This window comes from Carassius auratus, chromosome 1 (genome assembly GCF_003368295.1).
Source record: "Carassius auratus strain Wakin chromosome 1, ASM336829v1, whole genome shotgun sequence".
NCBI classification, from domain to species: Eukaryota; Metazoa; Chordata; class Actinopteri; order Cypriniformes; family Cyprinidae; genus Carassius; species Carassius auratus.
In genome coordinates, this window is record NC_039243.1 from 26,479,658 (window position 1) to 26,623,836 (window position 144,179).

The 144,179-nt window shown below is 37.6% G+C and overlaps 6 protein-coding genes across 32 annotated transcripts in view; 4 read left to right on the plus strand and 2 right to left on the minus strand.

Annotated features, from left to right (window-relative positions):
* Nucleotides 1-376: 376 nt before the first annotated feature.
* Nucleotides 377-55,246, plus strand: LOC113105852 (ankyrin-3-like). Of its 17 annotated transcripts, none has more exons than XM_026267204.1 (53): nucleotides 377-905; nucleotides 18,655-18,756; nucleotides 21,161-21,259; nucleotides 21,855-21,953; nucleotides 22,185-22,283; nucleotides 22,629-22,814; nucleotides 23,375-23,398; nucleotides 24,140-24,148; nucleotides 24,639-24,737; nucleotides 25,418-25,516; nucleotides 26,182-26,280; nucleotides 26,482-26,679; nucleotides 26,756-26,854; nucleotides 27,490-27,588; nucleotides 28,789-28,887; nucleotides 29,006-29,203; nucleotides 29,624-29,722; nucleotides 29,895-29,993; nucleotides 30,087-30,284; nucleotides 30,744-30,842; nucleotides 30,959-31,057; nucleotides 31,414-31,512; nucleotides 31,591-31,689; nucleotides 31,788-31,860; nucleotides 31,946-31,999; nucleotides 32,826-32,949; nucleotides 33,051-33,135; nucleotides 33,286-33,389; nucleotides 33,685-33,720; nucleotides 34,881-35,105; nucleotides 35,722-35,820; nucleotides 36,240-36,394; nucleotides 36,469-36,680; nucleotides 37,157-37,349; nucleotides 37,443-37,539; nucleotides 37,619-37,847; nucleotides 37,925-38,050; nucleotides 38,251-38,373; nucleotides 38,535-38,567; nucleotides 38,679-38,700; nucleotides 40,008-44,993; nucleotides 45,697-45,774; nucleotides 45,983-46,114; nucleotides 46,235-46,375; nucleotides 47,588-47,789; nucleotides 47,923-47,995; nucleotides 48,191-50,368; nucleotides 51,023-51,112; nucleotides 51,600-51,683; nucleotides 51,960-52,124; nucleotides 52,257-52,430; nucleotides 53,103-53,194; nucleotides 53,837-55,246. In XM_026267204.1, exons 1-53 carry the CDS (start codon nucleotides 783-785, stop codon nucleotides 54,000-54,002), a joined length of 13,074 nt encoding a protein of 4,357 aa, XP_026122989.1. In that variant the 5' UTR covers nucleotides 377-782; the 3' UTR covers nucleotides 54,003-55,246. The 17 variants fall into 17 exon arrangements, with proteins under 17 accessions (XP_026122989.1, XP_026123040.1, XP_026123046.1 ...); XM_026267221.1 differs by lacking the exon at nucleotides 377-905 and adding an exon at nucleotides 16,920-17,458; XM_026267281.1 differs by lacking the exon at nucleotides 377-905 and adding an exon at nucleotides 16,920-17,193.
* A 1,595-nt stretch (nucleotides 55,247-56,841) lies between these two features.
* Nucleotides 56,842-85,440, minus strand: LOC113105940 (calcium/calmodulin-dependent protein kinase type II delta 2 chain). 8 transcript variants are annotated; one of them, XM_026267359.1, is made up of 22 exons: nucleotides 85,025-85,440; nucleotides 82,855-82,949; nucleotides 72,580-72,639; nucleotides 72,427-72,481; nucleotides 70,453-70,518; nucleotides 69,934-70,006; nucleotides 69,436-69,538; nucleotides 68,821-68,904; nucleotides 68,140-68,234; nucleotides 67,821-67,943; nucleotides 67,627-67,710; nucleotides 67,020-67,062; nucleotides 65,242-65,279; nucleotides 64,463-64,522; nucleotides 62,550-62,594; nucleotides 62,381-62,429; nucleotides 61,982-62,080; nucleotides 60,166-60,186; nucleotides 58,718-58,793; nucleotides 58,381-58,475; nucleotides 58,068-58,296; nucleotides 56,842-57,302 (listed from the first exon to the last, which is right to left on the minus strand). In XM_026267359.1, the coding sequence occupies exons 1-22, from the start codon at nucleotides 85,084-85,086 to the stop codon at nucleotides 57,299-57,301; spliced, it is 1,659 nt and encodes a 552-aa protein (XP_026123144.1). In that variant the 5' UTR covers nucleotides 85,087-85,440; the 3' UTR covers nucleotides 56,842-57,298. The 8 variants fall into 8 exon arrangements, with proteins under 8 accessions (XP_026123144.1, XP_026123126.1, XP_026123154.1 ...); XM_026267341.1 differs by having other exon boundaries at nucleotides 65,242-65,282; XM_026267369.1 differs by lacking the exon at nucleotides 61,982-62,080 and having other exon boundaries at nucleotides 65,242-65,282.
* A 15,091-nt stretch (nucleotides 85,441-100,531) lies between these two features.
* Nucleotides 100,532-101,508, plus strand: LOC113105970 (interleukin-8). Its single transcript, XM_026267415.1, has 4 exons — nucleotides 100,532-100,702; nucleotides 100,816-100,948; nucleotides 101,079-101,165; nucleotides 101,312-101,508. Exons 1-4 carry the CDS (start codon nucleotides 100,639-100,641, stop codon nucleotides 101,322-101,324), a joined length of 297 nt encoding a protein of 98 aa, XP_026123200.1. The 5' UTR covers nucleotides 100,532-100,638; the 3' UTR covers nucleotides 101,325-101,508.
* Nucleotides 101,509-103,733: 2,225 nt separating this feature from the next.
* Nucleotides 103,734-111,888, minus strand: LOC113105986 (cGMP-specific 3',5'-cyclic phosphodiesterase). 2 transcript variants are annotated; one of them, XR_003292426.1, is made up of 8 exons: nucleotides 109,422-111,888; nucleotides 109,141-109,191; nucleotides 108,497-108,877; nucleotides 104,956-105,033; nucleotides 104,526-104,630; nucleotides 104,352-104,426; nucleotides 104,079-104,167; nucleotides 103,734-103,933 (listed from the first exon to the last, which is right to left on the minus strand). XR_003292426.1 is itself a non-coding variant. In XM_026267439.1 (5 exons), exons 2-5 carry the CDS (start codon nucleotides 104,616-104,618, stop codon nucleotides 103,897-103,899), a joined length of 294 nt encoding a protein of 97 aa, XP_026123224.1. In that variant the 5' UTR covers nucleotides 104,619-104,630; nucleotides 104,956-105,285; the 3' UTR covers nucleotides 103,734-103,896. The 2 variants fall into 2 exon arrangements, 1 of the variants encoding a protein (XP_026123224.1); XM_026267439.1 differs by lacking the exons at nucleotides 108,497-108,877; nucleotides 109,141-109,191; nucleotides 109,422-111,888 and having other exon boundaries at nucleotides 104,956-105,285.
* Nucleotides 111,889-117,951: 6,063 nt separating this feature from the next.
* On the plus strand, nucleotides 117,952-134,402 carry LOC113105979 (serine/threonine-protein phosphatase 2A 55 kDa regulatory subunit B gamma isoform-like). Its single transcript, XM_026267428.1, has 9 exons — nucleotides 117,952-118,045; nucleotides 119,049-119,146; nucleotides 119,827-120,001; nucleotides 120,352-120,464; nucleotides 128,599-128,776; nucleotides 129,547-129,711; nucleotides 130,559-130,728; nucleotides 131,334-131,425; nucleotides 131,649-134,402. The coding sequence occupies exons 1-9, from the start codon at nucleotides 117,982-117,984 to the stop codon at nucleotides 131,938-131,940; spliced, it is 1,347 nt and encodes a 448-aa protein (XP_026123213.1). The 5' UTR covers nucleotides 117,952-117,981; the 3' UTR covers nucleotides 131,941-134,402.
* A 4,185-nt stretch (nucleotides 134,403-138,587) lies between these two features.
* Nucleotides 138,588-144,179, plus strand: part of LOC113105998 (dihydropyrimidinase-related protein 1-like) — a 10,817-nt gene continuing 5,225 nt past the window's right edge. The window contains exons 1-7 of one of the 3 annotated variants that reach the window (XM_026267456.1): nucleotides 138,588-139,206; nucleotides 141,262-141,350; nucleotides 142,197-142,381; nucleotides 142,977-143,141; nucleotides 143,791-143,852; nucleotides 143,948-144,028; nucleotides 144,117-144,179. The exon at nucleotides 144,117-144,179 is cut by the window's right edge and continues 6 nt beyond it. In XM_026267456.1, coding sequence (XP_026123241.1) covers nucleotides 138,886-139,206; nucleotides 141,262-141,350; nucleotides 142,197-142,381; nucleotides 142,977-143,141; nucleotides 143,791-143,852; nucleotides 143,948-144,028; nucleotides 144,117-144,179 — 966 coding nt within the window. In that variant the 5' untranslated portion in view covers nucleotides 138,588-138,885. Of the gene's footprint in view, nucleotides 139,207-140,043; nucleotides 140,402-141,261; nucleotides 141,351-142,196; nucleotides 142,382-142,976; nucleotides 143,142-143,790; nucleotides 143,853-143,947; nucleotides 144,029-144,116 lie in introns of those variants that run through there. The other 2 variants (XM_026267466.1, XM_026267477.1) reach the window with 2 other exon arrangements.

Sequence of the window (144,179 nt, forward strand, 5' to 3'; positions counted from 1 at the left end):
AGGCTATAATTGTTCATTTATTCCGGTCAAAATTTCTATTGTAAATCAATGTTTAGTCTATTTGGCTGGAAAGCTCTTTCAGGGATAGTTTATATGTTTATGATTAATTTAACAATGTTTTATGGCAACTTGCTATTTGGGGTAAGTTGTCACAATGAAAACCTGCTATTAAATAGGAATAAAGGAGCTGTTAACGCTCAGATAAAATCTAGCAAAAAAAAAAAAACATAACTTGATAATTTCCTACCAAATGCAGTCATAAAAAACATCATTTTAGTTGTGATTTAACTTTGGGTTTACTATATATTCAAAAATCCAAGCTATTTAATCGATTTTGATTTTGCCTCGTCATGTGTGCCTCTAAGTGGAGGTTTGGCTTATGGAGGAGGGGAGAGAGAGAGAGAGAGAGAGAGAGAGAGAGCACAGGAGGCGGCTACTAAACACAGCGATGAGAACACAGCGCGTATTGCGACTTTCTTACACCATCCTATATTTATCTCTGACTTATCGTTAGTAAGCCTCATTCATTCTCCATCTCGGTCAGTGTTTCAGCACCGCACATCGGATCCTGTGCATGTGAGCAGCAGCAGTGCCGCAGGACACCGGGCGTGAGACCCGCACCGCACCGTCACGCCACAGGACGTGCGTCTGTCTCCCACTCCCGAATACAACCACAACATATGTCAGAGCTTCAGTCTTGTCATCTGAGGCCGGGTCTCGACAACAGCAGTATCGGGACTGCCAGATTCCGTGTCGTGGACATCATCACGCGCTGAGCATCAATGTCGAAAAGCTCGGCAGAAAGTCAGAGCAGGGGCGGCTCCGTCCGAGACGTGAGGATGGCCTCATCCAACAATACCTCGCCCGATGGAAGCTCTCCACCACACCAGAACCGCATCCGCCAGGTCAGTGTGTGAGTGTGCAAACTGAACGAAGCATTCCGCTTTCTGATGTTCAGTGTGTGTGGGCGAGCGTGACACCCGTGTTTCGCGGTGTTGTGGTCCATGATGCGGAGGATGAGGCGTTGTCCTGGTTACCGAATCTGTCCAAGCCATCAGTATCGCGATGTAGCCTGTTTCATTTAATCTTAGCAGCGTTGTTTCTGTAAACACATGAACACGCTGAGGCAGATCTATCTATCTATCTATCTATCTATCTATCTATCTATCTATCTATCTATCTATCTATCTATCTATCTATCTATCTATCTCTGAGAATTCTGATAGATTTACGGAAATGTTATTTTAGTTGTAGTTGTAAAAACTGAATTGCTGTAAAAAAATTTTTACTAACAACCAAAGTTTATCATAACAAGCCTATCCATAAACTATAGCCAGTATTCATATTTATTATATTATACAATAACTTTTTGTTTCACTGTAATGTAGTTAATAAGATGATTTATATATATATATATATATATATATATATATTATTTTACTTGCAAAATGTTTTATTTTAATTATAATGTTAATTTTAACCATACATTTAAAATTCATACTTCTCAAACTTCCGCTAACTATGTATTTGGTTTATGGTGGGCTGAAAGGATTTAGCAGTTTTTACATAGTTTTCCCATATATATACTGCAGTCTCTTTTCGTCTTGGTCCAGCCTCTACGTGATGCTGTAGTGACCGTGCGTGTTGACTGCAAGTGAGGTTTTTACACCTGACAAACTGCACAGTTAAAGCTGAACTGTTTTGATCCTTAGGTGCCATTCTGAAATGTTTTCCAAGTATCACGCATGAGATTCAGTTTATCAACTGTGATGTTTTATGCATGAAATCACAGCTGATGACCCTGCAGAGCTTGTTAAATAAATACAAAAAAAAATAATAATAATAATTCTATCACACCCTCTTAAGAGCCCTACAATAACAAGCTTAGCCTCACTCACCCTGCCCGTCTGCTTATTTACAATCTCATAAGCCAGTTCATCAATAAAAACCAGCCATAAATAAGTGATGGACTGGCTGAGTCATGTAGGGCATTAGCTTGTCTGCATGGATGCATAGATGCCCTTCTGTGTCATTCAAAGCTGTAGCCTGTGTGATTTGTTGCTCTGAGCTTTCCAAAAGATATTTTCCACCCTATTTTCTTTATTATTTAACTTTTAGAGCTGTCAAGGCTTAGTGCCTCTTGGGTTTTTCTTCATGGTCTGTTGAACTACTCTAGGTCTAAATTCGCCTTTCATATCTCCAGTCTGATGTATCCTAAATCAGTCTTCTCACTGCATCATGACTGCACTCTGTGCCAAGTGCTCTTGTCAGGTTTAGCTGGTATGAATTAAAATGTTCAGCCCTGATAATGCTTTGCATAGCTCTTGTATCAATTCTGAGATTATATCCTACAATTCAGACTTTTTTCTCTGAAATAAACTCAGAATTGTTGGATACCTTTTTTTTATTCCTTGGGAATGAGCCTCCATATTACACAGATCTTCATCTTAAGAAAAAAAAAATGCTTAATTGCAAAAAAGGCCTAATATTAAATTTTTTTCCACAAAATAAGAATGAATTTTCAAATAATGTATGCATCAACTATAATGCACTTATCAAAATAAAAGCAGTCAAATGTAAAGTGTTAATGACAATAATTATTAAAAATATATAATTTAACTAGAATCGGCAAAGGACAGGAAAAACACGTTATAGATTAAACTGTATATGAGCAGCTTAAATAAAAAAATATCACGTTACCTCATATGCTGAAAGACTGGGCAGAACTCTTTTCTAAAGCTATTTCCTGTCAAAATACACTAATGCAGTTTCCTATTGGGTCCTGAGTTATCGTATGAGAGAGTGCTGTCTTGGTTTCTCTGGGAAATTAGATTCCAGTAATGGACCAAGCACTGCAGGCGTATAAACAGGCGTCATTTTATTGCATGAACACCATATACTGGCACTCCTAAAATCTTTGTTCACTGACTAAAACAACACTCGTTGTTGTTTCAAGTCTAACAACTGAGCCAATTCATATTATAAATGCAGTGCAATTTTTGTTTGGATGTAATTACAGCAGTCAATTTAGGAAGTAATATTGCATAGTCTAATTCAATTAAACTACAAATTCTGTGCACTAACTTCTTGAGAGGGATGAATGGAGGTATAGAGAGGAAAGGTTTGCTGTTTCATGGGAGTAGGCAGGTGCTAGAAAGTTCCTTTGATTCTTTGATTGGTGGAGATTTTTAGCATTATTGTCAATGTATTTTTTTCAATAGTAATTCTACTGTTTATGCAGGCTATGGGTTCAACAATGAATCATCAATTAACAACCTTACAGGTCTGTCTTTGAAGGTTTAAAATCAATTTAAATGTTTAAATCAATTATTCAAAATCAATTACTTTAAGAATTCCCTGATAGGCTTTTTGAAATGTTAAGGGACTGGCCACAGTTCAGTTGTTTTGCTGTGCTGTTCAGGGGCAAGTTTATCCGAAATGGTTGATACCAATTATATAGAAAATATATATTAAAGTAATTGCAATGCAATGTCAATTTTCAAATGGCTTTTCAGAAAAAAAGAGTGAAGGCTGTGGAGACTTTGTAAACAGAATGTTCGCTCAAAAAATAAGTTTACATGGCACTGTGTAATCAAATTTGGAGAAATTCCTCAAAAGTGTTCCTGTTGCAGGGTTGTAGTTAACTAAATATAGGCAAGATTTCTCGTTTTCTTTTAGTTTATGTTGATATATATATAAAAAAAAAAAATTACAATTAAAATGAAACCAGCAAAGAATGGTGTTTTTGTTTCTGTGTGTAATATGCATCAGGTGGTCACTGACCATTCTGTGGGTGGTCTAATAACATGAAATATTAGCAGTATGTATTATTGTAAAATTTATTTGAAAACTGTTTAAAGATTCGATCCAAGAGGAATTAGAATTTCTTGTATTAACTGAAGAATATTAATGCGTGTCTGGTGTTGAAAGGACTCCACCCTTTTCAATCACTCATACTGCATTAGCTTGAGGCTAATAGATGCTCTATGACTCTGCAGCCCCTTCAATTTCTCATCCAAAGTAACTAATAGTCTTTTTTTACAGAGTATAATTATCAGTTTGGCTTAATATTTTTGAAGTTTTCTCATTAATATATCACCAAGTTGCCAACATTCTGCTGTTTCCTGTGTGAATACATGTATTATACTTAATAATTATGATTCCTTTTATAACCAAAGCTATCTGGACAGGTGCTATGCAATGTTACAATGGCCTGCCATTTCAGGTCATCATTTCTTTCTTGTCATCTATTTGTCCACAATTCACTCACTCAGTCTTTCTTTCTCTTCTCCTTGTGTGGGAAGTATGATGATGTACAGGAAGGAGACTGTAATGGAGCAGAAGGTTTTTATTGCATTACAAATCTGCATGCTGTTGCATTGTGGGTAGTGGGTGCCATGCCTGGCTTGCCCTCTGAGGACTGTTTCTATAGCAACCTCCCTGTCCAGCACTGTCTTCACAAAACTTAAATCTGTGAACATCCATTATCATCATTGCCCACATTATGATTTCATTTCATTTATGATTTAAGTCCTTTAAGGCGCACCGAGCCATTTCTGAGAAACTGCTGATATTTGAATTCACCAAAATAAACACCCCCCTACCCAAAAGTGTTTTTATAATAATTTTATTTATTTCCTTATAAATAATATATAGGATATGTGCACAGGGTTTGACCCCTGCCTGTTATGACCATGTCTCTGTCCAATAAAAGCTTGCATATGGATCCGCACGTCTCACCCCTCATCAGCTCCCATGTTACAGTAATGCTAAAAATGTCAAAACATGAGCTGGTATTTTTATTATAAAAAATGTAACTAATAGATATCACCACACTTACCCAGCTGCTTAACCAAATTTCATTAAGTATTTCTGTTGTATTACAGGTTTATTGATATGCTATTTTAAATATGCAAGGGAGACATATCCACTAATTTCAACGCATTTCCAGAAAATAAATGTTTTTCATTTTGTTGGCATATTAGAATTAAAGGTTTTTATTGTGGGGATTTTGGGAATGTATTTTTATTACTCCATAAATCAGAAAAAACTGTCAAAAAGTAACATAAATCAAATGAATTATATATGGTGCATGAATGTGGAGATTCATGTCTCAGTGCATAATAAAAAAAAAACCTAATTAGAAAAAAAGAGCAAAATAGATCAAAGTTAACTAGTGCTGAAAAAAAATAGCTTTGCCTGTAGTGCCTTGTCTTTATCCACATGATTTTTTTTTTTAAGGGTGAGGGGTAAGAGTTACATGGAAATGCATCTCATGCTTTAAAATATTTATGAAACCCCAATCAGGACTTCCCGCAAGAATTGAGAATGGATCGATGACGGCTTGAGGACGAGTGAAAAACAGATGGGTGGATGGATTAGGAACAATTTGAAAGATGTGGTGGATGCATTAAGGCACTGGTCCTTGAGAAGTAATGGTTGTCTCTTAGTAGAAATTCCAAATGGTTTCTAAATCCTTGGCCGGATGGATGAACCAACAGACATGATGCTTTAGTCTTAAGGTCAGTTTGTGTGTAAAAGTGATGGAAATACACTGTGCACATATAAAGCCAAATATGGTTCAGCTCACCTCACACACCCTAACAGATGGAAAGCGTCCCAAGAATTATGTGTCTGCCAAAGTAATGTCCTGTGCTGTGTGCTACTTGAAAGCATCTGTAAGGAGAGGGCAGACAGAATGGCTCATCACACAATAGCCTGCCCTTCCCAGAGAGCTAATTGAGTAGAGTGTGTTTACGGAGGCTTCCTGATGCTCTGATGTGATTGCTGTCCCGTCTGCTGTCTGCATACTTTTATTGATCCATCCTTCTCTCTTTCTCTTTCCTTCTCAGTCTCTTTTTCTCAGTCCTTCAGTACTCACCTTCACTTTTCATTTTACCTCTCAGGTACATCTTTCAGTGATGCTGAATTATTATTTTCTCATTATCAGGCAGAATTAAGTTGGTAAAGCATGTCACATGGTGTTGAAGTCACATGATTAATTATTGATCAGTTGTTTTAGGGAGTGGCTCTTTCCACTACACAATAGATCTGATGCTTTAGCAGAACATTTCCTCTGCATCCAAATCACATTATAACAGCTCGATACATCTTGAAAATTCAGTCATTTCAAATCTTAATGATGTATAGAAAATTGAGATTTGTTTCCTTACATCTTTAAAATGGCATATACAAATGCTGTAATTAAAATCAAATGTAATTAAAATCTCTTTCAAAAACATTAAATAAATCTTACAGACCCCAAACATTTGAAAAGAAAGTGAAAGTGACGTGGCATTCAGCCAAGTATTGTGACCCATACTCAGAATTCGTGCTCTGCATTTAACCCATCCAAAGTGCACACGCACAGAGCAGCGAACACACACCCGGAGCAGTGGGCAGCCATTTATGCTGCAGCGCCCGGGGAGCAGTTGGGGATTCGATGCCTTGCTCAAGAGCACCTAAGTCGTGGTATTGCCGACCCGAGATTCGAACCCACAACCCTAGGGTTAGGAGTCAAACTCTCTAACCACTAGGCCACAACTTCCCCAAAATCTGAATGTCCTTAATGAATGTCCTTTATGCATCACTGGAATGTAAAAAAAAAAAAAAAATGTGGTGCTGCTGTAAGAAACAGGCATGCAAGTCAAGTCCACTTTGCCCAAGAAACACCTGATTCGAAAGAAATAGCCTAAACTAAATCTGGACCAGCAAAGCGAATGAGACAGAGCCCCTAACTGGGAACTAGTAACTTCAAATCGAATTAAAAGTGCATTCAGATATCTTCTAGTTGCATTCATTTTCATTGCATGTGTCCTTCCTTTTCTCCAGAGTACATGCAGAATCAAATGAGCTGGGCTAAGAATAAGATGCTTCTGGATTCAGAGTCACCAGGCTTACTTTAAATTAGATTTCTTTAAATGTGTTTTCTTTTCTTGCAGGCACTCTGAGATCATTTAAGATGATTCAGACTCTAAAGCAGTGAGTGAATGGATTCATCATCATGTTCTGTGTGCTGTTGGTGTAGATATCAAAGTCATATCATACAGCAGGATGAGAAGATGCAGGAGAATGTAGTTCCTTTATTTTGGTATGTAGGTGCAAGCATCAAAATGGCCTATATTAATAAGAAAACTGATTAAAATAATGATACATATTTATCTATATAATATAATTATTTTAACATTTTTACACATGCACACATATGAACCAAATATTTAACTATTATTATTTTGAATTAAATTATATTTATTTTTTTAATGTCACTGTTCCTGCTTGCTCAAAAAGTGTGGTAATGCCAAAAAAGACAACAAATATGTCAGTGATAGGACAGATATTGTATGTTCAAATTACATGTACTTGAAGAGCATAGTGTTGTTTTGAGCAAAGTGAATTTTGCAAGGGTGTTGTCTGGAGTGCATCTTCATTTGTCTTTCTCACTCTCTTGTTTCTGTGATGACACTCCTTCCTTCATCTCTCGCCGTTTATGCAACTTTCTCTCGATCTTTCTCAGCGACTGTCCTCTTTCTTTCTCCGCACATTTGTCAGTGTGTGTTTGGGTGTGGTCTCTACTGATCTGGATGAAGTCTGTGATAACTGATATATGTATTTCTACAGTGACATTAAAAAGCTAGCGAGAGGTTTCAGCCCATGTCTTGATCATGTAATGATGAAATGAAGCAAATTATCTAGAAGTAGGAATTTATAGGCCTGTGTATGTGCATATGGAAGACATGGGAGTGATTCACTGTCAGCTTCAAGACTTTTAAACTTGTGAGCGAGAGAAGGGAAGAAAGCAGGCTTGCTGTCTTGTCTATGAGGCTGTAGTTAATATGGTGAAAAGTGGGAGCTATTCCAAGGTCGTGCAAATGCAGAGGGGATTCACAATAAATCTTGTAGAGAATTACCAACTAAATGAAAAAGATACACTCTTAGATTTTTTTTTGCAAAAATTGTACTTTTAAGGGTACAACAGAATGTCACTGGGACGGTACCCTCGAAAGACATGACTAGGGAAAAGAGAACTGCTGAGAAATATTTAGTACATCTTATTGTGGTAATATTAGTAGAAAATAATTTCCTGTCAACTTTTAGGCTGCTAAAAGGACTCTACTGAATTACATTGAGAGGCTGAGCTTGTTATAAAGCATTGTGGGATTGCATCATGCACAAAGGTTATTTGTGTAAGAGTTGCTGTCTCTGCTTTTTTACCAAAATAGATGTTTTTGGAGGCAACATCATTTGTTGGCTACAGTGTCAGACATTGGGATTGAGGCTAAATGATGCCAAAAATGCTGGCAGGTAGCTCACTAAGGTTTGACACTGTGCCAGTTGTTTGTAAACAGCTGTGTGTGTGTGTGTGTGTGTGTGTGTGTGTGTGTGTGTGTGTGTGTGTGTGTGTCAGTCTTTACTGAGTATTTAAAATTTTTATTTGTTTACACCATGCTTTTAAATTGGGGTGTAAGGCCTATTTGTGACCATATTTGCATTAGCCAGTATAAATGGTTTTGTTAAACTTTTATTCGTTTTGTTGAAAGCAGATAATATAAAAGTATTAAATATAATATATGATCATATAAATACTGTAGTATAATGTTTATTTTTGCAGATTTTCAGAGTAATGTACTAAACAGCCTACTGTTTATTGGTCTACTACACACTACAGTTCAAAAGTTTTGGTCTGTGAGATTTTTATTTATTTATGTTTTTAAAAGAAGTCTCTATGCTTCACCGCTTATTTAATAAAAATACAGTACAAATAGTAATATTGTGGAATATTATTACAATTTAAATAATATTTAAATTTTAAATTTTATCATATTTTAAAATGTGAATTTTAAAAAGCTGAGTTTTCAGCATCACAACTGCATTCTTATAAACTGATTTCTCAACACACATTTATTATTATCATCACAGTTGAAAAAATGAAAAGCATAGTTGAAATCATTTATTTGAAATAGTAATCTTTTCAAATTAACAATTAAATGAACAGCTAATGTTTTGATTTAATCTGCACCATGTATATTAGAATTTTAGTGTAAATAGTTTTTTTTTTTCTTCTTTAAAATAGCAGACATTAGATTGTTATCGGCCATACCTTAATAACTAATGTCTATTGCATCAGCCAAATATTTAAATATTGCTGCATTCCTGCTTCTACATCTAGTGCATTAGAGTCATGGATTTGTGCAGAGAAACAGGATTGAGTGTTGACCGTGAGTGATTTTTTATGAAAGATCGATGTGTTGACTAATGCCTTAATAACAAACACTGTAAGAGCTTCAAGACTGAATAGCTTTTAGATGATGTGAGTGGAAAAGTGCAGACTCAGCTATGACTGTATACTGTACATCTACACACAATATACACCCGGAAACTTCTCTTATATTTGAGATTTGAATCGTCATCAAAGATATGTTTTCTACAAAGTTACATCCAGTGTGGTCCAGTCAAAAAGATGGACATGAAGATGAACATTCATGGAAGCTTTCCATTGCAAGTTATTTTCACTGAAGGGTTAATTTGGGAAAACAAAAAAAGGTTCTTCTATGAAATTTTATTTTTCATTCACTTTGGATGAAAATCATCTGTGAAATTGCTACTTAGTACTTACTTACAAATATTAAAAGATCTTATTGTTTTTAGCACAAGCCCCTGACGCAGCACAATTTGCCAGCCTTAGCAGCTGTGATGGGTGAAACATAAGCATCCTGAATAATGATGTTCAGTAAGTGTAGAGACGATGATAACTTGTATTCCCCTGCGAGCATTGCTCTCTCCACGCAGACATTTGAGACCTGGCGCCTCTACATCTGCTCATGTTTACCACTGTATTGATCCTGTCCTCTGCTTGTCCATTTATCAGAATGACAAGACCTTTTTGAGCTCGAATGAACCATATCTCAAACATCTCTCTTGCGGTGTGGTGTTTTTAACATATTTACAGCAGGCTTACAGCATGATCTTTTATCTGCTACATCATGAGGTCATACTTAGGGAGTCACAAATACAACTGCATAGCGACCAATCACAATCCCTAGCATTGTGGGAAAAATGTTTGATTTAGATTCAGTAGGGTGTGCGTTTAACACTGAAATTGTGATCTGATGACTGTATAACCTCCAATAAGCCAGTTGAAGGAACTTGATTGATGGTCCATCTTTGCTGTGATTTTTACAGTATGAATCTGTATCTTGGTTTTGGTTACAGAGCTCTTGCTCTACTCTGGAGACTATCAGTTGTTATAAAGGATCAATGTTTTATAGATTCTTTTTCTGCATCTGAACAGGTTGTTTAGTTAGTTGCTTTTACATGTGAACAAATAACATTAGATGCAGCGCTTGTTAAAGATGAGATTACCTTAATGTAATGTAGCACCATCTGTAGTAAAAAAGTTTTGATTCATATTATATATATATATATATATAAGCATGATGGCATGGCACTTACCATGAACAAAGTTGCAAACAGGTCTTGCATTACAGAATTTTAATTTAGGCAGTCTCGTTACCACAATTTAGGACATGTTTAATACCTAAAATCAGGGTTTATTGCAATTTGTAATTCAATTATGGGTGGATTAATATATATTAATGCTAAATGTGTATATATATATATATATATATATATATATATATATATATATATATATATATATATATATATGCTTTACATATCCTATATATATATACATGTGTTTTACAGTGCATGATTTGTGTGAGATAATGTTCATTATACAGATTATATCTAAATTATTATGTTCTATTATTTTAATTGTTGGATATACAATTGAAGATCTTCCATTCAGTGCTTGTCTTGTATGTCTTACTCTTGCTTCAAGGACTCACACAGAGGAAGATGTTTGGAGCTCTTCTAGTGTGCAGTTTAACCACCAGGTGTCAGTGTGCTGATATCTAATTTGCTGAGGTGTAGTTATTTTTGTAGGCCAAAAGGTGGTGTAGAAGTATCTTGACAGAGACAAAAGGGATGTATCTTTGGCAGTTTAGGGTAGCGTTTAGTCTGTACAAATGTCCACACAAGAATAGTGAGAGATACCAGTAAATTATGACCTTGTGAGGATATTTTTTTTTTTGGTCCCCATGAGGAAAACAGCTTATAAATCATAAAAAAAAAAAAAAAAAAAAAAAAAAATGCAGAAGATTTTGTGGGAAGGGTAAATGTAGGAGTATGGTTATGTGGGTAATACAGTGACATTTGTGAGTGTTTTTTTGTAAGTAATTTGTAAGTGAGAAAAGTAAGACTGAAAGTCAAACCTAGCCACATCAAATTGAAAATACCTCACCTGACTAAAGAAGACATGATTTCAAAAATGTATTTGTGAACCTGTCAGATCTCATAATATTTGCAAATATATTTACAAAATTGCACATGCAAATTCAACAATAAACAAACAAATTCATGAACTTTAAATTTATGAAATCTAAAAAGATTAATACCATATTTCACTATTTAATAATACTGTATTATATATAACATTTGTAAATATATTAACAATGTATATTTAGGTCGTATTTTGAATTTGAATATTTTAAATAGGTTATGTATTTGTGAATTGGATTTTGTGTGCATATTTACAACTGTTAAAAAAAATGGTGTCTGTAAGATTTTTTTTATGTTTTTGAAAGAACTCTCTAATGCTTTCCAAGGCTGCATTTATTTGATCAAAAATAAGTTAAAACAGTAATATTGTTAAATATTATTATAATATAAATGCACTTTATTGTTGTTATCAATGCTGAAAACAATTGTGCTAATTGTGTTACTTAGCTTTCAGGTTTCTTCGATAGAGAGAACAGCATTTATTTGAAATAGAACACTTTTGTAATCTCTACTGTCACTTTTGAGCAATTGAATGCATCCTTGCTGAATAAAAGTAAATAAAAAAGCCCTAAACTTAAAACAGACACATCGTTATTTTCAGACTGCGCTGACTCTTTGCGACTCAGAGACAGCTTAAGTGTGATCCCTACTAAGAAATAGTTATAGACTCCTTACTCTATAGCATTTGCAGTAGTCATTTACCAGACACCTTTAACCCAAGAGGATTTATAGTAAATTCCCACTGGAGCATCCTGCAGGTTTAAGTGCCTTTTTGAACCAGCATTGACCCAGCAACTCTCTTATTATCAGCCATGGGCATTTCCCACAGTACACCACCCCACAAGGTCAGGTCTATGACTGCAGCAGCTGTGTGTTAGAGCATATCATTCTCCTCCTGGTGGATTTGTATATGTGGCTTACCATTGCCCCAGTGGATTTATTCCCAGTGTTCCTGACGGCCTCCACTGTGGTCTTCCCTAAACTCCTCCCCAGCTCCAGTTTGCACGCAATGTGCCACAGGTGTACTTGGTGTTTGCCACAAAGTATTAACAGTTTCATGTTTTTCTCTGAAACTATCACTTCGTTTTATTCTGTCTTTTCTCTTATACACTCACATTTTTGAAGTACACACATACATACATTCAATCCTGCAGCTGGAATATAAGCTGGATGCCTCCACATGTGGACAGGCAGGTTGGCCCTCTTCCTCTCTCTCTTCCTCTCTGTCTCTCCCTCTCTCTCTGGTCCCCAGTTCACACATGGCAATATAAATTCAGATTCAGTGAGGGAGGCTTTTGTCTCTTCAGCCAACCAATGGACGGACAGGAGTCACACTCGATGGGGGTAAAAAAGACACAAACTGTTTACACTGAGGAGGGAGTTATTGAGAGTGAATTGTGGGAGGACTTTACATTAATATGAAAAACCTTATGGGACTATTCCATATCTGAAGCGATAGAGAGGTATCTGTGTGTGATTTTCTGTGGTTTGGCATCATGGCACACGCAGCAGCACATCTTAAAAAGGCACGGGAACTGGAACAACCTCCAGAGATAAAGGCTCTCGCCAAAGCAAGAGAGAGACGCAAGAGACACAGAGAGAGAGCAGAGCGCAAACGCAAGGTACCATTAACAACAGCACTTTTACCTCAAATTCATCCATGCCAGCTCAGAAACAGCTGACCTACTGACTTATTGGGTGACATGTGTCTGTTTAAAGAATTCTGCAACCATTTAATGCCAAAATCTTCAGACAGCCCTTATTCTAGTTAAAATAGTCAGTTTCTTTCGTTATGTGGAAATGTAGCCTCTAGTAATCCAGTTGTTGTTCTACATATTTTATCTGAATTAATTCATTTTTGTGCTTTCAATGTTAGACTAGCACATGTAAAGTAACTTTGATGAGAGTTTATCTCAGTCGCATTCACATGCACACAGGGTTCATTGAGGTCGGAGGATATGATGATGTCACAAATTACAGCAATATCAGTCAAATTATGGGTGATTTGTAAAACATTGTCCTGCTCTGCTGCAGTTAATTTAACCTATGATTTCTTTCTAATGCGTACAAATATTAGAATTCAACACCCTAGTAAGACAACATAACCATTACTTTTTTTTTTAATCTAAGGAGAACCCACGGGGTCAAATTTGGCCGCTGTTAATTGCTGCCACCCAAAATGAACCAACAAAAAAAAAAAATTCAAATTTAGCTTCGAAAGCCCAGAGTGCCACTTCTGACCCCTGCATAGAGACACCTAGTGGATCAATATTGAACTCACAAGTGCCAGAGAGTGGTAGTAACAAGATGGCTTACCACATGCTGTTTTGTTGAGCTGGAAACCTACCAAAACAAAATCGTCTTCTCAGCAAACCAGCGGTTGGTAAAATTGTGTATTTTTTGTTAATCTATTTAGTATTAGCTTGCAGAATGCCTAGAAGTAAGTTTTATATTGTTTTTGGTGAAATGAGTGACTCTGAGCTAGTTCAAAAAACAATGAGTCAAAAATGACCCTCTGGGTGTATGTGTTAAAAAAATGTCGGGTCAAAAATGACCCTTTGGTTCTTTGAGTGACTTTGATGGAGAATGGTGACAGTCCTGTATTTGGCTAATGCCTTGAAATAATTTCATTTGTATAATATATTTTAATAAGTAACCTTAGTAGTACAGGGCCACAGACTAATAAAGTCGATGTGCTGTGTGCAAGGACCTCAAAACTGAAATGCACTGTGAAAAATGCAAAAATGCTCTCTGCATCAACAACAAAAAAAAGTTGTTTCAAAGACTACCACAATATCTAGTGTTCCTTTCTCTAGCAGAACACATTTTTGGATAGGCAAAGACCCATGTTGTTAGTTTTTTTCAGTCGTGATTTTGGCCCTGTGTTCTTGTTTCCATTGGACAAAGTGTTTGTACATTTGAAATCCAGTTCTAACATGCAACAAATATAGCAAAAAAAACAAAAACAAACAAAAAACATTGTTAAATGTAGCTGTGTGGTTGACCGATTATTTTCCTAAATTTAAAATAGTTTGCATTGACCGTGTTTGTTTTTGTGATTCTTTGAAATGAAAGCCCAATGGGTCAAATTTGGCCCTAATCCTAAATTAGGGAATAAAGGGTTAAAATTGAAAAAGTGGATATTTTGGTGTTCAGTGAACTTGTAGCAGTAATTTAATGCATAGTTCATAATTTTCCAAAGAAGAAAAAGGTTCTTGGGTTCTCCAGGGCTAATTATAAAAAGAAAAAAAAATAACTATTTTATTTTATTATTGTATTATTTTATATAATGTATTTTTGTATTTATTTATTTATTTATTTATTTATTTATTTATTATTATTATATATATATATATATATATATATATATATATATATATATATATATATATATATATATATATATATATATATTTTTTTTTTTTTTTTTTTTTTTTTTGCAGTTTTGTAATGGCTGCATTTTAGTATTTCTGTGCTGGAGATGAGCTCCACGGATAAATGATTAACTGTAATCAGCTGTTCTGCACCTGTTTCAAGAGCACAGATACTGGAAGAGGATTAGGAAATAGGATCATCCTGTATGCAGATTTGTCTCTAGAGTGCAAAATCTCATTGGTTACATATGTGATGACATAACCTTTTGATATAACTCATGTGCTTCAGTTTTGTTCTGGCAATCTGTAAATGCAAGTTTTGAAAATGTTGTACAGTATTAAAGATTTTTTTCTTTTACATCAAATTAATGGTTCTCTGCCAGGCATTGAATTATTTTTAATTTAAAATACAAGTCTTCCTGAGGAAACATAATAAAGAAGTAGTGATGGGGAGATCAGATCGTTTTATTGACTGTTGGTATAAATGTTATTGGAGTCATGTCATTCATTTGTATGGGGTTAAAATATTGTATTTTCTGTAGCCAAATTCCCCTTGCATGATAACTCCCTTTGATCATATTTAAATGCAGCCAAAAGTAAACTCAAATAATTAGAGTTATAAGTAATCTATAAATAATTAGAATAAACATCACCTTCACCTAATGTGTTAAACTGTGTGACCTTGGATGACCTGCTGCCATGGGCAGATTAACCATGTGGGCAATTGGGCAATTCCCATGCAGGGCACCACATCCAAATACATTTTATCAGGTAAGAGAAGTGTTACATTCTCAAACATCTATATCCCATGGCCTATACAGTATATAACCTTTCATCTGAATTGACCAAGTTCCCTGAATGTTTGGTTGAAAGTTTGGCCTTGATAACAGCTTGCATTCTTGCTGGCATTGTTTGTATGCACTTTTACACAGTCTCTGTTGTTATTTACATCCAAATAGTTGCTTTTGATTAAACTTTTGTGCTATCTGTCTTTGGTGGGGGGTGGAGCAGGGTCATGGGGCAATCTAGGTGTCATTGATTAATCAGTTACTACCTGCTGCATCCTATAACAACTTGACAGGCAGTGTCTAACTAACAGTCTTATAAGCAGGTTATTATAACTGAGATACACAAGGAGCTGAGAATGTTAATATAGAATAACAATTTGCATTTGTCAAATTTTCATGTATAATGTAATTTACATGTAAATGGTAATAATTGGATATTAATATAAAAAAATTGAGAAATTTCTGCTGCATCAGTTAACTTACATTTTAATAGTATTTTATATATGTAATACTATATACTGTTTTAGTGGGTTTTTTTTATTAAATCGTTTTGTTTGAATTTTTTTTACATCTTTCCAGCCCAAAATTTAGAATTATTATTATTATTATTATTATTATTATTATTTTGCAGTATTTATTTGAAATAAAATAATTGGATCTTGACTGAATCAAGTTAAAATTCTTCAAAAAGTCAGCTGTACATGCACATTAATGGAGTTCACTGTTTAGTTTTAAAGCATTATTACGATTTGTTATTTTCTGTTTAAACTCACTTGTCATTATTGCCCCATTAACTGTAAAACCCAGATTATTTTGGTTAATAGGGGGCATGGCATTGATCAGGGCAGTCAATGGCAGTTCAATATGTCTGTAGTGGAAGTCAGCTTAATGCTGAATCATAGTGTGGTCAATGCGGACTGCCTCGGGACCAGAGATGACCCACAGACACTGATGCCATTCTGTCTAATTCACTGTAAGCATTGCTATAGCTTTTAAAACGCGGATATATTCCTCATGGATGATGAATTGGATTCATGTGGTGTTTTGCAAGAGCTTTTATTGAATTCAATAGCTATTTTATATGATCTTCCACTATTTTCATACTTCTGCAAATGTACTGCATTCTGAGGACAATAATTTATGGTATGACAACCAAGGGTTTTTGTAAATAACACCCTCTTCCTCCAGTCAAGACTTTTTGACTTCAGTTGTCCCATTGGATGCACATTCCTAGACCTCAGGAGGAAAAAGACAGCTTCCCCAGCTGGCTCTTCCCCATTAGGATTGCCCCTTGTTGGGCATTGTTCTGTCACATAGCTGCCTGTGCCTGGAGGGGTTAAAAATAACCCAGCCCGTGATGGGTTATTCGGACTGATATAGCAATGGGAGACACATTTGTGGCCGCAGTTGTCAGTCACGAAGCCAGGCGGGAAGAGAGACAAGACCGCAAAAGTGTAGGAGTTAAGAGCCAAGGGGTCTATGCCAATACGGGACGCAGATTCTCACAGAAGATGTGGGGCAGGGATCAGAGAGAGCACATAAGAGACAATGTTCGCGACCTGAGGAGAAAGACATGAAAGTTTGGGGGATTTCACATTAGCTGGATAGATGCTCTGAAGCTGATAACTGAATAGGCTCCTGGGTACTACCTGAAGACCGAGGATAATGCAAACCCATAAAGCTAAGTGCATGTGAGTGAGTTGGAATCAATCTTCCGAGGAGCGTTTTGATGTTCAGTGGTTGGTTATCACTGGAAAAGGCCGAGCAAGGGCGGAAACTAACAAACGATCGAGACATTGATGTAAAGTGTAGCACCATTTTTTGCAAAGGTTTGGGTCACTCTTTATAATGGGGAATGCGGCAATGTGTAAGGCATGTGGTTCAGATAAAGGCCTGCGGACCGTTGGAAGTGATCCATATCTGGACCGTTCCTACAGTTCTGTGGCACATACCATGGTAAGACAATTTTAATAATATCTAGGTTCAGTAGAGGGTTGTTGAGGTCATTTACCTGCTGAAAAGACCAGCATATGATGTGTTTGGAAAGCTGGGATCATAATGCAGAACAATTTTCTGTTATTCTTTTTGTAATCCATTTTTAACTGACCAGAAAGAGCGTGTTAACTGACTAGCTTCACTAACTAAAGCCAACAACCTGGCTGTGTACTGGATTTCTTTTGTAAAGTAATTATTTCAAGACTTTGGTGTTTGATTTATTTTTAGACCATATTTTTTGTTTACTTCTTACCATTCTATTTAGATGGAAGCAAATGTTTTGAACCAGATCTGAACTTTGTTGCCCACATGAGCTGAAGGCAACTTCAGCAGCAAATATATAGAGTGTGTTTCTATTGGTCAGGCCTTCTTCAGATCCCACTTGTGTTAAGATGTGACCTCTCAACCTGAGAAGGTTGCTGAGGTCAAGTCTTAAACATTTTGGTCAAATCTGTAATGACCTGACACATAAATGCTTCATGCTCCACATGACCTGAGAGGTACTGATCTGTTCATTAGCATCTTTAATCCCAGAGCTTTGCATCTATGTGCTTGCCAATTCTAATATATCTGTGTTTTTAAATACATTTTGTGCAACTGTTGAAAGGTAACCAAAAAGTGTTGTCCTCCTTCTCTGTACTTGTACTGTCTTCCTGCTCTGTAGTGTTCATTATTCCGTACATTGAGGATTTTTGCATTGGTATTGCACATGCAGGTTATTGTCACCATTGTGACTCTTATTCCAAGGGCTTTAAAATGAATTACTCTGTAATATTTCAAATCAACACGTGTTCACTGATTGATGCCAAATCTGAAATTTGATCTTAGCATTCATTTTCTTCTTAACTTGGCAAGATAACCCATGCACACATGCGGATCTCTGTGTGTATGTGTTTGATGACATGGGTATTACAACATAAACATTTTTATGAGGACACTTCCTGTGTCCTTGTAAAACAGTAAATTCCTGGAGGGCTTTGCAGTGTTTAGCTCCAACCAACTCACACCTGCTAGGAAGTTTCTAGTAATCCTGCATTTGTTCTTCTTTAAGTTTGTTTACTTGGAAATTCATTGTAATAAAAAAAATAAAAAATAAAATCTTTACTAGAGCTGGCCTGAAGTGTCCTAATGTTTTTCCTGTTCTCTTGTTTCTACAGTCGGACAGTAATACTAGCTTCCTAAGGGCGGCCAGGGCAGGTAATATTGAAAAGGTTCTGGATTTCCTCAAGAGCGGACAGGACATTGCCACATGCAATCAGGTAACTTTTACATAAAACACTATGGATGCAATGAAATGAATGCAATGTCGTCTCATTTATTTCTCTCAACTTTAATTTACTATTTCATACTTTTATTGCAGTATAATTCAAAGGAATTCAACAGTTAGAAGTTTTGCACATACATCTAAAGCAGTTTAGATTATGTGTGTAAATGCTTTTAATCTAATCTGTTAAGAGAAAATCTGTTGAGTAATACTGAATTTAAGTTTTTTCCAGGAAGCAGGTTCTTTCCATGTTCTGTCAACTCTGTGTTAGCGCCTCTTTTTAGAAAGTCCTAGTAGATTGTGTTTTATGAGTGAAGGATAATCCTGATTATTAGAAATGTGTATGGTCTTTTAGTTTGCTTTTCTCATTTTTTTGACCAGCTTGGCCACAAATTGCATTGTGATGATGTTATAGGGAGCCATAGTAATTCCTGACAGAAGCTGCATTGCCAGCATCATCAGTTCTCTGCCAGGCAGTTCTTTCTCGTACATCAGAGCCGTTTTACTCATGCGTGTCTCTGGCAGCTGTTCACACTCCCGACCTTCTGTAACTAAACCCTCCCACTGTCACAGTACTGCTGTGTTCAACCATTCCTTACAAATTATCCCTGGCATAACAATGCACTGAAATCACCAAATATATTAATGGTAACTGATCTTTAATCTTAAAAATGTGTGAAGTCAATATTAAACTGGTCTTGTTTGAAATCAAATAGTAGTGAAATGCACGCATGCATGTAAATAAGAAATACAATATTTCCTTATCTAGTCAGATACTGTATACACTATCAGAAACATGGTACAAAACTGTCAGTGGTGGGGGGTACTAATATCTACACTTTATGTACTGATATATAATTTTAAAATACTAATATGTACCTTTAAAGTATTAATGTGTAGCATGTAGGGGTAAATAAGGAATAACAATGTACCTTTTAGCTTTTGTAGCTTGGGGTGTTCCCAAAATGACAGCTTTGTACTTTTTTTTTTTTTCTGAGAATGTCTGATTCAATTGTCCTTTTATAGGAGATACCACATGCAAAAGGCATTCTGTAAGGTTTGGCACAGGCACGAACTGCAAGATCTGCATAAATCTTTAAAGTACTGGTTTCAGCAAGGTGTGCCATATAAATATTATGTAAATGTAAATGTGGAACCATGACCAACATGGGAGGGGAAAAAATAGAAAGACAGTGTTTAAGTGCCTTTAAGTTACATTAGACATTGTATTTAATACTGTATAACGCATGTTTCATATTTTCACATCTTTGTGAAATATTTCTTTTAAAAGGGTGATTTAGCTATGTATGTATTTATTTATTTACTTATTTTACATTAAATTACATTAAACTGGGTGTGAAAGCTAGGTTGCTATGACCCCTTTATTATGTAATGTGCTGAATTTGCCTCTTCTCTGACCATGACATTATTCATGATGATGTCATCTTGAGTCTGAATAATTCTGAGTCTGTCATTATAACAATGGACAGGCATTGGATGCTGTTTTCTCTAAAATCCATCATTCTAATCCTCACTCAGTGATATTGCAATATAATCTGCCCATGTTTTATCAGTTTTTTTTTCTTTCCACTCTTTCACCGGAATCCCTCACTCCTTCAGCTTTCATTATCCAAATAAATTAGATTAGAGTCTCGTTAATTCTCTCTGCTCTTACTGACGAATCTGAATGTTGGCCATAATACGTTACACAAGAGCTGTCATGATTTCGCCGTCGTGTTAAGACAGGAGGTGATGTTTGAATAAAGGGAATGCTTATTTACAGCTCTTGAAAAAAAAAAAAGATTAAATACTGAAATTCCGTGTTTAAACATGTAAGCCTGATTTGATTAAATAAAAATGAAATAAGTGACTTTTTGCATGGTGTAATGAAAATTAATTATTTCATAATGGCTAAAAACCTTTTCTTCTGATCATTGTGCTAAAATAGAAAAAAAAAAAACTAATTTCGCCATAGTAAAATCTGTCATAATTATTCTTTACATAAGGAATTTTCAAACTTGGGTCTGAAGGAAAAGTAATAATAAAATAAAATAAAAAATAAACAATTAAAAAAATAAAATTACATTTGTTTACTATATTAATTAGGTTTTAATACATTTAACATGAACTTTCCATAATCTTGTAATCTTTCATTTTTCTAATTAATCTCTTTCAGTGTTTTTTCTAGAGTCGTACATAACAAATCTCCATATTTAGTAAAAACAGAATGCTCGAGAGTTCTACCCCAGTCAAATTATTCTGCCAAAGTCTGTTTTTATGCAGCTTATATGCTATTATTTATCATGAGCAAAAAGATGTTGTCTTGTTCTTTATTGTAGATTAATATTAAAATCTGCACTGATAGAAAGTGTATTGATCATGTCTCCCTCTGTGTGTAGAACGGACTAAATGCACTTCATCTAGCAGCCAAAGAGGGTCACGTGGAGATGGTGGAGGAACTCTTGGAGAGGGGTTCAACCGTGGACTCTTCAACTAAGGTTAATCACACATAAACACTTACAAGGGGTATGTGATTCCCAAATGGCAAGAGAGACAGAGTAAATATGACAGAATGCCAGTCATCCAGCACTATGGTATGCTGAGTACAGCTGGACTCTTATGATTCCTGTCATCTGACAAGCAGGGCCAAACAGACCACACACAAGCCAGGAACTATAACACACAAGCAATCACTGACAGCAGAGGAAAAGCTTTGGAGACTTTGTGTCGAGCAGAAATGTGAAAAGTGTACTAGAAGTCTATTTTGACTGATAGGATTTCTAAAAATTAGGACAAATGTCTCATACAGTCCCCAAGTATTTGAAAAAAGCTTTTCTTATGATATGCATACACTCTAAAAAATGTATAAAATACTTTTGCTGTAAGAAACACATACTCTCAATGATATTTAGATATTTTGTTATAGATACATTAATTATTTTAGAATTTGTTATTAAACTAGTTTAATTAAATTCTGTTCCGTCCTTTTGTGCTTTTAATGATTTACACAAGGACCATCATATTTATACACAAACAAGTGCACAATTACATTAGATAAGTAGTAAATATGTATCAACCTTTCTTCCTCTTCAGAAAGGAAACACAGCATTGCACATTGCTTGTCTGGCTGGGCAGAAAGAAGTTGCGAAGTTATTGGTGAAAAGAGGAGCAGATTTAAATTCGCAGTCCCAGGTGAGGAGAGCCTGTAATATTCCAATAATAATAATAATAATGATTATATATATATATATATATATATATATATATATATATATATATATGTATATATATATATATATATATATATATATATATATATATATATATATATATATATATAATTTAATTGAATATGATTAAAATAGTATTTCATAAATTGTTATAATACTAATTTAGCTTTACGTTACCGGTATGTTACTACAGAATGGCTTCACTCCACTTTATATGGCTGCTCAAGAGAATCACCTGGATGTTGTGCGATATCTTCTGGAGAATGGTGGAAACCAGAGCATTGCCACAGAGGTTTGTGATTGCCAGAGTTGTGTGTGTGACTTTCAAGTACCTGCTTCTAAAAAGAAGGAGTGTTTCCATAGACTGTGGTTTTTATGACTTACTTCTGAAGTGAATTCTCAAATCAATGAATCCAAGTGTGTCCAATAAGTATATCCAGTAATCAAAAGCATCAGATGGGTGAAGGTTTTACATGATTTCTAGCTGGTCCAGGCTGGTCTAGATGGTTGATCAGCTGGACTTCCAACCCCTGGACCGAGTTTTGATCTGCATTTTGGTCAACTTGTTAATGGCCTTTGTATCGGAACAAAGACATGGTTCTGTTTGATTATCTCTGCCTATTGCTTGTGTTTGTAGGATGGTTTTACTCCTTTGGCCATTGCTCTGCAGCAGGGTCATAATCAGGTGGTCTCTCTGCTCCTGGAACATGACACAAAAGGTAAAGTCCGCCTGCCTGCCCTCCACATCGCTGCCCGCAAGGATGACACCAAATCAGCTGCCTTGCTGCTCCAGAACGACCATAATGCTGATGTCCAGTCCAAGGTGAGGGAATGGGATTTTTTTAATGCTTTTTCAAAAATGGAACTATAGTTATACTATGGTTAATTATTTATTTTTATTATATAGGTAATACCATGGTTTTCAGGATGTTTGCAATGATAATATTTTTTTTTATACATTGAAAATTCTCTCATCCAAGATGTTAATGAGTTCGCTTCTTTATTTGGAGAAATTTAGCATTACTTGCTCACCAATGGATCCTCTTTAGTGAATGGGTACCGTTAGAATTACAATTTTCAAACTGCTGATAAAAGCATCATAATGACCCTTTAACAATCCACACGACTCTTAAGATTATTCTAACTTCCTCTAATCAAAATGTTTTTGTTTTTTTTCTTCAGGAAAAAGTCATTTATTTATTATTATTATATTATAATATTATATAGATAGATAGATAGATAGATAGATAGATAAACTTTTAAATGTATCAACTTTTAAATGTATCAATTAAATGAATTATATGTGTGCCTTTGAAATTCGTCATTTTAAGACAAAAAATATTAATGAAAATACCATATTTTCTTCCTCATGTGCAACTCCAGATGATGGTCAACAGGACTACAGAGGTATTAAGATTCTCAGCAGAATCCTGTATTGGTCTCAGCTCTTGTAAAGCCTAATGTTCTACAGTACTTAACACTGAATCTTTCTTTGACAGTGCATGGGAAGAGTACAGTCTTGTTCATAGTGCATGACACATTGTTGTTTTTATTTTAGTAGCGGCACCCTGTTTCCTCCAAAGGTTTTTGGGTAACACTTTAGAATAAGGTTCCATTAGTTAATGTTTAGTTAATGTATTAATTAACATGAACGAACAATGAATAATACATTTATTACTGTATTTATTAATCTTCGTTAATGTTAGTTAATGAAAATACAGTTATTCATTGTTAGTTCATGGTAATTCACAGTGCATTAACTAATGTTAACAAGCACAACTTTTGATTTAAATAATGCATTAGTAAATGTTGAAATTAACATGAACTAAGACTTATAAATGCTGTCGAAGGATTGTTCTTGCTTAGATCATGTTAACGAAAGTAGTTAACTAACATTAACTAATGGAACCTTATTCTAAAGTGTTACCGGTTTTGGGGTCTTTAATGAACATTTTGAGCAGGAATAGAGTTCATTATATTGTTTAAACACCACTTTTGATTTCACAAACAAGCTAAACAGACGTTTAACTCTTAATTGTGCATGCGGACTCATACTGTCGCTCTCACTATCTGTGTAGAAGTCTCTCGGTCACATTTTGTTGCACCTTTTTGTTAATTCTGTTTTTTAAATTGCACCATGTCTGTCAGAATGGAAAGGTAAGAAAAAAAATGGCTCCATCAAACGAACGAGTAAGACAGATAATGCTAATTTCCCATCTATTCTTTCATCTTTAGCAGTACGTAGTGAGTAGTTGCTGAACAACATTTGTTTCTTCAGATATTTTGTTCATCATCTTTTTTTCCCCTTTCATTGTCACTGAGAAACTTCTCATCTCTCTCATGAGAACTCACCGTTTCTTATTTCACCCAACTTTAGTTTCTTTTCCTTCACTCCAGCGCATGGTATGGTTGCATCCAATGGTAGCAGATGAATCCAGGCATTTTGTTTACTTTTCCATTTTTTCTTTCTTTTAAGGTTTTGCACAAATGTGATGATTCATGGGAATGCTGCATGATAGATCATGAATGATGGATGTTTTAAATCAGTTAGAAGACCAGTACAGACATTTATCTTCATTCTGTTGTCCTCTTTCCTCTTCTTTGTTCTATCCCTTCTTTATCCCAATACTGTTCCATCCTCTAACAGAGTGGCTTCACTCCTCTGCATATTGCTGCTCACTACGGTAATGTTAATGTGGCCACGCTGCTGCTCAACAGAGGGGCTGCTGTAGACTTCACAGCCAGGGTATGATCATATACTGCTAAAACTTTTAAAAAGCACCAACTTCAATTGACAAAAATAGCATAGCTTTATTTTAAATGGTTGGACATACTTGGACATACATAAGTGTTTGGAAGTGAGTCATCTAAATCAGTGGTTCTCAACCTTTTGATTTGAGGTCCTCCCTTGTCCAACACAATAATGAAAGACTTCCCACAGACAGTATACAGTAGGCTTTCTGCTGTAATTATGAACTGCTTGTCCTTTGGAAGTTGGCTGAGGCCCCCTAGTGGGCGAGAACCACTGCTCTAAATCACTGCTTTCTGTTAAGAACAAACTGACATTTAAGTAATTATTCCCTGAAATGATACAATTATCATTTTGGGGTAAACTATCTTTCTCATGGGAATAATTTTGAGGTGGATGCTTTCTTTCCTTTAATTTCTCCACATTTAAAACACTGTTGCAGTTATTCTCTATTGTTTATTATAATGTATGAATTTAAAATACTGTACTATCAGATTTTATATATATGTATATATATATATATATATATATATATATATATATATATATATATATATCAAATCTGATCAAATACTTGCAGTTCATCTTTTACATTCTCATGATTTTTGCAGATAATGTCTCTAGATTTTCAAATATGAATGTAGAATCTTCACTAAAGTATGCATTGTTTTGTTTAGAATGGTATTACCCCTCTTCATGTGGCTTCCAAACGTGGAAACACAAACATGATTGCTTTGCTGCTAGATAGGGGATCTCAGATTGATGCCAAGACCAGGGTGAGTATTGATTATAATAATAATAATAATAAAATAATAATAAGCTTTATTTATATGGGACCTTTCAGACATAAAATGCAGTTCAGCTTGCTTTACATAATCAAAAATTGCTTCAACAAATATCATATTCGACATTACATCTAATAAAATGCATCAAATAACAATTACATCAAATCTAAAAGATAAAAGGAATCAAATAGAACACATCTCATAGAATAAAATACTAAAACACAATAGAACAATCATTTATTATAGACAGTTCCTAGCACATGGCAAAATAAAAAGATATAAAAATACTTCCCTGATATTTGAGCCGCATTTCCGATTTTCTTTTGTCTACTGCTGAGATTGCAGTAATCAAGACAAAAGTATGAATTAGTGTCTCTGCATCTTTCAGATTTGAAAAAAGTTCAAATATTTGTATTCTTTTAATATGTGATTTAAAACTAAAATCAAAAATCAAATAGTACCAGCATCAAAATGCAGTAAAAAAAACTGTTAACAGCAGTTCATAGAAAAATGTATTCTACTGTTTAGACAGTTTAAGGTGTCTTATTTAGAAAAATTTTGCCTGAATAGTTTTCATAATGCATTATATATGTACATTTATAAACGTGTCTTCATATATAATGTTTGTTTTTATTTATCTCCTGTCTGTTGAACAGGATGGGCTGACACCGCTGCACTGTGCAGCCAGAAGTGGACATGACACTGCAGTGGAACTACTGCTTGAAAGAGGAGCTCCCATACTGGCACGGACCAAGGTCTAAGTGCTTCCTATTAATTACTCTCCTATACTCACAAAGGCTGCATTTATATGATTTTTTTTTTTTAATATATATTATTAATAAATATTGTTACAGTTATTATTACATTGTTATATTAATTTTCTATCTAAAGCTGAACTGTACTTTTTCCTTTCTCTTTCTCTGTATTTCAACATACACACACACACACACACACAGAATGGCCTGTCCCCTCTGCACATGTCTGCTCAGGGTGATCACGTCGAGTGTGTGAAACACCTGCTGCAACACAAGGCACCGGTTGATGATGTCACACTGGACTACCTGACAGCCCTTCATGTTGCCGCCCACTGTGGTCACTACAGAGTCACAAAATTACTGCTGGATAAAAAAGCCAATCCTAATGCCAGGGCTCTGGTAATTCTTTGACAAAAGTCAAATGAATGTGTACCAATGTTAATGAGCATTACTAATATATTTATTGTGTCTTCAGAATGGCTTCACTCCTCTGCATATTGCCTGTAAGAAGAACAGAGTAAAAGTCATGGAACTGCTGGTTAAATACGGAGCCTCAATTCAAGCCATCACTGAAGTGAGAGTCCTAGAACTCTGTGTCTGATACTTATTGAAATATTGTATACTATTTAGGATAATAATATTTGATTAAGCATGTGCAGCTCAAACAGTAGAGCATGGCAATAGCAATGACAGTGGGTTTGATTCTGAAGGAATGCATACTGATAAAATGTCTACACTGAATGCAGTTTTAGCCGCTTTGGGTAAAAGAATCTACCAGATGTCTAAATGTAATGTGAATGAAAGAGGCTTCTCTTGTTGACTGCTGACTCAAATGCTACTTGCTCATTTAGTTAGTATTTTAGCTATTATTAAAATAACTACATTTACATGTTCCCAAATAATCTGACTGAGCTTGATAGGAAGGAAATTTGGAAAGGGGTGGTGCAGATCTAAAATAATAATAAAATTAAGATGGAAAACAATTAAACATGAAAATGCTTGAATCTGACTAATTTAAGTATTAGATTGAATAATTAAGACAGGACTGAATAATTACTAAATATTTAAATGTATTTGCTAAAACTGTATTTTTAGATATGCGTATGCTGATATGTTATGTAATAGAATATGTGAATTGGACTGCAACGTTTAGGTTTTGCATAATGAGTGCAAGTAAGAATTACTACTCTCTATTTTCTTTCTCTCTAGTCCGGCCTGACCCCAGTCCATGTTGCAGCATTTATGGGACACCTGAATATCGTTCTCCTACTGCTACAGAATGGAGCCTCACCTGATGTCTGTAATATTGTGAGTAAATGATCATCATGATGGACATGATTTGTATCTCATTTAAATACATTTCTTATGAAATCTAGTAGGAGTGTGTGATATTGACAAAAAATGAATCCCGAAACTTGCAATATTCTTTACGTTCTGTACATTGGTTATTTCACAGCAGTGACACAAATTAACTTTTCATATAAGGGGTGTTGTTTGACCACCTAAATTGATTTGCAGGAGCATTTTTATCTTTTTTTTGTCTAACCTTTATTAAATGAGGTCACCTTTTATGTCACATTCTTATTTATTTAGTCAATAAATTCTCACCAAAAATACCCCAGTCAATTCTGGGCCTGAGTCTGAATGAAGCCCATGTCTTTTTTATTCACTTTCTCTCTTCGTCATTACACAACTGCTGTTGCAGCCATTAAAATAGTTCATTTATTTTTTATGTCAAAGTGGTTCTTTTTGTTTCTTTAATTATTTTAGAAAAATATGTTTGTAACTTTATGTTTGTTAAGTTCACATTTTGGTTTTTTAAATTGATGACCAAGTGGCTAACCACGTTTAATCAATTTACCCTTCCAAATCAACACAATTTGCCTTAAATAATATCTATAGATAAAACACTTAAAGCACATCACAATGTTAGTTTAAACGTTTAACCTAGATAAATGTGCACTGTTAGACACATATCTAAGTGTTTGTGTGACGAGTGGAAACTAAAGCGCACTTTGTAGGACATGGAGGAGCCGGTGTGATCACTTGCATTGTTTTTTTTTTAATAACAGTGGAAACATCAGAAAATACGCCATCTTTGCTCATACAGATAAGAGTAATAAATCATTGGGAAATGAAAAGGGTCTACATTTATTTGTGTGCACTACCAATATCAACAAAATGTTGTGCTTTTGTAAAGTAAAGAAAACAAACAGGATGTGTTTTCTGCCGTCTCAGTCTCCTTGAACAGGAGCGCTTTGCAAAAAAGCAACTGAAACTCATTGAATACTCACAGACACAATATAACTATAGAAAACTTTGAAGTGACTAAATAATTAATATATGTATCTCACATCCCTACATGCACAGCCGTGGCTTGCAGAGCCTGCTTATGCTGTGCAGTTTTTGATATAATTTCCTATCCTTTCTACTCAATCCTAAAAAAAAATGTCTAAAACGCCTACATAGCAGTGCATTTCATGTGTTACTAATTGTGTTTGTTTTCAGCGTGGTGAGACAGCATTGCACATGGCTGCAAGGGCAGGACAGATGGAGGTGGTGCGATGTTTGCTAAGGAACGGCGCTCTAGTGGATGCCATGGCCAGAGTCAGTCAATAAAAGCACTTCTTGAATAAAGCGAAAATACAGATATCAATGCCTACAAGTAGAGCTTTAAATAAACTATATTTGCATTACTCTCCTTCTTTCTCTCTCTTGCCTCCAGGAGGACCAGACACCCCTTCACATTGCGTCTCGTCTGGGTCAGACAGAGATTGTGCAGTTGTTACTGCAGCACATGGCTCACCCTGACGCTTCCACCACTAATGGATACACACCTCTGCACATCTCCGCTCGTGAAGGTCAGGTGGAGACGGCTACAGTGCTTCTGGAGGCCGGAGCATCTCACTCACTCGCCACTAAGGTGGGACTGCAGAAGAGAGATTAAATATATTATAACCCTATTGCTTTATGCTGAGCCCCTCACATGAAATGAAGACAAAACTATATATATTTATAATAGAAAATATATATATAAAAAGGTTAACTTTATGAAATATTATTACAATTTAAAATATCTAATTTCTATTTTAAATTTAATTTTAAATTAAATTGTAATTTTAAAATGTAATTTATCCATGTGATGGCAAAGCTATATTTAGCAGCCATGATTCCAGTCTTCACTGTTTCATGATTCTTCAGAAATCATTATATTTATTTAAAATAGCAATTTTTTGATCTGTTTGTGTCCTTGCTGAATAAAAGTATTTACTTACTGACTACAAATTTGCTGTGTATGTGTTTGTCTATTTTAAACTAACCCTAACTATCCTTCACTTAATAGAAAGGCTTCACTCCCCTACATGTTGCTGCTAAGTATGGAAGCCTGGATGTGGCAAAACTCCTCCTACAGCGGAGAGCACTTCTTGATGACACTGGAAAGGTGTGTCATCAAGGCTTTAATCTCCTACTCGTTTACTTATTTTTATTTGTATTTTATATATATATATATATATGTATATGTATGTGTGTGTGTGTGTGTGTGTGTGTGTGTGTGTGTGTGTGTGTGTGTTCACTATTGTCATGTTATTTCTCTCTTTGGCTTTCTGAACCAGTACGGTCTCACACCTCTGCATGTAGCTGCTCACTATGATAACCAGCAGGTGGCGATGATGCTCTTGGATAAAGGGGCTTCACCTCACGCTACTGCTAAGGTGCACATCTTAAACTGATTGCAAGAAGTCTCTGCATCCAATAAAACAACAAAAATATATAACTTGAGGTTTTGTGTCTATATTCCTGTGCAGAACGGCTATACGCCCCTCCACATTGCGGCAAAGAAGAACCAGACTCAGATTGCCTCTGCGCTGCTTCAGTATGGAGCAGAGACCAATGCACTGACCAAACAGGGAGTGAGTCCTTTACACCTGGCATCTCAGGAGGGGCACACAGAGATGGCCTCCCTTCTGCTGGAGAAGGGTGCACACGTCAATGCTGCCACTAAGGTAAGATCTAGAGCGGGAAGCCTACAGTATTTATCCTCAGTGTCAGACAGATTTTTAACATATTTTTGTAATCCAAACTGACTTTTACAAATGTCAGCCGAACCCCTTGGATGCAAAATATTTCCTTGAAGTACCTAAGAATTTAAGTTCATATTTTAATAATTTAATGACACTCTCATGTCAGTTAATGAAACGTAAATAGATGAAATATTGAATCTTTGTAAATTACAATTGTACTGTAAAATAAAAACAAATATTTGATGATAATTAATCATTTTTACACTACGAGTTTCAATATGAATATTTATGTCTTAAATTCTTCACTTTCAAACAAATCAAATCCTCCAGCTTTTATTTTGGCAGAATACTGCTGAAAGTCTATAAACTTGCATCTGCAAAAATGCTACTGAAATTAACATAAACCTGCAACAGATGAATGGTGTTTTTTTTTTTTTTCAGAGTGGCCTCACATCTCTTCATCTCAGTGCTCAGGAGGACAGAGTGCAAGTGGCTGAAATACTGGTCAAGCATGATGCAATCATAGACCAGCAGACCAAAGTAAGCTTGAACCATAGTTTTTACCATGGCTATTTTGCTGTGTTATTATTAATAATTTTTGTACCATTTCAGTATGTTAATCCTCAGCCAATGTGAAATTTGGTTGTTTCTTGTAGTTGGGCTACACTCCTCTTATTGTTGCCTGCCACTATGGAAATGTCAAAATGGTGAATTTCCTTTTGCAAAATGGCGCTAATGTCAATGCAAAAACTAAGGTAAGAGTTTTAATATATTTAATAATATATATTCTTATATGACTTGGTAACTCAACTAATAACTACTCAATAAACTATTATTTAATCATTTTGTGATTATGAGCTCTGTGGCCATGTATTTTGAGTTTGTGATTGAGAAATATTACTGATATCTATTTCTGACTGTAAAGCTGTGCTATTATTTTAATGTATCAATTAATTATTTTATATACAAGCAATTCATTCTGTTTAATTTTAATGGCAGAATTACATGCTTTTAAACTTATGACATGATTAGCATTCTGATTATTTATATGATTATTTATATGTACTGATATATATACATATATATGTATTTTTATTTTTTATTTTTTCAGAACGGTTACATGCCACTTCACCAAGCTGCTCAGCAGGGAAATACACACATTATCAATGTCCTGCTGCAACATGGAGCCAAGCCTAACGCCATCACCATGGTGCGAGACACACTCATACTCACATAAATAATAATAATTCTGTCTTACTCGTCTAACCTCACACTCTTTCTCCCCCAGAATGGAAACACAGCACTCTCTATTGCTAAGCGACTAGGGTACATCTCAGTGGTGGACACTCTGAAAGTTGTTACCGAGGAAACAATCACAACAACAACTGTACGAATCCATGCCTTTTTGCATATTAAGAACTTTTGATGTATTCAGATTCTGTACAGAATGTATGTTGAATGCATTGTTAATTTCATCTTTTGTAGACGGTGACAGAGAAACACAAGCTGAACGTTCCAGAGACAATGACAGAAGTTCTGGATGTGTCGGATGAGGAGGGTAAGATACTGTGTTTTATTACCAACTTGTAATATGCATAATCAGGATTTCATATATCTTTGTAAAAGCTGCTGTGCCTCTGTAGCCCAACATCAGATGGAGGAGGAGCTTTTTACTGAAGTCTCTATGGAGATTGAAGGTATACAGGGTATAGATACAGTATAGAATATAGAATGAACTGACCCTTTACTAACGTTACATTTGCCAAAAAATCTTTCAGTTCATTTTATATCTATTCAAACGTGTGGTTTGCAGTTCGTGTGCTAACTGTGACGGGCATGTTATTGTGTGTAGAAAACTAAACTGTGGAAAACTAACTCTGTTCTTTTTTATTTGTGCTAATCTGGGGATGTTTTTAAAGTAATAAAATTTTTGCTTTTTTTTTCATAACACCTACATAATGGGTTAGTGGTGTTTGATATGGCTTAATGTATAATTGCAGTGCTATTGTTATGGTTAATGTAATTAGTTTGATTAATTTTAGTTTTTATGCATTAATCTTAAAATCTGTCTAAAACCTGAAAGTTTACATTTCCAAAACTACCAAGAGCGGTGCAAATTTGAAAAGTGTCGAAAACAAGCATAACCTGTGATAATCAGGTGCAGGGAATCTACTAACAACACAGGTGCAAAATGGGAAAAGACTTGCTAATTCCGCAAATACCAGTACATTAACTACCGCAAACCTTAGTAAATCACCTCACATGACTCATTTAAATACTCTTCTCCCATTAATTTTGCATCTAAAAGGGAAATTCCTACAGATGCATAATGCAATAAGGTCAGCTGCAAAAATAACTGCATCCATGCATTTTTTGGTAACCTTTTAAAGTAAATCATAACAGTAGTTTTTAATTGCCAAAAGAGGGTTTGCACTGGTGCAAGCTGTTAGTAGATCTGGCCATTTGATGAACCAGTCCCCAGTTCACTAGTGTCAATCAATCAATCAATGTGTGCATGAACAGGTGAGGACACAATGACAGGTGATGGAGGAGAGTACCTGAGAGCAGAGGACCTGAGAGAGCTTGGTGATGACTCTTTACCTGGACACTACCTGGATGGCATGAGCTACATCCACAACCTTGACCGGTAAAAAAAATCAAAAATCTAAATCTAAAGGCTCTTGCAAGTATAACAAGTACACACAAGTAATGCTGTCTTATTCATCTGTTTGCACCATTCTACTTCAGTTCCCATGAGCCCCCCAGTCATCTTGCTTACAGGAGCGAAGGAATGTTGATTGAGGATATGATCACCAGCCACCAGATTAATAAGGTGAACTGTGAACTGTCACACTTCATATGTATATCTAACATTTGGCTCAGTGTTGTTATCTGTGGTTTACAGTGAATTTTCAGATCTTGATGGGTTAAACATGGGTTTTTATCTCATGATTTATTGTAGTCTGATTATGTTGTTTGTTAGGTGTCTGCATTCTCTCGAGAGCACGAGAAAGACTCATTTCGACTGAGCTGGGGTGCTGAACATCTGGATAATGTGGTGCTAACTAGCACTCTCCTGCAGTCAGGGTTAGAGGGTTTCACAAACACACACACACACACACACACACACACACACACACACACACACACACACTCAAACAGAAGTGAACACACACATGCCTCCCCAAATCATACATGCTATTACATATTAAGGTGTTTATGCTTTGTCAAAACTGGCATTGCATCAAATGCCTCTATTGTTAAACATGAATGATAGCAGCTCAGTTTCTTTCTTTCTTTCTTTCTTACACTCACGTCATCTCCCATCTCACTCGGCCTCTCTCTCTGCTGTTCGTGATTGTGTTTTTTGTTCTGCTTTTAGCCGATCTACCCCATGCCTTGACAATGACAACAGCAGGTGATCCTCCACTTCTCTTCCTTCTGCCCTTTTAATTCCTCTCTTCATCTACATTTATTATAATAATGCATGTATTTATAACATCTGACTGCTTTGAGCTTTTCAAATGAGACTTTTTGTGCCTACTAAAATTTTAATAAGCATGTTTTGATGAACACAATGAGTCATGTCTCAGTATTCATAAAGAACCCCATGAATAATATTTAGTATTATTCAGCATCTCTCTCATGGGTGGTATGAAACTGGACACATTGTGTTTCTCAACTCCTACAGTATTTATTTAATTTATCTCATAAGCATGTTCAACAGTTATCATTCTTCATCATCTAATTTCTCCAGAGATTATCTGGAGACTTTCTCCAAGAACTTCACAAACATTACAAGACATAAAGCAACACTTAAAATGACATTATTGTACACTATTCAAAAGTTTGGAGTCAGTAATTATTATTATTATTATTTTTTATTTATATATATTTTTTTTTTATTCAGCAAAAATGCATGAAACTGATCAGACACAATTTATAATGTAACAACAAATTAAAATTAAATTAATCCTTTAAATCAATGTTTCATGGTTTCCACAGAAATATTGAGCAGAACAGTTATTTTCAACATTGATAATAATAGTAAATCAGCAGCAGAGGTTTATTCAAATAGAAAAGTTATTTTATATTGTAAAAATATTTCACAATATTACTGTCTTATTGTATTTGTTAAATATTTGTAAAAAATCGTACTGACCACAAACTTTGGATTGATGGTGTGTGTCAGTGAGTCTGAAATAGTACAACACACATAGGTGACACAATCAGATAAAAAAAAATAAAGGTTCAGGTTTTAACAGCGATTAATGCTTCGATTACAGAAGAAAACTACTGGAACCTGGAATATTCCGGGTGAGGTGTGTAATTTCAAATGGCACCAAGGAGAATTATTAATTGTTTACAAACAGAGCCTATGAAATAATCTCAGGAAAAGAGATGGCAAATTAATATTGTTTGGCCGAGGTGGCTTCTCTAAGTTTAGAAACAAGAATTAATGCTCTTTATGTATTTATTACAGTATTTAATTTCAGTGTTTTTTTTTTTTTTTTTTTTAAATTAAGCTTTTAAGCATTGTGTTGTGTGTTTCACTGCCACTTGGTTTTCTTTTAACAGCTTCCTGGTCAGTTTCATGGTAGATGCCCGTGGCGGTGCCATGCGTGGCTGCCGTCACAATGGACTACGCATTATTGTGCCACCTAGAAAGTGCTCAGCACCTACACGGGTCACATGTCGTCTGGTGAAGAGGCACAGACTTGCCTCTATGCCCCCTATGGTGGAGGGAGAAGGGCTCGCAGGCAAGCTCATTGAAATTGGACCCACCGGAGCCCAGTTTCTCGGGTAAGGGGGGTTTAAAATAGAAAAATGATAATGTATCACCATAAACATTTTTGTTTACCTTTGTGTATGGTTCAGTTATATGTTCTCTATTTTGTCTCGTCTTGACTGACAAAGCAGCGCAGTATGTCAACCTGTTTGATGTGTCCTAACCAGGAGCGATGTTACAAGCTTCCAGCGACAATCCATTTGTTTGTCTATGATGAAACAACTATCCATTTAATCTCATGTAATGTAGTCTCAGCCAATAAAATGATGTTTGATGTTTAATTTGTGAATTTTGGACCAATGAGATTCAGTGGATAGATTTTAATTTAAGTTTTAATAATTTTCCTATGTGCTTTTTACATGTAAAAATAAAAATTAAGAGCCATAACAACGCTGCTGGGCATGACGCTTCAAAAAACAAACCACCAATCAACCAAATTTCGCAACTGGTTAGGACAAAAAATTGTGGAAGAGCTTTTAGTGTTTGTTTCACCTGGTTAGGACACTCGTCATCTCAAGCTTTTAGGAATGGCAACAATATTCCTCTCTCACTAAATCTGAGTTCAGTAAATCAGGTTCACAGTGTGCCTTGTTTTTACATCTTTTTTTTTAATGGCTGCGATCGGAACAGTAAACTCCACCTCCCAACAGCCCCTCCACCTCTTAATGAGGGTGAAAGTCTTGTCAGCAGAATTCTGCAGCTGGGTCCACCCGGCACCAAATTCCTCGGGTAGGAGAGATCCTAATGCCAAATATCCACTGGATACCGGTCACATGTCCCCCTAATTCTTTTTTAAATAGACCTCCATCTGTGTTATATCAGTAAGATATCATATCCTTTTTACTTTGTCCTTTTTTATAATTTATTGATTTATTGAGGTGTTCCATAAATTTACCTTTTCCTCCCTTGTTGACTTTTGGATAGCGTTTGATTTTAAATTGGTCACTTTCTTTTGTACTGGTTGTGTGCTCTGTGTATGCTGTGTTTTGCATTATCCGTAGTTTAGTTTTCTCTCTTTTTCTACCTTGCTGCATGCTACATTTATCTATTTTTATGTCACCCACAGATGCAATATCCGTTTCCAAACAACCCTTACTTTGACAAATCTAAAGTGGTGCATATAGCTGAAATAACATGCCTTTTTTCAGGTCTGTGATAGTGGAGATCCCTCACTTTGCTGCATTGCGTGGGACAGAGAGAGAGTTAGTGATTCTGCGCAGTGAGACAGGAGAGAGCTGGAGAGAACATCACTGTGAGCACACAGAAGAGGAGCTGAATCAGATACTCAATGGCATGGATGAGGGTGAGTGTGTCCCAAATACACAAAGAGGCACGTGTGCGTTAACCACATTGAATTTGCTGTTATTTTCACACCAGAACTGGACTCTCCTGAGGAGCTGGAGAAAAAACGAATCTGCCGCATCATCACACGGGATTTCCCACAATACTTTGCAGTGGTGTCTCGCATTAAGCAGAACAGTCACCTGATCGGTCCAGAGGGCGGGGTGTTAAGCAGCTCACTTGTTCCACAGGTCCAGGCTGTGTTCCCAGAGGGAGCATTGACTAAACGGATACGCGTTGGGCTACAGGTAACCAACTAAGCCATTCAAGCTTGATCATTGACCTTATAATGTATAAGGAAGCGGTTTCTTATTTTGTTTTTGACTTGTTCTAGACAATTTCCACACTGGACAATTATTATTTATTAATCTAGATCAATAGTACAAACAACTTTTAGCATCTGCTTTGTGTCATTAAAGCTCATTTGATTGACCTATACCCTATATGAATGCCGCAGTAATTTTCTTTATGTAAATACAACAAATGTATTATACAAATGCATTGTTATTTTAAAGTGTCATGGTTCCCATACATATTGAAAATAGCAAGAAATGCTAAAAGTGTGATTTAAGGGAAAAAGTTCATAAAACATTTCTAGTTATGCTCTTCACTAAAATATTGAAATAGCAATATATTACTCTTAAATTGGTTAGGGGAAATGAAGCTGAAAAGGAAAATGAGATGTCCATTCTGCCACTTACATCTCAATCTCATCCTTTATTAGGCACAGCCCATCAGTGAGGATCTGGTGAGGAAGATCCTTTGGAATAAGGCTACATTCAGCCCAATTGTTACTTTGGAGCCTAGAAGACGCAAGTTTCACAAGCCCATTACCATGACTATTCCTGTCCCTAAAAGCCCAACCAGTGACGGGACCACCAGTACACCCACTCTACGATTGCTGTGTAGTATTACTGGTATACGAAAATAAAGAGTAAAAAAAAAAATCCTGTTTAAGTAAGTGCCTTTATAAGAAGGTGTAAATTGTTCTAATAATTTTCTTTTTCTAGGTGGGACGACCCCAGCACAGTGGGAGGACATAACTGGATCCACACCACTAACATTCATCAACCAGTGTGTTTCATTTACCACTAATGTCTCAGCAAGGTGAGTTCAGCTGCAGTGACGAATGTGTGTTGACTGCTTTCTCTTGACGAATCATTAAATAAATGTTTTTTCCTCCCAGGTTCTGGCTTATAGATTGCCGTCAGATCCAGGAGTCTGTGAACTTCTCCAGTCAGCTGTATCGTGAGATCATCTGTGTTCCCTATATGGCCAAGTTTGTCATCTTTGCCAAGACGTTGGACCCTATTGAAGCACGACTGCGCTGCTTCTGTATGACGGATGATAAGATGGACAAAACTCTGGAGCAGCAGGAGAACTTCACTGAGGTGGCACGAAGTCGAGACGTTGAGGTAAGTGTGGTTTAGCTACTGTTGCTAATGCAATTGAGAAGAACCTTTTCTACATGGTGGTACGTTTATCTCTATAGGTACTAGAGGGAAAACCAATCTTTGCTGACTGCTTTGGAAATTTGGTCCCACTGACCAAAAGTGGACAGCACCATGTGTTCAGTTTCTACGCCTTTAAGGAAAATCGTCTTTCTCTCTTCATCAAAGTAAGTTATTATCTGTTACTTTTTAGCTATTATATCAAAGTTTGAGGCATGTAGCACAAAAAGGCACTGAGTTATAGAAATGTTAACAAATCTGTGACAGACCTCCACAATGTTCCCTTCTAGTTTACCGTGATTATTGTGATGCCACAGTATTGTGCAAGTCTCACTTAGACTTAGTAACACACTGGTTGTTTCAACAGATTCGTGACAGCACTCAAGAACCATGTGGCAGGTTGTCTTTCACAAAAGAGCCAAAAACATATCGCAGTCTAAACCAAAGTGCAATATGCAGTCTGAACATCTGCCTACCTGTCTACTCAAAGGTAAGTGAAACACTATATTGCCTTACAAACACATAATGTATTCATACATAGACAAAACAAAAAGCCAGTACCTTTTATTAGAAATATATTTCGTTTAGGAAAATTCAATCTGGCAGTTGATTATTATTATTTATTTTTATACTCTTCTTTTACTTTTTAAGGAATCTGATTCTGATCAAGATGCAGATGAGGAGGTAAATATTTTTTTATATGTTTTTTTTTTAATTAAATTTTTTTTGCAAAAAATATATTTTTGTAATTTCCGTTGTATTAATTTTCTCTGTTTCAATCTATTTTCTTCATAGAGTGAGAAGACGCATGGGAAATGTAAGGAATTTAATTAAACTGATTACAAATAAATATATGTACTGCTTTATCTCACATTCTTTTTAACCTTGAAACTCTAGGTTAGTAATGTATTAGTATATTGTTTTTGAATAAGTATATTGAAGAGTATTATAAAAAAAAAACATATTTATAAGTGACTTGAACAGAAATCGTATATGTGGATCCCTGATTGCTGTGCTATGGCCGATAAACATACCTTCTTTTTTTTTTTTTTTTTTTTTATGGTCTGCTCTTCTCATAAAACATTACATTCATTACTATTATCCACAATGGTATCTTGTTTCTGGCATGATGGTTTCTAAAATGTTTAATAAGTTTACAAAAAAAAAAAGAAAAAAAAGAAATGCTACAGCACATGCCAGAAGAGATACTGGAAAGCAAACCATTCTTCCTAAAAACAAAATCATACTGACCACATTATATTCGGACTGTATTGAAACCACTAAATTTGTTTGCCACAAGTGTCACCTTTGCATGGATCATTTCCTTTGCATGGAAATAACTTGACTTACACATATTATATTATATTATCGTATATGTATGTTTGAGAGTGTCTGCTTGAATGCGAGGATATCTTTTTTGAAAATAAGCATAATTTTTTGTGACACTTTTATCCCTATCACTCACAATCTATTTCTTCTTTTTCTTAAGTTTACTTATCATTTACCCCAGTCTTATAACAATTTTCCATATGTTAAACAACTCCATGATTGACTTAAAGTTGCGCATAACTAAAAAAGCCATAGCATTTAATGATTTTGAAAGTGTTTTATGGGAAAAGCCTCTGATTGTGTTTCAGTACTGTTTTAAGGCACATTGTTTTAAAATGCTGTCTGTGTTTGTGTTGACATAAGCTCTTCATGTCGAGAACAATCTTGAGATGCCTCATTGGTACAGCTCCACTCTGTGTTATGATTACGTTCCTCATTTGTCCTTTGTGTACAGGTTTCTGTATTACTTATTCTTATCCTTTGTTTTTTCTTTATACTTTCCCTCTTGTGTAAGTGTATGAATGGATACTTGAATCAGTATAACATGTTTAAGCAAGTTATTTCCTGCCCTCACTATGTAATTGCTTTGCTTAACTGCTCCCATGCCTTCCCAAATCCTTCGGATCCAAATCTAGATAAATCTAGTAATGTTCTTCATTCTGTCAAGTAGTTTCATCATCTTCTGAAATGAAGACAGTTTTTATTGCTCCTGCCCTGACTAGCTCTCCAATGTCTTTTGTCCTCTTCATTTTCCCCTTTGTTCTTTATAAACTCTTTGTGCTGTTAAAATGGAAGATTATGATGGATCTGAGTCAACAGAGCTTTCCACGCTGCAAATCATACATGATCCTGCCACACTTGCAAGTCCAGATCTGCTTTCAGAGGTGTCTGATATGAAGCAAGACCTGATTAAGGTGTCGGTCCTTCTGGCCTCTGAAAAATCTGACAAATCCTGCTCCTTGGATGTCAGAGAGGGATCTGACAAGGCTGCAGATGAGGAAGTGGATGAGCCATTTGAAATCGTTGAAAAAGTGAAAGAGGACTTAGAGAAGATGGAAGAGATCCTCCGTGATGATACAAAGGATTATACAAAGAGGGAAGGTGCTGTTGGGAGATCTGTAACCATTGATGATGAGGATTGGGTACTTCTCAGTGAGACAGATGTTGAGGAAACCCAAAGCAAAAATATCACTGAGGTCCAAGAAGCAGGTATTCAGGAAGTTCGAATCCTACGAGACACTATATCCAGTTCTTCACCTAAGAGGGATATTTCAGGTATGATTTCGTACCTCAGCAGTGACTTAGAACAGTGTCTGCAGGAAACACCTGTACCATTTAGTGAATCACAAGACATGTATAGTGTTCAAGAAAGATTTAAAGAGGTTGTTGTGACACGTGGTAAGCCCCGTCCAACAGAAATTAAAAAGCCAGCAAGGAAAAAGCGTAAAGAGGGGGAGTTTGCAAGTGGCAGTTCAGAAGATGACTTGGAAAGGATGAGTAGGAGTCAGTCTGAGGAGTCTCTTGATGAAGATGCAGTTATCGGTGGATCTGAACCTGTCTTTGGATCTATTCCTGCATCTCCTAGAATTGTAGAAACTCCGATTGGATCCATTAAGGACAAGGTTAAGGCACTGCAGAAGAAGGTTGAAGAAGAGAATGAGGTGGACAGTCAAAAGTGGAAATCCCAAAAAGCGAGAACTTCCCATAGTAAGTCATATGTCACAGAGACAGACAAATCACCCAAGCTTCCTCCAAAATCCCCCAGATCCCCAAAGTCGCAGACGGAAAGGATAGAGGAAACTATGTCTGTAAGAGAGTTGATGAAGGCATTTCAGACTGGCCAGGATCCATCGAAAAGCAAGTCTGGACTTTTTGAACATAAAGCAATTACGCCTGTTGTGTTACAGGTTCCCCAAGTATATGATAACCAAATGACAGAAACAACTGAAATGCCAAGTCCTAATGTGATGCAGATTCCCCAAACATATGATAGTCAAATGACAGGATCATCCCAACATTTACAACAAAGAGCAGTTACAACTGTAACCTCTGAAGCATCAAGTTCTGATGTGATGCAGATTCCTCCAACATACAATAACCAAAATGCAGAATCAACCCTACGTTTACAAGAAAAAATAATAGTAGAAAACAAGATCCTTCAAGAATCATCATGTATTGACCTAAACACAATTCAGCATAAACCAATGATTGATGATGGTGAAACACTACATGAAAAACCACTGACGACCATTCAAAATGAAGGTGATCAAGCTGTAACTTCCAACATTATATTTAACTTTGAAGAGGAAAGCTCTCCAGAAAACCTGTTCTCTAAACAAACAGCAAATGACCAAAATGGAAAACCATCTCAGGAACCAGGACAATTTGAAACTCAGGAACAAGATCCTGGAACTCAGATTGATTCTGAACTGTTAGTTAATGAAGACCTGGAGTTGATGCCTGAGAGAAGGCATAATGAATATAACATCCGTCAGAACAGGAGATTGTCTGTGGAGCCTCAGATAAGCCCAGACAGGAAAATATCAGAGGACTTCAGTGCAGATATTAAGGCAGAACTTGAGGACAATCCTAAATATCTGATCTTTAGGCAAACTTCAGGTGAAGCAAGTAAACATTCTTTAATGTGTAGTGATGGCGTTTCTTTAGAAGATGAGGAGCAGATACACCAGGCAGCTGTGGATCCAAGTAAATCTAAAATAATCACCACATTTGCTACTGCAATGGAGCAAGGTGAGCCCTTATGTCAAAGTGAAATGCGTGATAGAGCATTGGAAGCATTGGAAGAAAGTCCTGATAGTGACAAATATGAGGCCTTGGCATACTCTCCTGGCAATAGTATAAGGACAAGGACTCCTCACTCTAGCACAGGTGATGGTGAGAGAGTTGAAGGACTTGCTGAAACCCCTCAAAATAGTCCTGAAATCCTTGTTTTATCTTTCAGTTCAACTAGTAAAGAAACAGAAGACAGATATCCAGGGGATAAGGAGACAACTCACCAGTCAAGTTTGGTGAAACCACATGAAAGAGCAGAGAGTGGATCATGTTTAGTAACCTCGATAAAAAGGAAGACTGAATCAACTTATGATACTATGATTGAATCACCTTCCCTATTCACCAAGATTGAGTCACCATCCAATGATGATTCTAAGATGGATACACCTTCTCCATCCACCAAAACTGAGTCACCATCCTCTGCTTTTTCAAAGACAATAATTCAGGATCAAGTTTTAAAATGGGAGAGTGAAACATCAGCAAATTTTATGATTGGAAGTGATTTAAGCTGTAAAGATAGTATACAGTCAAAAGAATCAGATGTAATTACTGAGTCTGAGAAAATACCACAACATAGTCATCACATTCAAGATGCACTAGAGAGACCTTTTAGCTTAGATTCTCTGCAGCTTGCAACCATAAATGACTCTAAAACTGTTTGTAGAACAGACTCGCTTGAGACTACTCCCATCAGAGAAGATGGATCATCCCAAAAAACCCCAGATTCTATTGAGCCAAGCCCAACCAAGGACTCCCCATGTCAAGACTCTTTAGAGGGAAGTCCCACTGGGCAAGAATCTGGTCAACTGAGTTATACTGAAAGGGTCTTCTCAACAAGTCAGACTTTCATTTCTGACTCCAGGGAAAATGTAGAAAAAGAAATTGTTTCTAAACAAAATTTAGAAAGTGAGTCATCCCAAGGTTTACACGAGAATTCAGATATGCAGTGCCTTTCCATGACCCTCGAGCAAAAAGAAAAGGTGCTTGAGAGTGACTATCTTCATGACTTTGACACTTTACAAAAGCAATTCACTCCAGAAGAAGAGATGTTTAAGATGGCTGCAAAGATCAAAACATTTGATGAAATGGAAAAGGATGCAAAGGTTAAAAAGGTCAAATTTGATTTTGATTGTGGTTATAACCAACCAAAAGATGAAGAAGTGCTGTCACCACATAAAAGTCCACTAGACTTTAACACAATGTTAACCAAAGAATCAGAAGAGCAGTACTTGGAGAACCTTACTGAACCTGGCCCAATATTACCGTTACATTCTTCATTGTCAGAAGATGATTATGACAGCCCTGAGTTGGATGAATCAACTCACAAACTCTCAGGAGAAACCACTGAGGATTTAGAGTCAATGGACAAAGGTGCGGAGGAACATTCCTATTTAAAGATAGATGATTTACAGACATGCATAGACATACCATCTATGCAAACACATCAAGAGGACGAGGAAGACAAGTTACCTTCGGAGTACCATGGTATAGTGATTGGTGAGACTACAGCTGAGGAGGATCTCATTATAACAACAGCAAAGAGCAAAATGGGCACTGAGATGGCTGGTGATGTTGATTCAAAGTCTAATGGTGAGAGCGCAACTTCTGAAAAAGTACTTGAACCAGTTTCTCCCATTGATAACGTAGGTGCAACTGCTGCTACAAAGCAAGTGCAGGATGAATCCCAGCCAGATTCATGTATTCATGAAGAGGACAATGAAGAGAAGGCTGAAGAAATCCCAGTATCTATTCCAAGAGACCTGGTTCCCTGGAGTGCTGAAGTGGAAGATGATGAGGCATTCGATGCAAAAATTGAAGCTGAGGAACAGAAAATACTTGCTTTGTGTATAGACAGACATTCCCATGGAACCACACCGGACACAACTCCAGGACGCACCCCTACTGAAGAGGGGACACCAAATCCTTTCCTCTTCCAAGAGGGAAAATTATTTGAGATGACCAGAGGTGGCGCTATTGACATGACCAAAAGGAGCATAGAGGAGGAAGAAGAAAGGTTAGTCTTTTTTCCAATAAATGAAGATCCAAGTGAAGAATTTGAACAGGTCAATTTCAGTGCTGGTGAGTTTGTTGCAATAGCTTCATCTGGGTTGCCTGCAGATGGTTTAGTGCATCAAGACAGAATTACTGAGGAACCTGATGCAAAGTTTGATGACTTTAGTATAACTGGAACTAAAAGTGTTCAACCAGAACATCCAGAATGGTATGATTATCATATCCTAAGTGAACCAAAGAGCCACACAGAGGATAATGGTATCCATGAAGACACACTGATATCAAATGTGGACACTGCCACTTATACAGTAACACGAACAGTTTATTCTGAGCAAGACCCAGAATCCTCTGACTCTTCAGTGGAAGATGAACAGCATTCTGTTGTTGAAATGCCCATATCCACCCATGTATCTACAATTTACCCTAGTGCATCAATCTGTACTACATCACCTTCAGTGTACACTCCATCCAAGGACATTGTTGCTGAAGTAGAAGGAACAACATATAAACCAAAAATAGCTGTGAAAGCAGCCAGTTTTGACCAAATTTTAGGAAAAGGGGACTCCATTGAGCAGAATCAAAGACCTAAATCTGAAGCAGATACTGGTGTTTCAGAATGCTCCATGTCCGTTGTGGAAGGTCTCACTAATATAAACAGCAGCTACACCAAACCGAAGACTTCATCCTCCCAGAAGACTGTTTTGCCCACACAGTCTCCTAAACAGGATGCTGTTTCCAGTCAACCTGAACTTCTTGCCAAATTCTCTCAGGATTTGGACCCTTCAGGGAGCATAGTGTGTGATGAAACCAAAGGAGAGAAAACTTCTATTGAGTTAGGAAGAGAAAGTAGTTTGAAATCAATTCGACCACCGTCCATTGGCGATGATGTCTTTGAGTCAAGGCCCAACTGGGAAGATTGTGTGGAGACACAGATGCAGAGAATCTCAGACAGCACTACCCCAGACCAAAGTAAAGGTACCTCTACTTGGCACTTGCCCCCCGTATTACTTACTCCAAAATTTGATCCATGTCTCTTTGCTTTTTTTTTTTCTGTGTTGTCTGGTGTTTTGTGCTGTAATTTGTCTCATCTCAGTGTTTTCTTGTGTGTATTTATGTGTGTTTATGTGTCATGTTTGGTGTCTTTTTATATCATGTTTTATTCATTTGCATATCAGTGTATACACAAACTGAAATCTCAAGATTGATTACATTTATTTGCCAATAATAAATTTTCCTGTGCAATGCATGACCATAACTGCATGTTTTGAAAATTAGAAATAATAAAACAACCATGACAACTGTTATTTTTGTGTAAAAAGTTTTACACAAGGCATATATTATTTTAACAGATCGTCAGTCACTGTGTAGTCCATACATTCATTCTATTATTCTTTTCTATGTAAAACTACAACAACCTAGCTTCAGTTAGCATTTTTGTTGCCACCTTTAGAAGTTTAAATGAATTTTTAAGCGATTTACAAGAGATAAAGACTTAAACTCCACTCACATATTTGCATAATATCTCAAATGTCTTTAGTTCACATCCCATAATACAGAGTCAGAAATAGTTCAATAATCCAAGTAGGTTATATAGCAGATAATTTTTTTTTTTTTGGTGTGTGTTTTTGAATGCATTTAATTAAGTATTAATGACAAATACTTTGACTGATGTTTACAGTGGATTGGCATGATGATGCAGATAGGAAAGAAGAGACTTTGGCCATCATTGCTGACCTTCTAGGTTTTAGCTGGGCAGGTGAGTATAAAAAAAGGGTTTGAGGTGGTTAATACCCTAGGAACCCCTCAGAGCATCCTAGTAACCTCATAACAGCATACTAAAAGCCACCCAGAATACCATAGCAACACTGTAGCAACAGATCAGGCAACTCTAGCATCCTTGTGGATAAATGCAAGTCTATATGTATCTTTTTTTACAACATACTATATATACTAATCTATTTTAGAGCTGGCCAAAGAGTTGGAGTTTAATGAAGATGAGATTCAGCGAGTGCGCACTGAAAAACCGAATTCACTACAAGAGCAGAGTCATGCTCTTTTACAGCTCTGGATAGAGAGAGAAGGAAAGCATGCAACTGGTAAGTCCTGTTCTCATTTACTTCTATTACAGTCCAGTTGAAATATTAGAATGTGTAAAAGAATTCAAATGAGAAGTACATTTTAAATAATAGATTCTGATTATGTTTTACATTCCACAGAAGATACGTTGATTAAAAGACTCACTAAAATAAATCGCATGGACATTGTCCATCTTATCGAGATTCAAATGCACAGGTCAATCCACGAGCAAACCTCAAGAACATATGCAGAGATTGAAAGGACCCTGGACCACAGTGAAGGTAGGGCAATGAATTAAAGGGGGGGGGGGGGGGGGGGGTGAAATGCTATTTCATGCATACTGAGTTTTTTACACTGTTAAAGAGTTGGATTCCCAAGCTAAACATGGACAAAGTTTCAAAAATTAAGTTGTACGTTTGAAGGAGTATTTTTGTTCCCAAAATACTCCTTCCGGTTTGTCACAAGTTTCTGAAAGTTTTTTTCGAGTATGGCTCTGTGTGACGTTAGATGGAGCGGAATTTCCTTATATGGGTCCTAAGGCACTTCTGCCGGAAGAGCGCGCGCTCCCATACAGCGAGGCTGAGCACAGACATTTCACTGATCAGAGCGATTCACTGATCAGAGCGAGAGCGTCGCGAAAAGTCACAAAAGAAGTGTGTTTTTGGTTGCCAGGGCAAGACAACCCTGCACAGATCACCAAAAAAAAAAACAGCATTAAGGGACCAGTGGATGGAGTTTATTTTTACAGAGCATCAACGGAGTTGTGCAAGTGTTTTTGTTTGTTCCCTGCATTTCGAAGATGCTTGTTTTACAAACAAGGCCCAGTTTGACGACAGATTTGCATATCGTTTATTTCTTAAAAATGATGCAATCCCAACAAAAAAAGAGTCACGATGTGTGTTGGAACCGCAGGCGGTGAGTAAAACTGCTTCAAATATCTCTGCCTCCTTGTTAGTGCATCCCCTCCCATGCCGGAGACCCGGGTTCGAGCCCTGCTCGGAGCAAGTCGTTGCTGCTGCTGCTTTCGTTCAGTTTCAGCCTGATCTGATTCTGGATCATAAATAAACGGCTGAATCTGACTGTATGCCATGGTTTGTTTTGGATGTTAGTTTTTCCCTCACGGTAATGTCACAACTTCCAAACGCTCTCAACGCAAAAGCCTACTGGCGCTCGTGATTCTTTAGCTCCGCCCACACGTCACGCCTCCAGCCGCTCGTGTTTTTCCGGGAAAAATCGGTACAGACTATCTTTCTCTTATGAATATAATAAAACTAAAGACTTTTTGGAGTTATGAAGGATGCAGTACTACTCTATAGGTACTCAAGATTAACAGGATATTGAGTGAAAACGAGCATTTCACCCCCCCCCCCCCCCCCCCTTTAAGCACGTTCTTGTTTGGCATATAGATCTAAAACACAAGATATAAATCCTAAAAACAAGCCATGGGGTCAAAGTCTTTACACCATCAGAGTGAATGTTTTTGTCTTTTGCAGCTCTCTCCTCAGTCCAAGAGGATGGTGACAGTGTTCGTGTGGTGCAGAGAATGGAGACTTCACACAGGTATCCTCCAGCTGTGTCAGAAGAAGACTTATCTGTGGCCTCTCTCCTTGACATTCCCTCATGGGCTGAAACAATGGGACACGTCCATTCAGAGAGCATTCATGGGGATATGATTGAAGAATTGGAGATCAATCAGTGAGTGATACATAGATTGACATACTTGGAATGACATTTAAAGTAACGTTTACATAATCAGAAGCATTCAGTTAATCAGTCTTCTGGTAGTACACAACCTGGCAATTCACTTTCCACTCTCAATGTCTCCTAGGGACAGCTTCACCAATCCATGGCTGCTTCAAGAGGTCAAAAAAGAATCCACAAAGGAAGCCGCAGATGAAGAAGTAAGTTCATAGCATTGTGCATTTAAAACTTAATCAGAGGGTCATGTCCCAAATGTCTCAAGCCCAGTTAAGACTGTACCCATGATCATCGCATGTGCTCTTTGGGGTTGTCTCTCACTGGTTGTAAGTATCCCTTGAATATCATCTCTTTGCCCTTGTCACACTTTTCCATACCTCATATAATTTATCCCATAGGTTTCTGCAGAATCTGAGGAGGATAATCAAGTTCAGTGTGACGTTTCAGACAATGAAAATGTTTGTCTCTCTTCATCACCAATCAGTGTGAAGACTCAGTCAGAATTCCACCAACAATCAACAAAGGCATCTCAGAATATCTTTGATTTCGGTCAGGTGTCTATTGCGAGATCTTCTTCAGGTGAAAATTCAGTTGTTTTGTCAACAGTTGAACCTGAACACAAAGTACCTGACCTACTTCAAAACGCTTCACCAGTGAGTCAAGAAGAAACTCAACTCCAAGAAGAAAAGTATCAAGATGAAAGTTCTGTGTGTCTTGATCAAGTCTCACCTGTATACGAAAAAAGTGATTTAGAAAGCAATGAAAAATCATTAGAGGCACATCTCGTTGAATCTGATGAAACTTCAGACACTATGAAGTCGTCTCCATGTCATGAAAGCATAGTTGATATATTAGTTCCTCTGAGCGATCAAATAATCGGACAAAATATTAGTCCTTCATTTTCCCCTGATTCTCTTGTAAGGGAGGCTGATGAAGCCGACTCACACAGTGTTGAGGTGAATCCAGGTGTTTCAAGAGTGACTCCAGACCTCATTAAGGGCTCTCCGGAATCAGATCAGGTCTTTCTTATCCCAGAAATGCTTGATGATTTGGATCAAGTGCCATCATTGCAAAGCATTGAATCCTCTCCTACAATTGACTCTGCCTCACTGCAATCATCTACCCATCATGAGATTACAGTTTTAAACCAAGAACAATGTAATAACAAAACCACCCCACAGCAACCTTCAGAGCCTGAAGTTGATCATAGGATAGACCAACAAATTGATTCCCATGAACATGAACCACATCCGCAACTATTAGAGTCTCCAGAGCAAAAGCCAGAAACATTAGAGGTCTATTGTGAAGATGAGGAAGATGAATATTGTCCTGAGAAGGGAAAAGTATGCACACAATTGAATTTAACCACTGAACATCTCATAGATTACAGTCATGGCTTTAAGAAAGAACTGTTCTCCCAATCTGAGACTGACCCAAATATGTGGATTCAAAGCGAAACTGAACAGCTGAGTGAATATTCACCTTTCTGTAACTCTGACCTTAGTCCACAAACACCAGAAACAGTTATAACTTCTCAGTATTTTGACTTCAGGGAGAAGTCTTCTGAACTTGGGTCAGCGACTATTTCAAAGGAGGCTGTGGTATCCAAAGGTTTAAGACGACTTCTGTCTGAGTCAATAATTTGTAGTGCAGCCGAACAGTCAGAAGAAAAGCATATTAACCGGTGTCTCTCAGAGTCCTCTGAACCCTTGATGCTCGCTATGAACATGAATCCAGCGCTTAAGGAACCTGTTTCCCAGGAGGCAGGACTAGCTCTGCCTCTCTCTCAAGATGGCAGGGACAAGGCCTTAACTACCAAAGATTCCAAACGACTACTGTCAGACTCAGTTATGTCCAGTGCAACATCCCAAAAATCAGAGGAAAAGCACTCTGCCTGTTGTCTTTCTGACTCTTCAGAACCCTTGATAATCAGCATGAATTCAGTGCTTGCGGAACTTAAGAAAGCAGTTCAACCAGAACAGCCATTATCTGATGAAACTCTCAGCTCCGAGCTCATTCTTGATGTATCCCAAGACTCATTCACAGGAGAACTACAATCATCAGTTGAAGAAACGTCAACTGAGTCTCCCAAATCTAGTGAAAATGTTGAAATAGAAATCCCTGATTTGCCAAAACCTGGCAAAGTTGAAAAACCAAAACACAAAGATTTACTAAGCGTTGATCAGCAACATGATGACTCTGACCTTGAGGCTTTTTTCGACTGCAAGCAGACCATTTCAGACAATTCTGAAGCAGAAGAAGAACCTCGGAAAAGCACAACGGCGCTGAGTGATGAAGTCTTAAGGTTGACTGTTCATGAATTACAACAACAACCAAATGTCAGAAGTCCCTCAGGATATATGCCATCCAATGAGAACCCTAGTTGGTCAATCAGGTCATCAGACAGTGAAGAATTTGAGGATTCTCCCATCATCCACGAACCCAATGATGATGAAGAGGAGAAAGATGTTTACTTTCCATGTCAGCAGAAAAGTCTGGAATCTTCTACACGAACTCCTCAGGAGCTTCCTCCTCGAGGAGAGGCTGAGTATAATGATGATGATGATCTGAGGAGGGTAAGCATCCTCAGCATGACCTCCCCTCTCCATCCATTCTTCTCTGAGCTACCCTAATCTATTTCCCGCTGAATGGATGGTGTTTGGTTTCTTTGAATGAACATTTTCACTAATTAGGTGGATTTTAAAACCTGAAAACCTTTGCTTAGTCAAAAAAATAAATAAATAATCATGTCACATTCATGCCTTAACACCATCAAAATCGCTATTAGCTTGTTCAAAATTGCTTATGCATGTACTACATTTATGACATTGTAAGGTCATACACTAAATATGCAGGATTTTGTAAGTAATAACTATATCGTAATATATATCAATTAAGAGTTGTTTTAATTTTTATAGATATTTATACTAACAACTAAGCATCTGATTGCTTTTTGTTTTGAAGTAAATTCCTTACCACACAATTGTTTTATACAAGAAACATGTTTAAAAAATGGTGCATGTTGTGTCAAGTTAACAATTTTTTATTGCCGCTTCTGTTTGCCATTTGTCTTATTGATATTTGATCGTCTGATTCTAATAATGTTTAGTCTTAATGGTATTTAAGCAGAGTGGGCATTGCATTTATCAAATGTATTTATTTTTTACGTTTTATATATTTCTGTCTTACGTATATTATTGCATGATTTTTCATACATAATGCGTGGTTAGGAGATTGATGAGGCTTTAGGTGTGCTGTCAGATAGCTCCGATGAGGATGTGCTGACCACCAGAGTTGTGCGAAGGAGAGTAATTATTCAGGTATATCTGTGACTGCAGATTGCTTGCTCCATTTTGGAGGTTCAGTGTGAAAGCTACTGTGGTGTTTCTTAACATACATTTTGTGTATGTAACTTTGACGTGGGCTTACTGAATAACCTATTACCAAAATGCTATGTGATGGTTTTTCATTCAACTTTATGATTTTCTTTAAGAAACTGACTCGATTTTAAAATCCTGCATTTTCAGCTGTGACTAAACCTCCCTGCTTCTCAATGGTTTGTACAAGTTGTCCATTTTAAACTAAGAACACATCCCATATCATTTATTTCTAGAGTTATTGACCCTTGATCACCCCTAAAATGGACAACTTCTACACAAAGTGTACACCTTTTTATATAGGATCAATATTTTCTTCTTCTTATGCTAACCCTAACCTTTATCCAAGCTGGGGCAGCTGTTTCCTGTTAGGGTAAACACTGCTTTAGCCATTGACATGTATTGATTAAGTGTCTGATTTCTTCTACAGGGTGATGATGTTCCAGATGTTCCTCCAGAGTCTGTAACAGAAGAGAAGTACACAGATGCACAGGGAAACTTGGTTGTGAAGAAGGTAAACATCTAAGATTTGCAGTATTCGCACATCCATTCATCCATCCTTTAATCCATCCATCTACCATTTATCCATCTTGTAGTCCGTCCTTCCTTTAATCCAATCCATTTTTGGAAGCACTTTTTGATCGTCGACTTTTTACCACCTATAAGTAACTTCGCAATTATGTCAACTACCAGTCATCCATCCTTCCATCCATTCATCCTGTCATCCATTCAACCAACAAATACATCATATCCAATCAGACTTGTTTACCTCACTCTCTCACATTCTCAGGTGACCAGGAAGGTCATTCGACGATGTGTCTCATCTGATGGGGTGGAGACTGAGCAGGTGAGGGTGGAGGGCTCCACCCAGCAGCCGATCAGCGTGGCACCAGGGGACGGATACTCGAAAGTAATAAAGAGGACAGTACTGAAGAGTGAAGGACATCAGACAGAGGTGTGTAATGCTTTGCTTAATTAATTGTGTAATAAAATTAATGAAACTAAATCAGCTTAATCTATATTTAATGTAATCTCTTAACCCAAAGGTATGGCTAAGTTTTGCTGAACGTCTTTTGTTTTATTTCAGGTGACTTTCCATGAGAAAGACGGCATGTTAGCTTCAAAGGGGGAATCTGCTGTAGGCCAAGAGGTCAGACAGGTGGTCCAGACGACAGTAACACATGGAGAACAGCTGGCAAAGCTCGAGGGAGATCCTTTCCTCACCCCAGACCTGCCCTCTGCCCGGGATGACTTCACCCAGGTGAGCTGCCCAGCACAGCAGCCATTTCCGACATTTCTACAACATCACAGATTTTACATTCTAGGATTACCTCTGTTGTAACATTATGCCCATAATATGTATTTATTCTAGCCAAAAGTTCTATCATAGTTTGTGCCAGATTATCACCTTGATATGTTACACACATCTGTTCTGACAATTATAATATAATTTAAAATCAGACTGACAGAAGAAAAGACAACTTGTGCAAATTGTTTACATTTCTAGGATGATGACTGGATGCCTAAACTAAACATGATTTCACTACATTGCATGTGATTACAATGTTTACTGTGAATTCATGCCTAACTGTTAAATAATATAGTATTAAAGCATTCATGATCATCTTAGAAATAAAGATTTTGTCAAAATATTAATATTAATCATTCATAAGAGACTATAATAATCCAGTCAAGTGCATTGCATTATATTACATACATACATTATTCTTTGCAAATGTTGATCATTCAAGTACTCCATGCAAGCAGAACATTCACATGCTGAATTAATACTACAGATAAAATAGTGCTATTCTATTTTGAACATAGCCATGAATATTTAAGGCAGCCTCTACCGTATGGTCCAACATACCCAAATCGGTACTCTTTTTCATCACGGTTCAGTGTTAATATAGTGTGTGCCTCATTCCCTCAGGCTCTAAGCTACTTTGGAGGTTTTAGGAAGGTTCAGATCCCTCAAATGGTAGAACAGGAAATACAGCAGCCTGATGGATCTGTGATAAGGAGGTTTGGGAGACATGGCATGGCGTTTGTGTGCATATTAGTGTGACAGTGTGTATATGGGTGGCAAGTGGCAAAAAGTGTGGTGTCAGTAAAAAGTTTGTTTTAAATGAAGTCTCTTATGCTCACTAAGGATGCATTTATTTGATGAAATATACAGAAAGAGCATTAATATTGTGAAATAATATATATATATATATATATATATATATATATATATATATATATATATATATATATATATATATATATATATATATATATACAGTGTAAAATATGTACAATGCTTTACTGTAAATATTTATTAATTAAAATGCATCTTTACTTTTATTTGCTATAAGTAATTTCTTTATTAATTAGTTAATTTCTTTTTAAAAAAAAACTGATCCAAATTTTGTTTTGGGATTTTATAGGGAGTTTAGAATTTCTATGTTTGCAGTGATGTGTGTATATTTATTAACAAAGCATGTCTTTACATTTTATTTTTGTCTAATAAAATGTTTTCTTCCTCTATCCTATAAGAAATCTGAATTTACACTTAAAAAAGTACTATGGTATTTTCATGCTTTTTTTTCCCTCTTGAAATCTTTTGGAAGGACAGAAAAGCATTGATTTCTGCCCTCTTTCTTTATTTCATCTCACTCACAGGACGAGGATGCAGAAGTCTAGAACCCACAGGAGGTCAGTAGAGAGGGATGCTGGGGGACAGAAGCGGGTGTGCGTGGAGCAGATTGACGATCAGTCTGAGCCCCATGACAACCTACAGCATCACCTCCATCACCTCATTCACCACTACTGTGCCCAAAACCACTGAGAGGAATAGAAGGAGGAAGCTGAAGAGAAGTTTGAGTGATAGTTTCCCCTTCATTTTCCTCTCCCTATCTGCATCGCTCCTCTCTTTGAGTCTGTCCACCCTCCTAACCACTCCTATGCACCATGCTCATGCAATCCCAGAGTGCACTTCACTCCTGCCACTTCCAGTCTTCCTGTCCAGTCAAACTGGATGTCCACCCAGTTTAAGTCAACAGACAATATTTTCTCTCTCCTTATTCTCCACAGTTTACCAGAAGTGTTTATCTGTTTGTCTTTCAATGTGACCAACTGGTGTCCTTTCCTTTCCTAATCCCTCAATTATAATACAAATGAAATAATGAACACAAACAAAAGAAATCACAATAACCAAAAAAAAAGTTTTTATCAAAACAGAAAAAAAAGTCCTGGTTGTTCATACTCAGAACATTTAAGCTTGAACTAACAGAACCTGTACTGCACTGCCTACCACAACTTTTGAATATCGTTGCATTATATCGCCACATAATGCCATGCTCTTTTGATCTCAACGGTTGAGATGTCTGAAAACTTCTTGCCTTCTTTATCAGCTGTTGGGATTATTGTGTGTCTGTGTATTCTGTCCATGGAGAGTATATATAATATGCATTTTTAAAATGACAGTAGATCACATTAGCCACCTGTAAGGATATTAGCAGGCATGCTTAGCTAGCAGCAGTCACTTATTAATAACAGACTCTTTCTATGGTTAGACGACTGTCTCTTTCCTCTCACCCCTCTCTTTGTGTCTGTGATCTGTAGCAGTTCTATCATTATCATAGTTATCATGACATCTCAGTAGAGCTTTTTGTTGCAATAGAACAAATTAACATGCAGCTTATGGTTTAAAGTTAATTTAGCAAGCATTTAAAGAGGGACTCAGGAAGGTAGAATCAAATTCAAGTGATCAGTTATACATAAGTTATACATATGATTCTATTTGTAACTTTCTGAATTTATAATTTTCTTTGAGTATGTGTGTTTGAGTGTTTGTAAAAAATGTGATTTTTATTTTCAGATTATATTGATTTTGTTCTGTACATATTGCTCTGATGAGGAATCTTGCTCTGAGGTATTTGTGATGGTGATCGCTTTTAAAAAGATGTTACTGGTTCCGGAAGTGAGGATAACGGATGTATTTTTTTATTTTTAAAGAGTGTTTTATTTTTATGTATTTCATTTAGATACTTTGTGTGTGTCAAGAAACATAAGTGGGAATATTCTCTTTACGGTTCAAATAGCAGGTTGGCTTCAGTAAAGAATGTTGGGAAGTTGTAATAATTCAAATAACTTTTCCTTTTTAAATGCAGATTAATACAGCGGTGTTAGCAGAGGATTTTTTTCCTGCTGATCTTAGGTCAGCTACTGTATGCTTTTTTCCCCCCTTATTATAATCTGGGTTTGGGAAACTGGCCCTGGAACAGCATTAAAAGTCATCCTCTAAACTGAACAATGTCATAAAGTTGAACACTGCTACTACTTTCACTGTGACTGGCCCACGTTTGATTTACTGAAACCGCATTCTATGTCTGTGGAGATAAGAATATGCATATATATAGTACATAAATATCTATCCTTAAAGGCATGTATTAGTTTACTATATTACTTTTAAAAAAGACATTTAAACACTATACCTTGGCTGCAGTGTGTGTATATGGCTGAACGAGAATAAAAGTGTGTAAGTGTCACTTTATGGTCGTTATTTTATGGTTGGGTTTAAAGAGAAATTTGAAACATGACATCATGCATACAGTACATATCACACATTTATTGAATTTTTTATTAAATATGTTGATTTGCTAGCGCCACCATGGCAACAAACTATGTAGTTCACATCCTCATATTGGCATCGAGGTTCTGTACGTATCAGCAGAGGAAATGTCTTTAAGAAGAGAAAAGGGAACACGGAGAAAACGGAAAGCATGGTGTTGGCATAGTCCAGTAGTGGTGAGGTTTTTCCTCAAGGAAGACCAATCCATTGTGACATCACCTTCTATGACATCAGCTTCCAATTGAGTGGCGCACAGACACTGAGTCGCCACTAAGGGCAGTGTGCATGCTTGTAAATCAGTCTCGGCTCACTTTCGCTCTTCTTGCCATGGGCGAAAATAATGTCAGGATAAATGAAATGCACAAATATGTGTGAAAATAATAAGTGTAGTTTCTCATAAGCTACTTATATTTCCTTTTCTCATACAGCCATGATATAAAGTGAAAGAATAATATTTTTACAGCCACTCGATATAGGAAAAAAAAAAAAAAAAAGCTACATAGGTCTGAAGGTAGCGTGATACTTCTAGATATGTTGGGTCATAATGATGATAAACGCTGTCATCATTACCATCATTACCATATCAGATCCTTGTGATATTGAAGGAAAATAGCCATGAATGGTTAAATCCATGAATTACACATAAACAAGAGCAAAAAAGGAACAAAAAAACAGCATGGTTTTTCAAAAATGCATTACCCTATGCTTGTCAATGTTTGATGTATCATATATGCTACATTCTCTTTGATATCTGTTTTTTTTTTTCATATATTCTATGACATAAAGGTAAACATAGAGTCCATATTAGTATTCTGCAGTTCTCTTAAATCAAGTAAATCAGCCAAAAATTGTAAGCTAGCGAATATAAACAAAGCTTTTTGACAGCATTTACTAATATATATATATATATATATATATACATATATATATATATATATATAAATTTTACCATAAGACAGAATTTAAAGTATTTGTTTTTAAAAGTTTCTTAAAGGTTTTTTTTATTTTTTATTTATTTATTTTTTTTTAAGATATTTATTTTATCATTTTTTATCTGAACGATCACGACATATGTGCATCACCAGAACAATAGCAAGCTCAATATTAACATTCTTATCTTTCAAAATTTGATATATTGCACACACATAAATAGACATAAAAATACAGTACAGGACTTGGGGAAAGGTGATTATCTTTACATATCTATACATTTAAAATGCATACCAAAACAGCTTAAAAAATGAGACGGAAAAGAAAATGTAAAAAATTTGCTTTTAATACTGTCCATATATGCGAACGGCCCTCAGGTTTTGGTGTAAGTGATGACCTCTGGAATTCTCTGATCCATGTGCGGTAATATGTAAATGACCTTCGAGGGGGAGGGGAGAGGGGCGTGGTTGTTGGAAAGCAGGTGTGGCTTAGGAGACACGCCTCCAGCTTGACTGACAGACAGTTGGATTTTTGCTCATGGTTTCTCCTCAGTTGGAAAAAATTGAAGCCTAATATTCCAATTAACTACAAAATATACACACAAACAAAAACACATCAATAACATTTAGAAATAAGCATGATATTAAATTACAATTAATAAATTCCTCTAAATTATGAAGTCATGTTAATGTATCCTTTCTTCAGCACAACTAAGCCACTAGGAATAATAACAGGTTATAACATCCAGGCCATTATTTCAAATATACACTATCATTAAAAAGTGTGGGGTCGGTAAGATTTTTTAAAATGTTTTAAATTATTTCATTTATTTATTTGACAAAGAAACTTTAATATTGAGTAAGTTATTATTGCAAATTAAAATAACTGGTTTCTATTTTAATATATTTTAAAATGTAATTGTTTTATTCCTGTAATGCAAAGCTGAATTATCAGCAGGAGACACGTGATCTTTCAGAAATAATTATAATATGCATATTTGGTGCTCAACAAACTTTTTCCATTATTATCAGTGTTGGAATTTTTATTTTTGTGGAAATCGTGATCATTTGTTTTCAAGATTCGTTGATGAACAGAAGGTTCACAAGAACACTGCATTTATTTAAAATAGATACCTTTTACAATCACTTATGATCAATTTGCATCCTCAAAATGCATACTTACTGAATAAAAGTATAAGTATTTCAAATGTTGGATTTCTTGAGAGGCCAGACTCCACAGAAAAGTGTTCAAATGAAATGATATAAAGCTTTTCATGCATTTTCCTTTGAATGACCCTTGTGTGATCATTATCATAAACATTAAACAGTAGAGATGCTCTATGAGTCTTACTTGATGGGCACGCTGGGTGCTCCAGAGCGATGGAAGTGTATGTTTAGCCACTTGCCATCTCGACGGTGCCAGACACGGGTCTCCTCCGACTGCATGGTGCGTGGCATCCCACTGCCGTCCATGTACTGGGTCAGACGGATGTACGCGATACATGCCGCATCCTCTCCGATCAGGTGCACATGGGGGTTCAGCAAGATAGTGTGTACAGGTTTATTACCTTTGGAAAGTGCTAAAGGAGATGACAGAAATACGACGATCAAAATACTGTTGTAATCACAACTCATCAAGATTGAAATGTTATCGATCTAAATACCGTTCTCAAAGTAGAACCGGTGGAAGTCATGCCCCTCCACCAGATTTCCCAAAGCTTCCGGCTCAAATGAAGTAAGGCCAGGATCGCAAATCTTTCTATGAGAAAAAGAGTAGAAAGTAAAGCTAAAAGTCTTAATTTGTGTGCAGACGTTAGTCCAAAAGCATTTAAATTTGTCTAAAAGCATCTGAAGCTTTTATATAGTGAGGCTTGGTTTTAAATATAGATGGAGCATACCATTAAATATAATCTCAGTAATCAAGAGAAAATAAAAGCAATGCATTAGCGTTCTTAAGAGGGGCTGCGGTTGTCATGGCGACAGGTTTGTGCGTTCACTCACGCGTAAGCCTCAAAGTCTCCGTTGTTGATGGATTCAATCAGCAGCTCGGTCACCTTTATGATCTCCTGCTTTCGAGCTGAAACACACAGAGATGTCTAGCGTGTGAGTCAGACACACTCATGGCCTGAGAATCAAAATGAGCAGTCAGCATCCCAACTCATCTATGAATTAATGCAATCCACAAAATGCAAACCTTTGTTTAGAAAGCACCAGACAAAATGTACAGTGCACCTTTATAGCTTCTGTCTTTGCGGGTATTAGATAGCTTCGGGGATGGGCGATATATAGAACACTTGCAATGATTCATAAATACCATAATTATTACTTATCGAGAGTTTGTGATTAGAAACCTTTTGGTTGCACTTTATTTTACAGTACGTGTACTTACATGTACTTATAGTGTACTTACAGTGTATTTATCTAAGAAAGTTCTGTTAATACAAGGCAACTACATGGGGTAGGGTTAGGTTTAGGGGTAGGTTCAGGGTTAGTACCTAGTTATTACATAGTTATTGTAATTACTATAATAAGTACATAGTATGTACATGAGGAACAGGACTGTAAAATAAAGTGTAAAGTACCATCCTTTTTTGTCTACACTCTCAGGAAAAACAAGTTACAAAGCTGTCACTGAGACTGTACCCCTAACCCTAACCCTAACCCTAACCCTAAGGTACACAATCTAAAAGATTGCCTATATAAGCCTAAAGCGTATATATTAGTAGCTAAAGTGTAAATACGAGTATGTTTTACTTTTGTACTTTTTTTCTGAGAGTTCTTTTTTATGAATATGAGAGTGTTTTAATGGCGTTCTGATTTAAACTTCACTAACGTTCAGTAATGTACAAAATGTTGACAGAGGTGATAAGTTTGATTCATTGCAATGAATTAGATCAAACTGCACATTTCAGTGAATCAATTCGAAACTGATTCAACGATTCTTTTGCGCCAGGCATGTTCACTATTCACTGCATAATAAATACAGGTAATGATGCATTTAAATAAAATATACATTCATTTTCTTGTGTTTTTTTTTTTGTGTGTGTGTGAAAAACAGTGTGGGAAAACCTAAGTAAAAACAAAAATTACAATAAAAAATAATTTTAACCAAAAAGGGACAACTCCATCCTCCAAGCCATTTCAGAACAAATACATACTGTCAATATTGAGATTTATTGATTTTATATACGATTTTATAAAAGGTTATATCGCCCAGCCCTAAATGGCTTCCACAGAGGTTGTGTGAATTTGATATAATGACTATGCACAATCTAGTAGTAGTTGTTCTGTTTACTGTATTATTAACAAGAGGCAATTTTGACACTTGATAAACAAAGGGCACCCAAAAGAACTCCTAGTGCTCTACGATGAGTTTCAGAATGAGCAGTGTTTACTGGTGGAAAATCGCAGGCAACACTTTCATTCAAAGTATCAAAGTTTAAATTTACCTTTATTGATAACTTGGCAAGCTAAGGGACAGCAAAAAGATGGCTCATAATTGGTCAAAAAGACAATTTCTTATGAAAGCACCAAATAAAACTAGTGCAATGTAGCTACGTCTACTGATGATGACATAATAACTCCAGCCCACCGGGCAAAAAGACGATAAATGTACTTTGTACTCTTAATATTTAACAGTTCGTTTCATTTGAAATATTCATTATTTCATTAAATCACTCATTCTCCAGCACTGAGTTTATGGTGTCTGCAAATTAATAGATGAAAAGAAAAAAAGGAATGGATACGTCTGCTAGCTGATGTCTTTCGCCCGGAAGGCACTGAATGACAAATGAGATGGAAAAGGGTTTGTGGCTTTCAAATGAGAAAAAGAGGACTTTACTTTTCTTCAGAAAAGCATTCCATCTAATGCTTGATTTCTCTCACAATGGACATGCTTTGTAACATGGGGCCTTTTTTCAACATCATTTTCATTATTCAGCATAATGTCACTGTTAGCAGCATTCTCCTCTGTGTTTCATAAGATATCAGAGTGTTTTTTTTTTTTGTGTTTTTTTTTTTTGTTTAAAAGCCATGACAAAAAATGACAACAATAAAAGAATCAGGGCTGTCAATCCCACTGTTAAAGTGCGATTAAGTAAGTATTAAAATGTAACATTAATTTCTAAATCCAGTTGTCTTATCTCAATTCGAAGCTTTCACAATAATGAAATATCTTTGAATTACAATTTTTAAATCAACAAATAGTTTTTCATCATGTGAAGCACAGAATTTAGACAAAATGCATTTTGTCTAATGGTCATGTGAACATAAAGTGCAAACAGAATCTGACGTTGAAAAACAGCGTATTGTCCTTTCAATACTGGTTTAAGTCCATTCCATATTACTGAGCTTAAACAAATCCAAAGTGATTCTATTTGTTTGAAAATACACAAATAAATCAACTTTTTTTTTTTTTTTTTTGGTTGGATTGGTGGGAAGGGGGGAGAGATTCTAAACAGAAGGAGCAAACATCAGGCTCTCAGGCACGGAGCAGGATGGGATACCGGAGCAAGTACACTCCTAGTGCAGTGGATCTCTCCATTTTAGGAATGTTAGGTGCAATACAGGATAATGCAGAATCTAGTCCTAGGACACAGGGACAAAAGGTCAACTGAACAGTCTTTTCAGTAAGAAGAGGTTTGTTAGTGGTGCAACCGGAAGGCCTCAAGCACCTATAGAGAGCTAAAAGGCAGTCAGGTGGTTTTCTGGCAAGAATGAAGAGTGCTAAAGGCAAAAGAAGGGAAAGAATCTGAGACGATGAGAGTGTGTGAGAAGAGCACATTTGAAAGAACGTTCTGGTACTTACACATTAAAACCTGATTTCCCATTTACTTGAGCATATCTCTATTGATTCAGAGATTCGCTTTTAATCCATCAAGCCTTTCTAACACATGCTGCACGCATCTATATCTCCCTCTCCTTCATAGACTGAAGTGTTTTCTTTAAAACCACATTTTTAAAGCAATTCCAAATTAGAATTTTTTTATTTTTTTGTAAAGCTGTTGTGATTTATTATTTTCTAGGCCTTAAATGCACAGTCCGTGAAGAATAGACAGACACAAACGTGTGTCCGATAGAAGCAGCTGGATGGATTAAAACATTTGGAGAATTGATGATGAATGAAGTTTGGACTTCAAGAATATCCTTAAAAGAGCAGATCTGAGTTGTTGAGGGGCCTCTCGTTCATACAAGAGGGGTTCGAAGCATTTGACCGACGTTAGGGGAGGACGGGGTGATTTTGTCTCCTGCCCATTACAGACTTACTCTGCACCGAGGAGTTGGGCGCCTGCTTGGGCTCGGAGTTTTGCGGGCGGCCCGCGGGTTGCCAGATTGAATTAATGCTGAGGTTTCCGAAGCGCCTGGCTGTACATTGAACCAATGAGAGGAAGAAACAACAGGAGCAGGACAAACGAAAAAGAAGACATTTCAAATAGCACACTCGACAAGAAATACTGAAACAGACACCCTAATGCGGGGAAACAAACGAGGGATGAAAGGGAGGGGAGAATGGCAGCAACAGGCAGTACAAATTCGGTTGGGGAAATAAACAAGAAAGAGTGTACATATGACTGAGGAGAAGCACAGATGGAAGACATAGTGAGGAGGGAAAACAGCAACAACAAAAAACTGCACATCAACAGGCAGGGAGAAGCCAAGCTTTACCTTTAATGTCCTCGTCTTCGATGGTTGTGTTGGCACTCTCTGTAGACTCCTGCGGAAATATGAACGAATACTTGTGAATCCCTTTGAGAATGGACACCAGACACAGTGTTCACATTTATGATGTTTCTATTTTTGATTCATCGCTGCTAACAGGAATGCGTCATATTACCTTGTTTCTGTCCACTGGGTTGTGGATCACGGTAGTTTGTGGCTCCTGAAAGAGTGAAAAAAAATTATTATTTTTATGTAAAATGTAAATATGAAAAAGAAGCTTTATACAGCATAATGGAATAAGATGGCATGGGCACCAGATACAACATGCATGGAACTGCACATTTTCAAGCATTAAAGAAAATATATATAAAAACAAACTACTAAATAAATCCAAATGGCAGAACAAGGCTATCACTAACAGTCTCATTGCTTGCATGTGCCTGATAATGCAGTCTGGACCTCCATCTAAAACACACATACTGGATATTATCAATATTTCAGTCTTGATAATAAGAAATGTTTCTTGAGCACCAAATCAGCACATTAGAAAGATTTCTGAAGGATCATGTGGGATAATATTACTGTATTTTGATCAAATAAATGCAGCCTTGATTAGCATAAGAGACTTAATTCAAAACCATAAAAGATAAAAATACTTAATTATTATTAGTAGTAGTCAGTATTGTACACTCAACATGCATAACGTGCAAATTTCTATATCAGTGAAAACAACTGATATGTTTTACTGTATACATGTTTTAAATCTATTGCTTGCAATATATCTGATTGCTGTTTGATTTATGGTAATTACTAAATAAATCACTAGAAATTCTACAGATTTCGGATCAGTTTCTCTTGTAATATAATATGTTCTTTCTTTAAAACAAAGAAGCTGTGGATCACTGCTATGAGGTGATCCCTGGGTCACTCACACACAATGTAATTAATCAGCCTGGTGGTCTTTGAGCAGGACTGAGCAGAATTGATGATGTCTTGTCTAATCACCACCAGATTAGAGAAGATTACATACACACACTTGTCATCTAAGAAACATCGCCTTCTGAGTGTGCATGTGTGTCAGAGAGAGGAACAGTCTATGTGTGTCAGTACAAGTGCGTCATAGTGTCGTCAGTCTGAGAAACATTTGTTTACGTGCATGTCTGTGTCATTATGGAAGGCAAACCATGTCAAATTACATACAGCAATGAGCTCCAAGCATAAGACCCTATCAAAGCAATGCTAACACAAGCCATGCACTTCAAAACAGTACTTGAATTATGCATCTGTCCGAGAAAGACACTGATTCAATGAGATATAGATTTAAACAAATGGGATATACAAATGAGCAAAAATAGTAGACTAACGGCAATACACCATGACTGTGCAAGCAAAATCACGAGTTTTATATGGATTTTGTGCTTGAAATGGCATAAAACTATATCATTGCAAAACATCAAGTAGCAGCCGCTTTTGATGTTTCAAAAACAATTTGATTGAACACAACCCTATTTCCTAGTTCAAATGGAAAACAGCACATGTATAACATAAAGGTGACATGAGAGGTGAGTAAAATCATGCAAGGTCTCTGAACTTTGGGTAGATGACACACCAACAGTGCCGGATCGACAAAACCTTGGCCATCATGGAAATTATGTCAGTCTTCAGCCATTATGGACACCATGCCAATGTGTCCGTCTATCATGAACGTTTCTCTTGAAGCAAGTAAAGCTGATGTCCAATGTGGACCCAACATCTGGTTAGGCTTATATGTTTTCTTGTTATTGTATTTTTAGCTTAGCAACATGCTAACTTAAAAATCTGTTGGAATCAAATGCCAATTGTATTTTCTTTATGCAATAACTGCCATTGTGTTTTGGTGTTTGATCATGTTTGAGATTGCTTGACAGTTAGGATGTTGCCTTAGAAAATAGCTGCCTGTGTAGCTAATGGACAGCAAGGCAGCTCACTAGGTTTTGGAACAGAACTTTTGTGTTTATGATGAAAAGGTAAGCAAATCTAGCATGTTGGTCAAAGGTGGAGGCTCTACAGGGTGAGGTCGAGCAGGTGCAAGACTGTTGTCATGGGTACCAGTGCTGGGGCGGGGCCTGTGTCTTTTGGGCTGCTGGCTAGGTTGGTTTTGTTGTTGACCTGCAAGTGGGATGAGGAGCAGATCACATATTACCAAACAATCACTGACGGGGTGTGCTGCATCACACTACGGTTACAAAATTAAACAAGACTGGGGAAAAAGGGAATTTTATGCATCCACAAATAGAAAAAATACACAGATATACTGACAAACACTGATTCACATGAGAGAGCTGATGATATGATGATGCAGCAACTCACACACACCACTGGAGTGGGCTACTGGTTAATGTTCACCAAATAGCCGTTTTAGGCATTACTTTAGTAAACTCGGTCAGACTTTATTCTTGTATGTGACATTCACTTTTCATGATCCAATCAATTTCTGACGTTATATATTTTATATGATATATTTTTGGAATATCCTGCTTAATTTCACATTGGCAATTCACATTATTTTATTTTTAATTAATAATTATAATTGTATTCATTTGTATCCATTCTTGACTTTAAAATGTTTCGTGAAAGCTGCCCGACTGCTTTAAATTTGTATGTAAAATCTGATAAACAGATAAACAGACTGATCCAATTAAAGATTAAAGACCTCAGAATTTCTGGGGGGGGGGGATCCAAGAAAAAACACAAACATAAAGAATGCACAATGTTCTGCTGCAAGATTATTCTCAGGCATTGCCAAGTACTCATGTTGTTTATACATTGTAGTTTTGCCAAAAAAATTTAAAAAAATTTTTTTTTAATGGCAAACAGATTTAACCCACCTTCACACCATCTGTCTTCTTGTTCAATAAGCTCTTGGCTGCTGTTGGATACAAAATATAATGGAACATTAATATTTATTTATTATAACATTACAAATCCATGAAGGCACATGCAGCAGGCATTCTGAGATGATTGTTCTCCTTATTGTGTCACAAGACCCCGGGCAGAAGAAACAATTCACAGCCATACAAATCATTTATTTTTTTGGATAGGAAATCTTGGTAAACAAATGCAAGGCTAAAGGATCAAAAAGATTAAACCCAGACACAATTAAAACGAAATAAGCAACTCTGTTTTTAGGGAATGTGTGTTTTTATTCAAAAATTATATACTGTACAATTATTATTTTATTTATTTTTTTATTTTATTTTTTGAGCTGTACGATCTCCTCGTTGGTAAACATCAAGAAAAAAAGTGACTTTTTTCACCTCAATAAAATATACATAATTACTTTTCTTTTATAAATGTTATAAAACAAATTGAAATGTTGAAAATTATGTTGTGCTATGTGCATAGATATTGTAAATCAGCCAATTATATTATATCACAAAATAGCATGCAACATATTTTACAGTCTTCAAACATCTTGAACCAAAATTATAAATAAAGCTCACACACTTACCCTCAAAGATAGAGTTGCTTTAAAATACAGTTTATCAAAAAATATGACCTTAGAGTTATTACGCTAACTCAAATTCTATTAAAACGCGTTTCGAACTATATTTTGGTAACAGCCATTATATGCAAATGTGAAACCTATGATTTTTTTTTACCTTTTAAATAAATGTAACATTCCAGGATGTACATGAACATATGCAGATGGAAATATAACCAGAAAATGAGCAAGACAGAAAACTCTCCCAGTAACTTAGAATTATTATTGTGATTACATTCATAAACAACTGTTTTTTGTTATATTACTGAATATGCATATTTGCAGTTGAAACTTCAAGTTTTGTTTGTTTAAAACACTGAATACAAGTTCATATAAGTTCAGCTAAGTGTCAGTTGATATTATGAATGTAATCTGTTTGATTCCATGCAAACAAGGGTAATTAGTAGCTCAGAGTAACAGGGAAGTGTGTCAAACAAGCAAACCAGCTCACTGGTAAGAGTAAAAACACATCCCCTTCTTATGTCCAATCAGACTCTTACCTCACGAGACACACCGGACCCCCCACCCCAAAAAGAGATAAAGCAATGATAAACAGAAAAGAAATGTTAAATAAAATGTCTGAAATCGCGTGTGTTACCACCTTACTTTAAAAGCCTTTGTTTAAATAAAAATTATAAAAATAAACACCAAACGAACAGCAAAATAACTACGTATTTTTCGGACTATAAGTCGCACCTGAGTATAAGTCGCATTTATTTAGAACCAAGAACCAAGAGAAAACATTGCCGTCTACAGCCGCAAGAGGGCGCTCTATGTCTTCAGTGTAGACTACAGGAGCACAGAGCAGCATAGAGCGCCCTCTCGCGGCTGTAGACGGTAATGTTTTCTCTCGGTTCATTTCTCTCGGTTCATGTCCAATTAATTTTGATAAATAAGTCGCACCTGACTATAAGTCGCAGGACCAGCCAAACTATGAAAAAAAATTCGACTTATAGTCAGGAAAATACGGCAATAACAAAGATTAGGAAAAAATAGCATTATGAATCAAGTTCACACATAAGAAGATAAAAAAGAGACTTTAATACTTTAAAACTGTAGGATAAGCGCGCACACACACACACACACACATTCACACATGCAGCTCAGCAGAGCCAGACATACCTGAGAAGTTTCTTGTGACCAGGAGAGTGGTCAAAATTGCACCCTAGTTGCAAAAAAAGGTTTTGAAAATGAAAGAAAAGGAATAAAACAACAAGCAAGAGAGAAATGAAAAAAAAAAGAATAGTACAGAAGCAACAACAGGAGCAATGTATACAGTACCCTCATTTTTATGATGTATTTAGAGGACGACTAATTTCCATATCTTGTTTTTTTGGGTATTGCAAATAATCATTGAATTACACAATCGATTCTTCTAGTTTTTGGAAATAACGAATAATTTTTCTGGCAAAAACTATTGAAAACTTTCACTTTTCCACAACATTGTCACTTTTTTGTCTGAGGGTGCCAAGGCTGGGCTGGGTACCCTGCTGGTAGATAGCCCGCAACTACATCATTAGCCAAAAATAACTAACTTACTCTCTGTAATAATTGACAAATGTAAGTAGTGATGTTATAATATAAAACAGTACATTTAAAAGAAGCCCTCTGGATCTAGATCTTGCAGTGAAGAGGTAAATGCATGGTTTGTGAAACTCTGAAATGTAAAGAAAGCTGAAGCTCAAAACACGTGTAGAAGTTGTCAGAGTAAAGTCAGACCAAAACTAACCTTGAGTTTCCTTCTGGCATTGAATTTCTTCAAGCACTCCACAGTTTCCTGTCTGTGCATCATAGAGGCTACAGTGGAGCGTTGCTACAGGAAGACAGAATAATTCCAAGCCATTAGAGAGGAATGGGAAATTATTTTGTTGTATATAAAGAAGCACTACATTTTAGTGTGTGTTTGTGTGTTGAGACGCATACGCAGATCCAAGGGTGTTTGAGGGCTTCAGCAGCTGTAATGCGTTTAGAAGGATTTATAGTCAACATCTTATTAATCAGATCTTTAGCTTCAGGGGTCACCGTGTCCCACTCAGGAGAAGGAAACTACATACAGACATGAAACATAACAGAGTAATCCATCAGATAATAATTCTTGTATAAATCTGTAAGTTTTAGAAGCCTGAAGATGGCATCAGTAATCAGAGTTATTAGCAATATCATCATCAGCTCTTTAGTGTGTTCTTAGTGCACCTTTTTTTGTGAACATTTTGCAGGCAAGTCATTGGAAATTCAGACTCACGTCATATGCACCAGCCTTAATCTGCTGATAGAGGCGATGCTGGTCTTCATCCCAAAATGGTGGATATCCAACCAGCAGAATGTAGAGAATCACACCTATGAAACAGATTATAACATCCATTATGGCCACACTGAAAGAGGAACATTCTTCAAACAAATCATTTAATATCAACTAACTTGGACATAAATTTGGCTGATGTCTGTCATCATATTCAAGCATTGAGTACTATGTTATGAAACCATATAGTTTTTTTTTTAATTTTTTTATGTACATGCATTGCATGTCCTATTGCAATATACCGTATATATATACTTAAATACTATGGTGCATGGATATGGTAATCATTCCATACTATTCAGAATGTATATCTCAAAGTTCCATTATATTACCATCTGGTCATTTTTCGTAAGTAGGAAGATCTTCCTGATGATACATTTTTATAATTGTGCAATAATTTTTTCATTAAGACTTAATTGAAACATTGGTTCAACTGCTTGCATTATACTAACTAGTTTTAAAGACAATTCACCAGGGACACTCCATTTAGCTGATTAGAATCAATGTTGCTTAAAAACTCAGAGTGCAATAATTTAATAATCGGTTAATCTACTTCAACAGCGACATCCATCACACCAACTTTCTTACAAGGTTGATATTTTTTTTGACTCATTCATCCCTTACCGCAGGCCCACATGTCCACAGGTTTGCCATAAGGATCCTTCCTCAAGACCTCTGGCGACAGGTACCCTGGAGTACCAGCGAAACCTGAACAGAGAGAGCGGTTTAGAAAAGTAAGGATGTAGCACATAATGGTTGTAGTTTAGAACAATTAAAAGTGTATTTTGCCCAGTCGGCAGGCAAAAGCTTAATCATGCAAAATTGCTTAGAGCAAAAATACTAATAAAGCAGTGTTCCCTTTTAAAATCAAAAGTAACACACAATTCAAAAAGTAATTCGAACTAATAACTAATTGTGAGTTTGAGAGTCTTTTTTGATGAATTCATTAATAGATTAAGCTCCACAGGGCGATTCATGTTATATTGCTTCTTTTGCATGCAACCATTATCTCGTTGTATCAATTCATTTAATATTACAATAAAATATTATAAAAGCAATATTAGAAATTCAAACTGCAAACTTCATCAGCATAGTGTCCCTATTAAATAGGGGTACGAGAAACACTGCTTCAAAGATATAAGTGGATAGAATTTATATTTATATAATATATAATTATATATATATATATATATATATATATATATATATATATATATATATATATATAGTAGTGCTTACCAAACCATGCCTGCTGATCACCCTGGACCTCTATGGCCAAACCAAAGTCAGCAAGCTTAACTGCGGCACCCTTCATCTTACTGGCCAACAGCAAATTCTCAGGCTTTAAGAATAGCATACAGACACACAAGCATATCACTAAATGGTCTTAATTGTCCCTTAGGTAATGGCTTTTCTAAAAGCAGCTATTTATTGAATTAAAGACTTTTTTTAACAGCAGCCATGCTATGATGACTCATTCATCCTCAGCAGGACATTTTGGACAAAGGACAAAAACGCTAAATCTGTCAAAGTCTGACTTGTATCGCACAAATGTGGATTGATTATCACTAACTAAAAGGCTTTGAAAGGATTAGATATTAGATTCTCAGACACAGCAAGGCTATTTTCTGTTAGACAATATGAGATCCGGCAACGTCAGACTGTGCTATATTTGGCACTGCACTGTGCTACATTGAGCGCCACTGTCTGGAGAAGCATAAGTGTGTGTGTCCTGACCTTCAGATCCCTGTGGACGATCCCATTAACATGGCAGTGATGAACGCTCTCCAAAATCTGCTGAATGCAGTGACTAAAAGAAAGAGAGAGAGAGAGAGAGAGAGAGAGAGACAGAGAAAGGTAAGATATACAGTAAGGTTAGAGTAACAAAGACCAGCGACATAATCAGTAAAAAGAGAGAACTTAGGGACTTGAGAATGCATTTGTGAATTGTATATAGAATTATACATTCATGAATGTATGCGGTCATTAATCATCATTAATCAAAGCCCCAATTAGACACACATGCACATTTTCCTTAACACATGCAAAAAGAAATGTGAGGAGGTGATTCTGTAAAGAGAAGCAGTGTATTATTTATCATTGGTATAAATAACTCACACGCAGAGAAACAGGCTCACAAAAGAGTCATGTGACCTAAAAGAACTGTCTGTAAGCATATTTTATGTAAAACAAACTTGACGTTAATGAATGTTGTAATAGGCTATTTTTATAATATGTCTGTCTGAATGTTCTTACCTGGCATCAGCCTCACTGTAGTACTCTCTTGCTACAATGTCTTCAAACAGCTCACCTCCAGTAACCCTGAGGTCAAAGGTCAATAAAGTTAAAGTTAATGAATTTCAAAGCCATTCAAATATGCTATTATAATATTTTTTTTTTTGGGGGGGGGGGGGGGGGGGGGTTCAAGTGTTGCTATGTCCTTCCATATATGCAATGCCATTTTAAAATATGTTTAATTCCTGGCGGACCGCTTTTCTATCCACAATCCTGAAGCCAGAAACACCAATCAGAGAATTTACTGTTACTAAAGAAGTGAAGTTGATTATTTGCTAGTTATTTGCAATTAAATTAAAATGTATCATAGTTTTTTCAACCACTTACATAGGACTTTAAGTCCATTAAATTAATTATGCAACTTTATTACTTTATTACTTTAGTGTTCCTGTAGCTCAACTGGTAGAGCACTGCGCTAGCAAGCAAGCGCAAGGTTGGGGGTTCAATTCCCCAGGAACACATATGTAAAAATTGATAGCCTGAATTCACTGTAAGTCGCTTTGGATAAAAGCGTCTGCTAAATGCATAAATTTAATTTAATTTATTAAGTACAGTATATTGCACTGATTCAGTAACGTCTTTCACAATGCTTAATTTGATGTTTTCCTCAAAAATGTGTTAATGTTGTGTTATATTTTGTGTAATATTTGCCATTTGGTTGATAGCTTCTGGAAGCTAGCCCAGTGTTAAAGTGAGCTGTATCGTTGAGTTCTATTCAAAACCAAAACTAAAAATCAACACTGTATGTTTATTCATACAAAATCTAACAGTATTCAGAAATAGCAGTGCGAGCAGTTGTCATACTGTGAGAAAGTGGGTCACAAACAGTTGAATATTACTGAATGTGACAGCTTGTGTCTCACTTCTTGTTTTTCACCTCTTGTTTCGTCCTTGGGTTCTCCTCTCTGTTTGTCTGCCTTTTCAGTCGCATCAGCTTCTAGCCGAACTACATCATAAGCCATTTATGACCGAAGACATTTCTCGATGTCAGCACAATCCACTGGTCTGCTCTATTTCAAAGCCTATATTATACAGTCAGATTGTCCTGCTCATTCAGTAATATATGAATTATACTACCAGACAAAAATTTGTAATAATTATGTTTTTTAATGTTTCTGAAAAACAAAAGTGTCTTATGCTCAGCAAGGCTGAATTTATTTGATCAAAAAATTATGTAAAAACAGTAATATTGTGATATATCTTTAACGTTTGTATGAACATTTATGAACTGTTTTCGATCTACATATATATATATATATATATATATGTATATGTATATGTATATGTATATGTATATGTATATGTATATGTATATGTATATATTTAGGCATTAATAATAATAAGAAGAATCATCAATAAAAATTGTTCCCCAATTATAATTTCTAGAAATTATGAAAAACATAAATTATAATTATTATATATATTTTTTTATAAATAATTTAACAGTGATTAAAATAGAAAACAGTTATTTTAAATTGTTATAATAGTTCATACTATTGGTGTTTTTACCATATTTTCAAGTAAATTAGTATAAAATACTTAGCAAAAACATTTATAAATATATAATTATTCTAGAACTTTTGACATGTTATAAGAATGGGGTTTTCATGCTAGTTTTTAATCAAACTTTTTGTGAACGTAACTATTTAATGCTGCAAAACAGGACTGACAACTGTATGTAGCAGCATTGTGAACATCAAATATATTTATAGATTTTATAAGTCTAATTTTATAAGTTCTATTAGCAATGCTGAAAGCGGGCTCACAGGCTCAGAGATTTGCCGAAGGCTGCCCTCTGGGTTCTGTCCTGTTATCACATAAATACCAGTAGCAGTTTGTAAATGGGGCACACTGAGGACGCAAAGATGGAAAAGAAAACCTAATATGAAGTGTAGAGAAAAAGAGGAGATAAAGATAATATGTATATATACTTACAGATCAAAAACCAGGTAATGGAAACCCTCCTCCGATATACTGTCGTGGAGTCGAACTACAAAGAGAATTTTTCTCTGTCATTTCCTCATCTTTAGTTACCATTAGGCAATACAAATTTCTGGTAAAGTGTCTCTGGAAATCTCAGTCCTTTACCAATATTGGGGTGTTTCAAGAGACGACAAATCCTTGCCTCTCTCTCCAACTTCTGGTGATCTGAAACAGATTCCAAAAACATAATTTGTTAAGATTATAGCTAATATACTGGACATGTTTTAACCGCTAAGGTACTGCAGGCGAATGTGTTCATAATACAGTACATTTTGTGTTTCTGTTAGAGAGTGCAGGTATTTTAAACACCACTAGAGGACAGTGTTTTGATGCCTGTGAGTGTGTATGCAAGGCAGATGGCACCCTGACCTGCAGAAAACTATAAATAACCACATGCGCTGCTCTCTCTTCTGTACTAATCCCATATAAAAACATACTAAACATAACTCACAATTAGAAAAAAACACTAAAACTGTGACACTATTCAGGATTCAGAATTATTTGAAGCATCTGGCAGCAGTCACAATCATTCAATAAGCCACAATTATGGGGGGAAAAAAAATTAAGAAAGCAAATTTTGTTTAAGAAAAACACCATACTGCATATTGTGCATACTGCTTAACAGAAAGAAAAGAAGAAATAGTCTGCAATATGTAACAATTCAAAATGTTACGGTGTGGCACATGACCTCATTGTGCTGAATTCTAAATTCATGCTAAATTTAGCTGACAGAGGGTTGTTGTTGTTTTTTGTTTTTTTGGTAAAATTTCTGATTTAAAAATGGGATAGTTCACCTCAAAATTACAGTTCTGTCATCTCACCCTTATATGATTTCTTTCTTCTGTATAAAATACATGAATATTTAATCAACCTTTCATTTCCAAATTTTCATTTTTGCAGTATTTTGTACATGCTGCGCACATTTTGCTGCACAGTATGCATAAAACACTGCAAAAATAGCATGAAATGCATGCCGGTATGCACAGAGTCATCACCACAGCTGATTCATTGTGAAATGAAGTCTGGTGAATCATATGAAATTGTGATACATTTGAATTTGTATTGAGATCATAAATGAATAGCTCATTTTGCTCAGCCTTAGGCCACATTTAGATCCTTCTCTCATTTGAGGGTAAGGGGGATAAAATAGTATGCACATTAGCTCAAATCACTCAGTTTCCTGTTTTTACAGAATAAGATCAGTTTATTTCAGCTTGTCATAACTCTCTCTTTCTATCACTAATAAACTCCCCCCAGTTCTACAGGTAGTCCACCTACCAACCGGCCAGACATCTGTTGTCTAGCAACTCCTCCACCAATCAGAACGCGGAGGGCTCTCTTCCCTTCTGCAGTGGAACCAGCCCTGCATGCAAATATCAGAACCCTAGATCCACAGAACCCAAGCAATCGCAGCAGAACTCTCAAAGTTCAGCACCAAACTTTTTACCCCATCTCCTGTCAATCCATTCAAATGAGACTCCATGTCAGTAAATAGTTCTTAACAATCCATGAACATATTTCTCACATAACATATTTAAACAAAAATGTTTCAGCACAAGATTAATGCGCAGATAAGTAAGCGAATTCCCAAGACGTGCTTAGATCTGCGCTGAAGCAGATGGCTCTTTCGTACACTGAACAATATTAGTGTTATTAATCTGGCTTTGAACCAAGGACAACCACCATCATAAATAAGACTTTCATTATTGGACAACAGCAATGAAACAATTAATGCAGCAGACCAGAATTATGGATTTGTGCATTAGTGTCCAGAATATAATAGAGAGTAAGACATATTATATAAACATCTGAAATCCAAGGGAACATTGCAATATGTAGAACTGCATAATACACAATCTAACATTGAAAAATCTAAATATAGTTTTTTTACTTATATAATCAGCATAACAATTTGTTTAAAAAAAAAGTAACATTCTTAAGAATATCTTATAATTTAATGTTGCTAAAATTCATATAGAATTTATTTTATGTTCTGAAATGCTATGTATTTATAAACGCTAAATGCACATAATTGTATAATTAATATAAAATATGATATAAATAAAATATCATAATATTGAGAGATGGGTAGAGTAATGCAAAAAAAATGTTTTACCGTTCCATTAAATGTAGAAGAATGTCAAATGACATGCATTGTATAGACTTCATAGTCTTTTGACATGAGCTGTTATCTTCTTGCCACTTGCACTCACATGGGCTATCAATTGTAGCATCAGTTTGGAGAAAAAGGAGAAAAAAGGAATCCTTCTAAACCATAAACCAAGGGCTGAATGTCAACAGATTTGTGGATCCTGGCATTTGTACATGGACTGTTTAAAGAACTGTACACCAGACTATATATGAATCAGGCTTGTCAGTAGTAGGCAAAGGCCTACATTTGACAGTCCCGCCTCCTCCCCTCTTTTTGCTGCTGTTCTCTTTTTTTACTTACTATCTGAAGCCTTCCGCACTGCAGCAGTGTCTCTGTGTGTGTGTGTGTGTGTGTGTGTGTTAGAAGCTGTGTGTGTGTGTGAGAGATAGAGACTATTCCTTCATGTTTTGTGCTGCTTTTCCAGGAGATTAATGAGAGATTTGAGATCATCGGAGAGAGAGGGAGAGAAAAAGAGAGAGAGAAAGAGAGAGAGAGAGAGAGAGAGAGAGAGAGAGAGAGCAATAAAACTCTGAAATGAATGACCAAACCTGGTCCTTTGACTTGGCCATAGCAATCATACTTAATAAATAAATAAATAAATAAATAGCAAGGTTCACAATCTTCTGATCTGTACCCATATGCTTATATTCCGACCAGAAAAGAACCATGCACTGACTCCTTTATCTTACAGATACAGCTTTATATACAAACTGTTACTGCTCTTTTTTAACTGCTGCATGTATAGTCCGTACAAAATTCAAAAGCATATATTTTTATTTTCGAGGGACTGCATAAACTGTGACAAATCAAATTCAATTGAAAATCACTGAAGATGCCTCTCTTAACAGCTGGGATGTTGAGTTGTTCATGATCACCAGTACTTACTCCACCATTTAATGCCAAGTCAAAAACTCCCACACCAAGGTCTTACAAAGAAAACTGTTAATCTTTACTGAAAACTTGCTTTTAGTTTTCACACTGAGATGCCCAGTACTCAGAGTCTATTACATGGACTAGACTCGTAATAGTGACCACTGGTTATCTGATATGGGTTATCAATTGCCAGTGTCAATACTGAACACTATAAAGCATATTTGATATAGGCTACATTTTTCACAAATAATCAGAAAATATTATATATATATATATATATATATATAAAATATTAGTATCATCAGTCAGGTTTTGTTGTAGTTAAATGATTGTAAGCATTAAACTACAAACCCCATGAAGAATAATCAAATAAATAAAAGAACTGAAAGCTAAAATATAAATGACTAATTTATAGACATCAATTACAATTAGAAAATCTAATATGTTTGAAGTTTATCTCAAAATAGTCTTTTTGAAATTGAATAGTCTTTGTTTGAAATTGTAAGAAGACTGATTCAATTACATCAGTCACAAATGGTGCAGTTCTTGTTTCCATAGTTTGTGTGAAGCAGCAATATCCACAGGGAATTAGGCTATTATACAAAAAAAAATAATAAATAAAATAAAATTACAAAAGCACACATAGAAGTGACTTCAGAGCTCATGGTTAATCAATTTAGTGAGGTTTATACATTATTGTTAATTAAAAATCAATAGCGCTCTGGAGAAAGTGATTGGCCGACTTCTGTAAAACCCCACTGAAAATATTTGTAAGAAATCCATTATTCATCGACTAGGCTGATGATCAATTTTGAAACTGACACTAGGAGAGACTTTAAGGAGACCTCAGGGAAAGCTAATGCATCTGTTAATTGGCCTACCGAGGCCAATAATCTCAAAATAGCTGATTTATAGGCCTGACTGATGCATCAGTCTATTACTTTTGGTAAGAGATGACTGCAGTTCAAATTGATGACCTGTCAGACTATCAGAAATATTGCAAAGGATTCAACCCCCCCCCCCCCACCTCCACACACACACTCACACGAACAATTAATGACACACTGAAGATGTGCAACTTCAACCACCGAAACAAGAGTTAACAAAAGAACATTCAGTTCTCAATGGATGCACGGTTCAGCCTGAAACATTATACTGACGATTCTGCAAACTGTGATGCAGTTTAGCTCCTTTTGATTACAACCTCAAGGACAAAAGGTGATAGACCTCTGTGTCTCTCAGGCAAGTGACCCTTTAGCTCCAACGAGACTAAACTTTATTGAGTTACAGCCCTCAGACATGAGAGAATCTGAACTACTGGTCAAAGAGCAATATAGAGAGAGACAGGGAACTGAGAGAATGTGTCTCTAATTAAAAGTGCCCTAGCTATCTCTCCTCAGAATTTCATGGCCTAGTTTATTGAGTTTCTCTCTGTGCTATACTACACAGTCTGAGCACTGACCTACTAGTTTTGCACATAGCCTGAACAGAGAAATAGGCTGTGTTCAGAAACTGAAAAATTAAGTCAGGTATGATGGCGTAGGTTTTAGATGCACCCAGAAAAAGAAAACAGACCAGAATATCTGACAAACATCAGCCATATACTGTATGTAACCAGAAGTTTGCATTCTTGTATTTAGGTTCAAGTGTTAAATTATGCCAGAAGGATCTATAATGACATTCCAGTGACTTTTCCACTGCATCCACATTTTCATATTGCCCAGTAGTACCACATTTAATAAAGAACTTACTTCTTGACTATTAAAGTATATTCTGTAAGCATACATTTGTGTAGTACAAATAAGATCTGAATATACTACATCTGTCATATTGGAACTGTCATGTGACCTTTAACATCAGCCAGGTCACTTCATTTTAAAGTTTTTTTGGTATTGTGAGATGGTAAAGTGTTAGTTAAAATATTCACTGCAAAATCCTGAAAGAAGCAGTAGGTCATTCAGATATTGTTTGACCATTGACTGTAATATTTGTAATATATATGATTATCCTTTTGTAAAAGGTCACAGTTATACTTAGTATAAATAAATAGTGTACTGTAGTAATTTGCATAACCTATATTGTATACTAGACCTTGTGAAAAAGAAGTGCACTTAAAAGGATAGTTCACCCAAGAGCTTAAGTCATTTGTGGATTAATGCTTACTGAAGACGCAAACCGTTTCAAACAATTCAGATCGATTTGGTGAACTGGTTCAACCTGTTGACTAAGAAGAACTGGTTAAATCGAATGATTCGTTCGCAAACCGGATATCACTACACTGCAGTGAACGCGCTCACAACAGACCCGGAAGAGAAGACAATGCTGAATTAAGTCGTCGTTTTTGTTATTTTTGGACCAAAACATATTTTCGATGCTTCAAGAAATTCTAACTGACCCTCTGATGTCACATGGACTACTTTGATGATATTTTTCTTACCTTTCTGGACATGGAAAGTATACTAGGGACTGAGAGCTCTCGGACTAAATCTAAAATATCTTAAACTGTGTTCTGAAGATAAACAGAGGTCTTACGGGTTTGGAATGACATGAGGGTGAGTCATTAATGACATCATTTTCATTTTTGGATGAACTAACCCTTTAACTGTATTGACTGTTCACTTGAAAGTGTACTTCAAATTTTAAAGTACAAAATTTGAAGTGTATTTAAAACAATTGTACTAACAAAAAATATCATGTTAATGAAATAAAAGTTAATTTAAGTGTACTTAAAAGAATACACTTTCAAGACTACTGTATGTTTCTTAACATACTTAAATATTTGATATTACATTTCAATATAATAGTGGGCTATATTTTTCCAGTATATTTTTAATTGACTAAATTATAAATTATAAATGTGGCATTGCAAATGTATTTAAATACATGGCAAAAATTCGGTGAAAATGTCACTGAAGTATATTTTAGTTTACCATAATTATTGATAGTACATATTGCAGTACACTTTAACCATATTTCAAAAGCAACAGAATTATGAAATAACATCCTACTTAGCTGGGTTAGGGTTATAACTATAATACATTCAGTTCACTTAGATATTTTCTTTCAAAGCATACAAGTTTTTACTTAAGTACTAAATGCTTTCAAATAATGGTGAAGTGTAATTCTTCTTCACAATGGAGGGTTACAGATTAATCAGCTAGCAGTACACTGAGCTAGTAGGCCAATTGGTTATGAGGCTAATCGCTGTTGGAATGTATACAGGTACATCATGGAGATTTTTTATCTGGAAGATAGAATAAAGTGAAAGTGAAGTGACATTCAGCCAAGTATGGTGACCCATACTCAGAATTTGTGCTCTGCATTTAACCCATCCGAAGTGCACACACACAGAGCAGTGAACACACACCCGGAGCAGTGGGCAGCCGGGGAGCCAGTTGGGGGTTCAATGCCTTGCTCAAGGGCACCTAAGTCATGGTATTTAAGGTGGAGAGAGAACTGTACATGCACTCCCCCCACCCACAATTCCTGCCGGCCCGGGACTCAAACTCATAATCTTTCAATTGGGAGTCCGACTCTCTAACCATTAGGCCACAACTTCCCAATAAGTTTTCTTTCATGTTAAACAAATGTTTTCATGTTTTAAATTTATTTAAAACTGCTTATGTAAAACACCATGTGAGAGAGTGAGAGAGAGAGAGAGAGAGAGAGAGAGACAAAGAGAGAGAGACAAAGAGAGAGATGTGTGTGCGTGTGTTTCATATGAGGTGCTGTCTGAGAAACCACTGAGTTTATTTTTAGCTCTGCTGCACCATATCCTCTCGTGTGATGGTAGCCTCTCTCTCACACCAAGAGTGAATGACTCAACATAGGTCAAGGAGATTCAGAGGTAATGAACATCGTGTCTTGAAAAGCAGCTCAGACAAGGCTCATGTGAAATCTTCATTAATACAGTCTCTGAATTATTGTCTGTATTCAGAAATGTTCAACTTAGCATTGTAATGTGAAACAGTCATTATGAATTCAATGTGTGAAAAAACACAAACTGAACTGAGCAGACTGATCTGCCAAAAAGTACTATGAACACTGAAAGAAATACATTGTTTAAAAATATTTGCTGCAAAGAGAGAGTAAAATAATAAATGTGGTCATTATATATTGAACGTATAAATCAAATCTAATTTGACTTTTATATCTTTATTTAAGTCACTAATAAAAACAAATATCAAAAATAACTGCTGGTATAGTGTGTCACAAACGAGACAGGAGGCAGACAGGATGGTCCGTTTGAGAGTTTTATTAGCAGAATGCTCCGAACCAGACGGGAATATCAGAGTGAGAGCGAGTATGGACCAAGGCAGAATGGACTGAAGGCAGAAGAAGACTGGACGATCTTTGAGGGTTCTCAGAAGATTCGCGGAATCTCAGGCGAGTGTTGAGATAGAGTCTGTAAGCCATGTAATGACGAGATCAGACGGAGACTGAAGGTTGAGAGTGGGTATATAAGGGTGAGCAGTGATGAAGGATAGCAGGTGACGGTGATGAGGATGAAGAGATGCAGGTGATGACAATTAATATTCAGGGGATGACGAGCGAGTGGGTGGAGGGAGTGATGATGATGGTGTTGGTGGTGGAATCCTGACATAGTGTCCATACTACACTTAATTTTTAATTCTATTTATAACTTTGCAGGCTAAATGCTGAAAACTGTTGTATAAGGGTTAAATTAAAATATTTTGATTTCAGCTTAAAGGAACACTCCACTATTTTTAAAAAAAATGCTAATTTTCCAACTCTCCTAGAGTTTAACAGTCGAATTTTACCATTTTGAATCAATTTAGCCGGTGTGGCGGTAGCACATTTAGCTTAGCCTAGCATAGCTCATTGAGTCTGATTGGACCGTTAGCATCTTAGCAAAAGTTTCGATATTTTTTCTATTTAAAACCCGACTCTTCTGTAGTTACATTGGGTACTAAAAACAGTTTAGGCTGATTTAGCAAGGAACTCTATTCTCTACACTCTCATTAGGAAAAATATATCAAGCTCTTTGGTCATTTTCGAGTGAGATGCTAATGGTCTAACCGGACTCTGATCTATGCTAAGCTAAGCTAAAAGTGCTACCACCAGACCCAGAGATTGGCTGAATGGATACAAAAACTGTAAAACTCAACTGCTTAACTCTAGGGGAGTTTGAAAATGAGCCTATTTTCAAAAATAGTGTAGTGTTCCTTTAAGTATGGCTCATTTTGAATTCTTGTTTTGTCTTATTTTAAATCAAGTCATCTTGTAGCAACATTGAATGTTTACTGAGGCCCCATAATGCAAATATAAGTCAAATGCACAACAATTTGAAAATATTAACCATAGAAAAACCTGTCGATACACAGGGGTTGTCTCAACGTAGCGATCAACACTAAATGACACAACCATACAAACCACTGAACATACTGTATTTCTGTCCTTCACAGCCTTGTTTTCATTCGTGTCACATAAAATACAGCGTCTACCCATACTAAGCTCCAGTACATCATCAAAGCAATGATTATAGAATGAGGTACAGCTGAGCACAGCAGTGCTCAGGAGGACCAGATGAGGACAAATAAGGTAAGAGATTATTGTTTTTTTTCTCAGTTTAGCTTCACCACCAAGAGACAAAATCATAATAGACTAGCAGATTCTTTCTTTTAACATTCATCTGATATAACATAAACACCAACAGTAGCACCATCAACATGGACAACGACCATCTGGTTGTTTTGTCAGACACCAGTCTTCTGTTTTCCTGCTTCTTTTTGTTCTAACTCCAACACTATCCCTTCTTCTTCTTCTTCTTCTTCTTTTCTGTATTTTGTTGCCTCTGCTCTTCTACATGGCATTTGCATTACATAATACACAATCTGTACTCAGCTTGTTGTGTTGACCTCTCTTTTGACTTTTTTCTTTTTCCAGTTCGCTCATTTACAAGTCTTTATCCTCCTCTGTGTTTTTCTATTTTTACACAAAAAAATTATAATAAAAAATAACTCATCAATATCTGAACACAAGCAAGATAAATTCACATAAAGTGTTTTTATGGTCTTTAGTTCCAATATCACGTTTTTATTACTTTTAAGCATTATACTTACTAATTTAGAGTGATGAACAGATTTATTTTTGCTGCTTAAAAAACATGTCTGTTATGGTGTTTGGTACCGTACACCTACTTTAGTATGAATATTCAGACACAGGGTTCGTTATTGGCATCTTTGGTTCCATAAAGAACCTTTAAAATGGAACGTTTCCATTGCACAAAATGTTTTTTTCATTCACTGGTCAGTGCTGAGATTTTATGCTATTTTACATTTCATAATGTGATGTTTCATAGTAGTGAAAAGACTGGAGGTCATGATCCCACTTCTGGATCTGGTGTCAGTGTGTGTGTGTGTGTCTGTGTGCAGTGGTATTTATATACATGTGTGGGCTCATAAAATCGCAGTTCCTGGGCTTATCGTGTAAAAAGAGGTTAGGACCATCCCTGACACAGAACAGCATCCAGTGCAGCGGAGAGTACGAGACAGAGCAATTAATACAACACAAACTGCCACACCACTCAATGCTGTATTTTTGGAAACGCTATCCCAGCATGTACCAGTGCAGTGATATGATCCCAGAATCTAGGTGTCCAGTTCAGTCCCACTGTGCAGAAAAGGGAGGGGGTTGTATTTCAAACCTAATGATCCAAAAAATATTCTCGATTTCCCATGCCAAATTCACATTCAAAAAGGAGAAAGTTTAATGGAATTGTTGAGATAAAGGCAACATGAGTGACATGATTGGCTCTTAGGAACAAAGATGCTGTGGTAGAAGAGAAATGATTGGATGTTCTGAGGGTGGTAAGGAAGCTGATTGGTTATTTTGCCCTATAGCAGCAGAGCCTGCAGGCAAACAGGCCAGCAGCAACAATTACACTGACAGATCTGAAATAACTGGGTCGCTCACTTTCCAGCAGGGGATAAGACCAGCCAAAGCCACTGAAAGCTTACATATACACATCACATGTAACTGTGCTTATACACACACAAACACAAAACACTCAACTTACTTCATCCAGACTCATTTGTATACAGTGTTTATACACAGATTGATATGTGGATGTATGTGGTTCTCAGACACATAATCCCTTCAACTTCTTCATAGCTATGCTTGGAAGCAAGCATCTGTTACATCAGAGCACATGCACAGAGCTCCAGATGAGACCCAGATGCACAGTCTCTTGCATTATCCCGGTTCAATCGGATGTGCTGCTCTTACATCAGAATGTTGCCATGTTCAGCTACGCTAGATGCCCCATTAACTGTACCAAACTCATGTCCTGCATCTCACCTGATGGAGCACAGCACACTAAATAAGTCACCTACCCCTGGCTGACAGCTTCTTTGTGTTGATGATTTTGGCCGCATATTCTTGGCCGGATGATATCTTCACGCATCGCCTCACGACAGAGAACGCACCCCTGAAGAAGAGGGAAAAAAGAGAAGACGGTGAGGAAAAAAATGGGCACGAGGCCCTGATTCCGAACAGATAGAACATATGGCATGGAGAGCAGAATCTGTGCCATGGTGGAGGCACAGCCTGAGCGCTTCCAAGGTTACACAACAACAAATTTCCATGGTTGTTTGTCCATGTGTGTTTGATGAGCGTGTGTGGGAGTTTTGCAATCGTTTCGCATATTTGCTGACTGCTTGCACACACCAAATGCTGGAAAAGAAGGGGTTAATTACATCACCTTTAACGCCCCCTCTGCTGTGGTTGTTCTTCCCTCAAATTTCACTATAAGAAAGTCATAATTTTGAGAAAAAAAAAGTTCAAATTCTATATTAAAGGTTAAATCACCTCACTATATATGGCTGAAACAATAATATACTGTATATATAAATAAATGTATGCATTTAGCAGATGCTTTTATCCAAAGCGACTTACAGTTCATATATAAATGTGTCTGTGTGTGTGTAATATTAATATATTAATATATAATATAATATATAATAAAATATAAAATGATTTTAAAAATGATTTATTTAAATAATGTTATTTATTATAACCATATCTGGTTTATATTTATAGTATATCATATAACATTTATACTGTATATGTATGTGTATCTTATAGAATATAACATTTCTTGATGTTCACAAAATCATTAAAAAAACTATTTAAATAAAACATATTATAATAACATTGTGTGATGTGTTTGTGTGTGTGTGTTTATTGTATGCTTTTTTTAATTAAAAAGTATAAATTACCTTATAAAATGTATATTTAACATTAAAAACAGGTGTAGCCTATTTAATGTTAAAACCATACACATTTTCTTGGATTATATTTCAAAAACTGTCTTGTTATGTTAATTTGGTGTTAAAGTAATTAAGTAATTAATAAGTAACAATTAATGATAGTAAGCTACTAATGTTCAGTCAAAGTGAGGATATGCTGATCCTAATGGAATGTGCTCGAGCAGCGTACTGTTGCTATAGTAACCTCCCCAGGTAAAAGTGACTTCGCGAGCGTGTATCTGGCGCGCTCTGACTGACTGCGAGTGAAAAAACATTTGGAAACGCTGTTAAAACGTATATGTAAAAAAAAAATAATGAATAAATTCATACACGTCAAACCTTTTGTTCACACTTCTTTTGGAGGGGTTCAAATAAATAATACAGTGCAAAATGATCATTTCTAGCCTATTTTATGAAAATCGAAAACGTGCAAATAGAAAATTAGGCATCTCTATGTAACAATGGGAAGCCAAGCTGTGGTGCCCAATCTTTATACATGATGCCACCGCGCAGATGGCGCAGAAACGTTTCGACAAAATATTTTGAACGGACTGTTACTCAAGTGATTTCAATTTAAGGTCACAATGGGCTTAAAAACGAACTCAATCCGGGTCATTTTAGATCTGAATGCAACAGCACGCCGATATAAATAGATCACATGCTGAAACCTACTAGTGTATCTCCTGAAACCCTTGCAGATCGGGACCACCGATGTGGCCTCTGTGCACCCTCCCCCTCCCCAGTCAAACGCCACGCGAGGAATCCCCAACGCGATAATTAACGGTACGGGAACGTGTGTCTGCACTGTTGTCGCATTGCCATGAGTATTTCTGTCACCGGGGGGGAAAGCCCAACCCTACCCCCCTTAAATGTACATTTTCTCAGCTGTTTAGAAATCTGCCGTGATGAGCACAATGACCGCGTCACAAAACCTAGAGCGGTGCCTACATACACCCTGCAGTTTGGGCATCATGGGCACGTTTGGAACGTTCCGTTCCGGTACCAAACGCGCCCGTGATCATCAAAGAATGTCGTTTGGGTTTGCAGCTTCCAAAGCTCTCAGACAGAGACTGTGTAATCAAGCGCTCACGGCAAGGTTATTATAAGCGTTCACTGCAATTGTAGCGGAGCTGTCAAATAGAAAACGCGTCGCGGCCGCATCCTTGCATTATGCGTTCAGTAACATCAGGCGTGCATATTATATAACAAATGGACAGGAATGCAATGATCCTGCAGTATAAGATCCAGCACTTACTTCCCGAGCTCTTCAAAAAGCTGATATTCGTCCGTAAATCTAGTGCAGATGGTCAGAGCCATTGTGATGGGGAATAGGCAGCGCGATGAAGAGTATGATGCGGGGAAGCGCAGTGAGTCTCCTCTCGTCCCTCCTGCAGACCGAAAGGAGAGCACTTTTGATGGTTGATTTTTTTTTCTTAGCTTAGTTCCTGGTCTCTTCAAGTGAGATGCGCCGATCAATGTCAGATGATCAGATGTGTAAACCTAGGGGTCGATCACCAACGGGAGGAAGAAGCGCGTTCACATCCGACGGTTCCATGGGCTCATCATTATGCGCGTTGACGTTACCATCTCTCTCTTGGACGTGTTTGCATACAGCACCTCGCCCCCTTCTCCCCTCCCTTTCAAAGCCCATGCTTCCCAAAGATCATGCACCTGTAGACATTTCATATTCATACTTAATAAATCTTCATGGCAATAATAACAATAAGGTCAAATTAATAATTGACGTGACATTTCACAATCCTGCAGTGTGCAACATGCAAAGCATATTTTAACTAATGCACAAAAAGTGATTAACATTTGCAAATGTGCATTAAGACACTTAAGTTCTTATTTCTACTAATGGTTCACTTCTACTTAATAAAAATAATGATGACAATAATAATTTCAACTTTATATAAATAACAATGACCTTCTTAAGATATCCTCTTATTAAGTTGTAATAATGCATGCAGGTTCATAGTCTCAGATGGCAATTCCTATCACACTATTAACATAGTAATACAAGGCACTTCAAAGAATACCATGGTTCTATCATCGTACCATGGTACCACCACCATGTTATAATAATAATAAATAATTATATATATATATATATATATATATATATATATATATATATATATATATATATATATATATATATATATATATATATATATATATATATATATATATAGGACCGGGAAGTAACGTGGTACTTATTTTGTAAGAGAGTAGTACAATAATAATGATGGTTCTGATAAAATATAAATTACAATATAATTATAAAATTTGTGCTTAAAGGGTTAGTTCACCCAAAAATGAAAATTATGTCATTTATAACTCACCCTTATGCTGTTCCAAACATGTAAGACCTCTGTTTATCTTCGGAACACAGTATAAGATATTTTAGATTTAGTCCGAGAGCTCTCAGTTCCTCCATTGAAGCTGTGTACGGTATACTGTCCATGTCCAGAAAGGTCCATGTGACATCAGAGGGTCAGTTAGAATTTTTTGAAGCATCGTACTGTTTGAGTACATGAATTACTCTGGGATATTGGTTTGTTTGAACTCCGAGGGAGTGTCAGCCACATAAAAAAAAAAATTAACATCTTAAGTCATTTGTGGATTAATGTGTCTTAGAGATGCGAACCGTTTAAAACGATTCAGTTCGATTTGGTGAACTGAATGATTCGTTCGCGAACCGGATATCCTGCTTTGATTTGAACTCTCTCTCACAACAGACACGGAAGAGAATAAATAATGACATAATTTTCATTTTTGGGCGAACTAACCCTTTAAATTGTGGATTTTATCATAGAAAATAGGATGCGCTGTTACAGTTAAATAATTGACAAACATACTAACAGACAAACAAATAAATACACCAGTTACATACATACATACTTTATATGGACATTTGTTAAATATTCCATATTTCACAAGACTCCATCACCTCCAGGCGCATATGCTGCCAGAGCGCAGAACTGCTAAGACGAACAGCTGGCAATTCATGGCAATTCTACGCATGCTCACGTGTGGTGAAATAATCTCTTGTGCACTTCTATATTTTAAACACAAGAGCGCACTGTCGTACAGCAATTATTTCACAAACTCATTGATTCGCCTCACTTTGTCGAAGCAAACAATCAGTATCAGATATCTTTTATAGAAGCTCTAAAATATTATACTTTTGATTATTAAAATTGGTTAAAATTGAAGGTTGAGGGCTTATTAAGAATAAGAATAAGTCTTATTTTTAGTCTTATTGTTTCCATCTATCCTTTATAAACCTTTATTTATTTATTTATATATATATTTTTTTTGCTTAGAAGTAAACATGACTGCAATATGTTTCATTTTTCTTCAAATTATGCCCTGGAATATTCTCTGTTGCACTGCATCATGATCTCTGGCATGCACTTTAGGGTGAATGTGTCACTGAGGGCATGTAAAGTTCAAGGGGCAGTTCTGAAAATTAACATGAAAAATCTTTGGTGCCAAGGGTTTGCCATCTCCATTCTGAACACACTGGGTTTTTCTTTTTTTTATTTTATTTATTTTTTTTTTGTTGTTGTTGTTTTGGCCCTACCATGCATATATAAATACAGGTCACAGTTAAAAAAAGTTGTTAGTCTATAACCATCTTCTGTGCTGATGGGGTCTCTTTTCAATTGTTGTACTGTAAGCATGTCCAGCAGACCCTTGAGTATGATGGGGTGAAACTAAAAGAGTGTCAATATGCAATGTGATCATTTTTTTTTTACTTGGTGTGCGACTATAATATAAGCTACACTGCTCTAGAACCTTTAATGTCAGTTTCAGCTAGTTTTCAGAAACATTGTTGCCACCTGTTGAGCAAGAAAAAAATTCAAGGGAAGTGTAAACAGGAAATACAGTATATCTCCAGAAGAGCGTAAACGGTTTTACCTCTTGTCAGTGCTTGTAAATGGACTTTGTTTCCTGATTATATTGTATCTCAACAACATTAAACTTAATCCTGAGCCATGTCATTTAAGTGCAATACTTATTTATTATCTCATGTTTATTATATGTGTTTATTATTTAGTGATAAAAATGCATGATAATAGGCAAGCTGAAGAACTAGATGGACGGATTAATGGATAAAGTTCTTACAAATAGAGAAAAATATACAGTTAAACATATTGCAGTAGATTTGCTTTCTTGAGTAATCTTTCTTGTAAACTGGAAAAAAAAACAAGACCACAGACATTTTTTAGTGTTGTCTCATTCTTGGATTTAAACAAACATTGGTATAAGCGTTTACAGGAAGGTTCATTTATCTTTGGTTTACTTCCAGCTTTCTGCTGGCAGCATTTCTGTGGGAATAACCAGGAACCTTAAATGAAGCGAAACCAAAAACACTGGAGTATCTCTACCTCTGAAATAACAATTAAATAGGAATTTCATCTTGAGTATAGACTTTAGATAAAATGGGGTCAACAGGGATGTATCCGAACATGCCTACTTATAACCAGTATTTTAGGTGTGTCCAAATCCAACAACTATTGCAACACTTTAGGCAAAATGTTCCCAGGTGAACTACTAATTCCAGACATGATTCTAAATATCTGATTGACACTTTCATTATCTCTTGAGACCATGGGAGAGGAATGGCATAACTGGCGCTGGTACAGCTTACATGACGGTGACAACATGTCATGACAGATATAGCACGCCCATTTAGATTACAATAGATTACATTACATTTAGTCATTTAGCACTTTTAACAAGAGGGGTTTTTTTATAAATAAAAAGAAAACAAGTAGTTAATAGAATAGAAATAAAACTAGATAGTGCTAGTGTTAGAGGGTCAAGGTTTTTTAATGAATAATAATAATAATAATGAGTAACAGCAAAAATGTCTCAGAAGAGCTAGTTCTGGGAATAGTTCAAATATTTAGACATTGCTTGTGGCTAAAGTGTCTAAATACTCCTGAGACAACTGTTTACAGACTACTATTCATATTTCATAACACTGTTTCATATGTCACTACTATTAATACATATAACATAACACACACAGACAATGAAACCAAATTAATGTTTGTGTGCTATCCTGAAAAGTTAGGTTTTTTGTGCTTCATATCTTTGTGTAATCAAGGGAAAACTAGGAAATGTGTAAGTCAAATGTGAGTCATTAGCACTTCTCCATTTAAAAATGCATATGAGCACATATGTAGATCTCCCAAACAAATATTACAGGATTCCACAACCCCGTTTGGAAAGATTATGATGGTAAAATGTATTCACGTGGCTCAATATACAGTGAGTAAAGCTACGCTCCAGTGCAGATAAACAACTGAAGGACACTTCCTGCATTTCATCACTTACAGGAAGCTAAAGCAGAGAGCTCAACTGTAATGTTTTGTTTGATAACTTAAAAAAACGTGCTTTGTGGTTTCACTCAAGACAGATGTCTCATAGTAAATACTGAATCGAACAGATTATGTTTATTTAAACTGATAAAAGTAATTTTTAGGAGTCAGATTGGGCAGAAATACCTGTCCATAATTTCCTTTTACAGTGCAGCTCTTTCATGTTGATAATAAAACAGTACTACTAAGCACATGGACTTAATGTATCTTACACCCACACCCACACTAAACAAGTGTGTCTGACTCACTCGATAAGAGATTGCCTTTGAATTTCCCTCCATTGAAGAATGTGTTCTGAGGGGAAAATATGCAACTCTTCCTTGTCTTGTAAAGGTTTTCTTTGTCTGAAAAAATTATCATTTAACAGGTGAAAAATTCACACACACACAAATGCACGTGCACACACTGGTTTCTATGGGGAATTCCACAGGCTTAATGATTTTTATTCTGTACTATATGATTTTTGTTATAAGACTTACAATTATAAGACTATTGCAATAAAAGTCCACTAAAGGCAATTGTTGTGAGAACTCAAGTGCATTATTTCCCAAAAGTGAGCAGATAAACACAGACATGACTTGATTTGACAAGACAAAACAAGGACATGGACACGACTCCCCAACAGTGGTCACAGGTAACCGTGCTAAGAAAAACACAATGGCAACATGAGGACTATTTATGCACAAGACTAAATGACTAAACAAGGAACACCTGTGAACAGTCAAGACAATGACCCAATCAAAAAACAGGACTAAGAACCACATGACCAAATTTTAACTGTGTTTAACAAAAGCAATATTTAACCTCTTTACATTGCCTTACTATGTTATGCATCCCTAACGCAGTCAGGTTTTCAATGTGACAATTCATCCCCATGCAGTGATGCAGATTATATGAGATGATCTGTTTCAGATAACTGTAAACAGTCTACACACCAAACATATCTTAAATCCAAGCTGTAGTTTATTTTTCAGCGACTCTGCTTTTGGTGAAATTTTGCAGTACTAGAAAAACTCTTTCTCCAGAAAGAGACATTTTGGCAGCAGTCTGTAATTTTTCTTTTTTTTTATCCCCCACATCTGTTATCCTGCACTGCTTATTGAATTGAAAGCAAATGCCTCTTCGGATTAGATGAAATTTCTGGTGAAATTCGAAAAACATTTTTTGCATGTGATTTATCAACACCTAGAACATCTTAAAATATTCAGCTCATGAAATTGTTTTACAGCTTGAAGTGTGAAGTTTATTCTTGTACACAGATATGGCATATTCATGACAGTAAACATGAAATTCATGTATATATTTGTCACTTAAACTATTGTAAACAGAAATTTAGTGGACATTAAAGCTGCAGTAGGGACATTTTGATGCTCTAGCGGTTAATAAACAGAACTGCTTGCGTCTTGCGGAAGAACATTGTAGCCGGAGCTACTTCTCTCTGTTTATGTCTATGAAGAATCACAAAGGTACTGGGTTACTCCGCCGCGGTATCCCCGAAGCAATCTAAAATAGTCTGAATATAAACACTTATTATAGGTGTAGCCTAGTGATTAAGCTAAAAACACGGTTTGGAAAATTGATTCATGGTGTACTCGCTTATTATGTTCATTTTTCTACATTTTGAACACAAACAAAGTTACGGACCGCAGCTCTGATTGGTTGTTTTTTACTGGGAGCGCATGACTTTCTGCAAATGGCAATAGGACCACTGGGAGGAGCCAGAGAAGCTTGATTTTTTTCACAGATTATCTGTCTCATATTCTACTGTCAGGACATAATGACAGGTTTAACAAATATGTAAAAAATATTTTTTTACAAAAGTTCCCTACAGCACCTTTAAGTGTTAAGGCCTTCATTGCTCAGGTAACAAAAGTCACTAGGATTTTTTGGGAAGTTAAGTCAGAGCAGTTATACATCAACACGAGTCAAAAGAGTCTGAAGATCTGAGCTGAATTTGGAGAAACATTAAAGTTCTATTCAGTGTCAATTTCTCTTATAATAAATAATAATAATAATGTTTAAATATATGTTGGCTTTCTCAAGCCCAACAAAGAATACTAAGAAGAGAAACATCATTCAATTTAGTATGTAATAAAACTAATATTACTAATTTATTTCATGAATTTTAACTATATTAATTTTCAAAATTATTTATTAATGTCACACACACATAACGTACTCGGTTACGAATGTAACCTCGGTTCCCTGAGATACGGAACGAGTACTGCGTATGGGGAAAAGCTCCTTTTTTCCTCGATACTGAAGCCTTTTTTCAATAACGCAGTGCAACTGCACTGCCATTGGTTTAATCTATAAACTTTTTTAAACCAATGACAGCGCTGCGTAGCTGCGCGAACCTGTGGCGATGCAGCGCGCCAAAGCCCGCCAGAATGGGCGGGGCGAATGGCTATATAAGCAGGCAATCGCCAGAGGAAATCAGGTCATAGGACTGAAGCGACGACACTGAACCCGCAGCCTCGTGGCACGGCATATAACGCAGTACTCATTCCGTATCTCAGGGAACCGAGGTTACGTTCGTAACCGAGTACGTTCCCTTTCGATACTTCACTCATACTGCGTATGGGGAACGAATTCAACCGCGCCGTGCCACGGTAGGGAACGACAAGACTTAACTTGAACACCCTGGGGTCCAGAGGATAAGTGAGAGGGCCGGAGCCATCGAACCCTTGACGCTACACTGCTGAGAGGGAGCTAGCTCCCTGGAGGTGGTATGATGACAGAGTCTGCTAGAGGCCGTCGTATCAAACCGAAAGAACCCGAGCATGCAAGGTCGGGATATCCAAGTTATAGAACCTGACAAAAGTGGACGGCGAGGACCAGCCGGCCGCCTCACAGATGTCCTTGATAGAGACACCACTAGACCAGGCCCATGAAGAGGCCATCCCTCTAGTAGAGTGGGCTCTAACTCCTATGGGGCACTCAAGGCCCATAGAGGAGTAACATAGAGCGATAGCTTCAACTATCCAACGCGAGAGGCGTTGCTTTGAGACCGAAGACCCTTTGGTGCGGTCACCAAAGCAGACAAAAAGCTGGTCAGATTGCCTGAACGGCTGTGACCGCTCAATGTAAATTCTCAAAGCCCTCACTGGGCAGAGTAAATCCAGCTCTCGCTCACCTGACAACGGAGGCAGAGCTGAGAGGGAAATTACCTGTGCTCTGAATGGCGTCGAGAGCACTTTAGGTACGTAGCCATGCCTGGGTTTTAAAATGACCTTAGAGTCATTGGGCCCAAACTCAAGGCATGCAGGGCTCACCGAGAGGGCCTGCAAATCGCCCACACGCTTGACCGATGCTAGAGCAAGTAGCAGAGCGGTTTTGAGCGTTAGGGGCCGAAGGTCAGCTGACCGCAGCGGTTCAAAGGGAGGTCCTTTGAGTGCTCCAAGGACCATGTGAAGGTCCCAAGTGGGAACGGTAAGAGGACGTGGGGGCTTCAACCGCCTAGCACCTCTCAGGAAACGCACAATGAGGCTGTTTCGACCCACTGATTGGCCAGCAATAGGAGCATGAAATGCTGCAATGGCTGCTACGTACACTTTGAGTGTGGAAGGGGTGAGACCCTTTTCTCAGCGCTCCTGGAGAAATGACAGTAACGGAGATACATCACACTCAACAGGGTCTTTGTTTTGTGCTAAGCACCAGTCAACAAAGACTGACCATTTTTGGGCATAGAGGCGTCTTGTAGACGGGGCTCTTGCCTGAGCAATGGTGTGTAGTACGTCCCCGGGGAGGCTCAGAGGCTCCCATCGAGGGACCATACATGCAGAGCCCAGAGTTCTGGCTGTGGATGCCAGATTGTCCTGTTCGCCTGAGAGAGGAGGTCCCGCCTCAGGGGGATCAGCCATGGGGCTTTCATGGAAAGCCTGAAAAGCTCCGAGGACCAAACTTGGGTCCTCCAGAGTGGGGCCACTAGGAGGACTCTGTGTCTGTCTTCCCTGACTCGTCTGATGACCTGAGGGATCAGAGCGATCGGGGGGAAAGCATAAAGAAAGAGGCTGGGCCAGTTGTGGGCCAGCGCATCTGTTTCCTTTGAAAAATAAGTTGGGCAATGAGAGTTGCTTTCTGAGGCGAAGAGGTCGACCTCTGCCTTCCCGAAAATCTCCCAGATTTTGAGAACCGTCTGGGGATGGAGCATCCACTCGTCTGAGGGGACATTGCTCCGTGAAAGCATGTCTGCTCCCAGATTCGTCTTGCCAGGTATGTGTGTCGCCTTGAGCGATCGCAACCTGGGTAATGCCCATTCCAAGAGGCGCTTTGCCAGTGCGCAGAGGCGGCTGGACGAAAGGCCGCCTTGGTGATTTATGTAGGACACCACTGTCATGCTGTCCGACTGGACTAGGATGTGGCGCCCTTCCAAGATTGCCTGAAAGGATTGAAGGGCTCGTTCTACTGCCAGCATCTCGAGGCAGTTGATATGAAGATGGCTTCCTTCGTGTGACCACGAGCCGAAGGCTGGTCTGCCCTCGCACAGAGCACCCCAACCCAGGTTGGACGCATCCGTTGAGAGCACCATCCTTCTGGAAACCGCCTGTAGGGGTACTCCATGACTGAACCAAACAGGGTTCATCCAAGGCTCCAGGGCTGCTAGACAGGCCTGGTTGACCCTGATGCGAAAGCGGCCGTGCCGCCAAGCATGAGGTGGGACCCGGAGTTTCAGCCAGTACTGCAAGGGCCGCATTCGTAGGAGGCCGAGCTGTAAAACTGGGGAGGCGGAAGCCATCAGCCCTAGCATCCTCTGAAAGAACTTCAGAGGGAAACAGGCTTTGTTCTTGACAGAGGCCGCGAGCTGCTGAAGTACCAGAGCGCGCTCTGGTGATATGACCGCCCTCATATTGACGGAGTCGAAAACTGCTCCCAGGAACGTAATACGTTGGCTGGGGAGCAGTGAGCTCTTGGCGAAATTGACCCTGAGTCCTAGGCACTGTAAGTGGCTCAGGAGCACGGATCTGTTGTGGTCTAGCTCGGTTCGTGACTGGGCTAGAATGAGCCAGTCGTCGAGATAGTTCAGAATGCGAATTCCCATCTGTCTCAGAGGGGAGAGCGCCTCGTTCATGCACTTCCTGAAAGTGCGGGGAGCTAGAGACAGCCCAAAGGGAAGGACTGTATATTGGTAAGCCACACCCTCCAACGGGAATCTCAAGAATCGTCTGTGATGGGGGGCTATCTGAATGTGAAAGTAAGCATCTTTCAGGTCCAGCGAGAAGAACCAGTCCTCGGGGCAAATCTGCGTGAGGATCTGCTTCAGTGTCAACATCTTGAACTTCCGTTTCATGAGGAAAAGGTTCAGGTGTCTGAGGTCTAAGATGGGTCTGAGACCGCCATCTTTCTTGGGGACAAGGAAATAACGGCTGTAGAACCCCGACCCGCTGTCTGAGGGAGGAACTATCTCTATGGCTCCCTTCCTTAACAGCATCATCACTTCGGTGCGGAGGACCTGAGCGTCGTCCGGCTCTACCGAGGTGGGAATCACTCCGCGAAAACGCGGGGGTCTTCGGGCGAACTGCAGTGAGTATCCGTGTTTTATTATCCCCAACACCCACTTGGACACTCCGGGGATGGCCTGCCAGGCCTCGGCCCGCGTGACAAGGGGCTGGATAGTGTCGGATGGCAGACCGCTGATTAGGGGCCTGAACACTGACGAGTGTGGAAGAGGAAAACTGCTCTCTTTTTGAAAATGTGAAATATTTATTGTGTTCGCCATAACAACGGCGCTTTGCGTGGACGCAACAACAGTGGGCCCAGGTCGCACAGCAGACAGGCGAGAGAGCTTCTGGGGTGGTCCGGCCGCGGCGGGACTTTGCCCCTTCCTCTTTCTTCCCCAACGATCAGGAGGATTTAGAGGGCGTCGGGTCCAGCACAATCCTTTGCCGGGGGCCCTGACGTCTAGGCGGTTTAGCGCGCCTAGTGGGGCAAGCTGGGTGCTGCTCCTTAGGGGGTGCCGCCTGGGGGGTAGAAGGGGCAGGTTTGCTCTGGTGCTGAGTCGGCGCAGTCCTGGGGCGACTCGGGGCAGAAGTGGAGCGCTTGGGCAGGAAGTGTCACATGGCTTGGGACGACTTCTGTGCTGCAGTGAAGCTTTCTGTAAACCCTTCTACCGCTGGTCCGAAGAGGCCGCATGGAGAGACTGGGGCATCGAGAAAGGCCACTTTGTCACTCTCCTTAATCTCTGTTAGGTTGAGCCAGAGGTGGCGCTCCAGCACAACCAGGTTGGCCATGGATCGTCCGATGGCCTGGGGCGTGGCTTTCGTGGCACGCAGAGCCAAATCAGTGGCGCTGCGGAGGTCACGGAAAGCAGGTTCACTAGAGCTAGACTCATCCAGGGAACGGAGAAGCTTTGCCTGGAACACCTGCAATATGGCCATGGTGTGCAGAGATGAAGCGGCTTGGCCCGCAGAAGTGTAGGCCCTGCCAGCCATGGCAGAGGTCGTCCTGCAGGGCTTGGAAGGAAGGGCTCTCTTATTTTTCCACCCCACAGCCGCGGGGGGACAGAGGTGAGCAGCCACGGCCTCATCCAGGGGCGGCAATTGCTCATAGCCCTTCTCCTGAGAGCCATCTACTGAGCTGAGAGCTGCAGAGGAAGTGCGTAGGCGGGCCGAGTAGGGGGCGCGCCACGACTTTGTCAGCTCATCATGAGCCTCAGGGAAGAACGGGGCAGGTCGCTGGCGGGGGGCCTGGCGGCGTCCTGGCAGGTACCACTCGTCCAGCCTGCTGCGTGTCGGCTCTTCAGGGGGGGCCCACTCCAAATGGAGTTCCTCAACGGCCTTGGAGAGGATGCGGAGAAGCTCGGCATCCATCCCAGCTCTGGCGTCGATGGGCTCCAGTGACGGCAGGTGGGCGGGGTCAGAATCGCCGGCCCAGTCCTCCGTTTCAGAAGCCGCGAGTGACATGGAGTCGTCAAGCGGCTCGTCCTCCGATCCGCCAAAAGAGACGAGGTCGCTCGCTTCAGGCGAGGGACGCTGCTCTGGGCGTGAGAAGAGGACAGGGGACGGCTCTCTCATTGGAGAGGGTGAGGCACGCGGGCGCTGAGCCAGCGTGAGCTCACCCAAATCCAGGCGCTGAGCCCCTCTTCCCCGCTGTCTTTTCTTGGCCGGCTCACGGGAGGAAAAAGACGGGAGGGCGCGAGGGGCGGAATTACTTTCATTAAAGAAAGCAATCCGCGAGCGCAGAGAGGCGAGACTCATGCTTTCACAAAAGCAGCATGAAGTCTCAGTGAGTGCAGCCTCAGCATGGGGTTTACCCAGGCAGAAAACACACTCACCATGGCCGTCGTCCTCATGCAGAGGGGCTCTGCATGTGCCACAGCTGTGGCGCGGCATGGCCGTCGCCGTTATAACGGCGTTAGAAACGCTCTTTTAGAGCGGTGAAAACCGCTGGAAAAAGCTCTTTTAGGATCGCCGGATGGCGGCAGGAGATCGCTGAGAAGCGGCCAGAAGCGGGAAGCGGGCGGCCCGAAAAATCGGTCTCAGCTGGTCCGCTGCGGTGCCTCTTCGACGGCGAGAGCTCGTTCCAGGCGAAGGCGTTCAGCAGAGATCCAGCGAAGTGAAGTCGTCGCTGAAGGAGTAAGATCTGATTTCCTCTGGCGATTGCCTGCTTATATAGCCATTCGCCCCGCCCATTCTGGCGGGCTTTGGCGCGCTGCATCGCCACAGGTTCGCGCAGCTACACAGCGCTGTCATTGGTTTAAAAAAGTTTACAGATTAAACCAATGGCAGTGCAGTTGCACTGCGTTATTGAAAAAAGGCTTCAGTATCGAGGAAAAAAGGAGCTTTTCCCCATACGCAGTATGAGTGAAGTATCGAAAGGGAACTAGTGCCTTTAGACTTAAAAGACGAAAGTAATAAATGTTACAGACATATTATCATGGAACTGTTCAGTCTATTAATGATTTTGATTTCCACTTCACTTTTATCCAAGGAGACAGAACTATTTGCACTGTATTTACAGTGGGACAATATTCATACAATACTATAACCTAGAAATAATTTAAAGGGGTCACTTGCAAGTCACAGCAGCACGAATTATGTGCCCAGCCACATCTGTTTCAAATATTATTTTAATTAACAGTGAGCTGTAGTTTCAGACATTACAGTGCAGCACTTGCACTGACTCTTATTCTGCCGAAAGAATGAAAAGACCGAGCTGAAGGCGGAGCAAATCGACCAATCAGATGAAAGCAGCCTTTTAGCACCGCCCACAAGTGCGCATGAAATATTGAAGCCATAAACCGATTTGTAAACCCCAAAAGACAAAATGATATATAGAGCCAAAAACTAATTTTCCATTTGTTAAACTAAATGGAAAAACGGTATTGCATTTTATTAATTTTTTTTTATTAAATTGAACGTTTTTTCTTTGCTCAAGCGATTTTTTTTTTTTTTTTGCGATTGTTAATTTCTTTTCAAAATATAATTTAATGTGCTTGCAAAATATAGTTCTCTGTGCTCAAAATGTACAATTACTCGCTTAGGATTGTGGCACAAAAATAATTCCATACATTTGTTACCAGGTATAAAAGTCTGGTCTTACAGACAGTACTTTGGTTAATATTGTTTGAAGGATGACATGTTAACATCACCACCAGCTGTGCTGCTTACAGTATTAACTATACATGAATTCATTTACAAGTTTTTCGAACTTCACCAGAAATCTCATCTCATCCGAAGAAGTATTTCCTTTTTAATTCAATAAGCAGTGCAGGATAACAGATGTGGGGGATAAAAAAAAGAAAAAATTGCAGACTGCTGCCAAACCACGAATGTCTCTTGAGAAAGAGTTTTTCCAGTGCTGCAAAATTTCACAAAAAGCAGAGTCACCGAAAAATAATATCCTAAAAATTCAGTTTAGGTTATAAATCAAACTTCTTATACAGTAGTTTGACATCTTCTTCATGTACACCTCCAGTGTTGCTTATACCATTTGCAGAATATCCCTCATTTAAGACCATGCTGAAAAAAACTAATACCACAGAAAACTGGATTGTTTCCATCCAGTTTTCAGGAAGAGTACAATCTTGATGGCTTAATGGTTTTCTATGGTTCTGTAATTAGTCTGTAATTAGTCTTATTTCTCTCTCTTTTTCAAACGGACAGGTATGCATGACCGCCAGACACGAAACTATACAAATAACTGGTAACAGATGCCGTCTTGTACTGTGAATCAGTCATTCTTATCTGATATAGAATGAGCTGCAAGGTCTTTTCCCACAATCAGGGCATTTATTCTACCCAGACACAAATAATAATATATGGATTACATATAGGATCAAATTAACAAGATTATTTTAAGGTTCAAATAAATTCACAGTGTATACATATAGATCTTTCAGGTACTTTCAGTTTTATTATGTTTTTGATGGGGCTATAGTGCCCACAATCCAGTGGATGTGGAGCTAGGACCAAGACAGATAAGACTAATGGCCAGTGTCATGATCCACCAATGATGTCAGTGTGAGCAGCTGGCATCCCGGGACCTCACCGCCCGGAGGTCTTCCATCCGTCAGCTGTAATGTCCATGAGGGCAGTTGCCGTCTTGTGTGAATTGGCTGCACACTGCTGTCCAGTCCATGAGTCTGTTCCAATCCATAAATCATCTCCAGAGCCTACTTCAGTCCATGAATCTGCTCCAGAGCCCACTCAAGCTCCAGAGCTCAGTCCTGTCATGGTGTCAACCTGTAAGTTTCCTGCCTGTCCTGTTTTGACCATAGTGGTCACACCCAAGGAGGCTGTCTCTGAACTCTCTGCATTACCTGCCATTGCCAAGGAGGCTGTCTCTGAACTCTCTGCCTGTCCTGCCACAGCCATAAAGGCCACTCACAAACTCTCTGTCTGTCAGGCTACTGCCACTGAGAGGGTTCAAGGTTACTCTGCCCCTTTTCTGTCATGGCCAGGTGGTCTGTCCATGTCTCTGCTCCACCATAGCTTCCTTACCTGTGGGGGTCTATTGCTTTGCGGGCTTCACCTTGGTCACCTGCTCTCTTCTGTTCAACTGCTCCACCGGTTCCACCCTGGTGGTCATCTGCTCCATTGTGGGGATCCTCTGTCCCACCTGCTACACCCTGGTGGTCTTTGGCTTCACCCTGGCTTCCTGCTCTCCTGGCTTCAACATGGTCTCCACTACTACTCCATGGTCCAGGCCCACCTCTTCTCCACAGTCCATGGTTTCTGTCATTGCTCCTCAGTCCAGGCCCAACTCTGCTCCACAGCCCATGGTCTTGCCCACTGTTCCCCAATCCATGGTTTCCTTTTTGTTGCTCATACTGTAACATTTTATAATTCGCAATCAAGAATTGTTCAAAAAAATGCAGTCATTAACAATAATCAATCACAAAATGAACTCAGTTGCAGTTTCAGAAGTGAAGCTTTATAATTAACAGATAGCTTTCTGGTAATATGTTACTTTTCCCAGTAAGTAGAAGTGTAATGTGACAAAATGACACATCTGTTTTTTGTATATGAAAGTAATATTGTGCAAACTAATCAAGCATGCTGGCCTGCACACCCACTTCCTCTGGACAGTCAGATTCATCTGACAGATTACGTATATCTGTGTCTCAGATGATATCAACTCAAACTGTATACAAAAGTGTGGCCCAAATGGCCTATGTAATTAGTCCATTAGGTCAGCATTTGTACCACATTTGTTACCAGGTATAAAAGTCTGGTCTTACAGACAGCAATATTGTTTAATATTGTTTGAAGGATGACATGTTAACATCACTGCCGAAGAACTGCTACACTGCTACCTTCATTAAATTCTGCTCCCCACGAGAACTTTGGTCAAGCTTACTTATTTTATGTATTAGAGAAATCTAGTACATTGGCGAGCCACCCAAACTACTGCTCAGCCAAATACAGCAAAATCTAACAGTTCAATCAGACGGCTCATTCAAATGCACCGGGTAAATAAAACGATAGATATTGATTCATTTGTATCCCTACTCAAAAGTTGTAGAAATTTATAAACATTAAAAGTTAATAAACATTTACAAGTTATTAGCTTAATAAATAAATATACATTAATAAATATAAATTAACTTTTACAAATTCAGTAAATAATAAATTAATATGTCCAAATTATATGTTAATTTCATTCTCTTTAATTTTTTCTCTTTAACTTTCCATTTTTTCCAAGCGAATGAGTGTGACTTTCACCTGCTTAATCAACATTAATGTCTTGCAAAAAAAACAAAAAAAACAACAACATCAGACAACTTTTAAAATTCCCTAGCTCATCGTCACTTTCATAATCCACAATCACATGTATGACTACAGGCTTACCTGTGACATCATCACAAACTTTCCCAGTTGAGTCATTGTGCAATTTCCTCTTACTCTGGGCTTTATAAGAGCTGCAAGTTCCACAGTGTGGACAGAACTCAACAACAGATCTGATTGCCTCAGATATCTAGCATCCAAAACTTTAGACTTACTTTAATCATTTGTTAGTTCTTGGCAGAATGCACTGCAAAATCTTTTTAGTCTCTGTTATTGTTTTCCTGGGATTCCTGACCATTGGTGAAGGTAAGAGAATTGCAGTAATCTTACAGGTTAATCAGTAGCCATAGTTAGTACAAAATGCACTTTCACATTTTGCATGTATGTGATGAAAATGTAACATATTATTTGGCTTTCAGGAATGAGTCTTCGAGGTCTGGGAATAGATCCACGCTGTCGCTGCATTGAAACAGAGAGTCGGCGCATTGGGAAACACATAGAGAGTGTGGAGCTCTTCCCTCCAAGCCCACACTGTAAAGACACAGAGATCATGTGAGTTTTCACACTAATAATGCTTTAACCCTTGCAGATTGCATGCTTAGAAGAAATCATTAATAATTCAGATTAATATTATAGTATTAAACTGGATTCTTACTGGTTTTTCTCTGTATTTCTAACACAGAGCCACCCTGAAGGAATCCAAGAAAGTGATCTGCCTGGACCCTAAAGCACCATGGGTTAAGAAGGTCATTGAGAAGATCATTGCAAAGTAAGTGTCAGTAAATCTACACTACCTGTGCGATGTCTAATGCTGAAAAAAAAAACAGATTAATAAGAACCAACTATCAGGTCTCATCACATTTGTCAAGGAAATAACAATGTTATTAAATAAATGCCTTTTTTGTTGTTTTGCAGCAAAGCACCGTGAATGTATTGGATCATCTGTGAAGATGAGCCTGAAGAAATGTATGATACTGCCACATCTGTAGCAATGGCCAGTCCGACTGTTTGGTTTTGTTTGCTTAATATTGCGTGTTGTCCACATATGTATTGTATTTATATTTATGTATTTATTTATTATATCTTTTTTAAATAAAACTATTTTATACAAACTCTAAGTATTTCTGTGTCTTTTTAACATATTTATCTTTTTTTGATATATATATATATATATATATATATATATATATATATATATATATATATATATATATATATATATATATATATAAGAATAATGAAACCACAAACTATTTTCCAACCACTTCCACAAAACCTCATGATTCCTTTTTTTTTTTAGCACTGCATGGCTAGTGCTGTTATGTTGGCTCCAAAACCCCCAGTTATTTATAAATATGACAATGAAATATCAAGCCTAAATATCACTTCACTTCTGTTTACCAAATAAGGTTTAACTGGGGATTTAGTCTGAATCTTGGGCCCTTAAAGGAAGAAAACACTATGGGTTCCATATATAATTCGTTTTTTTTGGATTATTTTCTGTCATGTGTTTTAAATAGCACTACATGTTACAATAATAAAATTAATTCCATAATATGAAAATTATTAAAAATGCAGTTATGTTTAGAAGTCAGTTAAAGTACCCTGGTAATGATGAAGTGGATTTAAAGGTTCTATAAATGTGAAAGTAGGTTTTTATCTGTGTTCAGTCAGCTTGTTCAACTGTCAGTATACCAGACCATTGCCCTGCACTCAGTAGGTCTGAAAGATACATCGGGCAAATGTGTTTCTGCACAAAACTGCACGTCTGGCCACGTGTCATGAAGACTTGTTACCACATCAAGGGAAAACACCATTCTGTTGCACCGTCAGGCACACCCCCATTATCTGCTGCTAATTATAATGTTATCAATATTTTTACATCAAAAACATCATAGTTTAGAAGTAATAGGCCATTTTCTGTGCTGTTTTAACCCCTCTCTTCGGAACATTATTTCCCAGATTGCATCATACATTTGCTTCATCTGGAAAGCATCTGTTTTGTACAAACCCCTTATGATAAACATCTTTAAGATGTTAGTTTTACATGCATTCTAAATCATAAACATCTTAAATGATTGGCCGAATACCTCAAGCTTGTGACGGAAATGTTATGCCCCTTAACATATTGTGATGGCCTGTCCAGTCAACAAGCTATAAGACATAAACATAAAATCCATTATAAATGTGTTATAAACATGATTTCTAGTCGTGTCCTCTTTTGGAAGACCAAACAAAGTAGTTTGGCTTTCTAAATGAAACAGGGTCACACACCGTGGCCTTGAGTGAGCGGAGGTGGGCTTGAGAAGGTGCAGCCGGTGGATTCTATGAAGGAGCATCTGATGGGCATCCACATTGAAAGCCGATTAGGCAATCAGCCTTCTTTTTTGCGTGATCATCTGTGCGGCGTTATGCTAATCTTCCCACACAGTGATGTAGACATGTTGGGGGGTGTTAGAACGAGCAGTTTTAGGGGGTGTGGTTGACTGTTAACTCTTATAAAGAATATTTCTTTGGATTTGAGACTTTAGTCTTTGCTTTGAGTTCTTCTTTATGCACCAAGAGCTTGTAACCCTCCAAAGAGAAAGGAACAATTTAAATCCCATCATATGACCTCTTTAAAGACATCTTCTAAATGTCTTTTTGACATCTGACAGGAAACGTCCTATAGACATACTGTAGATGAGCAAACACTCTAAAAAAATATGTCTTGCAGATGTAAATGCAGAAGACAAATAGACATCTCTGTGATGTGTGTGCTATCAGGATTTGAATATATTGTAGTTGATTGTAGACTAACGAGAGACTAACGAAAAACCTTCGAGTTCTGAAACTTACAGGATGTTTTTATAGCACAATGACATCATATATGTCAAAAGATCAAAGGAATTTCTATCTCTCAGTTTATGACCACTTTAACACAAGAGTCACAAAATTCATTAATTATTAAATGATTTAGTAGTGATTCACAAGTGTGACAAAGCCAAACAGAACCTAGTCTTGTGTAGCTCGTGATATTTCCAACATAAAGGCTCATTTAAAAAAAAATGTGATTGTGTTATTGTGAATGTGTAATTGTGTTAATTAAACTATGTAAGTGTTGATATAGGTTTACCAAAAAAATGTTCACTGAAATGCATCTATTTCATATTATTGAACTGGGGTGCGGTTGCTAACTAAGGTAGCAACTTTGTTGGTTGCAATGCAATTTCCCATTGCCAAACATGTTAGCAACAATAGTTTTGGGAAACGCACCCCTGATTAGTTCAATTCTTCATATTCAAGCCTTTATATGCTTGACAGGCATCCAGACAGAGAGGGTTAAAATCATATCTTTGAGAGTGTGAAATGCTTTTATTATAATATTAACGTATTTTATTTCATCATACATAGTAATAATCTGAATATCAGATACAACTTTGAGTCATACTTGGTCCACTCTATGCATGGTTAACAAAAAGAGTTCTGCCATTGTTTTATGTTCCTTCAGCAACCTTCTTTTAGAAGGAAACGGGACACACAAATGCTGGCCAGGACCTGGGAAAGAAGGGAAAAGAGACAAACAGTAGGGACAAACTAAATACTTCTTTTGAAACACAAAAGCACAGTATTGCAGCACTTACTCACTAAACACACATACCGACACACATTTCTAACAGGATGTGTGCAAGCAGGCCCTCACCTCGAAGAGCGAAGAGCAAATCCCGTTGATATAGTCATAGTCAGTTGATATGGGGGTAAATGTGTGGAGTTTTCACAGTCCATCGAATCCTGTAAGAAAGACACTCAAACATTGATTCAAACGTCTGATTAAATGACACAACTGTAGAATTTTGTAAAAAGAAAAAAATACTACAAAATAATTTGTCATCCTCCCTCTTAAATATAGAGTCTCCCTGTACAAATCTAATAATGTAAACAAGTAGAGGAAGTTAACACATAATTCTAGACTAACATTTGGCTGAATGTTGTATTCACACTTCTCTCGGTCTCCTTGTGCGTACAGTTCTGTTGCTACAAGTTCAGCAATCTGTCAAGGTAAAGAGAAAGAAAGAGAAATTTGTGTATGTGCGTATATAAGTGTGTCTTTCTATGTGTGTGCTTGCATGCACATGTGGTTGTGGCGTACCTGCATGCATGCATGTAAATGTGTGTGGGAGAAGCTCAACCACTTCTGAACTGGCCATGGTTTGGTCATTGCACATAGGTCGCTTGCTGTCATTAGCAATGACCTCTTTAGATCAAGAACATCAGTTAATATAGACACAGGAAATGAACATCAGTTAATATAGACACAGGAAGTGGTCATAAGCAAAAAAAAAAAAAAAATGTAGTCAAAGTTTCCTGCTCTGACGCTGTGCTTACAGTGAAATATAATGAGATCAGATAAAAGGAAGCAAATTATTCTTAGAGTGTTTGTGTCATTAGAAGAAGATATTATTTAAAAAAATATATATAAGTAGATTTTTGGTGGGTTGTGTGAGAATGTGTTGTTTGTTTTATAAATATTTGTGAATATTGTGCAGTGATGTGCATATTCCTCAAAAATATATTTTTACCTCAGCAGTTTTCCATGTCCTTCATCTTTCCATAGACAGTTGTTATTCTGAGCGAGTTTGTAGAACTTCGTTCTCTTCCTATAGATTAACAAAACCATACAGACACAAATACAATTTAGGTTGTTGTGTTTAAAAAAAAAAATTGTGAACAGCTGTGTTTAGAGCTTGAACTGGAAAAGGATTGGAGCTTGCTCCATATAAATAGCAAAGTCTGTTGCCAGAATGTTCTTCTTAATCATCTGCGCACGGGACCTGTATTCCTTCAATAAGAGAGAACTGAGATTCTGACAGCCCTGAAACAGAAGAAGGGTCATGGCCAGATAGATAGATACAGTATTGTTCAAAATAATAGCAGTACAGCAGTGTGACTAACCAGAATAATCAAGGTTTTTAGTATATTTAGTATATTTTTTATTGCTACGTGGCAAACAAGTTACCAGTAGGTTCAGTAGATTGTCAGAAAACAAACAAGACCCAGCATTCATGATATGCACGCTCTTAAGGCTGTGCAATTGGGCAATTAGTTGAAAGGGGTGTGTTCAAAAAAATAGCAGTGTCTACCTTTGACTGTACAAACTCAAAACTATTTTGTACAAACATTTTTTTTTTTCTGGGATTTAGCAATCCTGTGAATCACTAAACTAATATTTAGTTGCATGACCACAGTTTTTTAAAACTGCTTGACATCTGTGTGGCATGGAGTCAACCAACTTGTGGCACCTCTCAGCTGTTATTCCACTCCATGATTCTTTAACAACATTCCACAATTCATTCACATTTCTTGGTTTTGCTTCAGAAACAGCATTTTTGATATCACCCCACAAGTTCTCAATTGGATTAAGGTCTGGAGATTGGGCTGGCCACTCCATAACATTAATTTTGTTGGTTTGGAACCAAGACTTTGCCCGTTTACTAGTGTGTTTTGGGTCATTGTCTTGTTGAAACAACCATTTCAAGGGCATGTCCTCTTCAGCATAGGGCAACATGACCTCTTCAAGTATTTTAACATATGCAAACTGATCCATGATCCCTGGTATGCGATAAATAGGCCCAACACCATAGTAGGAGAAACATGCCCATATCATGATGCTTGCACCTCCATGCTTCACTGTCTTCACTGTGTACTGTGGCTTGAATTCAGAGTTTGGGGGTCGTCTCACAAACTGCCTGTGGCCCTTGGACCCAAAAAGAACAATTTTACTCTCATCAGTCCACAAAATGTTCCTCCATTTCTCTTTAGGCCAGTTGATGTGTTCTTTGGCAAATTGTAACCTCTTCTGCACATGCCTTTTTTTTAACAGAGGGACTTTGCGGGGGATTCTTGAAAATAGATTAGCTTCACACAGACGTCTTCTAACTGTCACAGTACTTACAGGTAACTCCAGACTGTCTTTGATCATCCTGGAGGTGATCATTGGCTGAGCCTTTGCCATTCTGGTTATTCTTCTATCCATTTTGATGGTTGTCTTCCGTTTTCTTCCACGTCTCTCTGGTTTTGCTCTCCATTTTAAGGCATTGGAGATCATTTAAGCTGAACAGCCTATCATTTTTTGCACCTCTTTATAGGTTTTCCCCTCTCTAATCAACTTTTTAATCAAAGTACGCTGTTCTTCTGAACAATGTCTTGAACGACCCATTTTCCTCAGCTTTCAAATGCATGTTCAACAAGTGTTGGCTTCATCCTTAAATAGGGGCCACCTGATTCACACCTGTTTCTTCACAAAATTGATGACCTCAGTGATTGAATGCCACACTGCTATTTTTTTGAACACACCCCTTTCAACTAATTCAACTAATTGCCCAATTGCACAGCCTTAAGAGCGTGCATATCATGAATGCTGGGTCTCATTTGTTTTCTGAGAATCTACTGAACCTACTGGTAACTTGTTTGCCACGTAGCAATAAAAAAATATACGAAAAACCTTGATTATTCTGGTTAGTCACATTGTACTGCTATTATTTTGAACAATACTGTAGATGGGTGGACAGAATCGAAGGAGACAATGGCTGGATGGATGACAGGATGACATGGTGACATTGGTGGATTTTTAGTAGATGATATCGATGTTAGCGGTGGGTGGGTGAATGGATGGTGCTATGAATGGACAGCTGTTATGGATGGATAGATGACTGGACAACAAGATAGATGGTTATTACAGATATATGGATGTATAGATGTTATGCATGGATGGATGGATGATATCGATGCTATTGTATGGACGACTGGACGACTGGACAACAAGATAGATGGATGTCATCAACAGATGGATAAATGGACGCATGTTATGGATTGATCGATGTGTAGATGGTATGAATAAACAGACGGATAGATTGATGGATGTATAGATGGATCTTACAGGGTTGTTTAGAATTATAAGGCACATGTCACAAGTGACCATACAGCTGTGCTAGAGGCTGGTTACTTCTAGGAAAAGAGATTTTTTAAAAAAACAGACTGTAATATTGCATTTCTTTATCAAGATGTAATTTACCAGGACAGAATATTAAAGGTGCTGTAGGGAACTTTTGTAAAAAATATATTTTTTACATATTTATTAAACCTGTCATTATGTCCTGACAGTAGAATATGAGACAGATAATCTGTGAAAAAAATCAAGCTTCTCTGGCTCCTCCCAGTGTTCCTATTGCCATTTGCAGAAAATACATCGCTCCCGGTAAAAAATAACCAATCAGAGCTGCGGTCCGTAACTTTGTTTGTGTTCAAAATGTAGAAAAATGTATATAACAAGCGAGTACACCATTAATCCATTTTCCAAACCGTGTTTTTAGCTTGTCCTGAATCACTAGGGTGCACCTATAATAAGTGTTTATATTCGGACTATTTTAGATTGCTTCGGGGATACCGCGGCGGAGTAACCCAGTACCTTTGTGATTCTTCATAGACATAAACAGAGAGAAGTAGTTCCGGCTACAATGTTCTTCCGCAAGACGCAAGCAGTTCTGTTTATTAACCGCTAGAGCGTCAAAAGTTCCCTACCGCAGCTTTAAGGTAATTTACACTGTGTTTAAAAATGTAAAGGTATACTTGAGTAGTTATTCAAGCAGTTTTTAATTAGAAACGATAACGTGGCATACTAATGCAACACTAAAGAGTGGCCACACTTTAAAACGTGTAAATGGCATTTATAGATGCTTAAATGTGTTCAAATACTTGTTTGGTTAATGTAAACGTATAATTTACATATATACAGTATACTTTATAATTTATAATAACGCTATAGTCAGAGATGTTCTTTAGCACAGTGGAGGGTGGAGTAGTGTAGAGTGGTGTAGAATAGTGTAGAACCTCTCTATGTGAGAGTAATTTACTCCTCTGTGGTCCAGATCCAGATCATGCACAGACTGGCAATAATGAGAGCAAGAACCTCCAGACTGCTAAAATCACTCTGGATTGTAGAACATGAGAGATTAATTAAGCTTGGAATGAAACTAAATGCGGGGGCAATGAAATATCAGAGATTTGGCAGGTCAGGGATTGATTAACTAATAATTTGCTTAGTCCATATTTTTCAGAATATACCTTTTAATGCACTCTGCAGTGGGGCAAACATGCACTGGGCGGTGCATAATGCATGACTTTACTTATGATAGACTACATTGCTTCTGTAGCACATCCGTATGCCCAAAACCCACTGACACAGGGTCTGAAAAAGAAAAGGAAATACCAATTCTAGATCCACAGCTTACACAAATGTATTACTCAAAGCTTTGGTGTGATTTAGTGACGTTAGTTAGAAGAGCCAAGCAGGATTACCAGAAACCTTGTAGGCAATGCTGAACTCCTGGGGCAAATTGAGAACATACGCACAACGGCCTGACTCATGGCAGTATGGGACATATCAAGATCACTGAAGTTAAAATCCAGTAAACATAGGGCATCTGCTGACACAATGACAGCCTCCTAGTGAAGAAATACGAAAACTAATAAGACTTTCAAATGGCACAATGTCCTGCATTGAAGTGCAACTGAAAAAACCACAAACACACTTAAGAATAGGCCTAAGCGGCTCTAACCACAGGAAGTTGCAAGTTCTCTCTATCACATCAACATTTACCATCCTTAATGCTGTTGCACAACATTTCAACCAAGTTGAATCAGTCTTGTACAGATCTAAAGGGCTGTAAGAAAAATAAAAGGAAGTATTAAAAGGAGAGTTTCAGTACCTCTAAGATATCAATTTCTTCTTGTGAAGCTGAAATTTGATAAGATAAGACCTGTAGGTTTAAACACACACACACACACACATACAAACAGTGTGAATAGGAAAAGAAAAATGATGTATGTTATTGGTAAAATCTGTAGAACGTTTACATTTGAGATTTTCCTGTATAAATCAATCCTGGTATTGTGTGATTGTTGAGTTGCTGAGTCAGCATTCAGATCACTTGCTCATTATTCTTACAATATGAAGTGATTTCCAGTGACTTCAAAAGGAATGTCTTACCATTTCAAACCCCTTTAGTCATAGCCAGCTTGGATCTGGTTCTATCTGCCATCAGCGGCATGTTGAAATGTTGTAATCCCACAGCACAACAAACTGCGAAGTACTCTAGGAGGTGCTCATCAGCTTAACTAAAAACTTCTGTCTCTGTGAGAGTCATTTTATTGACTAGCGTGGAGATTCACAGAATGGGATGTACTATTTGTATCTAAACTGAGGAAAACAACAAGTGAGATATTTTTAGTTGCATCAGTGAGACTGAAAAAAGAGTAGAATGAGACAGATTTCCAAGATCAAAAGTCTTGGAAAAATTTATCAGCAAATTCTTTCTAAACCAAATGATCTGAACAATGTTTTCCATGTTAAATATATAGTTCTCTTACTGTATGTGTTGTACTGTATGTTACAGTAATATGTGCAAATATACTATAATATGAGCAAAACAGTCTGAAACAACAACCCAAAAAAATCCTATGGGAAAGCATGAGAGCTTTGGTTTGTTGGATAAATACTAGGGACAGTGGAAATTAACTAAGATGTTATTTTCGTTTGCCTCTCAGAAATGTGCTGTTCAAACTCCTGACATGAGAGATCTTAGAAGTCTGGGCCTTGGAGAACACACAAAAACAGTGTATGTCAGAAATTCACATAACACTTTGGTTTCGAAATCAGTTCTCAATATTGACTAGTTGCTTATTAGCATGCATATTAATAGCATATTGACTCTTTTTTAGTTCTTATAAAGCACATGCTTTATTCTTCATGACCGTATTCTAGATCCCTTAACCTGACTCCATGCCTAAACTCAACAACTACCTTAATAACTATTAATTTATTAAGTTAGTAAATAATTAAGTAGTAAACAAGGAGATTACTGAGGCAAGTTAATAGTTATTTAATAGAGAACTGACCCCCAAACTAAAGTGTGACTGAAACAGACATGGGAAATCTCAGATAAAAGGTACTTTTTAGTCACATGGTGATATGGTTTTCTCTAAAGTAATCATATGCATATATATAAAAAGGAAGAAAAACTATGAAAATATGTCATTGATTTCCATGTAGACATATGACCTCAATTTATCCATTAGCCACATTTTTTTTTTATTCCAGCACTCACACACACACAATAATCTTATATGAATAGCAATGTGACCAGTGAATGAATCAGATAAACTTACAGGTTTGTTAACAATGTTCAGCGTCTCCATTGAGTTTTGTACAGGCATAGCATACATGTAGATGACGTCATTGCTGTCATAAAAATATAATTTTACATTTAACTGCTAAACTCATTGTATACATAAGAATGCATAAAGTTGTATACCTTTGGGGGTTTTTTTGTTTTTTTTGCTTAAGTATTAAAGAGCAATACTGAACTGAACACTGACTTTCAATATTATGGGGTTAAAACAATTACCTATTATTTTGTAACACCTGTTATCATGATCAAATTATAAATGTACATTTATTTACCTTGTAGAACAAAGAGCAGTTGTTTTTTATGCTCTATATGGACCATCTTTGAGACAAAATGTTTTTTATTTTTTTATTTATCAGATTTATCAGTATCAACTTTAGCTGTTTTAGTAGTTCAGTATTAAAATAATTTTATGAGCTTCACGCAGTCTTTTAACCTACACAAGAAATTAAAAGAAAGTGAAAGACACATGTATCAGCACAACTAAAACTTCACAGCTGCTAAGAACAAATAAAGCATCCTTTATTTTAACAGTGAATCATTATCCATAAAGTGTTGATTCTTGTACTAATATGGAGCTGTCAGTTGAGATAAAAATACTACAGAATTGTGCTTTTGTAACTGGCAGGATGACAGCAGAGATTGTCATCCAGAGAGGCGTAGTCATGTGACCAGCTGGGCCAATCAGAACAGTACCTGTCACATGTCAAAAATAATGTAGCAAAAGTTTCCCTATACTGTCATTTTCTACTGTAATTTTCTTCGTAAACACCATTTTATGTATCTTTAACAGATTAATCATTTTAGATAAAAGTGAGTAACGCACTGTAGAAAAAAGTGGCTAAATAAATCAATGTAAAGTCTGTGTGACACCTGACTGTGTTAGCTCTCACACAGCTGACAGTTTTCCAGGATCAGTCCAAACAACAGAGACAAAAAGATGACTCTTTCTTTGACTCAGGTCACATGACAAAATTTAGCACTGATTATTCATTAAAGATAGGTGGCTTGTCATATAAATTCATTTTATATTTCACACAAATGTCATGCATAGTGTAAAGAAAAAAACTTGATATGGACTCAACACCATTGTATTTCAGATCATCGAAAGACAAGATTTTTTTAACATCTTTAATATTGATAAATACTTACTTTCTCATCTTGTTCTGAGAAAAAGCTCCCTGCACATGTGCCTGGCCTGCTTTTGTTCACACACTGAAAAAAATGTTATGTTGAATTTACTTTATTTTATTACGTAAAGGGGTTGCACAAAATAAATTTATCTAAATCCAGATATATTTTTCAAATTGAGTGAACTTATATTTTATAAATTGAGTTTATTAATCTCTTTCAGTAATTTCAGATTAATTATATTCATAATTTTAGCTAAACTTTTTTGAGTAGAATTTACTCAAATTAATTGTGCAACCAGATCAATTTAATCATTTAATTTCTACATAGTGAAATTAATTTAGTATAGTCTCTTTCATTAATATTCAGACAAATAAAGCAAACCCAACATTTTCAACTCTAACTTTATTTTTCTGATCCAAGAGATATTTTTGCTTTCCCAAACAAGAGTGCCTGTAATGTAACTCAGTAGTCACCATTTCTGAGAGAGCTCAATACATGGTACACCGCACACAATGACGGTAACAATCAGTGAATAGTGTTTGAGTATAAATGGGTCATTTTGAGTAAAAAATGAACTTCAGGCGTCACAAAAATGAATGTCACTAAAACTAACATCAAAAGCAACCATAAAACTGTGTAAATACAACTCGAAAACTTAACGTTTTTAATTATTCATGCCCCAGTGCATGATGGGAAATACAGTGAAAAAAATTATCCATTTAATTTACTAAAAAAATTTATGGTGGTTTAAGTGGTTGCAATCAATTTATTTTAGCTATATTTAAATAAACAAATTTATTATCACCAAAATATAAAATTAACTTTCAGCTAAATTTGTTCAACTTAATATTTTCAAACTGAATTTAATTAATTCACATGGCTTGGATTTAACACACCTGTAATTCATTTAAAACCAATTAATATTTATTAATTAAAATCAAAAACAAAATTTAAATGGATTAAACTAGCACAATTGAATTACGCTTAATTTAATTGGGTCCATAATCATTTTTTTCAGTGCAGACATGACAGCACCTATAACATGCCAAAATAAAATGGTTTTTGAAAGAAGTTTCTTCTGCTCATCAAGCCTGCATTTATTTGATCAAAAATACAGAACAAATTTAATATTGTTATACATTATTACAACTTAAAATAATAGTTTTCTATTTGAATATACTTTAAATAAATTATTTATTTCTGTGATGCAAAGCTGAATTTTCAGCATTATTATTATTACTCTCTCTATATATATATATGGTAATGCAATACTGGATACTATACTGACAGTATATAATGGATCATCTAAAACCGACAGTCTCCTTTTTGTTGTTCAGAATGGGCACACTATACTCTTGGGTCTGTCGTCTTCCCTATCATACGGTTCAATCTGAAATCTCAGATCCCATAAAAACAAGTTAAAATCAGTTGTTCGGGTGAATCAGTAAACCACATCAGTTTAAACATTGCATAGCTATGTTATCTCAAAGGGAATGAAAGCATCTTTTGTTATATGGCTGTCTGCAGGCAAACGTGAGAAATATCAGGGGTGTAACGGTTGGAACACTAGAAGGAGTTATATGGCATGTTTATGAAAGACAGATACTGATAAAGTAAAGATGAATATCTCTGCTGTTCAGTCTGTCTCTCTCTTCTCTGCTTTGTCACATTGCCAGAGCTTAGAGCAGGGAATGATTTCCCTTCACATGCTGCCACACACATGTCCCAGAGCACACACAATCTCAGCCCTCGTTCCCACGCATACTCATGACCAATAAAGGCACATACTTATCATATGTTCATGTAATAAACTGTTGATGGCTGTTTTTTTTTTTCTGTGCATAAATATCAATACCTATGCAAAAATACTACACATTCAGCTAACACACTTGTTTCCATTTTAATAATTGGAATTACATTATTATAAATATTTATTTATTTGTTGACAAATTTTCCATTACTGAATAGTGCAGTAAGATCTATCTTTGAAGCCAACCCAGATTTATAGTCTTTAAACTGTAAAAGCTCTACATCTAGGTCTGAATAACTTGGCACATTATGGCAAACTAAAAGTACCTTGGATTAAAACTAAATCTGTATTGACGATGAAGAAGTAGTTCAGGTCAGTCCTGAGTGATCTCTAGTGTTTCTGTGACAAGGGGAATCCTGGACCAGACTCCACCAGTGACCTAAACTGACTGTGTAAAGACATGCACCACCCCTCATTTATTACCTCACAAGAATTCCTGATGTTCAGTGGCCTCTTAGTGCTGACCATGTATCCCATAATGCACTTGTCCCACTCTGCCTGTGTATAGCTGCAGACAGACTCCTCCTCTGATAGGAAGATAGAAAAGTGTGGTCTTTTCATTGTGGCAGGGTACACATGCATGCCCTCAAGTGTGCCCACAGACAAGATGGGACACTCCACGTCTGCCAAGAATTTTTCAACCTAGGCTCAGTTATGAGGGTTTGGGCAGCTTGGGCTCTTTCTAAACAGCCATGCACCCAATGTGTAAGAAGAGAAAAGAGATAATAACAGGTTAGATTGCACTAATAGCAATTTGGGAATAGCTAGCATGGGTGATCAACTGTATATCTTAGGTTTAAGCATGTATTTTTTATCAAAGAGTTAAGAGTTAAGAGACTTATTTTAAAACAGTAATATAAGTAACTTAAAAGAGTAAAGCAATGCAAAAAATTCTTATTCTCCTGTTCTATCCAGAAATACACGGAACCCAAATCTGTTGCTATTTAGAACCATTTTCCAGTATAAAGCAGTGTTCAAACTTAAGACATGAAGAATGAAAGCAGATGGCTGGAAATATTGCATCACATAACATTATTTTTACATACTCTCTCAGAACAGATGTAGCTACACTGCTGATCTTGAGTATCTGATAAAGTAAGAGCTGACAGAATCCGATCGATCATCCAGCCATGCCTTCACTTTCTCACCTTCCTTTCCCATCCTGAATCCCAGTCTCTGGGTTTTCGCCCCTAGGGTCCAGAGAGGTGAGAAGAACCGTCCAGCACTGGTGATGACACACTGCTTTTTTATGCTGTCATTCCTCTCCACATGTGAACACTTTGTGAACAATTTTACCCGACTTGTATCTGGACCCTTGAGACCCCTTTTGGGCTGAGGAGACTTCATACCTCCCTTCAGCAGGCAAAGAGGGCAGGGACTTTGTTTGCAGACATGGCATGTTTTCTCTCGCCTTTCTTCTCTCCAAAAGCAGATGCAGATACGCAAGCTGCTGGATCTTCCTGAAGGAGTGATAAAGAGAGATGAAAAAACTGATGCGCAGTTGGTGTCGAAGAGGATTAAGCTTTGCTGTCACCAGCTGCACTAACATCCCAACTCTGCACAGTTAAGGTGGAGGTTAATCTGTTACATAAAAATAATCTGAGAAATAACACCAGAGGCAAAAGGATTAGTGTCCTGGAGAACTATGAATGACTTTGCACTGTCGTCTCTACTCACTCTACCTGACAAATAACTGTTAGAAAATGTCAAGTGGACAATAAATAAACAACCCATGATCCAGTCCGAGATGAATAAGCAAACTGGTTTAAAGACTGGAACAGATTATTTTTAGAAAGAAATGCTATAACATTTTTAAGCATTACATTATATTATCCTGTATATTATCTGTGTAATATATATTTTTTCATTAGGCTATAAACAGATTATGACTATAGCATCATCCAAAACATTATTTCTTAATAATTTCTAAAGATGTCATCAGCTGGAATTTCCAAATATGCGGTGTGTGTTACAACCCCCAAACCCCCCTTAAAAAAATACAAATAAAAAACAAATGCATGGAGAAAAGCACGTCCCATTTCTAGAAGGCACTTCCCCTTCCCTCATGTAAGTTTCGCAATTGGTTAAAACTCGCTTGAAAGAGGATGTCAAAGCTCCATAAATCAACGTGATATAAAGTTATGCAATAATTCTAAAGTCCACTGAAGTACAATACTTCCAATGTATAATATATGATGTATAATATAATTATGTATAGTACCTATAATACTGTACATACAAGTATAATAATAATGTAATGCTGTTATATATATATATATATATATATATATATATATATATATATATATATATATATATATATATATATATATATATATATATATATATATATATATATATATATTTGTGTGTGTGTGTGTGTGTGTGTGTGTGTAACTTTATATTATAAATCCAGTAAAAACATTGGAGTACGGAGTATTGGAGTACTGGAAGTACGTTTAATAAGAAAATACTATTTCAGTCTGTCTACTTTAAAATTTCATATTTTCATATTTCATACGTGTTCCTTTACTAGCTATTTTTAACTCTCTTTACTGTTAGCGCCATCTACTGGTATTCTTAAAATAAAAAAGTGATGGATACCTTCCCTAAAAGACCTGTCTGTAGACGCACGTGACGTGACGAATTTTCTGTCAGCTGTACCGAAGAAGTTAAATTTTTCCTTGCTATTCTTCGGCTTTCATAAGTACAAGTGGTAAGAATGTACATTATAGTTCATTAACTTTTGAAAAGCGTTTATGTAATGTCTTTAAACAGATTTGTGATGCTTTTAAGAGTTTTTGTGTCACTGTTGATGCCAACAGGTTTTAGGTTCTTAATACCACATCATAAATTACTAAGACTCATGCCTCTAAAATGTATATATAACCATAAACGTATTGTCACATTTACAGTTGCTTGTCCGTTTGATCAGTGTTTTCGTGAGAGCGAAAACTTGCACTTACAAATCTTATTAAACTAAAACCATAATTCTAAAAAGATCATAAAAGAGAGTGTAGCCTACTTTTTTTTACTTTCTTTCTCAACTTAATTGTTGTGCCTTCATTTGTCATTTATTTATTTGCATTTATGAATTACATTATAAAATTGTATATATTATTTATCATGCTCAATTGAAAAACAACAACATTATACTTGTATTTATCGCGTATTTTAGCATAGCTTTGGTAACCTCTTTTTTTTATTATTGCATTTCAATGTTTCCTTTCAGAAATACCACAATCAAACCAGTAGCTCAGATTGTAGATCAGTAGCTCTGTCGTCAATTTAGATTGCGATTGTTGTTGTGCAATCCTAAACTTTCCCATTCTCCTGTGCATTAACATCAACAAACACTAGGGGGAGCTATTTAACAAGATTTCACAGCATCCTTCACACCTTCCAAATTTTCTCACATCGTTTCTTTTCATTCAGTGAAATCTCTTTTTGCTTACCTCTAAAGTGAACCCTTCCATTATTTGCATCCTTATCAGCATTTCCTCTTCCATCTTTGCCTTTTTGGATGACATTTGCTCCATTTCTCATCAGTCTCATCATGTCACAGTTCTCACTCCAGTGAAAATCTCTGGCTCCGCCGCATTCCAGATTCTCTTCCCTCCATCTCTCTGATGTCCTCATCTACTCTCCTCTCCAGGCTCATTCCTCTTGTCACCTGCAGTGGGAGGTGCGGCCAAGGATAGCCTTGCTCTGATTGGCCGAGCAGGGAGGAGGCTTCTGTGATATGGTGATGCTGTGCAGATGCTCAGCAGCAGTGGTAGTCGAGAAAGACAGGCTGGTGGTATCCTCTCGCTCTCTCTTTCCCTCTTCTCTCCCTCCCCCCTCTTTTTCATCTTTCCTTTCCCTTCACGCAGAAGCACGCATACACACACGTGCACTCCGTCACACTGCAGCAGAAGGGAGAAGACACACCGTGAAGCTGTGAGGTACGACCAGGCCTCTCCTCTTCCTCCTGTGAAAGACAGCCTGTCTCTCTCTCTCCTCTGCTCTCCTTCAAGGACTACCGCACCCACGCCTGGAAAAGGACTTACCGCAGCACGACGGATCTACGGATCACTCACACACCTAGATTCTCTTTTCTTGTTGCCAGGCAGTGTTGGCTGAGCGTCAGGACGTGCGCTCGAGCATGTTTCGCATATGACAAGGTGCTTTTCTACAGCTGACTGAGCTGTGGTTTATTCATCCCGTTTTTTACCCTCCCTTTTCCCCATCTGTACGTGGCATCCTTGTTGCTTGGTGCTCATCTTCCTCCTGACAAACCCGGACCATATCCCAGGATGCCGTGCGCCAGGCCACTCTGCTAGGCCGCACCAGCATGGGCAAAGCACCGGGGGGGTGGGACAGCACGGATTGGACGGCTCTGCTCCGGACGGGCGCGCTTACGCACTCCGCCGCTTCCGATGGGTGAGGACAGCGAGAGCCCCAAAATCAATCACAGCTTCCTCCGAGACTATGTCACAGAAGGTATGTGCACACATCTGCATGAACACTCCCTCTTTGCTTAGAGGAGAAAAGCACGTCTCTTCCCATTATACACACTCACATACCGAACCATAATTTGATCCTGCTCACCTCTCTGAAGTCCTGAAAATAACCTTCATCTCAGCAGATGAGCGGTAAGGTCTTCTCATTCAGCTGACTCAGACTTTGGTCACCTGGTCCAACCACACACCTATTATTGGGTTACAGTATGCATTAGTGAGACTGTTTTCATTTAATTATCGGGCGTTGTGAGCCAGACGGAATAATGCATGTGCAAACAGAACCAAGACAGTCTTACATTTCATGCATTTGAGTATGATTTAAATCATATTTGTTTGATTTTGAAGCATGTATTTTAATTTTTCATGCAACTGTTTGCATGCTATTCCTAAAATTGTCTAGGAGTCTTTTGTGTCTATTGCAGTCCTTATAATCAAGTTACAGAGCAGAATGATTCATCAGGAGCAGGCCAGGCTGTTTTATTTAGTGTCATCATCATTGTACTAGCAGAAGCAGGAGCATGGCATGCTGTTTATCAACTATTAGGGTTTAAAATGTGAAGCCATATGCCCAGACGAAGCTCTTGAATAAAAGTGTTTGCATAGACAAAACCACAGTTGTGCTGTGCTAGCACATGGCCGTGAACTAATATTACTTCAGGTAATTTGTACTGTAAAATGCTTTTTTGGCTGGGAGTATCATGAAAGACTGGTACATAAAAGTATTAGCATGTTATGCAGAAATTCTCCCTATATTCCAGTTCTGTATAAATTAGAAAACAAATACTGTTTATGTAGAAAAAAATCTATAATCTATCACTATAGAAAAGTAAAATGGTAGGAAAACAGTTGTAAAAAATATTGTGCATTATATTATGCATTTAATATTATGCATTTGTATTTACACATATTTTTGTATGTGTGTGTGTTTCTTTTTTTTTTCACTGAAAAAATGAACACAAACCTGTTTCTTTCTTTCTTTGTAGCTGATGTCATTTCTACAGTGGAGTTTAACCAGACGGGGGATCTGCTGGCCACAGGAGATAAGGGGGGGCGAGTGGTCATCTTCCATAGAGAAACAGAGGTAGGTCAAACTGTGAGCAAAGCACTGCAGTGGGCGATTGATAATTGGGGAATAAAGCAGTTTTAAGCAGTGGAGTTAATATATGGTGAGCAGTTTGACTTTGGGGGAGGGGAAGAGCAAAAGTCATAAAATGCTTTGCTGCCAAAAATATTACATACACTAGCATAGGGTGCTGAATATGCATGAGGTGATTTTAATTTCCATTGCCCAAAGAGCATTACGACAGAATTTAAACGGATCTGGTTTAAAATACTTCTTAAAGACATAGTATCATATATTGACTTTGATATAGAGCAATATGGTTCACAGATCATGCCTTTTTAGAACCGGTGAACTTTCCATGTATTTAACCTAGATACTGAACAAAACACATTGATAACTCACAGTGAAAACCACTTATCAGAACCTACGTTTATTTGCTCTTTTAAAGGACATTTAAGCAAGCAATACTAGCAATAATATGCTGTAAACAATAGCAGAGTTATCTTAAAAAGGGAATGTCTTTTTTATATATATCATATAGATTGCGTAAACCAACCTTTGATTGCTAGAAGGTATTTTTTTTAATGAAAGTAATATTATGATATACATTCAGCAATGTTTTAAACATGGATTTATGTACATTTATGTACATAAGCATATGCATTGTATGTTTAATTGGGTCTTCTCTCTTACCGCAGTCTAAAATTGAATCTGAAGAGCTGGGAGAATCGGGTGAGTATAATGTCTACAGCACGTTCCAGAGTCACGAACCGGACTTTGACTATCTGAAGAGTTTGGAAATCGAGGAGAAGATCAATAAGATCCGCTGGCTGCCACAGCAAAACGCTGCCCACTTTCTCCTCTCTACCAACGGTAATCACACCACTTCCTGTCCATCAGGAGTTAAACTAGCCTCATATTTGTCAATCTAATCCTCCTAATTACATTACAAGATGCTTTCATAATTATTTTGTGCAAGACATCAGTACCAGATATTGGACTAGAAATAGTTGGGCTGAATTGCATTTCACATTGCTATCTTCTTTTGAACCAATGCATCATAAGACATTTTTAATAGTAACAAAAGCATGAACAATGCTTATCAAGACCACTTGCATTAAAGATGCCTTTCAAAGTCACAGAAAGATGTGTTAATGTTATAGTATAGAAAGTCTGAGTTATAAAAATGAATAGCTGGTCATTTCTAAAACATGTTCCAACAGATAAAACTATAAAGTTATGGAAGGTGAGCGAGAGAGACAAGCGGCCAGAGGGCTACAATCTGAAGGACGAAGAAGGGCGAATAAAGGACATCTCCACCGTGACCTCACTACAGGTATTTTCACAGCTGGCATATTCACTAGTTCACGCTTACATATAATTAGCTGAGGTATGGTATGCGTATTTGGCGTGCTGTCCGGGGAAGGGCTCCGAGCTCGGGAATTGCCCGAACCTAGAGTACCCCCCCTTCCCCGTATATTGTAAAGTGAACTTGAAGTGAGGAGATGGGGTGGAGGAGGGATGCTGATAAACCGTCAATGGATAGAGGTAAGTCAGCGATATTTATACTGTGGGATTGATTACTTGATTGTGGTCCACCTGTGATGATTAGGCTAAGTATCTGACGCGCTCCTCCCGAATCTTCATTGATAATTACATTTCACTAGTTCACGCTTACATATAATTAGCTGAGGTATGGTATGCGTATTTGGCGTGCTGTCCGGGGAAGGGCTCCGAGCTCGGGAATTGCCCGAACCTAGAGTATCCCCCAAAAAGGCAAATGTACAAGAGGACAGCCGCCAGTTTAAAGAATGCCCCCCCCAAAAAAGCAGAGTACTGGCGGGGGCTGATTTGGTTTCTGAGAAGTCATCTCGTTGGCAGGCTGGAAGGGCCTACGTACTCCGGAGGGAGCGACATGGGAGTTGGGAGAGTAGGCCCTACCGGCTGCAGCTAGTGAACTACGTGGTTGTTGGCGCCCGGTCGGTAGGGCTCGGGCCGATGCTCAACTGGAGCTTTTTGGCGTTGGAACGGTGAGCCCTACCGGCCGATGAGGAGGAGCAGCGTGGTTGTGGTGCCCGACCGGGAGGACCCGAGTTGCCTCGACCGGAATAGGTCACGGTGTCGGCGTACGGGCCCTACTGGCTGATAGCCCCTGCTATTCAGTGGGTGAAGGGCCTAACGCTGACCGAGAGGGCCCATGAAGCCTCCGACAGGAGATTGAGACTCAGGATGACGGACGTCTGGGTCCTCTCGGTTTGGCAGATAAAAAGCTTTTGGGCTAGCCGACAAGGAGGACTCTGGCAACATCCGAAGGGAGATCCCGACTCACGGCATCGGATGGATGAGACTCGCTTGCGGCTGGCAAGCATAGGCCCGTCCGGGAGACTCTCGCCAGACGTCTGAAGGGAGCACACGCGACAGACGGGTAAGCCTCGGCGGACGGGGAGGGTTGGAAAGGAAAACCCGACTGGGAGGACTCTCGCAGCATCCGATGGGGCCTCTAACTCAGAACATCGAACGGGTAAGCCTCGCCAGACGGGGTTAAAAGATGTGAGAGTAGCTTTTTTTTTTTTTTTTTTTTTTTTTTTTTGCAGGATTTGGCGAGAGGACGAGACTCGTAGCGTCGGACGGTTAAGCCTCGCCTACCGTCAAATGGAAAGGTAAGTTGCGTGGCCGAGAGACTGTTACCGACATCCGAAGGGAGCACACACGTCGAACGGGTAAGCCTCGCCGACCGTAGGGTGGAAACGTAAAGCAAGTCTGTCCAGGAGGCTCTCGCCAGCGTCCGAAGGGAGCACACACATCGAACGGGTAAGCCTCGCTGACCATAGAAAAGGAAAAGGTAAGGTTGTCTAACCGGGAGGCTCTCGCCAGCGTCCGAAGGGAGCACACGCATCGAACGGGTAAGCCTCTCCGGATGGCGGACAGAAAAGGTAACGATAGGTGGCCAGGAGGCTCTTGTCAGCGTCCGGCGGGGACAAAACTGGGTGAGCCTCGCAGGCCGTAGGATGGAAAAGGTAAGTTTGGGTGGTCGTTAGGCTGTCGTCAGCGTTTTAAGGGAGTTTGCTACTCCCGGCAAGAGACGGGTTAGCCTTGGCGACCATAGGAAGGAAGGAGAGTTTATTATGTGTTTGGTACTTGCAGCATTTGAACAGCTTGCTTGTAGGTTTGTAACCTAAACCACGCGGTAAGGTCGTGGTTGGCTGGCCAGGAGGCTGTCGCCAGCGTCCGATGGGAGCACTCGCATCGGACGGGTAAGCCTCACTGGCCGAGGGTGGAAAAGGTCAGGTTGTCTAGCCGGGAGGCTCGGACCGACGTCCGATAGGAGCTTAGCTCCAGGAATCGAACGGGTAAACCTCTCTGGCTGAAGGACGGAAAAGGTTGTCCGGCCGGGAGGCTCTTACCTTCGTCCGACAGGAGCTTAGCTCCCGGATAGAACGGTTAAGCCTCGCTGGCCAAAGGACGGAAAAGGTAAGGTTGTCTAGCCGGGAAGCTCTCACCTACATTCAATGGGAGCCCTGACTCCGTGCATTGGATGGGTAAACCTCTCCGTACGTAAGACAGAATGGCAAAGCAGGTAGCCGGGGGCTTTCACCTACGTCCAAAGGGAGTGTGAGCTCCTGGCAACGAACGGGTAAGCCTTGCTGGCCGCAGAATGGAAAAGGTGAGGTTGTCTGGCCGGGAGGCTCTCATCAGCATCCGATGGGAGCTCAAGCTCTTGGCATCGAAGGGAGAAGCCTTGCCGGCCATAGGATTGAAAAAGGTAAGGTTATCTGGTCGGGAGGCTATGGCCAGCATCCGGTGTCTTTTTATTTATTATTTATTTATTTATTTATTTTCTATATTTATTTTTATTTATTATATTTATTAAAATTTGCGACACCAGATGGGTAGTCTCTCCAGCCATCGGAGGGAAAATTGAGATTGTTTTATCTGCGAAGAGCCCGTTAGTGTTCGGCGAAAGCGTAACTTGCGGTATTGGATGGGTACATCTTGCCATCGGAGGGAAAATTTGTTTGGGCTGCAATGTACTCATTGGTGTTCGATAGGTAAATGTCGTGTTTTTTTTTTTTTTTTTTTTTTTTTTTAAATCGGCCTATTTTAATCAGGTAAGCTTCGCTGGTGGTCGGATGGAAAGTCCAAGATTGATTAAGTGGGAAAGCATCTGGCAGGATTTTAATACTTGCGATGTCAAACGAGTAAGCTTTGCTGATAGTTGAATGGAAAAGGCAAAGGTTGGTTCAACCAGGAGCCCTCTTGCAGGGCCTTGCAGGGAGTTCGATACTAAAGATGATTTATTTGTCTACGAGGGTAGACGCTGTGAGGCTTACTTGAATAATTGTTTAGCAAATCCAATGAGCTGCTTTCGATAATGAGTCCGAAAAAATCTTGGTGCAGTCATAGTATCCGAAATTAAGCGTGCAAAAATAAATTGGATTTCCTGTGCCAGTGTACCCCAAATAGGTGCCATGTATCGGCGATGTGGTCATTGTCAGCACGTGAGATCGATGGTACATATCGACGATGTAATCGTGCATGGGTGGAGTAAGAGAAAGATTCTTTATACTGTCTGAGCTTACTATTTACCATTTTGACCATGCAGGTGCACGAAAAGAGCCTATGGAATCACCAATAATCAAAAAAAAAATATACTTTCGGACGTACTGATACACTGGTATTAAGTATAAATACTATATTTAAATACTGCTAGTTGTGTCATGTAGTCGGCACTACGGTCATCTCGCTTGTCCAGTGAATTTTTTTTTTTTTTTTTTTTTTTTTACCTACGGGCTCACATCATCCTTTGAGAGCACGGGCGAGTGGGAAATGCAGTGCTGAGATGGGATAACGGAGCAGTTTGATAGCCGATTTAAGGTAGGCCGCCTAATGATTATTATAAAAAAACGTTGGTTGAAAAATGGGCCTAATATCGTCTTGGCTATTGTCGATACATGATGCTATCACCGCAACCTCGGATGCATTGCATGCCTTTAGGCAGAGGTGATGTGTGGTATTTATTATTTATTTTTATTTATTTTTATATATATATATATATATATATATATATATATATATATATTTAGGTGTAGGAAAGGCTCCTGCGGGAGCAGACACTGCTACGGCAGTGTGGAGGTATAGGAAAGGCTCCTGCGGGAGCAGACACTGCGTGGCAGTGAGGAGGTGTAGGAAAGGCTCCTGCGGGAGCAGACACTGCGCGGCAGTGAGGAGGTGTAGGAAAGGCTCCTGCGGGAGCAGACACTGCGCGGCAGTGAGGAGGTGTAGGAAGGCTCCTGCGGGAGCAGACACTGCGCGGCAGTGAGGAGGTATAGGAAAGGCTCCTGCGGGAGCAGACACTGCTGCGGCAGTGGGGAGAACGGGAAAGGCTCCTGCGGGAGCAGATACTGTTGCGGCAGTGGGGAGATACGGGAAAGGCTCCTGCGGGAGCAGACACTGCAGCGGCAGTGGGGAGATACAGGAAAGGCTCCTGCGGGAGCAGACACTGCAGCGGCAGTGGGGAGATACAGGAAAGGCTCCTGCGGGAGCAGACACTGCAGTGGCGGTGGGGAGGTACAGGAAAGGCTCCTGCGGGAGCAGACACTGCTGCGGCAGTGAGGAGGTACATAAAAGGCTACTTGCTTCGGCTGCTGTATATGTTGGCTGTGGGAAGAGTAAAAAGTGTTAGTAATATTTGATGGGGCGAGCTAAAAATGGATGGGTAGCCTACTGTGTTACCAGCTTAGCAATTTGTTGCCTGATTTGACAATTCCTCAGGCCTTGTCCACCTTATTATGTTCCTGTTGGAAAAGCATCTTTCCTCTCATTTGGCCTCCGGGCTCTTTAGACGGACTCCCGAGCGGATACGTTTGGAACGCTGTTTTCACGTTGTATTATGGACCGTGGAAACAGAGGCTTTTGGAAACGATTGAGCATGTTTAGTCTTTTTAAGGCGTTGTACCGAAAGACATGATTATAGCAGTAACGTTAACCCCTTACCAGACACCCCCCATTTTTGGCATGGAGGCAGAAATTATGTACCCAAAATAAAGAGGTTTCTGTTCATGATTCTTTCTGACTAGATCCATGATCAACATTTGTCCATGAGCTAACACTTTGACGTTTACCGTTCAGGAATAGGAATAGTTTTCCTGACATGATGGAAAATTAATCACTGGAATTATGTTTTATCGAAATATTGGTCAAATATAAAAGCCAAAGTCTTTGGACTTCAATTGGTGCGCGGTTTATCCAGATCAAGTAAGAGAGTGATGTTTAACGTGCTGTAAAAATGAAACGTAGGCTGGGGGCGTTGGCGATGCTTGCAGCAAATGGGTTAACAGCAGTTATGTGCTATTCGCTTCCAAGTGGTTTCTAAGGAGATTTACTTTCCGGTTTTTTCGTATTACGGTCCTTAAAAGGCGATGGTAATTTTACTCACACTTGCTATCTTGCATCTAAACACGAGGGCAGATGCGTTTTAGATTAATTTTGAGTGATCACGCCAGTGAATGGTAAAATAGGTCCCTAAATGATTTGGTTCTACCGGAAGACTTGCATGGAAATTAAAATTTTAAATTAAATTAAGCATTTAGCAGGCGCTTTTATCCAGAGACTTAAGTTTTTTTTTTTTTTTTTGAACTTATGTCTGTATCATTTCGGCAAGGTTTAAACGTGCGCGGTAAGGCGAATGTAACAATAATAATAATAATAATAATAAATAATAATAATAATGCATTTTATTTGTAGAAACAAACGCCAAAAGCAATACAACAATTCATTAAAGACAGACAGTCTTGAATAAATGTGACTTAATCAACTTTTTAAAATCGCCCAACATAGGTGCATATCTGACGTGCAGAAGAAGTACATTCCATAGCTTAGGGGCTTTATATGAAAAGGCTCTTTGCCCCATGGTCTTTAGCTCACATTATGGCTGGTGAAGTGAAAGAGAGTTAGTAGAGCGAAGAGAGCGTGATGGAATATAAGGACTGATGAGTTCACAAAGATACTCAGGTGCAGTCCCATGAAGTGCCTAGTATGTTAAGATAGAAATTTTAAAATCAATTCTCACGTTTACGGGAAGCCCGTGTAATTGTGAAAGAACCGGTGTAATGTGTTCGCGAGGAGAAGTACAAGTGTGCGGCAGAATACTGAAGCTTGCTCAACGATTTAGCTGGAAGGCCTGAGAACGAGGCATTACAATAATCTAACCTAATGCCTTTGGCTTCGTGGTTAAAAAGTGGCATCATCATCCGACGGAACGGTGTATCTGTAGTCCAAATCTATGCGGGATCCACACCCCGGATCAGCGGGTGGCGGTAATGCACCTTTACGTTGGTTTGCCAAAACCGCCATAAAACGCTACTAGAAGACAGAACTACGTCAAGACGTAGTTTAACAAAACTTTAGCCGCAAAACTGCTTTTAGATGCAACACTTTGAATGCAAACTGCCGTAAAAATCCAATGAAGAAAAAGAAGAACCTGTTTTTTTAGCGTCTTCGCCTGGAAATGTATTAGTTTGCGCCGCTAGAGGAAGCGGCCTCAAACTGCCACTCGGCCGGAACGCCGTGGTGAAAGACTGAGCCGTGGTTGGATTCTTTCTGCTGCAATCCGGCGCTCGACGAGAGCTCGGTCTCGGGCGGCACGATCGTGTATCGAGCAAGACGAGCTCGGAGTTGCACGGTCTATTGGCCACGATGTGTGGCTTGGCGAGGATAGCAGCTGTCGCGATGACGCTTAATGCTGCTCAACGGCCGTGTTTGGCTGGGTAGAAATGATCTCGGGTCCGGCAAAAGCAGCAGGTCTTATAAATCCCCTGTTTAGCGCTCTTCGTTGGTACGAAAATTGGGTCTGTGATAAGGTGACTGACGAAGCGAACCAGCATGCTGATAAACCGTCAATGGATAGAGGTAAGTCAGCGATATTTATACTGTGGGATTGATTACTTGATTGTGGTCCACCTGTGATGATTAGGCTAAGTATCTGACGCGCTCCTCCCGAATCTTCATTGATAATTACATTTCAATCCAGTGCAGGATCTGGGTCCAAATGCAGGGAAACTATTTATTAATTATAAACAGGAACAAAAAAAGGCCAACATGGCAAAAACAAAACAGAAACAAATCATGGGAACAGAGCAGACACAGCCAAAATGCAAGACACAAAACATCAGACATATAATACAGCCAGACAGAGTGGTGTGTGAGACGAGAATATAGTCCATGACAATGAGCAACAGCTGTGTGTTTGATTGAGAGACAGGTGTGCACTCACAGAAGACGATAAGTGTTTCGAAGCCAGTATTTCGAGGATGCTACGTCATCGACATCCGTTGAAGGACTGTTCCAATGTCGAGGATCTTCGGAATTTCAACCAAGAAATGAGTCCTTCGTTCGAAGAATATCCCATACACAGGAAAGGATGCATATGTGTATCCTTCGTGCTCTTTGCGCTCTCAAATCACCCACTATCCTATGCGCGCAGCTTTGCTATCTAACGTTAGTTCAAAAATAAAAAAAATTCCGTATTCGGAGCATTAACGTTTTTTATTTACGTTACCAAACATTTGTTATAACTGTAGTAAATATAAGTAAAGTTTGACGTTTAAATGCCAGTACAAATTACTACCGTATTGATATTGTAAATTATACAAATACAGATGGTTAACTGAACCGGACCTGTCATTTAACAATTGGTTGCGTCAACGGCATTTCTTTTATAAACAACTAGTTAAGTTGTCCAAAGTAATTTAATGATACCATTCACAGCGTTATTCAAACGGACCTTTTCACTGACGTAATGACGCAATTACGTGCACTTGCTAGCCTGTTCCATTTACGTGTTCTCCGTATGCTAAGGAGGAGTCTCACCTAGCCTCTGAAGGAAGTGACTTGGAAGGATCAGTCCTACCAAGGAAGTATCCTTGACACTGAGAAACGCCTAGTGACAGAAAGACAGAAAACTGTGACAATTTCTGATTGGTCAATCAATGCATTCTGCGGTTAAATATTTTTGTATAATGACTGCTAAATTGTATATTTGACAACTGACATTATCAACCTGTTTCTTCCTTAAAGTATCTGTGCTAGTTTCTCATATAACTCCCTGGTGCTATTTCTTCTCACATGACGATAATATTAACTTAAATCAATATTTAAGATAAATCTTTGTAGTATGTCGGAGTGTAAGAAGCCAGATCATTTACAATTAGTTGGTTATCTCAAAATAACAATTTTTTTAGGGTGATTTGAGATGCAATCAGGGTGTGTTAATACGATAACCTTTAAAAAAAACTACAATTAAAAAATTAAAAATAAATGGGTGAAGCGAATATGCTCACTTTTTAAATGTTGATCCCATAAAATGTTTGTTGTTATATGTTGTTATATGTTACATAGTGTTACCCTAATTTTGAGTAGGTGATCTAAAATAAGAAGACTTCTGATGACTTCTAAATGTCGTTTCCTTTAAGGTGCCGGTCCTGAAGCCCACTGACCTGATGGTTGAGGTGCGGCCGAGGAGAATCTTTGCCAACGGCCACACCTACCACGTCAACTCCATCTCAGTCAATAGCGATGGCGAGACATATCTGTCTGCTGATGATCTCAGGATCAACATGTGGCACCTGGATATCACAGATCGAAGCTTCAGTATCCTTTAAATACAAAATATAATACAAAACAAAATGCAGCCATTGTGACTTGTGCCTTTAAACTGGCGTATATACAATCAAATAACTGGGACAAAGGCATAAACATTGCATGCAGTATAAAAATGGTTCTATTCCTGAACTGATTGCTTTCGTTTCTTTGTGTTCTCGTGACTGGACTGAAGGCAGACGGTTTGAGTTCCAGATTGCGTAGCTGCTCTTCTTTTTAGCAAGGCACTGACCTAGAAATAAAATATCTATGGAAACATTTAAATAATTCATCAAGGAACCACTCTCCTTTAAAACACATAATAGCTGCCTTGAAGAAAATTGTAGGTTGTGTGCATGTGATGTGTAGGGCTTACTGAGTAGATGTGTGTGGACGAACATGTATGTTTATGTGTGCGTGTGAGTGCTCACAATGATAATGATATGATTGTACAGTTTTACACCAATCAGGGAAGCTGATGATGCATAGTTTATAAGCCCCCACTAGCAGAATGTGCTTTTAGTTGTAGGCCTTGAGTGATCTCTGGAAATAAAGTACCACAAAAATATAATAATAGTGGTCAATATGACTCATGTGCTATATTTCAAGTCTTCTGAAACCATACCATAGATCTGTATGAGAAACAGACACAAATTGAAGCCGTTATTCACTGAAAATCTTGACATCTGCATGAGTTCATGAAAGAATTAGCAGTCTCAAATAGAGAAGAGAGCTTTCAGAACTGTAAATCAGAAACTGTCCTTGACCCCTTCCCCTCTCAGACATTGTGGACATTAAGCCGGCTAATATGGAGGACCTGACGGAGGTAATAACAGCTGCAGAGTTCCACCCACAGCACTGCCACCTGTTTGTATACAGCAGCAGTAAAGGCACGCTACGCCTCTGTGACATGAGAGAGTCTGCACTCTGTGACAAGCACTCCAAAAGTAAGTAGTGCTTTTTAAGCGTATAGACTGCATTACTTGCATTACCTATCAAAAGTTTGGGGTCAGTAAGTAATTTTTATTTTATTTGTTTAAATGAATTAATACTTTTATTCGGCAAGGATGCATAAATTGATCCAAAGTTACAGTTAAGACATATATTATACAAGTTTACAAAAAAAAATTATAATAATAATGCATTTTCTTTTATTATTTTTTTTTACTTTCTATTCATCCAAATAATGTTTCTTTAGCACCAAATCATAATAAAATTATTCTGAAGGATACTGAAAACTGGAGTAATGTTCTGCTTTGCATTAACAGGAAAATGTTATATTATAATGATAATTACAATTAAGCACAAGAGACTTCCTATAAAAATATAAAAACCTTACCAACTTTAAACTTTTGAACAGTATAGTGTATAGCACTTTAAGTTTACTTTGCACACTTTTACAGTACACATATAAAAAATCTAAATATACACTTCATTTTGGCTTAATAAAATCCCTCTTGTGACAGATGAATCTATTCTCAAATCTTGTATTTAACCTCTTGAGTTTCTTTATGCCCTTTTTTGCTATAACCTGTTGTGAGTAGCTTAGTTAAACGAGACAGCGGTACACAGAAGAACAGATGTGCTAGATGCTGGGGAAATTAGCACTGTAGCAGATGTAGTGAGATTTACACTTACAGCTGCATTAAAAGACAATCAGACAACAGTGTTAAAGAAGTTTCATTGCTGTCATTAAGTGTAAAACCATTGAAACGGTTTCCCAGCACACTCAGACTTTCAAGTGAATCTGTCCTCCAGTTTGAATCTGTAATATTCTATATGCTCCACTTTTAGTCTTTGAGGAGCCAGAGGACCCAGGCAACCGATCTTTCTTTTCTGAGATCATCTCGTCGGTTTCTGATGTTAAGTTCAGCCATAGTGGACGCTATCTGCTCACCAGAGACTACTTGACTGTCAAAGTATGGGACCTCAACATGGAGAAGGGCCCAGTGGAGACCTACCAGGTGGGTAACTTGCAGGTCTTCATAAGCAATACCATATTATATTTATACCATAACATATATGTTAGGCTAAACTATTTCTGGCTGATTTGATTTTTTTTTTCTTGTGCAGTAAGACACTTTTTATACTAATTCTAGTGAATCATTTCAACCTAAATGTTCCTTTCATGTGAGGTGTTGGAAAGTTAGTGTTACTTAATACTATTATAGTATTTATTAAATTTATGTTTAGTACGTTTGTTATAAGCTTTTGTCATTTTATTGTATTTGTATTTGTATTACGCTTTATTCTTATTTTAAGCAATTTTAAAACTACAGCTTAAATCTGTTTTATCACTGTTAGTTGTCAAGGCAAAATTTCTAATCTGTTATTTAAATTAATTTCGATTAAAAAAAAAACATTTTTTAATATTTGTAATTTTACTTAGCAATACCAACACTGATCGAAGTTGATTCACATGGACAATTAATGTAAATTAACTGATTCAATAAATAACTGATTTGTGTCTTCGTTATTTCTATAGGGAAATATTTAGTCATTTTCTCCTCTGTTAGGATGTATTCTTGTTTTTAATTTAAATATATCTGAACATTTCCTTGTGTGTCAGGTGCATGAGTACCTAAGAGGCAAACTCTGCTCTTTGTATGAAAACGACTGCATCTTTGACAAGTTTGAGTGCGTCTGGAATAGCACAGACAGGTAAACATCTCTCAAGCCTTGAATAATCAGATCTTATGCAATATTTAGGCTTATTTCCTGTTTTATACTAATACCCTCTTTCTCTCCCTTCCTACTTCCTCTCTTGTATTTCTGTCATTATCTTTATACTTTTGATTTGCTCATTTGTTCCCCTTCCAAACTCTTTTTCATCCACACACCCGTTCTGGTTTATACCCATCATGCTTGCCGTATCCCCTTCAAGTGTAATCATGACAGGAGCGTATAACAGTTTTTTCCGGATGTTTGATCGTGAGACCGGTCGCGGTGTAACCCTCGAGGCATGGCGTGAGAGCAGTAAACCGCGTGCCGTGCTGAGGACTCGCCGCGTTTACACCGGGGGCCGGCGTCGCCGGGGGGACGTGGGCGTGGACAGTCTGGACTTCTCGAAAAAGATTCTGCACATGGCTTGGCACCCGGCTGAAAACATCATCGCCATCGCAGCCACTAACAACCTCTATATCTTTCAGGACAGGGTCAATGCGGAAAACCAGTGACAAGAGTCATGTAACGGGGTAATGCAGTAATGCTCTTCACAGGGCCACACACACCAACATGCATTTAAATCATGCACATGTATTACATTTATCCTTCAAAACAAACATTATTGGTCCTGTGAAGATGGGCGTAGTTGGCGGACTATGTTTGCAGTTATGCTGTTCCAGGAGAGCAGTTATATATACAGGTAGCTAGTGACTTTAACTGATAACTGTTTGGTTAATTACACCGCCAAGAATGTTGCCAATGAGCTACAGAATGTGGAATTTATGATTGGCATCACAGTCAGCCAATCCTGGACTTCTTTGATATGTGATGGATGGTGTTGCCGGCCAATCCCTGACTGCGCTGATCTGTGATTGACAGCTGTTTGGATAAAGGCTGGTGCCTTTGGGCTGAAGACCAGGAATGAGACCGCTCCACTCCTCTGTGCCAGGCTGCCATGGAGACAGGTTACTCAGTTGCCATGGTAACAAGAGTGCTCCAAGCAGTCTTCCTATCACGTGCTTCCCAAAAACCTATCCCACAATGCATCTGCTACACGGGCACTCATTTTACTTCACGCTTAATTGACCATTTGTGGAGACTTGATTGCCTATACGACCGTATCACTATATCTCACACTTGAAGGCTTGTCTGGTGTCTTCTATCAGAAGGATTGAACCACTACTTCATCAAAACACTGTCTTAACCTGGTTACACCTCATGATGGGTTATATTTACACCTGTATGGTACTAAAAGTATCGGTCTGTCTCTCAAATAAAAAATACAATAAGGGTATATCACACTGCTAACACGCTTTAAAAAAAAAGTCTCCTGTAATGTACACGAGTCAGGAACTCAGGATCAAACTCTGATCTGGTTTCTGGTTACGCAGGAAGCACTGCCTTTTTATTCATGATTGTAGCTACTATACAGATCCCTCAAAAAGAAATTTAAGCAGTCAGAATTTTCCTACAAAAAGTGCAGAAAGACATGGAAATTAGTTGGTTATCAAATCAGGCAAGTGATTTACCACAAACAATAATTCTGACACACTCCTCTATTTGTTTAATTTTAAAAAAAATCTGTAGAAAAAAAGTACTTTCAGTGGAAGCCTGTGGGACATTGGGAGGGTTAAAAAGCAAAAAAGATTAATCTTGTATGTTGAAGTGTTGATATGAATGGTTCTCAGTGTTTGAGTGAAAGGCAAGAATATCCAAAAACCCCATGACTTGATCATAATGAATATTGGAGTTGTAGGATTTTATAAATTAACATGACTTTTTGCAGGTCTATAAATCACACTTTTAAATTAGGCTTCCTCATATATTCAGATTTTACATAATTGTAGGTATGCTGGTTCTTTAAATACAGTTGAATTAGAACAAAAATATCTTAATTTGTAGTTGTACTCATTTTAGGTTTGGCTCATATTAATTCTTCCTTTTCTAACTTTTGTGGCTATGCATTCCCTATGCGTTTTTTTTTTTTTTTTTTTGCTTTGCTAGTGTTCCCTGGGCTTCCAAGTGCAAAAACATAGTTGAGGATGTGTAAAAATTATGTTTTGTGGCAACATGACAAATAGCTTATCTTGTATTGAATTTGGAACACTCCAATATGTATCAGTGGATAAATCACTCCTTCACTGTTTTCTGTGACCACACAGGTGTACAAGTAACTCTATCCACTGTAGAAAGAACATGGTGAGTTATTTTTCATTTAAGGTGCCATCCACCTTCTGATCGACTGCTTGTTTGGTGTAGATGTGGTAATGAATCGTCGGGTGTCTGTGTAGATTGTGACACAAAGGTCAGTGATTGTTTTTGCTACATGAACAAGGCTGAATGAATGTAACTGTCAAACACATGCTTCTAATGAATCCATTTTTAAAGTGTTATGATGTAAACGGGGTGCTCTCAAACTTACGAGTGAGCTTGCTTGTTTGCTTTTCTCATTTTTGTCCCTCTTCTGTCTTTCCCGGTTTTCATGTGTTTTCCGTCCCATTTTTCTAGTACTCTTTGCTCTATACATATACTGAGGCTGTGCCTCTTACAATCAGTTCCTCCACTCTTATTTTTACATTTGTAGTTCATTCACATCATTTTTGTACCCTGAGACAATGACTGCTTTTTTACACTGTTCCACTTTCTCTCTCACTCTTTCGTTCTCTTACATCCTGTTACCATGGCGATAGGCCTTCTGCCATTATGCATTCTGTCATGTGTTCCTCTCAGACATGCAGTGAAACACACACACACTCACGTTCACAATGCAACCAGGGAATAATAGAGTTTTTCAGGTCTCACACATACACACTCTCTCTCTCTCACACACACAAATGCACACACAATCAGGCCTATACATGCAAGCATACACACAACGCATGTTTATCATTATCCAGTGTTACTAATGTGTATATCTATGATGCCTAAACATGTTATATTGACACTAAATGGAAAAATAAAAGAGGCAAATTGAGGAATGTGGTTAAAGTAATATGACCTCTGTATACCCGCTAAGATTATGGAGTTGTTTTTTTTTGTTTTTGTTTTTTTTCATAGTGTTGTTTCTCAGTCTCTCTGTCTGCTTCTGGGTATTTAACACACACACACACACACACACACATCTGATATGCTTATAGTGAACTAACTTCATCCAGCTATGCAGCATCAGACCTTAGAAGGACAATAATTGTGAAAGGCACTTTAATCCATTTTCACAAAAATTAAGGCACTGTCTTAACAGGTTTTACATCCTCTTGTCATAGAACCTCTCACTAAAACATCTGTGGATAGATGTGTTTTCATGTTACAAACAGTGACATCACCAGAGTTTGACAAAGTTTGAGCTGATTGTGAGAGTGTATGTAGATTTTTATCAGTGATGTAGGCTCAAAAAATGAAGTAAAAAATGTTTTATTTGAACTAACAAATAATAGATAAAGGCTCATATTCACAGAAATATCTTGAATGCTAAACAGGTATTCCATGCTTTCTTATTCATGTCAAAACTAAATAAATTTTGGAAACAAAAATAATAATTTGTAATAATTTTTGTGTGTAATCATGCGACATCTTTGATCACGGGGTCACATCTTAATGCTGTTTCTTGTGTAATTTTCTCCTGTTTGTAAAAGCTAAGAATGTTAATTTGAGCAAAGCTTGCTAAAAAAAAAAAAAAACACGGTTAAACTATGGAATGAGGGCAATTGAAAAACACTTATGGATAATACTTAAATTATTCCTTTTTAACATTTGTAAATGATGACAGAAATAAATTTTGGAATACCTATTTCCTTAAAGACAGTTTACATTAACTTTCAGCATTTTATAATGTACATTAAAATAGAAGTCTCATGAATGAGTCAAAAGTTTAGAAAAATTATATTATATATTAGAATAATTTGTATGCTTCTGTAAAAGCATTTACTAAGGCTGCATTTATTTGAACACAAATACTGAAATTATATTATAATTTAAAATAACTGTTCTTATTTTAATATATATTTTAAGATATAATTTATTCCTGCGAAGCTGGAGCCTTTACTCCATTCTTCAGTGTCATGTGATAATAAATTACCAATAAATCAGCATTTTAGAATGATTTCTGACGGATCTTGTGACACTGAAGACTGGAGAAATTAAGCTGAAAATAAAGAGGAAATAGGCCACACAAGTGCGGATAAGGCTAACGGACCAATATCAAAATATATAATAATATACAGTAATTTGGTTGTGGTGATAAAGGAGAGGCTTTTATGTCCAAGGCTCTTTTCATTGCACCACTGATAGCCAACATCATCCCACTGCTCAACATTCCCCAACTAGTATTTCATTTGTGCTTTTGAGAAACAGGAGCCAATTCATTTTATTCCCTGCATGAAAAATCTGCACTTTTAACTCTTCAAAAACACTTGCAAGTCTTTTGAGGTTTTGTTTTGATGTATTAGCAAGTAGCAAGCTGCCATTTAGCAACTGGTTTATGCAACTTATTAAGTTAAAGGTATAGTTTACCTTATTATAAATTATAATTATGAGAATTTACTCACCCCTGTGTCATTCAAAACAAAACACAAACAATACCAAATGATATATTTTGAAATATTCTGTCACAGGGCTCGAGTGTTGTTTTAGATCTCACTGAGTTATATGAACAAAAACAGTTTTTCACAGAAGACCCAAAATCATACAGGTTAGGAACGACACAGGGAGGAAATAATGACAGAACTATCATTTTTGGGTGTACCGTTTAATAAAACAATAAAATGAAAATTTGCTGTTATATAAAAAGCCTAGGAATAATGTCTACACTTATCATTATCTTCTTTCACAGCACCTCACCATTTCAAATGTGGGTACATCACTTTTCCTTAATGTCTCCTTCACTCCCTTTGAATCTGCTCCTGAGGTGCTCAGCATGGGAGTGCATGCAATGCCTTCTGTGAACTTCTTTGTCATCTCCACAAAATCTTCCACATCCACATACTTAGAGGCAGCTGTAGAAGGAAATGCATATTTGTGATGAATAACGATTATCCCTGGCTAAAATTTTGAGCTGAAAAATTACACCTCAGATTGGTAACAGTCCTCACAAACCCCACCTTATTTGTTTTCACCATCCTCAGAACATAATCCAGTGTTTTGCATTTGCATATATGCATATATCTACTCTTATGTTCATTAGAAACAATGGTCTACAGGATTTTATAAATGTTTTTATAAATATTGTGCATAATAAAGTCTTTGCTTAGAGTGTAGTTTGCTTTGATCACAACATTAAAATTAGACTACATGGAATTTACATCAGCCCCTGCATCATTTTGCTGAACAATAATAACTGGCCTAATATCCCAGAGGCTCAAAGCCAGGTTGAGTATCATATAACCATATCTAATCTTAGCCTGATCGCTAAACCCTGATTATTAAACCATGGTAAGAGGTTTACAGTTTGCATTTAACTTCACAATAACAGATTAGTGAAAAATAATTAACAGAAAGTGAACAATGCTGTCAAATGTTTGTCCCATCTACTAGACTAGATCTCCATTCTCTGTAATGCTTTATTTACTTGAGGCTAATTAATCAATTATGAATGAGAATTAATTTTGAAGAAAAGGGAAATAAGAGTACTTAAAGAATAGTCAGGGCTCATCTTTCAATGTATGTCTCTACAGGATGTATGTCAGCTGAGTCCAAATATGCATATGCATTTTCTCTGACTGTGAGTGTATGTGTGAGAATATGTACACGCAGAAACAATTGAGTTATACTGAGACTCATGTTAACTGTATTTTACATTTTAATAACCTACTACATATACCAAATAAATGTGTGTGTGAACAATTATGTTTTGAGACTTACTCAAGAGATTAACTGGGCTAAAATTAAAATTAGTAGGCCTTAATCATTAAATAAAACGGAATCGAAACAATTTACTCATTCAAGCTGAATGACCGGTTTCCTCAATATATGGAGTAACACAATATAAATAAAATCTAAATACAAAAAGTTTTCGCTCCTGTCCACATACAGTAAACCCTCTGTGAAACCAGATAAACCAGCCTACCTCTAGAGAACGGAGCTTCCATTGGATAATTTAAGTGCCAATAAAATAAATCTGCTCTCTGATTGGATACAAATCGACCAGTGAATGGTATTGCTCAAAAGATTGTCATCATCGCACTTAATTTGGTTTTGAATGACAAAACACATCAGTCTTGCATTGGCGAAAGACTAGCTGGTAAGTTTAATAATTTCGGCCCTTTATCATGATAAAATCATGAAGGAATTCCAGCTGAATGAACGTCCGTTAGACCTGATTGGCAGCCACTACGTCAACAAAGTAGCTTTTTGCTTGCACAGTGATGTAGGCCTGTTCACAGAAGACGCAGTAAGGTTCAAGCGCTTGTGCAGTTCTGAAAAACAGCTCCATATGTTCATTATCCCCGTGCTATACCCCGTGTGAGATTTGTGAGACAGAAGGAGACAGCATTGAACAGCCTAGTAGGCTAATGGGGATTTTGATTCGTCTCAGTGACTTGAATCTATTCTGTTTACTAAAGATTCGTTCACTGAGTGGCCGTTTCTGGCGCCAAGACCCATTAACACCAAAAGCGATAATTATAACGATAACTGTATTAATCTCCATGCCAGCGGAATGATAACCTTATAGTTAGGCCTATGTTGTCTGCCCGTTTTAAATGCTCGAGCTTGTCGTTAAAAACAGTTGTTCATAGTCGAAACAAATATTTGTATGAGAATATCATCTTTATCATGTAATTAATGTATATGTATATATATATATATATATATATATATATATATGTATATATATATATTAGCTTTAATACAGATTTTATAAGGTATGGACAAATAAAATCTGTCTCCCCAAGATTATTCATTTCGTTCATCATGAATGAGACGTTTCTGTTCTTTCCCATACAAGTGCATGTAAATGAATGAGAACGTTCCTTCATTTGAAAGATTTGTTCAAAATACTGATTCGTTCACGACTCAAACATCAAGTTCCATGCTTTTACCCAGACCAATAGTTTTATGCAAGTCGGTGCAGCTATCTGCAGTGTTTTTGCGCATTTCGGATGGAGGGTGGCAGTCATATAGCCCAAATCTACAACTCGACAGAGTAAACAGAAAAACGACAACAACAACAACAACAACAAAAAACATTTGACATAGGCCTAAATTAAACAATTAGGCTAACTAAATTTGCTTTTACCGATGTCCAGAGTTAACTGGATTTGAGGATGCAATATTATTCGGACTAGCTCATATTAATAAAGCGCGTTATTATCACTTGTCTGGAAAGTAGATCGCATCATCTTTCGCATTATAAGTATGCAAGCTGCGACCTTCGCATCCCCAGGCAAACCAAGGCTGACCTAGTTTTCTGCACTGGCATCTCGTTTCATCATTGTATTAGACTCGTTTCCGTCCTGTGAGTGATGTCGGACTGTAGGCGACAGTGGAACCGGGAGGATGAGCTCCCTGTGTACCTGGCTAAACCCATCTCGACTGGACCCAGCCAGCGTCACAAGTCTTACGGCTATACGTCTATCGATTTTCAACAGTACGCTGTAGGGAGGAACGAGAACAGGAGCTCACGCAGCAGTAGCAGGGAACGCATCGTGGATGGGGATTTTGAAGCCTATGAGATCAGCGGCGGGACCTTCATCAGCTCCCCGGGTGAGAGAGACGACGGGCGTCCGGGTGTCGAAATCACGGATCAGACTGAAAAGGAATGTGATTGTCAAAACAACGGGAAGGTGGGCTTGAATTTTATGGAATTTTTCAGCGGATTTGAACCTTAAACCATGCATGCTAGCACAAGGTTTCAATTTGCTTTTAAAAGATTAACAACACATTTTACTGCATAGCCCAATAAAATAGGCTACGAAATTAAAAACTTGACCTATATGATCCAGTGCTATAGCCCTGATTGTAGCTACTACAGCCTAATAGGCTAAACAAACAAACAAAACAACGTATTGAAAATAAAAAATCTTATTCCCTAGTTACAGTTAAATGTAGGTTGCCTTTATGGTAAAATATATATGATATTTAAAATCAATAATGTAGTTTTTCTATAATAATAAAACAAACAACAAAAAACTTTAGATTTATATTAATAATACAGTTAATATAGCTATATACAGAGAGAGAAGAAATAGCCTATATGAATGTTTTTCTAAGTAAAAAGTTACATTATTTTATAACTTATGGGTCATTACCATTTCAGAGTCTCCTGTAAACCATCAACATTTTCTTTTCTTTATTATTATTTTCACACATTAAATTGCATTTTCTGCTATTTAGTTAATGACTATAGCAGTATTTTACTGTATTTTACATTATTTTCACGTTTGTCTCTTTGGAGATATTTTGGCCAGTTTTTTTTATAACTTTAGGTTATGTAGTGATCTTTTATTGGCTTATTATTAACAGTTCATTTCACAAACAGATAATATCAGCTCACTCAAATAAGTTGGTTTATACCCAGCTAACAAATTTATGGGGGAAAAAAAAGTTCTAAAATGAAAATAAATAAAAAAGTTTCCATGTTGTGGTAGGGGTTTGATTTTTTTAACGGATTTAACGAAATTTAACGAAACTGTTGCTATACCACTCTTGAACCATAACACCAACATTCTCATCACCGATTTTCGCCCAGTTCTCTCTCTCTCGTTTCAATTGAGGGGGGCGCTCCAACAAACACAAATCACGTCTTCGAACAGGCGAACAGACACGCACTCAGCACATACACTCAAACACACACACACACACACACACACACCTATCGGGAGAGGCGCTCGCTTGTGCAGCACTAACGGAGCGCTAGCTCGTTACGTTGGTTGTTGGCACAAAGAAGCGGGTGACTGCTCATTGTTCATCTCCTTAAATAATAAAGGAGAGATGTCTGGGACAGGCTACCAAGGGAAGAAGAACATCCCGCATTTGACGGTAAGATACCGGCTGCGAGTCGCCCTGCTGCTATCCGGTAAATCCTGCGCATGGGGGAACCGAGAAGGGATTAAACTCTTAGCAAGCCAACAAAGCAAAGGCCGCTTAGAAGAGCACTGAAATCAGCCAACGGAGAGGTGCTACAATATGGCAAAGCATCATTGCTACAATGCTGCAACAATGTGGCAAAGCCAGGCACACATCCCTCCCGTGCATTGAAGCGAACCAATGCTCCGATGTTATTTAAAATAGAAGCGGGAATAAATAATGAATCAGTGCATGAATACAGTAGCTTTGATGGGCGCGTTTCATTTGACAAAATAATGGCGAGTGCGTTTGCTTCGCGCGAGACTAAGAGCAAAATTGAAATAAAGAGACTTTTAAAAGCCAGTGCACACATTAAGTCAAAGAACAGGAGGAATATGTGCCCCATGTGCTGTATTTTTGCGTGTAGTTATAAGTAATGGATTAGAACTATCCTAATCCTTGACTAAAGCAATCTTTGCGATCTGTTCCGGGTTGACATCTAGAAATAGCGCATATATTGAGGTTTTTCAATCTGAATATCCAGCCTAACCCAGATGAGGAAAGCGCAGTGGTACAGTATGTGCCTTCCTTACAATTGGATGATGCGAGGTTACCATGGCAACCTAACATCTTTCCACATCACCACATGTGCTCTTCTCTGTTCATAGAACCCCACGCATTCACAGAGTGTGAGGCTGAAACTGTGCAGAAGGCTCTTTTATCAGTGGTTGTAAGAGCACTTCACTGAATTGCAAATATAGCAGGTAAAATAAGGTTTAAACTGGTGTTGGAATCACTCATTCTCTCTCTCTCTCTCTCTCTCTCTTCCTCAGAGTGAACGGCTGCTGATTAAAGGTGGACGAGTGGTTAATGATGATCAGTCGCAATATGCTGACGTTTATGTTGAAGATGGAATTATTAAGTAAGACATGCACAAGCAAATGCACGCTTTTTTCAAAACCGCAATGCAATTTTTCATGAGTAGTTGCATATCGTTAATATAAATATGAATGTTGCATGCATGAAACCTTCTCATCGATCACAGTCGCATATAAAAAAAAATCTTAAATGGCTTTCTGCAGCATCTTATAAAATGTATTAATTTTTCTCAGTGGTAGTGGAATGATAATTTAAGGTAAGGACAATGTTAAACTTACATTTATTAACAACTCACCATACTAGAAATGTTAATATAGACATTCCAATAATGTAAAAATGTCCAGTTTGCCTAATGTTAAAGGAATATTATTTTCAAAGAATTGATTCATATTTAGAAATCAGAAATAAGTGTGTGTGTATGCATATCAGCATATGTTGATTTATGTTGAAGATTGACTTGATATCATGCACAAGCAAATCAAAACTTTATTTCCAACTGCACAGTGCAATTTTTCACTGCAAATGTTATATCATTATTATGAATATCAGTGATACATGAAAATGGTGCATATTATTATCAAAAAACAAAAACAAATCTGTGTTAAAAATTGAATAAAAAAAAACTATGGCTGTCAGTAGAATGTAATAATGTAAATTTGTAGTTACATTGTATTTTATAACATTTTATTTGGCGTAATATGACATTCTCCTGTGGCAGCAGGCCTTAGATATCTCTTTATAACCTTGATGTTTTAATTAAAAACCATACATTTTTCAATATTTTGTGTGATATAATACATTTGTAGAATGTATTTAGTCACATTCATATTTTTTCCTTCCTTGTCCCTCTCTGCGCTTTATTAAACCCTTTATTAAATCTCTCCCACAGACAGGTTGGGGAGAACCTGATTGTGCCGGGGGGAGTGAAGGTGATTGAGGCTAATGGGTGTATGGTGATTCCTGGAGGTATTGATGTGAACACCTGCCTGCATAAGCCTTACCTAGGCACTCCACCTGTGGATGACTTCTACCAGGGCACTAAAGCTGCTCTGGCAGGTGGAACCACCATGATCAGTAAGTCTGGAGGAATTGTTATTCAAAGTAAGAAAGGAAGTTTAAAAATATATATATATAATAAATAAGGACTTAAAATAGCATTTGATCTCAATGCTAATTGTCTAATTTGGGCAAATGTTCAAGTATATAGAATATTTACGATGCAGTACCAACTTCCCTAACAAGTAGGGACAAATAGACTGGACTAGGACTCACTTGCATCTCCCTTCCAGAGCAAAGCAGTGTCCCAAATATGTCTGTTGTTGCTACAAGGACATGACCTAGGAATGCATCTCCTGCATGTCAACTACAGCCAATCAGATTTTGTTTCTTCTAGTAGTCTGAGACAAGAGGTTTTTATGGTTGCCGTAGTTAATTTTCTTTAAATAATGAATCAGAACTATTAGCTGTTGTGAGTGACATCATTTCCAGCTACAAAAAGTGAAAGGAGTTTTTGTGCACGAGAAAAAATTCTTTGAGGAACATACATAGTTTAATGAGTAATCAAAGACAAAAAAAAAAAAAAAAATCAAACAAAATCTTCAATAGAAAATAATAGAAATGACTCAACAGTCTTCAAAAACCAACCAAAAACCAGCATCTTCTGTTTCAGTTGACCATGTGACTCCACAGCCTGGTGAGAGTCTATTGGAGGCCTTTGAGAAGTGGCAGGAAGTGGCTGATAAGAAGTCCTGCTGTGATTATTCACTTCATTTGGATATCCCACATTGGCATGAAGGTGTGAAGGAGGAGCTGGAACAACTGGTACAGGAAAAAGGTGAACACATATTAAAGTTTGTACTCACATATTTGAATTTTAACAACTTGAAGTGCTAATGATTGTCAATACACTTATTTGCTCAAACGTTTGGGTTCAGTGTATTCAGTAAGAACACATTAAACTGGTCAAAGTGTCTGTAAAGCCATTTATAATGTTATAAAAAAATTATATTTACATTTATAGTCTTTTATCCAAAGCTACTTACAAATGAGGAAAATGAAAGCAATCAAAATCAACAAGAGAGCAATGATATACAAGTGCTGTAACAAGTCTCAGTTAGCTTAAACGCAGTACACATGGCAAGGGTTCTTTTGAACTTTTTATTTATCAAATAATCCTGAAAAATGGATCAGTTGTTTCTGGAAAAAACATTGAGCAGTACAACTGTTTTCAACATTGATATGATAATAATTTGTCTTGAGCACAAAATCAGCATATTAGAATGATTTCTGAAGTGACACTGAAGACTGGAGTGATGGCTGCTGAAATAAATTGCATTTTTAAATATATTGAAAATGGATAACAGTGAATTTAATTTGTATTTCACAATATTACATTTGTACTGCATTTTTGATCAAATGAATGCAGCCTAAGTGAGTAGAAGAGACTTCAAAAAATCAATGTTAATGTTCTCTTCTTTTGGCAGGAATCAACTCTTTCCAAGTATACATGGCTTACAAAGGGTTATTTCAAATGCCTGACTCTCAGGTTAGTTGATGTTATTGCCATCTACTGTATGCCTCCATCTATAGAAAGTTCTGTACTGTAATATAATCAAATCTAATCTCTCTCTCTCCCTATAGTTGTATGAAGCGTTCTCATTCCTTAAGGAGCTGGGGGCAGTGGTTCTGGTTCATGCAGAGAATGGAGACCTGATAGCACAGGTTGACTTATGAGCAAATGCCATACATTATTCCAAAATATTTAGGTGCCATTTACTGTTTTTTCATGTTTAAAACATTTGTGTTCAAGGAACAAAGCAAAATCTTGGGAATGGGCATCACTGGTCCAGAGGGCCACCCACTGAGCCATCCG

Bases quoted from the DNA above. Each gene is read 5' to 3' on its own strand.
- LOC113105852 (XM_026267204.1), top strand. From the start codon at position 783: ATGTCGAAAAGCTCGGCAGAAAGTCAGAGCAGGGGCGGCTCCGTCCGA. The intron at 24,738-25,417 runs GTATGATCATAT...TGTTTTGTTTAG, and splicing joins CTGTAGACTTCACAGCCAGG to AATGGTATTACCCCTCTTCA. The intron at 47,790-47,922 runs GTGAGTGATACA...AATGTCTCCTAG, and splicing joins GAAGAATTGGAGATCAATCA to GGACAGCTTCACCAATCCAT.
- LOC113105940 (XM_026267341.1), bottom strand. From the start codon at position 85,086: ATGGCTCTGACCATCTGCACTAGATTTACGGACGAATATCAGCTTTTT. The intron at 82,950-85,024 runs GTAAGTGCTGGA...CCTCTTCTTCAG, and splicing joins CTTTTTGAAGAGCTCGGGAA to GGGTGCGTTCTCTGTCGTGA. The intron at 68,235-68,820 runs GTAAGGGATGAA...TCTGTTTCATAG, and splicing joins TGTGGACATGTGGGCCTGCG to GTGTGATTCTCTACATTCTG.
- LOC113105970 (XM_026267415.1), top strand. From the start codon at position 100,639: ATGCACTGCAAAATCTTTTTAGTCTCTGTTATTGTTTTCCTGGGATTC. The intron at 100,703-100,815 runs GTAAGAGAATTG...TTTGGCTTTCAG, and splicing joins ATTCCTGACCATTGGTGAAG to GAATGAGTCTTCGAGGTCTG. The intron at 100,949-101,078 runs GTGAGTTTTCAC...TTTCTAACACAG, and splicing joins TGTAAAGACACAGAGATCAT to AGCCACCCTGAAGGAATCCA.
- LOC113105986 (XM_026267439.1), bottom strand. From the start codon at position 104,618: ATGACAGCAAGCGACCTATGTGCAATGACCAAACCATGGCCAGTTCAG. The intron at 104,427-104,525 runs GTACGCCACAAC...TTACCTTGACAG, and splicing joins ATTTACATGCATGCATGCAG to ATTGCTGAACTTGTAGCAAC. The intron at 103,934-104,078 runs GTGAGGGCCTGC...CTTCTTTCCCAG, and splicing joins TTTGCTCTTCGCTCTTCGAG to GTCCTGGCCAGCATTTGTGT.
- LOC113105979 (XM_026267428.1), top strand. From the start codon at position 117,982: ATGGGTGAGGACAGCGAGAGCCCCAAAATCAATCACAGCTTCCTCCGA. The intron at 120,002-120,351 runs GTAATCACACCA...ATGTTCCAACAG, and splicing joins CTTTCTCCTCTCTACCAACG to ATAAAACTATAAAGTTATGG. The intron at 130,729-131,333 runs GTGGGTAACTTG...CTTGTGTGTCAG, and splicing joins GCCCAGTGGAGACCTACCAG to GTGCATGAGTACCTAAGAGG.